We start from the raw sequence: 121,414 nt of genomic DNA on the forward strand, positions 1-121,414 counted from the left end.
GCTGCAATCCAGAGCAAGAAAACAGAAGGAGATGAGCATTCAGAGTAGATCACAAAGAAGAGAAATGGGTTCTCAGGATGCAAGACTGAATTTATTGTAAGAAGCCCAACGCGTTTCAGCCTTTTCTCTCTCTCTTATTTTAGCCCTTCTTCAGGGGGCTGTAACAGAAATGGCGATAAAATTTACAAATAGGACAACACATAACTAAAATATTACTGAAATACAAATTGCCACAGGGGCTAATGCATAAATAACATTATTATAAGAACCATATAAAATCTACTTTATTACTAAAAACAACATATTTACTAAAGAAAAAAGTCGGCAGATTTTTTTCAGCAAAAGATTTCTCCTGTGTCAATCTACTGGCAACAGGAAAAAATGTTTCTCAACCCTTATCTTATACTCTTTTAGTCCATTTTTTTCTTACTCTGTCAGATGTTTCCACATTGATGTAATCTTGCCAAGGTCTCAAAACTGCACTGTGCTAGCTAGGGAGTGTTATGCAAATCACACACAGGTCATAAGAGTGGTAAAAATTCAAGGTTCTAGGGGGCGACACAACAAACTAACATAATGCCCAGTTGGGCCAGAACATGCACCACCCATTCCCCAATCACTAGGCCTGTCATTCCTTCCATTAAGAAATTTGTTGTTCAGTCGTTCAGTCGTGTCCGACTCTTCGTGACCCCATGGACCATAGCACGCCAGGCCTTCCTGTCCTGCGCTCTCTCCCGGAGCGTGCTCAAGTTCATATTCATTGCATCCGTGATGCTATCTAGCCATCTCATCCTCTGCCGTCCCCTTCTCCTTTTGCCTTCAGTCTTTCCTAACATCAGGGTCTTTTCCAGAGAGTTTTCTCTTTGCATTAGGTGGCCAAAATATTGGAGCTTCAGCTTCAGTATCTGTCCTTCCAATGAGCACTCAGGGTTGATTTCCTTTAGGATGGACTGATTTGACCTCCTTGCAGTCCAGGGGACTCGTAAGAGTCTTCTCCAGCACCATAGTTCGAAAGCATCAATTCTTCGGCGCTCAGCCTTCCTTATAGTCCAGCTCTCACAGCCATACGTTACTACCCTGTTAATATCACCACCATCCATTTATTTAAAAGGTTACCACAATGGGAAATGCTAGAATTGATATTCTCCATCACCATCCATGATGGCATGGTACAGCCTTCACCAACCTGGTGCCCTCCAGATGTGCCTGCCATGCTGAGAATGATGGGAATTGCAGTTCAACACATCTGGAGGCACCAGATTGAGGGTGGCTGGAATGGTAGATATTGGCAAAGGCTAGTTCATTACATCCCCCACCCTTCCACATTTCCCTTAGTTTCTTCTGGCCTACATTTTGGCCAAGAAAATAAAACTCTGTATGATGTTCCCATTGGGAGAGCATTCTTCTAACATGTTCTCTATAAAAAACTGAGACATCAATTTTTACAGTGTGGTTTTATTTCAGAATTCCACGTCTGCCTATAATAACTCACTGCAGAAGATAAAAAGAAAACATTCTGATATTGGCCCAGGCTGGTGAATTCCAGTGTCCCATCTCAGTAGGCTTTTCTACAGGAGGCATTTATCCTGCGCTCGTCATTGCCTACTCATGGTTGTTTACGGGTTCTTTAGACAATGTCATGACCCTTCAGTTTTGCTTCTGTGCTAAACAGCACTTTCAGTGAGTTTTTTTAGAGCAGGGAAAATGCAGCATTTGTCGGAGCAAAGGAATGCTTTATGTCCTCTTGTGTATGCGCTATGCCACTATGCCACAGTGCCACCTAGAGGTTATGTAGCAGAAAAGGACACACTCCTTGTGTAGTTCTCGGATCTCAATTCTGCAATGAACCCATAAGTAGGTACAACAGATTAACAGCCTCATGTAGAAAAGCTCAGTGTGGAAACAAGCTATGTTTGAACATTACTGTGGAACTGAGAAGCATGTCCTTGGCTGTAAAGGGGAGCAATGAATGACCTTATTAACAATCTATCTGCCAGAATGGTGTGTGCTTGATGAGTCGAGTTTGCAAAAGCTCATGGGAGTAGTACAACATACAGCCATTTCTCCGTTTTAGTCTGTCTGCTTTTGCTTATACTGTGGCTTTTGAGCTGCAAGCCATTCTTCATTCAGTGCAGTGATTTGAGTACGTTATATGACAGTGGAGCTCCCTGACATGGCTGCCCCAAGGAGGTTGGATATTTGGTCCTTGCCCCTGGAGCTGCTGTTGGAACAGTGATGGCAGAGGATCAAACTAAAAATGGGTGTGAGTTCAGGGTTAATTTGTTTTTGGGAGTTTTTAAAGCAAGAGCAAGGCTCAGTCAGGGTATAGTGCTAATTAACAGTTCTGGGTGCATCAGAGCCCTGGTTGAACAGGCATCACAAAGAAGGGGGTGGGATTGTTGTCCAGCAGCCAGGTGGAGCCAAATAAGTTCCCATTTAGCCTGGGTTAATAAGATGAAGATGCTTAGTATGTTCTGTAGTAGGGTGGTGTACTGCTTCGGTCCAAAGGCCAAACTCTGAGCTGAAGTGGGGAGCTTCGTGCCGCTTCCGAGGTGGGGTGGAGGGGGCACACAGCGGGTTGGGCCACTCCGAAGGTCTTTGGGGCACTTTGGAGTGATCCAGAAGCCCAGCCGTGCCACCGCTGCTGCTCAGCTGCTTAGCTGGGCCCTTGGGAGGCTCTCTTCCAGGGAGTCAGCATTTTTAAAATGGAGACTTCCTATATTTCCAGAAATAGACCCTGTGTAAATGATGGCTGTCAAGCACAGGCTGCAACATTAATGTAGCATACTTGACAGCTGCCATTTGTGCAGGATCTATTTCCAGAAATAGAATCATAGAATCATAGAATAGTAGGGTTGGAAGGGGCCTACAAGGCCATCTAGTCCAACCCCCTGCTCAATGCAGGAATCCAAGTCAGAGCATCCCTGACAGATGGCTGTCCAGCCTCCTCTTGAATGCCTCCAGTGTAGGGCATACAAATACAGGAAGTCGCCATGGTGACTCCCTGGAAGAAGACAGCTGCTGGTTCATGCCCCAGGTAAGAAGCTGGCAGCGGCGACAACTCCCTGGAAAAAGATGGCTGCAGACGCTCATCCTGAGGGTACAGGTAAGTTGCTGGGGGCTCACGCGGTGTGGGAGTCCAGGGTAGACAAAGTGGGATTTGGCCATCTGTATCCTGCTTTGGCTCCAGAGGCCGAAGTGGGTTGCCCCCCCAAATCATCCTGAAGTGGGTCAGGCCCACCTTGGAAGCCCCAAAGCGGCCTCCAAGGTGGGTCAAGGGCTCCCTGCACAGCCCTATTCTGTAGTAGTAGTGGTTTCATTCTATTAGAAACCTGGTCTGATTTGCTCTGCTGTTTTATACTTCCAGCCACTTAGCCAGAGAACTATCTGTTTATGGCTCAGTAAAGTTTGCCAAAGCCTTCACTTTTTGGATTATGTCTGCTTTATTAAATCAATTCTACCAACAGCAGCAAAAGCAGAAGGGACGCCCCCCCCCCCCCCCGACTAAAACACGACCGACATCTTTAACTCTGGACTCAGAAAGCCTTTGGTATTAGACACCCTCACTAACCTGCCTTAGTGCACACCTGTTTGTCAGGAGGATCAGAGGATCAAACCAGGAGCGCTATCTGCTGGGTACAGCACAGATTCTTCTGTTCTCTGGGTGCTTCCCGACAAGGCTTTTATTGTGCAATCACCCTGCCTTATTCATGGAACTTTAGAGTAGGTTGTCACCTTCCATTTGTAACCATCCCATATTTTCCCAATGCTGCTTCTGTCTTTTTTCTTACCAGAAAAATATCTGTTAAGGAGGAAAAGACAGAACAGCTGCACAATGCCTTTTTATTGGTAGCGCTAGGAAGCCCTCCATCTGGAAGCTCCCTCTGTCTACACACCATCAGTATTTCTGCGAGTATTTCTCCCAATCAACATCAGACCGGTGCCTTGGATTATGGACTCTGGCCCCGCTACTCATGTTTCTGAAGTTGGGTTTCATGATCACAGCACTGCATAGGAGTGAGGTGTGTGTGGAGAGTGACAAGCTTAGTGTGACCATTCTCCCATAGCGCCTCTGCCGCATTCCTTCGCATGACTCATGCCAGTTGTTGCACAACATCTCTGGCTGTTTTACTGCAGTGGTGCAAGAGCCTGTATTCCCGATTCTGCTATAACCATGTCTAAATTTTGCTTTCCACAGTAGATCAGAGTCCTGAGTATCACAGCTGGCCTGATCGTATTGTCTGCTTGCAGGATAAAACCACCACCACAACACACACCGAGGCCCTTGTGCCAGAGGTAGTTGTGACCTCATTGAGCATGGTCTCCCTAAAAGAGAAAAGAAAAAGACAAACAGAAAAATAGCAAATAAGGATTGGGGGAACTGTTAAGAAGTACAGCATTTTCTACTGAATTAGCCTTACAGAAGTCCTCAAAGATGTTTGTCTTTGTAGCACTGTAATTAAGGGTGCAATATTTATTTATTTATTGCATTTATATCCCGCCTTTTTTTCTCCAAGGAACCCAAAGCGGCGTACATAATCCTCCTCCTCTCCATTTCATCCTCACAACAACAACCCTGTGAGGTAGGTTGGGCTGAGAGTCTGTGGCTGGCCCAAAGTCACCCAGTGTGCTTCCATGGCCGAGTGGGGAGTAGAACCCGGATCTCTCAGCTCTCAGTCCAACACTCTAACCACTTGTTGTTGTTGTTGTTCAGTCGTTCAGTCATGTCCGACTCTTCGTGACCCCATGGACCATAGCACGCCAGGCCTTCCTGTCCTGCGCTCTCTCCCGGAGCGTGCTCAAGTTCATATTCATTGCATCCGTGATGCTATCTAGCCATCTCATCCTCTGCCGTCCCCTTCTCCTTTTGCCTTCAGTCTTTCCCAGCATCAGGGTCTTTTCCAGGGAGTTTTCTCTTCGCATTAGGTGGCCAAAATATTGGAGCTTCAGCTTCATTATCTGTCCTTCCAATGAGCACTCAGGGTTGATTTCCTTTAGGATGGACTGATTTGACCTCCTTGCAGTCCAGGGGACTCGTAAGAGTCTTCTCCAGCACCACAGTTCGAAAGCATCAATTCTTCGGCACTCAGCCTTCCTTATAGTCCAGCTCTCACAGCCATACATTACTACTGGGAAAACCATAGCTTTGATTAGATGGACCTTTGTCGGCAAGGTGATGTCTCTGCTTCTTACTATGCTGTCTAGGTTGGCCATAGCTTTCCTCACAAGGAGCAAGCGTCTTTTAATTTCATGGCTACAGTCACCGTCTGCGGTGATCTTGGAGCCCAAGAAAGTAAAATCTGTCACTGCTTCCATTTCTTCCCCTTCTATATGCCAGGAAGTGATGGGGCCAGATGCCATGATCTTAGTTGTTTTAATGTTGAGTTTCAAACCAGCTTTTGCACTCTCCTCTTTCACCCTCAACAAGAGGCTCTTGAGATCCTCTTCGCTTTCTGCCATTAGGGTGGTATCGTCTGCATATCGGAGGTTGTTGATAATTCTCCCAGCAATCTTAATTCCGACCTCTGATTCATCCAACCCGGCATTTCTCATGATGTACTCTGCATATAAGTTAAATAAGCAGGGTGACAATATGCAGCCTTGTCGTACTCCTTTCCCAATTTTGAACCTATCGGTTGTTCCATGTCTGGTTCTTACTGTTGCTTCTTGACCCTCGTACAGGTTTCTCAGGAGACAGGTAAGGTGGTCTGGTACTCCCATCACTTTAAGAATTTGCCACAGTTTGTTGTGATCCACACAATCAAAGGCTTTAGCGTAGTCAACGAAGCAGAAATAGACGTTTTTCTGGAATTCTCTTGCTTTCTCCATGATGCAGCGAATGTTGGCGATTTGATCTCTAGTTCCTCTGCCTCTTCTAAACCCAGCACTAATACTATATTAAAGGTACACTGGCAAGGGTGAAATTGGCTCTGGGCAACCACTTGGGGGCGGGGTGGGGGGAGAAAAGTATTCCAGCAGTGGGGAGGGCCACAGCTCAATGTAAGTGGGACCGTTCCCACTGCCGGCATGGAGCCTCCAACATGCTTTCTCATACACCATTCATGCAGATGCTGGAGCGTGGGGATGTGCAGGAACCGCATCCTCTCTAGCCATTCCTTCCGAGTCCCCTGGCCAGTCTCCTTTGAGGGACAGAACTCTGTGTGTATGTGTCATATGGCCTGCCCTGAACCCCCTAAGCTAGCCTACTGCCCTTAGCTGCGGTAGAGAAGGGGTGGCCCAAATATGGCCCACCTGCAGTTCCCCTGATTTTCGTAAGAACATAAGAAGAGATGTGCTGCATCAGACCAAAGGTCCATCTAGTCCAGCATTCTGGTCACCCAGTGGCCAACCAGCTGTCGACCAGGAACCCATAAGCAGGACACGAGTGCAACAGCACCCGCCTGCCCATGTCCCCCAGCAACTGTTTTACATAAGCTTACTGCCTCCGGTACCAGAGGTGGCACAGAGCCATCAAGACTAGTAGCCATTGATAGCCTTTTCCTCCAGGAATTTGTCCAACCCCCTTTTAAAGCCATCCAAATTGGTGGCCATCACTACATCCTGTGGTAGCGAGTTCCACAGTTTAACTATGCGCTGTGTGAAGAAGTACTTCCTTTTATCTGTCCTGAATAGCCCACCAATCAGCTTCATAGGATGACCCTGTTGGGTCTAGTATTTTGAGAGAAGGAGAAAAATGTCTCCCTACCCACATTCTCCACACCATGCATAATTTTGTACACCTCTATCATGTCTCCCCTTACCCTCCTCTTTTCCAAGCTAAACAACCCCAGCTGTTGTAACCTTCTGTCATAGGGGAGATGCTCCAGCCCTTTGATCAAGCTACCTCTCCCAGGTCATCAGGTGGCTCCTGCTCTCCCCCCACCCCCAATGGTGGTCGGGGGTGGGGGTGGTTGTTGGGTGGTTTCCCAGCTTTTGCACAATTTCTTCCACATTCTAAAGTGTTGAAATGCCTCTCCTAAGGCTTACTTACTGGCAGTCAGAGCCTTAAGCTAAAAGACGCTGCTGTCTTTGGTATTTTGACCCAACCCTTTTGCATTGTGGCCCCCAGGAGCTTCTCCAAAATTGAATTTGGCCCTCGGGTTGAGATTTGGCACCCCTGGCCTACAGAAACACTGTCCGAGGCATTGGAACCCTGCTGGGGCAACCTGCTGGGGCAACCCGCTGGCAACTCTGCACATATCTTTTCCTTTAAGGACCTACTCCATCCCTGCTAGTCTGATTGTGCTGCATGACTTCATAGGTTAACACTGGAAGCATCAGAAAGCAGCATGCCTCCCAGCAAAGCTCTAATTTTAACAACCTGAACCCCCCCCACCCCCGCTTTTTTCCTGGCATCCAGAATCTCTCGGTAAAGCATCCATCCTATCTCCTAACCATCCCCCTATATGGCATAAAATCCTTCTTCTAACTGAGACTAATCTTTTCAAGGGAGATTCACAGAGCCCACCACTGCCATTAGTTTTCAGGACCAACCGCCAAAATATATGACATAATAAAGATGACAACACCTTCAAGCATGTGCAGAGTGCATTTCTCCATCTTACCAGCAAATCACTGCTATTTCCACATCATCAGGGATTGCCTCGCAGGGTAATGACTGAGAGGGATGCGAAGTGCGAGAACTCTCCCCTGTTCTCTACCATCAGCATCTTGTTCTCTTGCAGCCCCAACTTGTTTTCTTTTTTGTTTCAAATCCAGCCTACAAAAGAGCTCTGTGAACCCTGAAAACTAGCTCACTCTTTTGCCAATTGTTAGTTAGCCCTACCTACTAAAGGGGGCCTGACTTGTATACACCGCCTCGAACGGTATTTCTGGGCAGGCTAGAAAATGTAACATAAACCACTAGCCTTGTTCCAGGTGAACGATGGCGTGGTAGTTCCCAGCTAGGGAGGTTCCTAAGAAATTCACCACTGCACATGCCGCCCCCAAGGACTCCTGGAAAACATCAGGATGTCCACCCTGCTCTGCTCCTTTGCGTTCCACTCCAGATTGTCTTTATTCTTACCCACAAACACCCTACTCCCACTTTCGGCGACTTGGGGACCCCGGGCGTGGGGGGAGGGGAAGGGAGGGCGTCTGCTTCCGAACTATCCCGGGGAGGAGGGGCGTGGCGCGCGGGAGCCCCGCCTCCTCCCAGCCCCAGCCGAGAGACAATGCGCTCCCAAGCCCGCGTTGAGCGAGCAATGGCGAAGTCGGCGCGCCCCCCGCCCACCAGCGGCTGCTTCTGGGGGTGAGCGCCTGGGCGATCCTCCCCTCCGGCGGCCCTTTCCCTTGGCAGGGGAGGGGGGAAAGTCCGGGCTCTTGCCTGCAAAGGAGCAGCAGCTCCTCATCCCGAGGCGAGGAGGGGCTTTGGTGGAGAGCGGGGGGAGCCCTCACGCTGAAGTGCCCCCCCTTTCCCCGTCTCCAAATTCTTGGGCAACAAGAAAGGGGGAGACTTCTAGTCACTTAGAGTCTAGTGGATGGAATCGCCCTGGGAGAGGTAAGAGGGGGCGAGGCGGAGGGGGCGGGGGTTCTTGGGGGGTCCCTAGGAAGGGAGACGTCCATTGAGCTAGGACTCCTGGGTTCTCCAGGAGGGGCGCGGGCGCTGGTCGGTTGGAGCGAGGGAGGATCAGCAGGGTCTTAAGGAAGGGTGGAGTGGGAGTCTTGGGCTCTCTTTTTGCGGTGGGGAGTGGGATAGTAGGTTCGAATGGAGGTGTAGCGGGTTATTCTCGTTTGGGAGGACGAGAGTGGCATCTGGGGCCTGGGGCAAGGGGGGATGGGAACCAGGACTCCTGGGTCCTCAGGGAGGGGAGTTCGGTGGGGGTTGTGTGTACGCAGCTGGGAAGAACTGAGAGGACTCCCTGATGCTCTTGATGGTGAGTGTGATCACCAACGAGCGTGTGATAATGGCATAGGGCAGGGGTGGGGTTGTTATTTCCACCTGGGGAGGAGGAGTGTAGGCTAGCCACGCAAGGGAAGCTAGGACTCCTGGGCTCTCGGTATGGAAAGCTTCTTGGGGGTGTGGCTTCTGAGGGGGGGATTGGAGCCAGGAGGAGTCCTGGTTTGCGATGACAGCTGGCCAGGGGTTCCATTGGGAGGGGGCATCTGGTGTGTTGGAGGAGCCAGGATTCCCTGATCCTTCGGAAGACATAGGTATGGGTTGCGGTGGTCTGGATGATATAGGCAAAGCATCATGAGCATCATGACCTCTTTGATTAGAGATGCATCGGAAGAAATCCAGAGGAACTTCAGTGGTGGCAGTAGAACTCAGGAGTCCTGGCTGTTGGCCCCTTGCCCTCAAGTCCTTCTAGCTTCCAACTCTTGGATACTTTCTAACCATGTGCAGGAGCCCGTATGACATTAAAACCTTACCAGTGCAAGGCCAATTGTGCCTTCTCCACCAAGACTTCTGGGTTCCTTTTAGGGAGGAATGAAACCTAGTGTGAGGCGGTCAAACTTCTGCTGGAAGTGAGGGCTTTTTGAAAGTTGCAGTGGTGTTGCTGAAATTCCTGCATTGTTTGGGCGGGGGAGAAGGAAGGAGGTGTGGATTGGGGCCAGGATTCCTGGGGCATAGGGAGGGCGGTGTGCTGTGGATAGTGTGTGATTTCTAAAAAGACAGGAGCTTGAGACGGGTTGCGGTTATTCGGTGGCGAAGTGAATGTGCACTCTGAACATACCCCTGGTTCAAGGGTCCTGGCCTTGGTTGACAGGAGGGGCCTGGCTGTTGCTGTCGGGTAGAGCTCACGCTTCACATGCAGTCCCCGGCACCTCCAGGTAGAGCTGGGGAAAACCGCTCTCTGAAACCCTGGAAAGCTGCTGCTGCCGGTGTGTGTAGACCACTTCTGCCCAAGTGTAGTCTTTGCCCAAGTTCTCTTTGGAGAGCACCTCCCAGCATTCCTGACCATGGTGGATGAGGCTGGTGAGAACTGAAGCCCAAAACATCTGGAAGGAACCAGGTTGGGGAACGCTGGTGTAGATGATGCTGAGCTGGATGGACCAAATGGTCTGACTCTGTATCAAACTGCTTCCTAGTTTCCTTCCAGTGATCTTCTCTTTTGGCTCCTGTTGGCTCTAGGGTGAATGCAGTGGAGGGTGGTGGTGCCAGTGTCAGTGGGGCAGTGGATCTCCTCTGGGTTTCAGTCAGAACCAGTCAGAACTCTAAAGGAGCTATCCAAGGTGCTGGATAGCTATCAAAGGTGCTTCCACACCTTGTATAGCTCCTTTAGAGTTCTGACTGAAACCTGGAGCAGATTCACTGTCCCACCGACTTCCGAGCCACCAGCCCCCACTGGGTGAACGTGTCCGTGTTAATGGTGCGTCCAACATTTTATTGTAGAGGCTGTCTTCTGGACTTTCTCTCTGTCACTGTGTGTGTGGGGAAGTATTAAGACTATATTTTTTATTGCAGCATGTATCATGTATGCTATTATCTCTGTTTTATTTATTGAAATATTTGTGCTGTGGGAATTAATTGATGTTAATATTTATGAATTTTGTATCATGGCAAATTGATTTTAAAAAAGAATATATGAAAATCATTCTTATGCTTTGTTTGTATTCTGCATATTAATTGAATTCTTATAATATTGTTAGATATTTGTAATGTTCCTGATAGGCTGTTAGAGCATTTTTGTGGCTGGATAATTCTTTTTCATATTGTGTGGGTTGTTACTCTGATAATACTGTATTTGCTACTTTGGTGTTCCCCACTGGGAAGACAAGGAAGCTACAAACATTAACATGAAATAGTTAACTGCAAGTGACTGTTTAGAAGAACTATTGCTTCACATATCGGTGTGAGTGTAGTCACGTTTAGAGTGTTGGACCACGTTCAGGGAGACCTGGGTTCAAATCCCCACTCAGCCGTGAAGCTCTTTGGTTGACCTTTGGGCCAGTCACTCTCTCTCTCTCTCAGGCTAACATACCTCACAGGGTTGTTGTGAGATTAAAATGAGGGGTAGGAATAACCCCAAGCATCTTGAAGAAAGGGCAGGATAAAAATGTAATACATTAATTAATTAATAAATGTATGTATGTATGTATGTATGTCTTGGTTTGGGCTTGATTTTATCTTTGAAACTGGCTTCTAGAGATGAGCCTGGGTTCAAATGAAGCCCTGACTGTTGGACTGGACAGATAGCATTCCTGAATAGACAGGGCTTGTGTCTATTAGAGCCTATGAACTTTTCTCTTGAAACTTTCCCCCTCTGCTTCCCAAGCCTCTGTGATCTTAAACAGTTTCTTGGCAATAGGTGTGATGTTTCTCTAAGGCCAGCTGGGAAGTTGACAGCACTGGGAGTTCAGGGTGCAGAAAGGGACTGCGATATCCAAAGCTTATTATTTCTGAACCCGCATGACCAGTGCCCTTCCCTTTGCTTCTCATAGCCAAAACCAAAACAAACAAGAATGCATGGGCTCGTGGATCAGGCTGCCTTTTCTTTTTTGAGAGAGGAAGGAATTGGGGTGTGGGTATGTCATGGACACCTTCCTGGCTTTGGACAGGAAACAAAATAATGGATTAATCTATCCAGAGGAAAAATGCGGGAGAGAAGGAACTGTTGCTGAGATTTCTGGATTAAGGAAGTGGCAAATGTATATATTTCTCTTTATGGCAAGGCTCAAATTCTGCCTAGAGGCCTTTCCTTCATTTTTCTGTATGCGTGTGTTGCTTTTTTCTGCTCTTGATTGCTTCTGTGTTTTATGACTCCTGTCGGGGTAAGTGTGTGTTGATTTGTACGTCCAGGAAGGCTGGCTTTGAGTCGCCTTGCAGTTGATTAGCAAAACTGCTTCTCAGTAAACTTAGGTGGGCGTTTGCCCTCTGTGACAAAGAATCCTGATTCGACATCAGAGGAAATAACTCCAACCAGTGCATCGCAGGAGTCTGTGCGGCAGGAAAGTTAAACAGGTGATTTGTGTGGGAAGTGTGAGTGAGCTCTGTGGTGGCTCCCACTTACGCTCTTTTGTGCCAGAGTTGGATTAGGCGTGACCCCCTCCAACCTCTAGCTGGCATCTTGGGGCCAAACTACACTTTACATTAATTGTGTAACTGAGCCTGATAGTTTTCTTTACTTTAGTGTAAATGCACGTGGCCCCAATTTGGATCGGGACCAGTGCGCACAGGCAGGGGAGGGTTAAACCTTCTCCCACCTACCAGTTTTTTCATGACAATCCCCCCCATGGGGGGGAGAGGGAAAGAAAGCCTCAATTGATTCCCATGGAGACGTCTTTCTTTTTTTTTTTAACCCCCCCCCCGCCAGCAGGGGATGAAATTTTTAGAGAAAAATGGGGGTGGGGGAAAGGTTTAATTCTCCCCTCCTCGTGTGTACTGGTCCTGATCCGAATCAGGACCATGCACAGTTACATTAAAGTAAGGAAAACTATCAGGTTCAGCTATATGCTATGCAATTAACATAACGTGCAGTTTGGACATTAGTCGCTACTCTGCTTATTCTCTTTCCATCTCCTCCTATCAAGAGAAAGAAGAAAGGAGAGAGGACCTGCTGGGAATCCATTGGGGTAGCACTTTATCTTGGACATAGCCTGTGTCTTCTCATGGGGCTGGAGGAGGTGTTGGTGTTGACCTGATAGGACTCCCGATAGCTCAGTCTCCAGCAGTCCAATTCTTCCTACTTGGGAGTAAGTCCCATTCGACAAAATGGAGCTTGTCCGGAGGAGGGCAAGAAAGACGGGGAGGAGCTTAGAGACCAAGTCCTATGGGGAAACGCCGAAGGAGTAGTGTATGTTTCGCCTGGAGAAGAGATGATCAAGAGGCGATACGAGAACCATCCTCAAATATCTGAAGGGCTTTCACATAGATGAGGGAGCAGTTTTGTTTGCTGTTGCTCCAGAGCAGTTTTCCTCAGCCTGCTGTCCTCCAGATGTGTTAGACTACAACTTCCATCACCTCCAGCCATGGTTGGGAGTGATGGGGGTTGTTATCCAACTCATCTAGAGGTCACTATGCTGCTCCAGAAGACAGGGCCCTGAAGCAATGGGTCCAAATTACAAGCAAGGGGATTTTGAGTCAACGTTAGGAAGAACTTCCCAGATAGTACAAGGGGGGGGGGGGCTCTCCTTCTTTAGAGGTTTTTAAGCAGAGGCTGGATGGCCACCTATAAGGGATGCTGTAGCAGCAAATTTCCTGCATCGGCAAGGGTTGGATTAGAAAGCCTTTGAGTTTCTTTCCAACTGTATGATTTTATGATATTTCTGGGTAAATGTGTATTTGATGGGCAGTGCACTTTTGACTCTTACGCAGCTATCAGAGTGTGGCTTTATAAAATAGCAGCTCTTAATATACAAATAACGGTGTAATTTTTATTCTACCTCTCCCCCATGGAGCTCCTATTTTCTCCTTGCAACACCCCTGTGAGGTAGGATAGGTTGAGAGATAAGGTCACCCAGTGAGAAACATGACTGGGCAGAGATTTGACCCTCGGTCTCCCCAGCCTGAGGTTGACACTTCCACCACTATTGCACTGGCTTTCTATTGTATTATTTTCTGAACTACAATCTGCAACATGAGACCCACTTATCTATTTATGTTTATCATCAGTATATGTCCATCTTGCTGCTTTGTTCTCTTTCCCAAAATGCCCTCTTCTACACAGCTCTTAAAACCAAAAGCAGGTCTGTTTTTGTTTGTTTTTAATGGCAGCTGGTCAGCCTTTCTTTCTCTTAAAAAAACACAACAAAACCCTAAACAGGGAAGAAAGGAGGGGGAAAATACTTTGGACAGCGCTACTGCAACCCACTGAGGGATGGGGCGTGAACCATTTGTCCTGATTCACCAGTGGTAAAATATGAGTTCTCTGAGCAGGTCAGAAAGATGAACAGCTCTTACTAAGGGTGAATTGAGACTATGTCTTAACTGTTCATCAGCATGGTCTTAATATCGTTGTGTGGCAGCTTTGTTGTTGAACATGGGAAACTGCATTATACCGAGTCGAACCATTGATTCATCAAGCTCAGTATTGTCGGCACTGATTGGCAGCAGTTCTCCAGGGTTTCAGCCAGGAGTCTTCCCCAGCGCTGCTTGGGGGGACCTTTTGCATGCAAAGCATGTGCTCTACTTGTTAGCCGTGGCCCTTCCCCTAAAAGTAAAATTCTAGTCTTCGTGACCCTTTCTGAATAAAAGGCTCATTTACATAGGATCATAGGAAGCTGACTTGTACCAAGTTGAACTATTGGTCCATCTAACTCTGTGTTGTCTACACTTGCTGTCAGTGGGTCTCCAGGTTTTCAGGCAGGAGTTTTGCCCAGCTCCGCTTGGAGATGTGGGGGACTGAACCTGGGACCTTCTGCATGCAAAGCATGTGCTCTGCCACTGAGCTATGGCTCACTGACTGTCGCAGGGCGGGGCCTCGCACAGTGAAAACATTAAACCTTCAGTCTGTCAGTGTGATAAATTGCAGCTGTCACCGGAATAACACGAAAGAGTCCTGTGGCACCATCAAGAATAACAGATTTATTGTGGCATAACCTTTTGTGGGTGAGAGACTACTTTGTCTGGTGCATAAAGTGATATCCTCAATTGGCAGGTATCTATGTGGGCTCAGAGAACAAACCTTTGTAAACAGTGGGCCTTAAAAGCCCTGCAGTGTTAGGGGAGTATAGTAGTAGGTCTGTTGCATTTCTGGGCAGAATAGCGTGGGTAACGTGGTTGTCCGAATGCACCATGTGGGTGGCCTGTATAGTCAAGATCAGTGGCATGTCTCATAACCTTTCAATCTGGAACAATCCAGATTGAAAGGAACCACTGTGTTTGCTTCAACTCCAGATCTAAAAAAAAAAGAACAGTTAACCAACATTAGAAGCCTGCATTATAGAGTTGCTATATATGTCTCGAAAGTACATGGCTGAAGTCTGTTTATTCAACATTTTTATAGCTGCTTTTCATGGCTACGCAGAAGAAGAGAGGAAAAAGGTACAAATTGTAGGTGATCACATCAGAATAGGTGTCCAAAAATAACTTTCAAAGCTGTTCTGCTGACATAACGGAATCGATCAAAGGCAAAGGACGTTCTCCAAGGCCCACCTAAATGCCAAAGGTGAAGGGCCAAAGTGTAGGCCGACTGGAAGGGATTTGGGGCCACCGCTGTGCAGACCTTGTCTCTAGGGCATGCCAACCTTACTGATCTTAATGGTGGGCACTCAAGAAGGACCCTCTGCCATAGCTTACAGGCAGGATTGTGTGGGTGAAGATGGTTAGTCAGATAACCTGATTCCGAGTTGGTTCATCTGAGCAGAATAAATTACTGGGAACCAGGAACCAACTTTGACCTCATGTAGAAGGGAGGAGGGTGCTGGGGAGAATCTGGACCAAGGTTCTCCAGTGCCTAAAATGCCTACAGCAACCAGGGCCAGCCCAAGACATTTTGCTGCCTGAGGCAAAGGACAAGATGGCTCCCCTCCCATTCCATGTACAAAAGCTGACTGGACTGGCAGATGAATCTGTCTTCAGCACTAATGAGGGGACAATGTTCTCCACCGAACTTGAAGGCAACAGGCTAACTTAGGGGGTGCAGAGCAGCCTGCAAGGCACACTGTTCTCTCCTTGAACACCTTGCTGCTGCCTCCCAGCATCTGCTGCTTGAGATGACTGCCTTACCCTGCCTAATGGTAGGGCTGGCCCTGGCAGTGACCGGTGTGGTGTGGTGGTTACAGTGTTGGGCTCGGACAGAGAGGGGAACCTGGGTTCAAATTCCCATTCAGCCGTGAAGCTAGCTAGGTGAACTTGGGACAGTCACTCAGCCTAATCTACCACTCAGGGATGTTGTGAGGATAAAATGGGCAGAGGAAGAACGAGGTATGTTGTCTTGAGCTCCTTGGAGAAAAGATGGGATATTACTATATTAAATTAGAACATAATATATAATTTTCAGATAGTTTTCCTCTAACCCAGGGGCAGGGAAGCTGTGGCTCTTCAGATGTGAAGTCCTGTTAGCCCCAGCCAGCATAGCCAATGGTTAGGGATGATGCCCCAACAGCATTTGGAGGCCACAGACCCTCTTAACTCTACAGAGCCACACAGTGGAGATGGGAAGCTGCCTTGTATGGAGCCAGACCCCTTTTCCAGCTGGCCCAGTGTTGTCTACAGCAAGGGTGGGCAGAAGGTAGATCTCTGCATGTTTTGGACTTCAGTTCCCAGTGTTCCTGACCATTGGCCATGCTGGCAAGGATTTATGGGAGATGAAGTCCAAAATTATCAGGAGATCTGCCATCTGCCCACCCCGGTCTACAGTGACTCTTTGAGGTCTCAGAGCCGTTCCTTGAGATGCTGGGGATTGAACCTGGGGCCTTCCGCAATCTGCTGTCTGCTCCACAAGTGTTCATGGAGTCCCTGTTGAAAAGGTAGTTCTGAACAAAGATGCTCAACATAATGTCTCTCCCTTTCCAGTTTATCCCCTCTATATACAGATCCACAGAAAAGACATTATTTTTCCCTTCCCCTTCCAGGGCTCCTTAAAGCCCTTAGAACTGTACCCCATTCTCACTTCACAGGATCCCATACAACAGATGCACCACAGGGGCTTTGAGAGGTTTTTTAAATGTGTGTTCATAGTGTTGTGGGTTTTTTTTGGTGTGGGGTGGGTTGTTCTGGTGGGGGCTGGCATTCCACGTAGAATCACAAGATGAGGTGGCTTTCTGTGGATCTGTGCTTGCATATCCCATTGTTTTTCTTCTCCTCTGTATCTCTGTCTTTCCCTCTCTCTCCCTCCCTCCCCCCAACATAAATTTAAACGGAAACATGTGTTACATTTTTTCCGCCTTAGCACATCCTGGCTGCTCCCCTTGGCTAGAATTCCTTCCTCCTCGGGGTCCCGGTTTCCTTTTGCTAAACACCCCCAGCTGCAAAATGGCCTCCATCAATGACCTTTGCTGACCTCGGTTGGCGACTTCCATAACCCAGCCTATGAGGGAAATAGGGCGCTTGTGTGTGTGTGAGAGAGAGAGAGAGAAGAGAGAGAAAGAGAGAGAGAAAGAGTGAGTGAGTGAGTGAGTGAGTCAGGATTTGGGGGAGAAAAAAGGATTCCCCCTGCCATAAACCAGTCCTTTGCTAAAACAACCCCAGTTACAAAGGAAGTGCTGTTTGTTGCTGAATTTTGTCTGGAACGAGCTCGTCTCCTGACTGAGATAAGGGCCCTGTTGCATCGGGAGGCCATCTCAGAGGCTGCATCCTCCTCTGTGTTCCTCTCTGTCTCTTAAGATTAACTGAAAACGGCCTCTTGACCATAACCATCTGTGCACCAAGTTCACATCTGAGATGAACTGAGCAGGGGAATTAAGAACGACGGAGAAGCTGGAGAACCAAACAGTGCTGTGGAATGGTAAGAATACAGTATAGCAGCCTTCTCTAACCTGGGGCTCCTCCAGATGTATTTTTTTTTATTTTTATGCATTTATTATTTATTGTTTAGTTATTACATTTATTACAATTTATATTAGTTTATTATTTGTGCTATTTATATGCCACTAAATATAATAAAATTCCTCAGCGGTTCTGTGAGGTAGGTTAGGGTGACAGTCAGCCCAAAGTCACCCAATGAGATTCATGGCCGAGTGGGGACTAGAACCCGGATCTCCCAAGTCCTAGTTCAGTGCTCTAACAATAAGTGCTTTTGCCTTTAATCAGGGCTGTCTCTAGGTCTGAGGAAGCCTTTGACAAAGCCCCCCTGGTGCCAGTGAGCTGTAGCAGTAGCACTCGAATGAGTGCTGGTGGCCCTTGTAGGGGTCTGGGAGCTGTCACTTAAACTTCCCATAATGCTCTGAAGTGACACCATGCCAGGGACATGGTAGGAAATTAAAATGATGTCTCCCAGACTCTACCAAAACTATTTAAGGTGTGTGTGTGGGCGCACATCAAAGTACGCATCAGTGTACTATCAGCCCTATCAGGGTGCTGTGGTCCTAGTTGATTGATTACATTTATATCCAGCCTTTGCCCTCTCATGCAAGGAACACAAGGCAGCTTACATGGTCTTCCTCCTCTCCATTTTATCCTCACAACAACCCTGTGGGGTAGGTTAGGCTGAGAGTCAGTGACTGGCCCAAACTCACCCAGTGAGCTTCATAGCTGAGTGGGGACTAGATAGCGGATCTCCCAAATCCCAGTCCAACACTTTAATCATTACACCACACTGGCTCTCTAGTTGTTGTCTGAGGATGCTGTGTGCTAACTCTAGGTGTGTCTTTTACCATCTCTTCAACTTGCCCTATGTATTAGGGACCATCTCTATTTTCTGGTACCCGTTCCAGATAAACTACAGTTTTTACTTTGTCTCTAGTTTTTCTCTGGGGAGAAAGAGAGGCGGGTTCATGGCATTGTCCAGTCAGTGCTGTGCATGATCAGCCTCTGATGACCACACACGTAACTGGGTTTGAATGAACAGGACCCTGAAGGTTGTTCATTTTGAAGGAAATGTGGTGAGTGCACTTCCACAACAGCTCCACCGCTTGTGTCTGTATGTACTTTAGAAAATGACAACACAGAGCATTATGCTGCCCCTCTCCCTTGTAGGGCAGGAAGGGCAGGAAGCTGTGCCAGTTGCAGCCTTTCCTGGCCTCCTTGCCAGGCTCCTGTTGTCAAGAGAGGACTGGAAAAAAACATGCCTGCTTGAGCATATGATGGAGTGGCAGGGAAATGCAGGCAACCGATGTAGCCACGGGCCAATGACAATTTGCTGGGGCCGCTGCCCAGCCCTTCCTTAGAATTAAAAAATTGAGACCAGCGGACTGGATCAGTACAGACAGCTTATATGATCCAGGGCTGAATAGCCTGTGCTTTGTGGCAGATGGGGAAGGATTGTGTCCCCCTATTAACCCTACTTATGAAGTGTACAAGAAAGAAATGTATATATTGCAAGGGAGAACAGGGCCAATCTAACAGCCCTGCTGAAGGCCTCCCTCATGAAGGCTTCTCCTCAACTGTCACCACCAGCAGCCATTGCAGCAGACTGAGCTTAGGGAGATGAGAGGGAGAAGCAGGGCCATTCCACCAGCCCTGCCGAAAGAATTACTTTCCCCTCCCTCTACCCTCCCCATTCCTTTTTCCTTGTATGTCGCGTCTTTTTAGATTGTAAGCTGGGGGCATGGACTGTCATGTTTAATCGACTATATGTCAGCCATTCCAGGAAGCCTTTTTTGTTGTTGCTGCGGAGGAGCAGCATTGAATGATTCAAATAAAATAAATAATAAATAAAATACAAAAGCTAGGGCTGTTGCCTATATTTTTAAAAACAGCCCTACTCATCAAATGCATACAAGTTAGAGCTGTTGTCTGTTTTTTAAAAAATCTTAGTTTAGTCATATAAGCATTAATTGTTTTAACAATTCACTCTGCATAAATGTTCATATGAACCCCCCCCCCACACACACACACATTTTGTTTTTCGATGATGCATTCATGTCCCCTTTGGTGAAAGGCAGGCCATCCTCTCTGACGCAGAAGGGGATGCCTCTTATATAATGGCATCTGTCACCTGCCATTTTTGTACATACTTGCGTTTAACAAGTTCTTTTAAAAAACACTTACACATACACACAAACCCCCGATGCCCGATTTTTCTTGATTGACAGCTTTTTAATTGGTCCAAAGGATTTTAGTCGAATAACTGCCTTGAGTGTTAAACATCATAGCCCTAATGAAAGCATTTTGTGGCCATAACGTTCTCTATGTCATATGTCATGTTCAGGCCTCATTGTAATCGCTTTCCCTCATTTTTGCTAGCTGTTGAGCCAAAGGGTGCCATGCCCCTTTGCCTGCTAGCAAAGCATTTTAATGTCTGAGCGGTGGAACAAAAGAGAGCTTGTCCAAGAACAGGGCCAGAAAACTGTTTTCTCAGTTTAGTATGTAAATCTCCATAGAATTAATAGCTATGAAGATCTTCCTGACCTGACCTGGCAGAGGCAAATAGGCCAAGAACTAGTCACGGATCTCCTATCTGGTTTCCAAATATGTGGTGGGTGTGTTTTGAAAGGACATGGCTCAACAGAGGCTCTTTCTTAATACAGTATGAGAAAGGGTGTACAAAAGAATAATGCTAACCCTTTCAAAATGCTTCACACACATTAACTTGTTAGTCTTTACAGCAGGGGTGTTGGACTACAATAGTGTGGGAGGCCAAATTGCTCCCCACCAGACCTACCACAGGCAAGGTGATGATAGTGGGTGTGGCCACGGCCACTGACATAGGTGGGTATGGCTGTGCCCCTGACGTCATCTCTCCCTCACCCCTTTGGCCTTCCTCTGTGCTGAGAGAGGCTCAGAGTTCCGTGCCCATCATGGAGAAAGGGACTAGGCTGGCACTGGGACGAGCAGCTGCTCCTTCCACCACCAGCTGAGTCCATGGCTGGGGGATGCTGAGGGTTGTAGTTAGGGATGTCTGAGAAATCTGCAGTGGATTCAAAAGAATTTGGATTTCTATGAATCCCACCCACGGATTCCACAGTGGATTGGCTTTCTTGAGTCACACAGAATCTGCAGAGCTGTGGACTGTTTTTTTCACTGGGGGGGGATTTGCGCTAATGTGCACTAGCGCTAATGTGCACTAACACACTCTTGCGAATGGGCATTAAGGAATGCACATTAGTGCTCATTTGTATTAACTAATGTACATTTGCACAAGTGTGCGCTAGTGCTCATGCATATGAGCGCAAGTGGAATGATATTCTGGTTAAAATTTGCTTCCATCAATGAGCAGATAATGGAACAAAAGATGCCTGACAACCCGTGAAATGCAGATGGAATGGATTTAACAAAATCCGTACATCCCTAATTGTAGTCCACATTTGGAGGGCAACAGGTTGGGAAAGCCCGGTTTAGCACAGACTTCCAGAATCCAGCACCTTCCAGATGTGTTGGACTACAAATTCATCATCCCTGCCAGTGTGACTGGGGATAATGAGGCTTGTAGTCCAACCCATCTGGAGGATGCCAGGTTGGGGAAGGCTGGTTTTGTGTTATGTGTGAACGCAGGCATAGCATGGAAATTTTAAAAATTGGTCCTATATTTCAGCTTGGCTGGTGAAGGTTACTTGTTGTAGAGCAGGGGGTGGCAGCTTGTGGCCCTTCAGATGTTTGGGCCTACAATTCCCATCAGCCCTAGCCAGAATAGCCAATGGTGAGGGATGGTGGGAGTTGTAGGCCAAAACATCTAGAGGGTCACAAGTTGCCCACCCTTGTCCTAGAGGATTTGAGGTGGAATGTGTCTTAACTCTGCCTGTCTTTCCTTCTGGGGGAACGTAGAGGATGCTGCTGACATTTTAAACCAGCCAAATCTTACAGGTCTCTGTACTGATGCAATAAGCACTTCCCCTTAGTACATATCCTGTTCGAAAGGGATTTTTCATTAACTTCCCTGCTGTTTGGGAATTTAAGGCTAAAAAGACTCCATAGGAGAACAGATCCATCAATTGATCAGCTGACACTGTGAAGCAATTAAATTGATCACTGGTTAGCATGCAGAAACGAGGAAGGAATTTAACCAGCTGGAGAAAAGTATATTCAGTTGATGAACTTCTGATTCTTCTGGAGTTTGCTGAGAATCAATTGAGCTCTCAGTTCTTCTCTCAGGAAGAAAATTAATTCAGAGATTTGGGAAACATAGGTGTGGGGTTTTTTTGCCCAGGGTTCAAAGGGATCTCCTTACTTGATCTGTAGGAATATTTGAATGTAATGGAATCAAGGGAACTTGGTTGCAAAGGTACATTTTCTCCAGCTCAGCTAAGGACAGTGTGAAACTGAACAGTTTAGTCTAGAACCTTACCAGTTGATGAGAGTAGATTTTTAAGGGGAAATTGAAGTGTGTTGCTGGCTCTCCCTCCCTTTCTCTCTGTTTTCCACATTGTCTATGTTAGATTGTAAGCGTCTTGAGGGCAGGGACCTGTCTATTAATAGCAGCAGCAACAATTATTGCGGTGTGGAGTGCTCCTGTTCGGGACACTCCATTCTGTGCCCCCTTCTCCTGATTTTTGATCCCCGCACAACAGTCAGTCAACATTCCATGCCCACTGAGCATGCTCAGTCCTTATTAGACTGTTTTCGGGGGGGGGGGGTCCCATTCCCATCCCCCATTAGGGTTTTTTCCCAGATTTTTTGTACTTCTGCAAAGGTGGGGTTCCTTTGAGCATGCTGTTACCTCCGTCTTGTGCGTGAATGCTGCTGTTTTGTGCATTGCTATATAAGCAACAGCACGCGCCTCTGAACACTGGGCATAGAGGGAGTGATTCTTATTTATGATACCACAACATATAAGCTGCCTTTGGGTTTCATTTTATCATAGAAAGGTGAGAGATAAACGCTTGAATAAATAAAAATCCTCCACATGTCTACTCAGAGATGAGTCCCACTGCGTTCAACAGGACTTAACTCCCAGGGAAGTGTTTATAGGATTGCAGGCCTTAATTTTTCCACTTATGAGGCATTTTAAAGAAATAATAGGCTAGGGTCAGAAGAGATGAAGACGAGAGGATGAGCAGCACTGGGGTGGAGTTCAGGTAAATGGAGCAGAGGGGACACTTCCCCACCCCCACCTCCCACAGACCTTGAAGAAATATTTGTAATGGCGAAGGGACTCAGCTTAGTATGGGTTGGAATAGCCCTCAGGGACGCCTTCCAGCAAAGCTACGCAGCTTCAGAGTTGGTTGGACACGTTGCGCCTGCTCTGTCTGAGTGACGGTACAGCTGCTACCACGCCTTGGTACGCCCCCCGTCATGGTGCATCCTATAGCCCCCTGAAGAATGGGTCTGTCCTCTCCATTCCCTTCAGGTGGGGGAGGCTCCACAGCAGCGGGGAGGGGGCAGGCGTAGAACCCCATTCTGCAGCCTGCTTGTCTCCCCTGGCTTCAGACTGTAGGGACTGCAAACCTATGTGCTGCTTAGAGAAGTCGGGCACTAGTGGCTGAAGGTGTTGTTGCAGGCTTCAAGCACAGGGACACGTGTGAACTAATTTTAATTAGTTAATTAAATAATACGTTTTGAAAACAAAAGAACTAGAGGCACATGCCCCTACGGTTCCCCACTGTATGGATGCCAGGTTTCGGGTGTCTAGGTTTTACAGTCTTGGCACTGTGGTGCGAACTGACAGATGGACAGACAGACTTACACATCCTCTTTTAATATTATAGAAGATAACTGCCGTGATCCCTGCTGAAGCGGCTACAAAAACAGTCCAGAAATTAAATTTCCTTATTGCTGAAGGTAATATTGTGCGGCTGTTTCGAAAAGCAGGTGGCAACGCACCACAACATTGAGCTGCTCTCTTAAGCAAGAATGAACATGGCTGTCTTTTTTCAGGAGCTTCTATAAAGGAGGGGAACTGATCAGCTCCCCCGCCCCCCACCTTCTTCAATGAATAAAGGTCTGGGACACTGTCTCTAATTGGTTTATGGCAGCTAACCTCATCAGGTGCACCTGACCAGGCAATTTGCCGAGGAAAGCTCATCCTTGAATGAGCCAATTAAGGTCTTGCCATATGAGGATGCCTTCTCCTCTGGGGTTAACTCAGCTGGTTGTTTGTGCTGCTGCACACCTATATCCCCATTCCCCATAATCACTGAAGAGGGCTGGGCAAGTCTGTCTGCCAGTGGATAGTCTTAGAACAACAACTGTAGGAGGGGTGCATTCGAGCGCTGAAGATGAGCGGGCAAACCCTAGATGAAAAGGAAGGGTGATAGAAAAGAAAACAATATTTTTAGTAATACTTGTATATTGCTGAATATAGTACAGTCTCTAAGCGGTTTACATACAAAAATACTAAAAATCACAGTTAAAAATACCGATATAATACAACATATATGTATAATATACACATAAAATATAATGGGAGGATCTCTCTCTCTCTCTCCTCCCAGTCTAGCCTACTTTGCAGGGTTGTTGTGAGGCTTATATGGGGAGGGGGAGATAGTGCCGTCAGCTCCTTGGAGGAAATGTGTGATGAAAGACTGTAATAAATAAATACCTGCAACTCCAGTTAGGAATGGGAGTGGTTGTCAACATTGATGACAACACCCTCATTGGGAGGGTGAGGGAGAAGGGTGGTCTCTTCCTCAGGGCTCTCCAATTTGGAGGAAAGCGGGGTGGGCTAGAAGCACCCACAGTCCTTCTCCACCCCTGGCCCTGCAGCAATCCCTTGTAGGCATAAGCCTTTTTGTTGGCCTTTTCTCACCCTCCTGTGAAGCACCTTGGATAGCTCCTATAGAGTTCTGACTCTTTCTGGCTGAAACGCAGTGCGTATTCACCGCCCCACTGACACTGGAGCCACCAGCCTCTGCAGAACCTTTTCAAGTAGGGGTGCAGAACCTTTTTCAGTCTGACGGCCACATTCCATTTCAGAGACGCTCTCGGGGGCCACATTCCAGTGGTGGGCAGGGACAGAAGCAAAATAGGCAGGCCCCAAAACAAAAAATACCAGTATATTGTAGCTTAAAGCTCTTAACGGCCAGGGACTAAGCCTTGGAAGAGGCATTTCAGCTTTTTAGAATGGGGGGAAAAACTGCACAAAAGCTGGGAGAAAGGGGTGGGGCCTTCTGGGGACCCCGGGAGGGCCGGATTGAGACTCTGATCCTGGGGTTCTGCACTCCTGGGTTAAACCCAAGCAGGAGCATAGAGGTCTTCCAGTACATTCATGGTTATGAATGGCGATCTTGTCACCATGGTTTCCAGCATCGTTGGTTCCTATTGTGGGCTGTCCCCACTTCTGACAACGGAAGGTGTTTGTAGGGACGCTGCCAGTTGGCTGGACCCATCCCTGCTAAGCAGTCCTTAGCAGGAGACACTTAGTGTCTGGAGAGGCCATTGGTCTGAGCCCCAGCAGTTGTTGCCCCCTTGCTCCAACAGAATCATATGAATTTAGTTGCAGAGAGCTTGAGCCAAAACTGTTAGCCTAATCAGAAACCTTGGTAACGGTCTCTTGCCTGCTCACCTGTGGCAAGTAAGACTCGCCTCTAGATGACTAGGCAGGGCGATGTCACAAAAATGGACTTTTAGGCCACAGATGTTTAAGGTGGATAGATATTGTGAACTAGTAACTTGGCTGAACTTATTTGTAAGGCTGTTGTTCAGAGACCTGTCCTCAGATTTACATATGCTAGGGATGAGTACTTTCCCCCCATCCCATCCCATCCCATCCCATCCCATCCCATCCCATCCCATCCCATCCCATCCTTGTTTCTTTGGTTTGTTTTGCCTGGCATTCTGTTCCTCCTGAATCCCAGTTTAATGAGGATTATTTCTAAAATTAGTTCCAGAAATGGAGCACGTGCAGTTCATCACAGATTTCAGTTAATTTGCATCTTTTCTCCCCATCCTGAGTTACTGATGTGCATTGATAAAATAATGCAGAAGTCTTGATGTGATGGTACATATGACTGCATCAAGGTTCATTCTGTGTGTGTGTGTATGTGTGTAAAATGTTTTACTGCTGCATACCTGACCTCTTGCACATAAAGCACTATGTAAAAAGTATCTTGAGACAACCATGAGTACAGTTGTGTCAACTTTGGAGAAGGGCCGTAACTCAGTGGTAGAGCACCTGTCTTGCAGGCAGAAGGTCCCAGGTTCAGTCCCTGAGATCTCCCACTTAGGGCTGGGAAAGACATCTGACTGAAACTCTGGAGAGTGCTACCAGTCAGTCTGCAGAGAATCTTGACCTAGGTAGACTGTCGCCAGCAGTGGGACCCCACTATTTCCCTGTTAAAACAAGGCATGTGCAGGGAGCACCCCCTAGTTTTAAAGCAAAATCGCACTCCCAGAAGCATCGAGGGAGCATGACTTTGCTTTAAAACGAGGCATGCTCTCTCTGTGTGCCTTGGTTTAAAGGGAAATCGGCATTTTCCCCTGCTGTGCTGCCAAATGCCAGTATCAAATTTGGTGGCACAGCGGGGTGCAACCCTCCCCAGTAGAGGGGGGAAATTGCCCCCCCCCAAGCCCTGGATGTTGCCCAGCCCTATGGTATAAGGCAGCTGTCGATGTTCATATCTTTGCTTTTTTTGCAGTGTTCTATCAATGCGCACACATATGCACCATGAAAACAATACACACATGGAATGTTAATGCAATCATGCAGTTGATCCCATCAAGATTATGTTTCTGTGCTGTCTTTATTAATGCTTATGTGCAGATCTGTCATGAAGAGGGCAAGGGAGGTCATGGAACTGAAAGCTGTGGTAGAATGCCATACACCAATTTTTCAATTTTCTAATTTTGTAACGAGCACCTTGGGTGTGTATGGCAGCCTTCTCCAAGTTGGCACCCCCAGTTATTTTGAACTACAACTCCCATCAGCCCCAGCCAGCATGGTCAATGGCTGGGGATCATGGAGCTGCAGTCCAAAACATCTGGAGGGCACCACCTTGGGGAAGGCTGCCATACAAATCCATGGTGCTCTGTACAAAATTTGGAAATATAAAAATTGAACAGTGGAGTATTCCTCAGGGCTTGGTCTCCCTTTGGAAGCGAGGGCAGGAAATTTGGAACTCCAACATCCCGGCGAGCAATTCTGATGAAGGGAATCTGGAAGCATCTGTGTTGTGTACGCTGCGCTTCACAAAAGGAGCTGCAGCAACCCAAATTAGCATTCTGGACCAAAGTGTAGCCAAGTCTAGGGCTGAAGAGAGCTGAATTTTTACGGTCTGTACAAAAGATGCCGCTGGCCCAGATCTGAATAGTTTGCATAAAGCTTCCTGAGCCCGCCAGCCATGGAGAATGGCAGAGAGCTCTGCAAGCCGCTGAAGTCTTGCACCCTTGACCTGTGGATATTTCAGCTCAGCCCCTCCTCTCGGCTCCGAGGCGTTCTCTAGTGTTGCCTGCATGCTATACCTGGAGACTTATTTTCGCAAGCCTTACGTATTTAAAAATGTATGCAGTGGTGTTCCTTTTGTGTGCATTCTAAAGAAAGCAGAGGCTCTCAGACGTTGAATATTCAGCGCCTGGTGCTAAGGTTAGGCCTCCTGCTGTGGGACTGTGCCATGCATGCAGCCCAGTGGTCAGCCCCCTGCGCAGGGCATTGATCTGCTGATTGGCTTCCTTTTGGAAGCAGTTATCTAATCAGCTTTGCACTAAGGTGAAATCTATTATTGCCCGCTGGCATGATTGATTGGCCTTTGGCCAATGGCTTGGAGCTTCTCAGGAAGTTGGGAGGTGGTGGAACTGTTGCTCAGGGGCCTACACAGGGGACAGGGTGGAATCCAGACCCGTCACTTGACACCCCCACCCCATGACACAAGGACACATACACTGAAGGAAGGGAGTGGGAGAAAGTGACCCTCAGCTATATTCCCAGCTCAGTTATCTATGCAGTCTGGAAGAGGAGAGATGGGTTTGGCTTGGCCCGCCTTTGAGGGATCCCTAGGCCAAACTCTTTCAGCCTGAGGGCCAAATTCCAACTTCAGAGAAGCTCTCGGGGGCCGCATTCCAGTGTAGCTAGGGCTGAAAGCAAAAGGGTGGGTCCAAAATCCCAAAAAATACCAGCATATTTTAGCTTGAAGCTCTGACTAAGCCTTAGGAGAGGCATTTCAACCTTTTTTTTGTGAACCGCCCAGAGAGCTTCGGCTATTGGGCAGTATAGAAATGAAATGAATAAAATAAATAAATAAATAAATTTTAGGGTGTGTGTGTGTGTGTGTGGGGGAGGACACCACACAAAAGCCAGGAAATCACCAAATGATAGGGGTAAGGGATGGGGCCAGGGGAAAGGGGCGGGGCTATCAAGGGGCTGGAGCTTCTCCCCTATGAGAGAAGGTTACAACAGCCAGGATTGTTTAGCTTGGAAAAAGGAGGCTAAGGGAAGACATGAGAGAGGTCTACAGAATTATGCATGGTGTGGAGAATGTGGACAGGGAGACATTTTTCTCCCTCTCACATAATACTAGAACCCTGGGTCATCCCACGAAGCCGATTGGTGGGAGATTCAGGACAGATAAAAGGAAGTACTTCTTCACACAGCGCATAGTTGAACTATGGAACTCGCTACCACAGGATGTAGTGATGGACACCAATTTGGATGGCTTTAAAAGGTGGCTAGACAAATTCCTGGAGGAGAAGGCTATCAATGGCTACTAGTCCTGATGGCTATATGCCACTTCCAGTATCCGAAGCAGTGAGCCTATGTATACCAGTTGCTGGGGAACAGGGGTGGGAGGGTGCTGTTGTGTTCATACCCTGCTTGTGGGTCTTCTGTGGGCAGCTGGTTGGCTACTGTGTGACCAGAATGCTGGACTAGATGGACCCTTGGTCTGATCCAGCAGGGCTCTCCTTATGTTCTTATGGGAACACCCGAAGGCCAGATTGGAACCTCAGGCAGGCTGGATTTGACCCGCGGGACTGAAGTTCAATGCTCCCGTCAGAGAGAGCGACTCCCCCATTCCCTTCGTGCAGGTTGCCATCCACTGCCATAGTTGAATGCAAAGAAATGTGTGAGTGTGTTATGTGTATTCCCCACCGTATTCCATGGGTTCAGAGTGGCCTACTGCATTTTCATTATGCTTAAGGTACCAGGTTCGATGCTGCGCATAGGGGGCTGGGAAGAACCTGAGCCTGAGAGATCAGGGCACCGTTTCCTTGTTGGAATAGAGAACAGAGGGCTGTGTGGATCACTGGCCAGATGCTGCATAAGGCTGCTTTATGTTTGTGTTACATTTAGAGGGGGAGCATCCTCTCCCTAAGGGTGCTCAAGACATGGATCTACCCCCTTTTTAGCCTCACAACAACCCTGTGAGGTAGGCTAGGCTGAGAGGGTAAGGCTGGCTCAGGGTCACTAAGTGAGCTTCATGGCTGAGCAGGGATTTGAACCCAGAACTTGGCAGTTCCCATTCAGCATGCCTATTGGCTCTGAATTAGTAGTGTGCATGGCTACAAATCATATTTCTTTGTGGTCAGAAATGGTCCTTCCTACTTCTCAGGGTATAGAATTAGAGGATTCTGTTGATGTGATACTTGATCGAGAAGAGGGACTCATCTGCCAGCTAAATGGATCATTCCTTTATTTCTCCTTCCAGACCATGGCCTGCATCTCCTCTTTTGGCAAGTACACTCACGCCATCGTCCGCTGCATCCCTTCCTCCTTTGGTACAGTGGAGACTACGGTGGAGGGATCCGATGGTGGGTCTGAGCCGGTGGACCTGGCCAAGGCTCACCGACAATACGGCGTGTACACAGGCATCCTGCGTCAGAAGCTAGGGCTGCAAGTGATTGAGCTGGCTGCGGATGAGGGTCTTCCCTGTTCCACGCTGGTGGGGGATCTGGCAGTGATACAGGGCGACACTGCGCTGCTCACACGGCCTTGGGTGCCCTCACGGCGGGATGAGGTAACCTGTATGCGTGGCTAAAGGATATCTGTGTTTACGAGTGCTTTGAGTTCCCTTGCAAAGCCAGTCTGCAAAAGTTACTAGTCCTCTTGCGAACAATTAATGAGGAGATACTTCTGTCCCACTCTCCTTTGCTTGGCTGCCTGGAGGTAAATTATGTAGCACTATAGGTAGGCTGACCATATTTCTTTGAGACAAAAATGGGATATCGGGTTGACAAAAACGGGACGGGGTTATGTAATGTCTCACCAGAGAGTTCTGCTGTAATAAAAAAATAGCTAACAGCCTGTTGAACCGAAATATGAGTCTGAAAAGTCTGAATCAAACTGAATGTAGGGCAGAAAGAATCTCTAAGGGTGGAATGATGGTAGAAATACCAGTAAGACTCACCTTCCTGGCTCCCATACGCTGAATGGGGCTTAGCGATCGCTTCTTGAATTCCCCGCTACTGCAGACAAGCGAGGGGGCGGCATCTGACTGTCGCTAGCTCAAGAAGCCTGGCCCCCCCCTGACTGGATAAAGGAAATGGAGCTTCCTCTTTCGTCACACTAGAAGTTTTACTGCATGCATTGATTAGCATAGAGCCTTATGATAAACGCGTTCCGTTTTTTACAAAAAATTAAAAACGGGACAAAATTGACATTTATATTAAAACGACGGGATGGTCGGGAAATATGAAGAATACGGTACTGTCCCGTTTAAAACGGTACGTATGGTCAGCCTAACTATAGGTGACCAAAAAAGCCGCCATTGACAAGCCTGGCTGTGTGCATTACCTTCTGTTTCCACCTCTGAAGTCTGCCTGTAGTCGTCATACTTGTGTCAGAGTGCTAGAACTTGTTTTTGTTAGTGGGCTTTTATCGAGGGTGGGACAGAGTCATGGATTAAGTCGCGGGGGGGGGGGGGAGTTCTCAAAGTTTGTCGCAGCGTGCTTTCCTGAGACGTCACACTGAATAATCTAAGGGTGTAACTCTAAGCACATTTACTAGGGAGTAGGCCCCACTGGTCACAGTGGGACTTACTTCTGAGTAAACATGCATAGGATCACGCTGTTAAGGCTCTGGTTTTAACTTAGTAGATTCCTGCTTTCAAAGGGAGGCAAGAGGCAGCGTCTAGCTGTCTGTTAAACCCTGTCAGCAGCAGGTCCCATCTGTTCCTCTGTAAGAGCCTCTGGGATTAATCCCACCCTTGTCTCTGCAGCGCTGAGGTGGCTGCCTGACTGGTTGCCACGGCAATTGGAATCATGCCTTGCCTGCTCCGCGTGGGCCATCCCCCTGCTCCAGTGTCAGTTACTGGATATAGGCATGTGTGTAAAGGAGAAAGTAACTCTCCCGTGCATTTCTCCTTGTTCTTTTAGTTAATAATTTAAAAATCCACATTGCTGCCATGTGATAAATTCTGTGCCTCTAAGGTTGCCACTCTTCTTGTTTCCAAAACATCCTAGCAACTCAGGTTGAGTGTCTCTGAGCATGTACAAAATGCCTTTTCCTTCAGCAGAACAGAGTTAGTGTTTGAAAAAGGATCTAAGGGCAAAATGCTTCTGAGTGTGTGTAGAATATGATGCAAATACTGAGTGCCTTAGAGCAAATGCAGGGTGTTTTTCTTTCACCACTGTGCACTTACATTCTCCCCTTACCAATTCTCTTCCCCTCCATACAACCATCCCCCTGCATCCTACCATCCTCCAGCAACTCTTCATAAAAACAGATGTCTTGTTTTGTGCTCTCTACCTCCTCCTTCTTATGCACAAGCTCTCATTGTATCTTCCTCCCCATAACTTCATTTGTGCCAAGACTTCACCAGGATCCAGCCAATGAGTCTGTTTTCAAAACTAAGGCTAAGTTATGGAGAAACTCTGAGCATGTACTAAGTGCCTTTCCTTCACCACTGAAGCTAGAGTTCATGCAAAAAAACCCCAAACCCACAAATGACAAAACATGCATAGGACTGAGCTGAAAGGGTAGTCCATTCATTAGACGAAATTGGGTAAGCACTGTATTAAGGTTGCAGTACCATGCTCACAACTCAGGACTTATTTCTGAGTAAACATCCAGAACATCAAGGTGCAAACCTCCCTGCAAAAGTAACTTGTGCTGGAATCCTATCCACACTTTCCTGAGGATAAGCCTCATTAAACATAATGGGCCTTCTGAGTAGGCATACATAGGATTGCATAAATTAACAATATTTATCTCCCCTCCACTTTAAAAAAAGAAACCAAAGACTCCTTTTTAAAAGAATTAAAGCTTTCTATTAATAGGAACATAGGAAGCTGCCTTATACTGAGTCAGACCCTAGTTCATCTAGAATTGTTGACACTGACTGGCAGCAGGAACTCTCCAAAATTTCAGGCAGGATTCTTTCGTAGCCCTACCCGGAGATCCTGGGGATTGAATCTGGGACCTTCTGCATGCCAAGCATGTGCTCTACCACTGAGCTACAGCCCTTCCTATTGCTGGGTAATGGCAACTGACAAACAAAACAGCCCCAGATTTGTTTCTCTGCAACCATGTGAACCCACTCTTCTCAAAGACTTGAGTGAGGAGAAGGAGAAAAACCAGTCTGTTTGTATAAAGTCAAATACCATTCAGAACTTCTCTTGCCCGCCGAAGGGAATTCTCTTTAAGAATTCTCCAAGATATGCTCTGGGTGGAATAAAGAAGGGAAAGGGAGAGAGAGAGAGAGAGAGAGAGAGAGAGAGAACGAACGAACAGGATAGGGGAAGGAAGAAGAAAAGAAGAATGGTGATTGGAAATGCGGGGGGAGTGGGGGTAAAGAGAATTCCCTAAGCCAAGTGGCTCCTTTCAGAGGGGTAGTACTTCAGAGGAATTTAGGAGGCTGTGCAGGGTTTGCAAGGATTGCACGTACTTAAATCAACTTTATGAGGTGAGGTGGTGGAGGGATTTTTCTAGCTTTTTTAAAACTGTAGAACCTGTTTAAAAGCCTTAGCAGTTCCTTGATCATGATGCCACATAGTCCTAACCCTCCTTTTGGAATAATTTGAGTCCCACAGCTATTTAGGAGAAATTAAAGTGGAGGGGGAGAAAGAAGTTTGTGGAGGCTGATTGGATCCTTTGCTGTACTGAAGCTACTAAACTTCTGCAGAATCCAAAGGTTCCACTTCGGGGCAGTAAAATAAGGTGCTGTGTGAAATACCGCTATTTCACATGGAGCTTTTTCTTCCCTTCCTTCTCACTCTTCAAAATTTCATTGCAGGCTGGCTCCCAACGGTGGGCATGTAAGAGCAGAAAAGAAAAGTAGGGGGAGAGAGGTTTTTTGCTCCTCAACCCCCCCCCCCAAAAAAAAACCCTACACCAGAGATTAGGGATAGTGACCTCCTAGTGGTCACCTTAAACACCTTCTGATTAGGATCTCTAATCCCCTGGGTGACTTAACAGTTTTTACTTTTTGTTTTAGACTTCGAGAAAAGGAAACTTTACGCATGGCTAGCGCAAAAGCCACTGGACATAACTGTCTGAAATTTGGCGGGTTCAGTCAGCTCCATAGGGCCTGCTAGGTCCCCAAATTCCATGAACTTATGTGGAAGCACAAAGAAATTATAGCTCTTTACTTTGACAGATTTTCTTGGGAAAAGCGAATTTTACATGTGACTAGCACAAAAGCCACTGGACCTAACTTCCTGAAATTTGGCATATCAATCAGCTCCATGGGGGCTACCAAGCCTCCAAATTTCACGTATCTGTCATACAAACTAAAAAAGTTATGGCTGTTTTTGTTTTCCAATGCAAGTCAATGGGAAAATGTAAAAAAAAAAAAAAGGCAATTAGGACAGCTCAAAAGATTCAGGGCTGTGCCCAGGTGGGCCCTGTTCTAATAACACCTCTGATGATGGGCTCCTGTGATGTAAAGGAAGGGCAAAATATGTACTGTGTAGATATAAAGTACAGGACTGTATGTATATAGAGTACAGGAGGTACTCTATGGAGAGAACAGCTCTGATAGCGCCCAATAATAGCCTTCAGACACATGTAGGAAGAAAGCCAGACTATGAAGCACATGGTCTTCTATGTCTATATACTAATGCCCAGAGTATGGGAAACAAACAGAACAAACTTGAACTCTTAATACAAGAGGGAAATTATGACCTGATAGGTATAACTGAGACTTGGTGGGATGACTCTCAAGACTGGAATACAGCAATTGAAGGATATAACTTGTTCAAAAAGAACAGGAGGAACAGAAAGGGAGGTGGGGTTGCACTGTATGTGAAAAATACATATCTCTGCACAGAAATACGGGAGGAGGAGCTTGGTAGCCCCATCGAGAGCATCTGGGTTGAAATAAATGGAGCAAAGAATAAAAGGAACCTGGTGGTCGGAGTCTACTACCGGCCACCCAATCAAGGAGAAGACAAGGATGAAACTTTTGAAAAGCAAATAGCCAGTGTTTTAAGGAAGCATGATATAGTAGTAATGGGGGACTTCAATTTCCCTGATATTTGTTGGGAGACAAATTCTGCAAAACATGGCCCCTCCAGGAAATTCCTGACTTGTGTGGCGGATAACTTCCTCCTACAGAAAGTAGAGGAAGGAACTAGAGGATCGGCTATCCTTGACTTGATACTAACCAACAGAGATGACTTAGTGGATAAAGTAGCAGTTACAGGAACTCTGGGGGTGAAGCAAAAGCCGAGTGTAGTCAAATGCGTACCCTGGATTTTAGGAAAGCTGATTTTCATAAACTCAGAACAAAGGTCCCATGGCAAGCGATGCTAGCGAGAAAAGGAGTCCAAGATGGGTGGGAGCTTTTAAAAAAGGAAATTCTCAAGGCACAATCACAAGCAATTCCAACAAGAAGAAAAGGTGGAAGACAACAGAAGAAGCCAATGTGGCTTCACAAAAAGCTTAGGGATGACCTGAAAACAAAAAAGGACACATATAGGAAGTGGAAAGAAGGCCAAGTAACAAAGGAAGAGTACAGGCAGATAGCACAGAATTGCAGGGATGGCATCAGGAAGGCTAAAGCTGAGAATGAGCTGAGGTTAGCAAGGGATGTTAAAAACAACAAAAAGGCTTTCTTCAGCTACGTGCATAGTAAAAGGCAGAGGAAAGAAATGGTGGTTCAGCTATTAAATAAGAATGGCAAAACGATAACAGATGACAAAGAAAAGGCAGAGGTGCTCCATTCCTACTTTGGCTCAGTCTTCTCCCAAAAGAGGGTCTATGACCCCCCTGGCAAAGGCGAAGTACAGGCTGAAGGGGCAGGATAGCAGCTTGAGATCGACAGGCATATGGTCAAGGAACACCTCATTACTTTGAATGAGTTCAAATCTCCAGGACCAGATGAACTGCATCCTAGAGTCATAAAGGAACTGGCAGAAGAACTCTCAGAACCGCTGTCTATTCTCTTTGAGAAATCATGGAGGACGGGGGAAGTGCCAGATGACTGGAGGAGGGCTAACGTTGTCCCTATCTTCAAAAAAGGTAAAAAGGAGGAACCTGGGAACTACAGACCAGTCAGTCTGACATCAATCCCTGGGAAAATTCTGGAGCAGATCATCAAGCAATCCATCTGGAAGCACCTTGACAACAATGCCGTGATTACTCGAAGCCAACATGGATTTGTCAAAAACAAGTCCTGCCAGACAAATCTGATCTCATTTTTTGATCAAGTAACCTCCCTTGTAGACCATGGGAATGCTGTAGACATCATATACCTCGACTTTAGCAAAGCTTTCAACAAAGTGCCCCATGATATCCTGATGAGCAAACTAGCTTAAAGTGGGCTAGATGAAACAACGATCCGGTGGATCCACAGTTGTCTACAGAATCGGACTCAAAGAGTGCTTATCAATGGGACCTTCTCAAACTGGGGAGAGGTAACGAGTGGGGTACCGCAGGGCTCAGTCCTGGGCCCAGTGCTCTTCAACATTTTTATTAATGACTTGGAGGAGGAGGTGCAGGGAATGCTGATCAAATTTGCAGATGACACAAAATTGGGAGGGATAGCTAATACTTTGGAAGACAGAAACAAAATTCAAAGTGATCTGGATAGACTGGAGCGCTGGGCAGAAAACAACAGAATTTATTAGGGACAAATGCCAAGTTCTGCACCTAGGAAAAAGAAACCAAATGCACCGTTACAAGATGGGGGGTACGTGGCTCAACCACACTACAAGCAAGAAGGATCTTGGAATTGTTGTCGATCACAAGCTGAATATGAGCCAACAATGTGATGTGGCTGCAAAAAAGGCAAATGCTCTTTTGGGCTGCATTCATAGAAGCATCGCTTCCAAATCCCGGGAAGTCCTAGTTCCCCTCTACTCAGCACTGGTTAGGCCTCATCTGGAGTACTGTGTCCAGTTCTGGGCACCACACTTTAAGAAGGATGCAGACAAACTGGAGAGGGTTCAGAGGAGGGCAACAAAGATGATCAGGGGACTGGAAACAAAGCCCTATGAAGAGAGACTGAAAGAACTGGGCATGTTTAGCCTTGAGAAGAGAAGCCTGAGGGGAGACATGATAGCACTCTTCAAGTACTTGAAAGGTTGTCACAGAGAAGAAGGCCAGGATCTCTTCTTGATCATCCCAGAGTGCAGGACACGGAATCATGGGCTCAAGTTCCAGGAAGCCAGATTCCGGCTGAACATCAGGAAAAACTTCCTGACTGTTAGAGCAATATGGCAATGGAACCAATGACCTAGGGAGGTGGTGGGCTCTCCCACACTGGAGGCCTTCAAGATGAGGCTGGACAGCCATTTGTCAGGGATGCTCTGACTTGGATTCCTGCACTGAGCAGGGGGTTGGACTCGATGGCCTTGTAGGCCCCTTCCAACCCTACTATTCTATGATTCTATGATTCTAGGTTGGATCCTGATTTAGTCATACTTAGAGTAGACCCATTGAAATCAATGGGACTTAAGTTAGTTATGACTAACTTTTTAATTAATTATTCAAAGTCATGACTATCTTAAGTCCCATTAATTTCAGTGGATCTACTCTTAAGTATGACTAAATCTGGATCTAACCATTAAATTTCCTACACAGAAGTGGTATCTCTGTACGAAATGTAATCTTGTGTGTAGCATCCTTCAGTCCAGGTTGTGATGACTGGGTCTCTGTATCTGAAGTCCCAATAATTTCTTAATTGAAGAGCATTCTCTCTCTCTCTCTCTCATTTTATGGTACCAATTATATAAACTATGGGATGCAAGAAAAAAAGACAGCAGACTGTCAAGCTAAAACTCCAAACACAAAAGTATCCTGAAGATAAGGCAAAAAAAGGATAACAGCTAAAAGACGAGTAGCCAAAAGCAAGGGCCCAAATTTGATGCAAAGGAAAGCTTTGCTATTGTCAACCAAACAGCACACTAAATCTATATAAATTAAATTAAAATTTCCATCAGTGGGGGATGGAGGTCTCTGAGTCATTGGTGAAATAAGAGGAGCCCAGGAATCTCTGTGGAATGTAGATGAAACAAAAGTATGAATTAAGTTAAAGGTCATACAGATCACTCAAAATTTTTCTGGAGGCTGTTTGGATTCTCTAAGCTCAAGCAATAAACACATTTTAAAACCAGTGTGCAAAATCACAGCCTGGGCTCTGGCATTCTCACCCAACCTACGGATGAGAATCTTTGCCTGTCTGGAATTCTGCGTGTGTGTGTGTGTGTGTGTGTGTGTGTGTGTGTAGGGGTGGGAGGGGGGCTCCCATCCATCTATTTCCTGAGCAGTCAGTAGGGCAGAAAGAGGCTTCAGGCACTCCCTGGCTTACTGTCCTGCACTCTGTCAGAAAGGGAAGGGAGAAGTAGAAGAAGCTGATCCCTCAGCCTGAGCACACCTCCTCCTCCCAGCAGTTTATTTATATCAAGAAGCCATTTAGCATTTGCAGTAGTTGAGGGGTGGGCAACGCACGGGCTGCATGTAGCCCTGCTGGTCATTTTTCTGCCCCCCACTCCCACCTCATTTGCAACTATGATTTTCCTTGCCAACAATGGCAAATTTGACGGTGGAGCTGGGGGTGGGCCCTTAGTGGTTCCGTTGGGGTGGGGGCGAGCAGCACCTGCTGGGGTTGATGTGCAGTGGTGATAGGTGGCGGCTGATCTCTGTTTCCTTTGCCTTCTTGTTTGGTCTTGGCCTAACCCTTTTATTCCTCTTCCCTACAGCCAAAATGAAGGCAGAGTAGGTGTAACTGCATGAATTCACATCCGTCCTTTGTTAAGTCTTGTCTCTCTCGCTCCCTCTGTTGTCTCACATAAATACACCTTGTGAAAATATTAAAATGTAAGCTCGTTGGGGCAGTGATCTTTCTTTGTTTATGCACTTTTGCAAAGTCTACGTTGATCTCGCTGTATAAATAAGAATAATAGTGCTTGGTGACATCCAGAGGTTTTGCGTCATAATAATGATGAATTGTGAGGCCTGTGTGAGTCATTGAGTGTTACCCCAGTAATTCAGATTAAGTTCCCTTGACTATGGGCCCTATATGCTGGTGTATATGAAACCCCTACTAAGTGGAGGTTGCGTCAGTTTGCTCATTGTGACGGTTGTCTTCATGTGCCATAAACACATGTAGTGGTGGTATGAAGTAAAACCATTTGGCGAGCCACTGCACTGCCCCTAAGTGTCGGCCTCTGAAGCCTGCCTAGTAGTACTTTGGTGGGAAGCCATTTGTTGGAAGCCTAGTTTGAGAGTTACCTTAAGAGATACGAAGGAAAGGGGATTCATGATGATAAGTAAGAGCCCCCTCCTTCCAATGGCAAATGTCCATCTCTTTCTCCCAGATCAGCAGTGTCAAGAAGGTCTTGGAGGAACTAAAACTGCGTGTGGTAGAAGTTACAGATGAAGGAGCCACCCTGGATGGAAGTGATGTACTTTTCACAGGTAAGTGACCGCTTCACAGGAGGAATAGTCCTCATTCTGTGGCAGAGATGGGGAACTTCCAGCCTGCAGGCTAGTTTGGCTCAACCAGGCCCATCCAGCCCATAAGGTCTCAGGCAAGGCTCATCTCCTGTCCTGAAGCCCTACCCCTTCGAGGCTACTAGGGGCTTGGGAAGGAGGCAGGGCAAGGAGTCCCTGCTGTCATCTCTGATTGGAGATAATGGGGATTCAGATTGGAGATAACAGGGGGATTCCAATTGGAGATAACAGGGGGATTCTGCTTACTTAGTGTGCTGCTCCCACTAAGTGCTCTGCCCTCCCTTAGTCCTCTCCAATGAGGGAAGGCACAGGGCAGTAAAAACTCTTGCCTCTCTCTGTACAGAGACAAAGATGCTGTCATGGGGTGGGCTTCTAGGGGAAGGGAAGGACTTCAGGAGGGAGGGTCCATCCCCTGATGTCAACCAACCCTCAGGTTGACATCAGAAATCCTTTTGTACGGTCGTATTCAGATTTGAGCTGGAAAGAGCTCAACTGACTTGTTTATGCAGGCTTATTGGCCCAGTCTGGGGAGAGCTTGTGCCCTGATGTCTGAAATAGTTGAGGGCTCTGGTCTGCTTCATCTTCTTAATGCCTTTGACAGGCCGGGAATTCTTCGTGGGCATTTCCAAGTGGACTAATCACAGAGGAGCAGAGATGGTTGCTGATACTTTCAGGGTGAGCTGGAATCTTAGAACTGAATACTCCTTCATCCTACACATGTGTGTGCACGCGCACACAAACACGGAAGGCTCCTATCCATCTGGTGTCATGTGTATTGTCCTTTTATTCTTCTCCACTTTTGCTCATCCTCCATACTATGAATCCGGTCAACTTTTAAAACTGATCTTACATGGCAGTAAGTTAACACAGCCATCCCTGGGCTTTCTACCTTCAGGGAACTCTTTGGCTGGTTTACCAAGGATGTCCCCCTGCATGTCTGGCCAGGGCAACGGATTCTGGGGCATGCTTTAAGGCATCCTCCTCCAACCTGGTACTCTCCAGATGCATTGGAATCCAGCTCCCATCAGGCCCAGCCAAGCTGGCCTATGGCCAGGGATGATGGGAACTGTGGCCCCAAACATCCAGAGGACCCCAGGTAGGGCAGAGTTGTCCTTTGGTATGTGCTCATTCCGTGTGTAGCACTGGCCTTGCTTGTTGGGAATTGTTCGTCTTCTTCAGGCATTCACAATAGAGGGTTTCACCATTAACTGTGGAGGGAGCCGGGGACATGTGCTCCGCCCTGCCCGCTCCACCCTTGACCTTATTGTGTTGATGGGGAAAGTCTGAATGTAAATGCATTTGGCCAAATGTGCTTACATTTCTCCACGTGACTGGGAACCCTGGCTTAATAGGGGTTGGATCCAACCCCTGTACGAGTGGAAATCTGCTCACTCAATGGGACTTCCCCCTCCTCTCCTCCCCCTGCAGCCCCCCCCCCCACACTACTCCAGAGTGTCCCCCAACCCCGTAGAGCAGATCTGGGGGGCCGCAGGGTGGAGGGAGAAATCCGTTCTGCATGCAGTACCCTCCCTACTGGATGCATCCCCAGGGTTCCCAATTGTGTGGAGCTCTGTAACCCCTTGCAGACCTTCCTGGTCAACACATGGAATTTGGGGTGGACAGTGTGGGGCTGATGTGCGTGGCCCTGGCTCCTTCCCTGGTTTCAGTAAAGCCTTCCTCGGCGAATTCCTGAAGGGTCTCCATGAACAGAGAGCGTGCCCTAGAACACTATCAACCTTCCTGTTGCAGGGGACTGCTGGTTATTTATTTATTTAGAGTATTTTTATCCCACTCCTCAGCCAAAAAGGCTCTTGGAGCAGCTTACAAATAATCAGTAAAAGAAGGCAGTCCCTGCTCACAGTCTAAAAGATGCAACACACATGGGAAAAGGAATAGGGCAGGAAGGGGGGAGTGGAAAATCAAGCCTTTCAGCAGGGCTGGCGGAATGGCCCTGCTCCCCCCTCTCATTTCCCTCAGCACAGCATGCTGGAATGGCTGCCAGTGGTGACAGTTGAGAGAGGAGGAGCCTTGGAATGGCTTCACTTCCCACTCTCATCTCCCTCAACTCTGCCTGCTGGAATGGCTGCTGGTTTTTATGTTAGTCAGGCTGCCTTTCACAAACACTTATCTGCCATGGCTAATCTTCTCATTGAGGAACTCTAATTTGTCCAGAACACTTGCTGAAAACCTCTCAACAAATGAACAAACACCCTTTTCCCGCTCTCATGGCCCTTCTACTGTTTACTCTTTTTCCCAGTTCCAAATCCTGAGGTAACCCACTTGCAGAGAGCTCTGAAGTCCTGGTTCTAAGGGCCCCTTCTCCCTATCCATATCCACGTTCTCATCTCAAAGTCCTTCCAGTGGGTTAAGAACTTCCCTACTGGGGAAAAAAGGAGCTGCTCATTGACCCTTCTTCTAAGGATGGCTTTAAACCACAAAGCAATATTTCCCTCTAATTCTTTGGCTGTGTGTTCATATAAAATATGCCCATACATTCTGAAATAGACTGAAGCCATCGAAATGTTGTCATTGGCTTTTCTCATGGTTGATGTCCACACGCTTCTATATCGGTTTTGCCATGTGCGGAGCTGTTATAAGATAGCTGCAGAAACAAAAAGTGGGGGCAATATCACCTCATGGTGGCATTTCCTTGTAAAAAGCTTTAGTAGAAACTTCAGCTTCTTTCTCAGCTGTACCCCTGCCCCTTTCCTGTGCTTCCTGTACCGAAGGCTATTCCTCTTCTGGAGGAGAATACTTTAGATCAGCCTTCCCCAACCAGGTGCCCTCCAGATGTGTTGGATTACAACTCCTGGCTGGGGATGATGTGAGCTGTAGTCTGATACATTTGGTGGGCATCCAACTGGGGGAGGCTGGAGGTTGTCGGCAGAGTTGTGTACTGGACGGGAGGGAAGGAAAGGGGTACTCGTGATTGTAACTGCTTGGGCTTCTGCAGATGCTCCTCAGTGTTGTCTCTCTGTGCAGGATTTTGCTGTGTCTACCGTTCTGGTCTCGGGCACATTGCACCTCCGCAGCTTCTGCAGCATGGCTGGGTCTGACACCGTCGTAATTGGCAGCAGTGACGTGGCCAAGAAAGCCATGAAGGTAACACTGAGAATCACTTATGGGCCCCCTTGCAAAAGGAGCCATAAGGGTCCTGAAATCTACCTCCTCTCCAGCCCAAGGAAGAATCCTTCACCTATCAGCCCCTGTCCAAAGGCCACCCCAGCGTCACTACCCAACACTGACTCGGGGAGGTGGGTGTGGAAGACTCATTTGGCCTAGGGTGTCATACCAGAGTGTAGATCTCCAAATGACTCCCATTTCTCCCCCCACCCGCATTTCTGAAGACCATGGAGCAATTAACTGATCACCACTATGAAACACTGACGGTGTCTGATGACCCGGCCGCTAATTGCATCTATGCTCGGCTTGGCCAGAAGAGCAGCGTCCTTCTGCATCGCAGTGCGGAGGAGTATCCAAACAGTCTGCAAGTAAGATGAAAGGGTGCTTTGTGGGGAGGGGAGAGGTTTGGGGAGGTCCAGCTAGGTAATTTTAGAACAAGGGTAGGCAACCCAGTGTCCTCCAGATGTTTTGGACTACAAAACTCTAACTTCCTGTCTATTGGCCATGCTGAGTGGGGCTAATGGGAGTTGTAGTCTGAAACACCTGGTGGGTGCTGGGTTGCCTACCCATTTTAGATTCTGGACTTAATGGTCTTATGGGGGTCCCCTTTAAGCGACCATGTGTACTACCTCAGTTGTGAAGCACACAACCAACGTTTCTCTTCTCCTCCCAACATCCCATGCTTTACAGCTGCTTCTACATGCCCTATAGGGTTGGACTTGATGGTCTTCTAGGCCCCTTCCAACCCTACTATTCTGTGATACATTAGCAGAAAACCAAAATAGCAGTAATTAAAACAATGTTTGTCTACCCTGAATTTTTAAAAAGAAAGGAATACTCCAGGTATGTTTGCAGCTTCCAGCTTCATAGTTTAAACTCACTTAATTCATAGTATTGTCATGACTTCAGGAATAAAATGGAATCTGCATCTGCTGCTTTCATCAGGCTGTCACTCTCTGGGTAGCCGTTTGGGGGGCCCTGGGGCCCTGGATGTTGGTCCAGAGATCTGGCCCTAACGGCACCACTGTCTGTCCTTGGGTGGCGTTGTGGTTCCTAGGAACACATGTGGGTTCTGTGCAGGGCAGGACTTGAGATAACATAGGGCCAATTCAAAGGCTACCACAAGCGGTCTGTTGTGTAAGGGGTGATGGCTCATGCCTTGACCTTTTAGCCCATGTTTTCGCTTGTGCATTGACCTTTGCAAACGGTCCTGTGCTTTAAAGCTCGACAGACATGGAGTTCTGTGCACATAGTCTGCCCACTACAGACCAGCTGTAGTGCTGGTAATAACAGGGGTTTGCCCTCAAGTGTGGTAGAGAAGGAAAAATGGGAAGAATGAAATGACCCCTCAAAGATGCCATGGGGTATAATTTCATTTTTGCCCTGCTCATTTTCAGGTCTTACAACTCTTTCTCAGATTTGGCTGCCTTCTAAAATGGAGGCAGGACCAGAGTGGGGTGGGGAGCCATGGGGCGCTGTGTGAGGCCATTCAGCTGCTGAATGGCCTCACACAGGCCCCATGGCCCCCCACCCCACTCATCCAGAAAGATGAATGGCCTTTCAAATGGCCCCCCACCCCACTCATCCACAAAGATGAATGGCCTTTCAAAGGGCACTTGAAATGTGTTGGGCCAGGAAATTGGCCTCTGTGCACCTTTGAGGCCTCCTGTTTTCATTCTTATCCTTGGAATGTGCAAGCAGCAGCTATGCCTGGGAGGACTACGAAATGAGTAGTCTCCACGCGAAACAGGCTTGGGGCTAGGGCCAAAGAAGAGTTTTTGTGTGGCAGACCCACAGGCCAGGAGGGTGCAAAATCTTGTGTGGTGCATGTTCCTGTGCGGCATGGGACATTGGTTTGGGTGTCAGAGGGGTTTTGACACTTTGAGCTATTTTCGGGGTAGGGGTTGATTCAGTTTACAGTTTCCGTGAGGTCTGGCCAGGCCCCTACGGGAACCTTTGTGGTGACACTGCCTCATCCCACCACTCCACTATACAGAGGGGAGACAGGGGAAGCCCTGCCCATTTTGCTGTGACTCCTTGGGGCCCTATTCACTACGCTGGATTACCTCTCTTGCTGAACCACCACAGTAGGAGGAAAGACTCCCTACCAGCTGAACAGCTCACACTTGAACTATATGTCTGCCTCATCCTGCCAAGAGGCAGACACAGAGATCCTTCATGAGCCTTTTCATGAACTCTTGCTGTGGCTTCCATAGGGATAAGGTTAAAGGGGTTTATGTTTGGAAAGGGGACTAACAAGTTTCTGTCTGCTTCCCTCTCTTAGCCCTTCCAGAAACTTCCAGACTACACCCTCATCCCCGCTGCTTGCACTGAAGTAGCCAAACTTGGTGGGACTCTCAGTTCCTGCTCTCTTCTCATCAACAAGAAGCTGGAGATCTAGTGCCTATTGAACCCCCACAAATATACAGGTTCTCACAATCCCTGAAGAGGGATCCCCCGCTTCCTCAGTTCCTATGTGCAGAGTGATGTCCCTGTTTTTCTTAGCTGCCTCGCAAAGCGAGAACACCACCCTCCCACCCAAACATGCGAATTTGGTGGTCAGCCTTAAAGTTTGCTGTTCGTTTTCTTTTTCTTTTACATTGGATCTTCATTTCCATGGCTTCCCACCAATCTCATGTTTCCCTGCCTCTGCCTGCTACTTTGTATCCTTTCAGAAAGACTTTTATCCCAGAGCAGATAGATGTTCTTATCTTGCTCCCAGTGCTGAAGGAAACCTGTCTTAGGAAACCAGACACTCCTATCTTTTCAGCCAGCTATATTTTTTAGCAAGGTTCTCCTCCGTTTTTCGCCCCTTATGGACAATTAAAGAACAGCTGTGCTTTCTCTTTGTTGTTGATGGGTTTTCTTGGGAAAGGTTATTAGGTATTGAGAAATATTTGTGGGCAACCATCTTGGAAGACACTTAAGGGATGTCTAGCATGAAGCCTGATCCAAGAAGCCTGCACTACTATTTCTCTCTCTCTCCATCATAGTAGCATCTTTGATCAGGATAGCAGAAGATATTCTTGGAGACCCCACCGTGTGTGGCATTGATCATAGTTTTCAACTAGTTTGGCTGGCCGGCCTATGCTGCATTGCTACAGAACTGGACAATTCCATTACTCTGGATATGGGAGATTGGGAGGCACCCCTATTTGTGCAGTTACAAACCCCAACAGCTGATAATTCGTGTCAGATGTAGGAAGACTTAGTATACTACACTTGCTCTACCATGAGACCTTTCCCCTCCCTTAATAACTGGTTCTAGAAGAACCTTTAAAGATGATCTGGTATGATTGGGGTTGGATCCAATGCTGTCATTCCGCCACCAGAAGGGAAACCACAGGCAGAACGGATTTCCCCTTCCTCCGGTGTGTGCCCCAAATCTGCTCTGGAGATGCAGATTTGCATGCAGCGGGGAGAAGGGGACGGAGAAGTCCTGCTCACGCAACTGTTGGTTCCAACCCTTGGTCTGCTACATCCATCTCTGTGGTGCTGCAGTTTTGGGACAGGGAGTTCAGCGTTAGATCCACGCTCCCTCCCCTCCCCCAGACTCAAAACAATTGCTTCCCCACTGCCACCTCAACAGATAACCTCTCTGCATATCCGCAGGGTTAGAGCAGTCATGCAGGAGCCGCTAGATGAAGACAATGCGTTCTTGAGGGAGAGTGCTTCCTCTTCGGTGGCATGGTGTATGTGTTAGTGTAACATAGTTAGGGGGGCGTTTGTAGGAATGTTCTTGAAAGCTGTAGAGCGCCCTCTGTTGGGGAGTAGGCATACCGACAGATGTAGGACTTTAGATTCACTCACTGCCTCTTTAACCCCTTGTGGAAACAATTAAAAGATAACAATAAAAAGGACTGAACAAACTCTGGATCTTGATGAGTCTTCTCTGCCTTCTTCTTCTTCTTTGATTTGGTTCCTGAGCATTTTAGACCTTTGGACTACGTCCTTCTCAGCCATAGTGCTCTGCTTTAAAGCAGTTCCTATATAATTTCTTAAGGGCAAAAATAATTGCGTCCAGTTCTAGGTGTGAAGTTGTAATACCATGTGCAGTATTACAACTTCAAAGCTAGAATTGGATGGAATTATTCCCCCCCCCCCCCCCAAGAAATGAATGGTGTTGAATTGTGGGTTGCGAAACAGTTGAAAGTGTTTAGCACAGTTGCAGGATGGGGGATGCTTGGCTCAGCGATACTGCAGGCAAGAGGGATCTTGGACTTGTGGATCACGGGCTGAGTGTGAGCTGTCAGTGAACTGGTAGGGGAGCCAAATGCTATTTTGGGCTGCATTAATAGAAGTATAGTTTCCAAATCATGGGAAGTACTAGTTCCCCTCTACTCAGCACTAGTTAGGCCTCATCTTGAGTACTGTGTCCAGTTCTGGGCACCACACTTTAAGAAGGACACAGATAAACTGGAGAGGGTTCAGAGGAGGGCAATGACGATGATCAGGGGACTGGAAACAAAGCCCTGTGAGGAGAGACTGAAAGAACTGGGCATGTTTAGTCTTGAGAAGACTGAGGGGAGGCATGATAGCACTGTTCAAGGTTGTCACAGAGAGGAGGGCCAGGATCTCTTCTCAATCATCCCAGAGTGCAGGACATAGAATAATGGGCTCAGGTTACAGGGAGCCAGAGTCCAGCTGAACATCAGGAAAAACTTCCTGACTGTTAGAGCAATACGGCAATGGAACCAATGACCTAGGGAAGTAGTGGGCTCTCCCACACTGGAGGCATTCAAGACGAGGCTGGACAGCCATCTGTCAGGGATGCTCTGACTTGGACTCCTGCATTGAGCAGGGGGTTGGACTCGGTGGTCTTATAGGCCCCTTCCAATCCTACTTTTCTATAATTCTATGATTCATCTAAGGAAGTGGCAAATGAAAGGCGAAAATTCTTAAATCACATGGATGTGTTGATGGATTGGGGTCTACCCACTTCAGCTGTGAGCGTATGTAAATCCTGCCACGTACCTGAACCTACTGCCCCTGCCCCATTCTTGAAGTCTCAGGTAGCCAGGAAGAACCCACGTAGGTCTATCAAGATCTTGTCAGGCTGCAGAATATGGGTGGGTACGCTTTATTCGGCTTGGTAGGTCACAAGTTGGAGAGAGGCCACAGCTCAGTGGTAGAGCACCTGCTTTGCATGCAGTTTTGATCCCATGCATCTTCAGGTATGGCTAGGAAACAATCTTGCCTGAAACCCTGGAGAGCCACTGCCAATCAGTGTTGACAGTACTGTGCTAGATGAACCCATGGTCTGACTCTGACCCATGGAGAAGGTGGCTTCCTATGTTCCTGCATTGTACAGGCCTGCTCTGTGTTGCAGGGTTTCTCCCTCACATCCCCCCATCTTGAAAGCTGTTCCAAAGTAAGGAATCTGAGGACCTTCCTTTGCTGAGAGGGGAAGTTTTCAATGTTCCATAGTTCTCAGTAAAACAGCACCACCCAGTGGCTGCTTAACAATGCAACAACGAATGTACATGGTGGGGAAAAGCCAGGATATATTTAAATGCCTCATTATCTCCGGATTCTTTAAACGTGGAAGAACCAGGAAATACTGCTGGAAGTGCCCTCGAGGTTGACAGTGTCATGAAAAGGACTGCGAACGTCTGTGAGCAACCCACCCCAAGTGCACGATAAAAGCCTCGCGTGATGGCGCCCCTAGACTTCATCCAGTTACCTCAGATGATGGTTGTGTGTTTGGAAAAGAGAATTCAGAGACTGGTATGAAGAGGGCGTGCGTGTGCGTGCGTGCGTGCGTGTGCATGGATTTTATTTATTCAGTTAGTTACATTTCTACACTGCTCAATAGCCAAAGCTCTCTGGGCAGTTCACAACAATGAAAACCATAAAATACAACACAATAAGATACTATGTTAAATGGCCTATAAGCAGAATTGTTTATCTTATGTGTGCACATGCTATATTTATAAAGGGGAAAGGATTGTACTGCTGAATTTGGCTTCCTAAGTACTTGCGGCCTTTTGTCTCTAGATGGGGGTGGGAGGGGAAGAGGAAGGTTCTAGCCTCCCTGGCTTCAGAGGAATTTTAAAAATTAGTGGGTAAGGAAATCAAAGTTTTCCATTTACAGCAGCTCTGGTGGGAGGGGTGCAATCAATGAGCCGATTGTTGTATTATAATAACTGTGAGGATGGGGAGTGCAATTTTGGTGCTGTCATTCCTTGTAGTCCAAATATGTAGAATGCTCTGTCAATTTCATGGCTGTTGTGGGCTGGTAATGTTGTCTGGGGCAGTCCCAGAAGGAGAGCTACAATGTATGAGAAGGGACCAGCCTTCCCCAACTTGGTACACTCCAGTTGTGTTCATTGACAACTCCCATCATCCCCAGCCAGCATGGGCTAGAAGGGTCAACAGTCTGACTCCTAAGAACCATGCTGGATCAGACCAAGGGTAGTATCCAATGCTATTCCTACAGAGAGTAGATCCATTGAAGTGAATGGGCCTAATCTAAGTAGGACTACCATTGGATACTACCCAATGGCTGCATCTAGCCCACCATTCTGTTCACACAGTGGCCAACCAGCTGCCCATGGGAAGCCCACAAGCAGGACATGAGTGCAACAGCACTGTCCCACCCATGTTCCCCAGCAACTGGTATATAGAGGCAAACTGCCTCTGATACTGGAGGTAGCACATAGCCATCAAGCCTAGTAGCCATTGATAGCCTTCCCCTCCATGAATTTGTCCAATCCCAAATTGATGTAAGATAGCTCCTTGTATGCACTTATGCCCCTTCGCATCCAATCCGGAGTGTGGGAAAGTGAGCATCTCTGTCCTTCTTGTCTTCTCAGCCTCCTCCTACCTCCAAAAAGTTGCCACCCTTTCTTAGTAGAACTCCCAATGTCTTTAACAGTTGCATGGCAGGCAGAAAATCCAACAGGTGCAGCTCTTTGCATGGCAAGGAAGTGAGGGGGAAAGCTTCACCTGTCTAGAAACAAGGTACCAATCCTAAATTCACACCCCATTTTCAACCTCATTGGAATAATCTACATTTTGTATGCACACACACACTACTCCTATACACACCTATTTGAATAAATAAGTAAGTTTCTACAAACTTGCCATATGTTGAGTGCAGACTTTAGGTTAGGGTTAGATCCAGACTTAGTCATGCTTAGAGTACACACATTGCATTCAATGGGCCTTAAGAAAGTCATGACTAACATGTCTGATTGATATCAATGGATCTGTTCTAAGCATGACTAACCCTGGGTGTAACTCTAGGTTTCTCTTTTTCCTGCTATTGCAGACCTGCCTATTAGGTTTCAGGGTAGCCACCTTGAGAGGGAAAAAGCATCCAATAGTTTTCTTCAGTTGTGCCCATCCTGAGAAGAGACCATGAAGAATGCAGTAGTGTCTCTCTTGGCAGCCATCTTGAAACCACCATATCAATATATCTGAGCAACAGTTTGTCCGGCAGTATGGCCTCCAGTTCAGTTGGATGAAAGTCACCACAAGTCTAAGCCTTTGTGTCTATCACAGCTTGCATGGCTAATGTGTCATTACAGATATAGGTATTCTCGGCAGCATGGAGTACGTTCAACGGGCAGAACTCAGGGAGGCCACTGGCCACATTGGTTTCACTCACGGGGCGCTGGAACGAGGACGAGGACTCCAAGGAGCGAAATGAAGTGGAGATGTGATGCTTGTTGACTTGGTCCAGGAGAGTGAAGGTGACCTGATTAAAAAAAAAAAAAGACGACTGAAGGCATTTCTTCACTACAATGGTTAAATAAGTGTTAACCATCTTAAGGAATTCTAAATGCTGAGCCCAAATGTCCCAGGGAAAAGAGTGTTTGGCTTGGTTCACACATTTACTGGACACTTTCATATGCTGGAGAAGAGAGCAAAAGTGTTCCCTCTACCATGCACATACTGTCATATCTGAGGCATGTTTCTGAGGCCCATATTCAAGGAGGCCTGATTTGTACAATTCTTCCACCCCCAAAAGTAGATGCTGTGACTCACATTTTAATGTGTACAGCAGGGGTGCAGAACCAAACTCGAATGGGGGGCTGGATGACCCCTCACCTGGGCCTCTGTGGGCCGTATAACATCAAGGGCCAGGGTCCAGGCTTCCCTGTATGGGGGTCTTCCCATTCAGAGAATCCTTGTTTGTAGCGAAGCCAAGCCAACTGAGTCCCCTTCGCTCCTCCTGCAGCTTGGCTTCGCATGGCCCTTCTCTGATTGGGAAAGCCCACGCACAGGAAAGCAAGGGAATCCCCACCTTTACCTCTGGCTCTCCAGGCTCTCCTGGCCTCCTCCCCAGCCATCTGTCAGGGATGCTCTGACTTGGACTCCTGCATTGAGCAGGGGGTTGGGCTCGATGGCCTTATAGGCCTCTTCCATCCCTACTATTCTATGATTCTATGATCCAGGAAATAGATTGTGCTCCACCAGTGGGCCACTATTTATTTATTTTCAATATGTATACACCTTGTGTCGTGCTACCATTACCAAAAAAACAAAAATTCAAAATCCAATATACAATGATAATAAAAGTCCAAGACTCTCCAACCTACATAGTGGTTAAGAACAATTTTAAAACCATTAATGGCTGGCATTACAAGCCGCCAAATGCTGAGGTAAAGAAAAGGTCTTCAATGGATGCTGAAACTGGGTAACAAGGTTGGCACATGTCTTGTATCTGGGGCAGAAGGCTATTCCAGAGCACGGGCCCCACTGCAGAGGAAGCTCTCTTGGCTGCTGCCAGACAAGCATCTGTAAGTGTTGTGGCACAACCAGGAGAGTCATTTGAAAATGACTGCAGTGTTCAGACAGGTGAGCAAGCAACCAACCAAGAGCCATCCTACTTTCAGAGCACCAGCTCTGAACATACCCAAGTCCTACGAGGAAAGATGGAAGGATCTGGGTATGTTTAGCCTTGAGGAGAGGAGATGGAGGGGAGATATGATGGCACTTTTCAAGTACCTAAAGGGTTGCCAGACAGAAGAGGGCCACAACCTGTTCTCTATCATCCTAGACTGCAGGACACGAAATAACAGGCTTAAGTTACAGGAAGGCAGATTTCGGTTAAACATCAGAAGAAACTTCCTAATGGTCAGAGCAGTCAGACCATGGAACCAATTGCCATGGGAGGTGGTGGGCTTTCCATTCTTGGTGGTATTCAAGCAAAGACTGGACAGCCATCTGTCAGGGATGCTTTAAACTGGATTCCTGCACTGAGCAGGGGGTTGGACTCGATGGTCTAAATAGCCCCTTCTAGCTCTGTGATTCTATGATTCTATCCTGTAAGTATTTATTTAATTATTGCATTTATATCCCGTCTTTTTTCCTCTTGCAAGGAACCCAAGGCGGCTTACATTATCCTCCTCTCCATCTTATCCTCACCACAACAACCCTGTGAAATAGGTTGGGCTGAGAGTGTGTGACTGGCCCAAAGTCACCCAGTGAGCTTCCATGGCCGAGTGGGGATTAGAACCTGGATCTCCCAGCTCCGAGCCCAACACTCCAGCCACCACACCACGCTGGCTCTCGCACTGAATTAGGCCCAGCATTCCTCAGAGGTGGGGAAGGGCTTCTGCAGATTTGACTCTCCTGTAAGACCAATACAAAAGCTCCCCGTACCTTATGCCGGAAAGGCCACTTCAGCAGGAAATCATACTCCCCTTTCATCAGAACCAGGAAGATGGAGAGATGCGTTCCTGCTCCTGTCCCGTCTCCATTCAGGAACAGCTTGAGGCAGAGTTTGTAACCATAGCGGCTGGTGTAGAACCCTGTGGGGGTGAGAAGAGAATACATGGCGTAAGAATGGGGTGTGATGGTGCCCTCTGGCCGACAGACTTCGCTTATATACTATCCCAAGTGGGACAGTGACTAGGTCCAAACTGGGTATTGTGGGGGATGCATGGCTGCTGCTGACTCCCAACTCCCCCCCCCACGTCTCCACGGTAACATTTAAGTGAAAGAAGGTGCCAAGTGTAATCATGTTATATCATATGTTTCCCTGCCTTTCCTCCCTTTGCAAGCAGTGTCCTGTAGAGAGGAGGCGGGGAAAGGTTTAGTACTAGGTGTTAACCAAAGGGAAGCAGGCTGGTGGCAGGTAGCGTAGGCCTAAGCATGCCTTAATACAAGGGTGGGCAAATTTGGGGGGCTTTGGGGTCCAATTTCAATCCCCGAGAATTGCCCAATGAACTGGCTGCAACTGTTTAATCAATAAGGAGTTTTAAAAAACCAATCTAACTGATTAGTCTGGTAAACATTGCAGCCAAAGTAATGACTGAGATAATAGATGTGAACATCCTATGATTCAACATCCTAAAGGGTTATATAGATGCTTCCTTGCTTGTTTATTTACAAAATTTATAAATGGCTCTGTATTTATAAATGCCGTGTCTCCTCTTGAACCAATTCACTCAAGAAGGAGGCCCAGTTATGTTCAAAGTGGTGCCTCTCGAAGAATGAGGGAAGTTTTAAAAATGTTTGCTCTTGTGCAATAAAGTGGGCAACCTGTGGCCATCCAGATGTTTTGGCCTACATTTCCCATCAACCTTTACCAGGCTTGGGCTGATGGGAATTGTAGGCCAAAGCATCTGGAAGGCTACAAGTTGCCCAGCCCTGCTATAAAGGGACATTGTGGGGAGAGTTAATAAAAATGTTAACAAGATAACTGACTTTTCCTGCAAGAAACCCAGAGTAGTACGGAAGGGTGGACCTTGGCATAAGATGCAGCCTGTATCGAGCTGTCTTGCAGCATGTTCAGGAAGATATTGCAAAAAACCCAAACTTTTTTTTGTACAATACACCCTTGACATATGTACAGTGGATCTGTGTGGGGCTTCTTGTGCACTGATCCCGAGGCACCTGTTCTTTTCCAGGTAGTCCCCATTTCAAACTATGCCCCTGGCTCCCAAACTCCACGTTCTTAAAGTATGCTAATTTGCATTTGGTATATAATTTGTTTTGATTTCAGTTTTGTTGGTCACAGGCTTTGGGATCTTTGGATTACAGAATCTGAGCCCCTGCAAGAAATGTGGGCATTGCTAAACTAGTTCCTGGGCAAAGAGAAGTCTGTTCTGATAGGTGACGTTTTTACAAAACCAAAGCTACCTGCCCGGTTCCCTCCATCCCACACTTCTGGTCACTCACAGGGAGAATAAATGGCAAGCCGGTTGCCGGTTTGTGCCTCCCGCGTCCTAAGCCCCACCTCGGGGACCTTCCAGAGGAAACAGCCATCATACGTGGTTTGCTCCAGGCTGTGGATCCGGGAGGCTAAGCTGCTGATCATCACATCCTTCAGGGTCAAGAGTGAGTCTTGCTGTTCTACCTGGAAGGAACAGATAGAAACAGGGAAGCAGGGGTGGTTATGGAAAAACAGGCATGAGTTGGAATTGGAGGTGAACAGGATACCAAGAGAAAGCAATCCTACACTTCCACAGAAAGAAGCAGAGGCATTGCTAGGCACTTAAAAGATCCAGAGATTTGATCAGTGGTGAATGAGGATTTGGGATATGGTCTCAAAGATGAAATTAGCTAATATGATTGGAGTCATAGAGGGGCAATTAGCAAATAATCTTTGTATAGAAAAATGGAGTCTACTTTATATTGGCATGATAAAGTACAGGATTCAGTACAACCTTATTTACTATTAGGGGAAATTTAACTGGTATAAGTTTGATCAAGTTTACAACTCTTTTTGTTATCATTTGTATTTATGAATCAATACAAGATGAAACATTTTCTCTGGTTTATCTACTAAGAGGTCCCTCTGTAATAGCAAAAAAAGAAAGGAAGGAAGGAAGGAAAGATTCGGAGACAGTCTTTCCACTGGCATCAATAGAAGTTTTACTCCAACCCTGCTTGCCATGCCGAGGGGTTTTTTGCGAGATCCACAGTGCCTAGGGAAGGGAGGGTTAATCCTTACCTCCCCAACTGTGATCCCCAAGGAAAATCCCCCCCAACACATATAAATGGCAGCTAAGCTTAGGAAAAACCTCACATGGGCACCAAAGGGAAGATGTGGAGAGAGGGGTTAACCTTTCTCTCCCCAGCTGCAATCCCCCTTGAAAATGACCCCACACATGGCAATGAAGCTGAGAAAAAACATTTCATTTGCACCAATGGACACTTAGGCCTCTGAGGAATAGATCTAGGGCTGTGGGAAATAAACTCAGCAACGCCCCTGGGAAGAAGAGAAGCTGCAGCAACTTCCAGCCCTCTTGGGAGAAACAGGGTCAGAATAGCAACTTTCTCCTCCTGCTACTAAACTATGTCTTGGTACAAGATGCATTTAAAAATGGGTTGAGATGAGGACTGTGCCAAATGTTCCCCGGATGTGCTACTCATTTTGAAAGTAGCAGATGTGATACAGCCAAAAAGACTTGGGGCGGGTGGTGGAGGATAGCTTGCCAAACATGTGCTTTTCAGAGCGGTTTTGTTCAGCGGTGGCTTCCCTGCGTCATTTTCCCTGCTACTCCTTTGCCCTCACAGTCCTTGGCTTCATTTGCTTCCTTTACAGCCATCGAAGCGGCTTTGTACTTTTTGCTCACAAGCATCTACAATACAGATCTAGGCACTGCAAGATTATTTATAGAGCCGCATGGCGTTGCCACAGCTAATGAACTTAAACAACAGTGTGGCCAAGTGGCAACAAAGCCTGGGAGGGCAAAGAGGAAGCAGGACCAATGGCAAAGAACAGGGCTGGCCCAAGACCTTTTGCTGCGTGAAGCAAAGGACAAGATGGTGCCTCTTCCTCATTCCATGTACAGAACCCAGCTGGACTGGCAGCTGAATCTTACTTTAACAGTGGCTATGAGACAGCATCCTTCGCTGCACCTTAGCACCAAGCCACCTTAGGGGATCCAGAACAGGCTACGCAGCATACAGAGCTCTGTCTTCAAACATAGGGGAATAGCCAGGGGCTTGGGAGGAACACCAAAGGCTGCTTCTCCCTGGCTTTGCCTAATAGTAGGGCTGGCCCTGGCAAAGAACAGCACTGAAATTCTGCCAGCGCATTCAGGGAAACTGCCATAAAAGTCACCAAAAAAAGAGAAGCTCTTTTAGCTCCTGCTGAAAAACGTCAAAGAGCGCTGCCTGCAGCCCAAAATGCCTTCTGTTGTGAGAACTAGTCCGGTGTGGTGCCAAAGCGACCGAGGGAATAAATCATCCCGGATTCGATTATTTACTTATTACAATTCTATGCCGCCCCTCATTATCCAATCGCAGGGTAGTATACAAAATCCATAAAACAAGCAATTAAAATGCAAAGATAAAAAGGAATTATTGTCCCTGCTGTGACCTTGCAGGCAGAGCACACGCTCTGTGTGCAGAAGGTCAATCCCTGAGATTCTTCAGTCAGGCCGGGAAAGAGCCCTGTCCTGCACCCTGGAGAGCCGCTGCCAGTCAGGGTGGACCAGGGTGGGCAACTTGTGGCCCTCCAGATGTTGTTGGGCTGCATCTCCCATCAGCCCTAGCCAGCATAACCAATGGCAAGGGATGATGGGAGTTGCAGTCCAGCAACAACTGAAGAGCCCCAAGTTGCCTGCCCGTGCTTTAAAGGTGCCTGCTCAACGCTCAGCATCAGCACCACCGTGGCCTCTCGCCCTGTTTCGAGAGGGAGGCACCCGCTCTCTCCAAGCTCCGCATCGTCGCGACCACCTCTCACCTTCTCCTCCAGGTAGAGGATCCTGGCCATGGCCTCTCCGAGCGTGACTCCAGGGGTCTCCTCTCGTCTGTCCAGCTCCCGACTCAGGACCGAGACAATGTTTTCCAAGGTCTTCTGCCGGCTTTCCAACTCGACCACCTGCTGCTTGAATGGGAAGCCGGACTTCAGCCTCTCCCACTGCTTGTCCAGGCCCACCAACTGGTGCAACGTTTCCAGGAGATGGGGGTGCAGAGACGCCATGTTTTCTTCCACGTGTCCACCAGGCATCTGCTGGTAGCAAAGGCTCACCTGCAGAACAGCATCCTCTGTTGTCATCTTGGAGAGTTAAGACAGCTCACCTTTTCTAGCATCAGCGCCACAATGCATGCAAGTACTAGTTCTTCCGAGAGGGCAAAGGGATGGAAAGAAGTCCCTCCCCCACCGGCCCCCTGGGGAAAAGCTCTCTATCCCAGCCTTGCCCAACCTGGGGCCCTCCAGATTTTTGGATTACAACTCCCAACTGCCGTAACCGGCAGGGCCTATGATCAGGGATGATGGGAGTTGTAGTGTCTCCAGCCCAGCCTTCCCAACCTGTTGCCCTCCAGATGAACTACAACTCCCATCAACCCCAGCCAGCAAGGCCAATGATCAGGGATGCTGGGAGCTGTATTCTAAAACATCTGGAGGACATCAGGGCTGAGGGGGGCCCTGCTCCATCCCATTCGCTTGCTCCAGTACTACGTCCTTAGTGCTCCCAGGAAGGTGAGGGGAGGTGGATACAGGCAAACTGCTCCCTGAAACCCACCTGTTCAAAATGTATGAGGGGCTCAATTCCCTTCTCCTTTAGGCATTCGGAAGAGGACATTTCACTACAGCTGCAAGACAGAGTGGGGTGGGAAGATGAAATATTAGGACAAGTCCCGATGGCTCAGACCAGCCATCTACTTCCCCACGGTGGCCAACGGGATGCCCCAGAAGAGCACAAGCACAGCGCGAAGGCTGTAGCATCTTCCCCTGTTGTTCCCCAGTGACTGGTGTTCAAAGGCACCCACAGGCACCATAGAGCCATCATGACCCATAGCAAGGGGTAGACCTGGCCTCCACACATTCCCCTCTTAACTATTAAGAGTTGACCTATTTGAAATGTTAAAAGTAGGGTGGGCAACTTGGGCCCTCCAAATGATGTTGGACCGCAACTCCTAGCATCCCTCACTATTGGTTATGCTGGCTAGGGCTGATGGGAGTTGCAGTCCAACGACAGCTGGAGGGCCACACGTTTCCCACCCCTGGGTTACAGGCACTGCGTAGAGGTATAGAGACATGAAAAGATGAGAGGACACCACCTGAATTGCCAATTTCAAGTTGAAAAACAACATTGGCCATGATCCTTTACGTTGCTCTAGCACTACGTCCCTTTTTTTGCCCAATAAAAAATTGTAGGCTTTCACATTGAAAGATCGGGCTGCATGTTACTCTCGTCTTTTCTTACCTCTCAAGGGGCAAGCAGTTCAATACTGTGCAGGCAGAACCAATTAAGACGGCAGTGGGTATGTATCCCCTCTCTGGGGGGCATTAAAGCATAGACCTTGCTGCAAGCAAGCGAGTCATGGAGCTGAGCTTATATGTGTAAGATCTGGGTTCAAATCCCACCTCAGCTTTGCACTACACAGGACTCTCCTTCTCCCTCTCATTTTCAGTTCCTCATTCCAAAATAAGAACAATAACAATCTCACCAGAGTTTGGTTTGAGGTCAAGATGAGCAGAAATCCCATGGCACACTAGGTATGTGACTAGAAATCTGTAGCCAAAGAACTGGCTGGTTACTTCAAAAGATTATGCCAAGGTCTGCCCCCTCCCAACTGCTTAGGGTTGCCAGCTGCCTCCTGACCCTCAACTTCCTGCAACCCCTTCTCAGCCTTCAGCCTGCTTTACAAAGCTAGTCCTACCCGTAGGCCTGTGTGTGGTTTTTGCCCTTGCTAAATTGTCAATTTTCCCTTCCCTCATAGAAGTTAGACTGCAGACATTCTCACAGTCTTCCTCATTCCCTCCCTGCCATGACACCAGCAGTGTCAGAGGCTTGCCTGCTACAAGCAGAGTATTCAGTCGTCTTCTTCACACATTACTTGCGTCAACACAGTCACAAAAGGTCTGTACATGTAGTCTTGTCCCCGAGATTGCATACTGCTCCTCTGGGCCCCTCACATGTTCAGGTATAACATTGGCAGCTGGGAGCCTTTTCTATCTGTGCACGTTCCCTCTGTGATTTAGAATCCAGAAAAATCAAGGCTCTAGATCAGCGGTCCCCAACACAATGCCCATGGGGACCTCCAAGGGCAGCCCCGAACTCTCCACTCCCTGCTCCCTTCAAACAAGTGTTAAAAATAAAACCCTTGGAAAACGGTAGGGCAATCTTCTTTCTCTTCCTTTCTAGCCTTGCTATTTCTATCCCCCTCCCGACTTCTAGCTCACTGTTTCTCCCCCTCTTAGCCTCTAGCCTTGCTCTTTTGCTACCCCCTTGCCTTGCTGTTTTCCCCTCCCTCCCAGCCGCTAATGTAACTATTTCTCTCCCCACCTCTTCGCCTCACTGTTTCTCCCCCATTCCAGCCTCTAGCCTTGCTCTTTCTCTCCCCTTTACCCCTTTGCCTTGCTATTGTCCACTCCCCCCCAGCCTCTAGCCTCACTATTTCTCTCCCCTCACACCCCTTTAGCTCACTTTTAACTAGCCAGGTCCCCACGGCAGCCATTATGTGACTAGCCACATTCTCCATGGGAGCCATTTTGTGGTGGTGCCCACAGCAGTTTTTCACATTCCCAAATGTGCCCATAGGTCCAAAAAGGTTGGCGACCTCTGTTCTAGATTGTGTGGGGGAGCCTCTACTCTAGAAGATATACCACAATACACGAGGAGCCACAGGACCTCAGGGGCAGGGCTGAACACATGGCCCTGTAGCCCTTTGTATCAGTATTGCCCCTTCGCAGGAGTAACATGTGACGCTTACAGATGCTTTCTAAATGATTGTTACATCAATATTGTCCAGCACAATCTCCCCCCTGCCCCACCCCCAGTTTTATATTTGGGATTCCCACACTGGGATCCCCCTTCCTTCTAGTTACTCAACCCACACTCCAAGCATGTTGGATTTCCCCCAGTGTCTTTGACAGTCATGCAGAGAAATTGATCACTTTTTCCCTCCCCAGACAGAGCAGAAATTTATTCCATTAATTTTATCACCAGATGACACCAATGGTTAGGGACTTTTTAACCCCACCGCAGTCAGAGAGAGAGAGCGCCCCTGGGGAACCCCGCTTCTGAGATGTGTGGTAAGGTGGAAGTGGCTGGTGATAGTAAGGATGCAATTCTATGTTTTGGGAAGGAGGAAGGATATGATTCGAACTGTGGTTGGCAAAGTGGTATTTTCAGGCTGCCCATAGGGTGGGCAGGCATACTACTTTACAATCCTATTTGAAGGCATCCTCTGTTTGAGGGGCTGTCCAATCCAGGGCTTTCTTCACACGGAGCTTTTATCCTGCAATTGAGATTGCTCCTTCATGGAAGTTTGCGGGCCCTTTACATGATGCCGTGAACCTCCAGGGCGTCTCCTGCACTAAATGCCCTTTGTTCCATTTTTAAATAGATCGGAGATAATGAGTTATCAAATTACGCCACTGTGTTCTGCTTCAGTTTCCTTGTGAAAATCATTAAAGCAGCAAGAAGAGGAGTGAGATCAATGAAAGATAATGGAAGACTCAGATACAGGGAGAAGGAGGGGGAAAGGGGAGTGGGAAAAGGGAGCACATGAAAAAGGGAGTCGTCGTGATCCTGCGTTTAAATCGGAAGCAGAAAGACCCGTTTTAAATGTAGGATTTAGGCTGGTGCAGAGATGCCCCAAGTCAGGTTTAAAGATAAAGAACCATAAGAATTATTTATTTATTTATTTACAAATTGTAAGAAGGGAGGGCAGCATGGGCCTTGAAGATGCCCATCAACACCTCGTCAGCAGACTGAGCAGGCACTCAGGTCACCTGGTCACAGACTTCTCCACTTTCAGAAGATGTATTGTATTTCTATTGAAATTACAGTAATTGTTTCTAAGCTTGCATTTAGACATATAAATTAGTACAGGCAATTTTTGTGCAACCCCTATGTCCTCTTTTTTGCAGTGTGCAACTGGCCACCCTGGGGGAGGGGGGAGTCACCCCTGCCCCTCTGCTTTTCAGATTACATGTGACAAGTGGGGACCTACGACATAATGTTGCAACGCATCCCCAGTCCATGTGTATTGATTCACTTGCTTCAAAATGTAGAAAAATAACCCACATGCTGCATGGCTGACAAGCCACCCTGGGGAAAATATCCTGGGTTCAGACAACACACTAACCCACAGTTGAACAAACAACCCATGGTTGAACAACAGCTCACCCTTAACCAATTACAAGACTTCTCCTGTTCAGGACTCAAGCCAGCCAAGAACAGCCAAGTTCTATTTGAGGCTCACACGTTTTCTTTCTTTTTCAAATGGTTCCCCGCTGTGCTATATGATGCTAAAGGGGCTCGGGTTTGGGTCTTGCTGCCACTAGCCCCAAACCTGAGCTCTTTGTTGCTATATACGGGCAGGCAGTGGTGCTGCTAGGGAAGGACCCTGGGGCAGAAGTCCACGGCCCCACTCAGCAGAATGTGCAGGAGCGTCCCCCAATACAACAGGGCTGGCTTGTAACTGGTTGAGTGTGGGTTGTTGCCATAGAAACGTGGGTTGTTTGTTGAATCGTGGGTTAGTGTGTTGTCTGAACCCAGGATACTTTCTGCAGGGTGGCTTGTTAACCATGCAGTATGGCTTATTTTTCTACATTTTGAAGCAAGTGAATCAATACACATGACCATCTAAGAGCAGCCTAGGGAACATAAGGACCGTTACGTCCAGAGCCTAAAAGTACTTAACTTACACCGCTGTTGGTGGTGAGTGGGTCCAGAAAGGATGCTTCTGGAAAGGTGGAAGGAGAAATGGGGTCCTTTCCTCCTTTCTGAAACCTCCCTGTTCAATGCAAGAAGGGGTAGTTTTTAACCTTGCAATGTGCTCTAGTCCGCTCTCCAGGATTCTATAAGCTGTTAAGGGCTTAAGCAGCCCTATTCTCTAGGAATAGGGAAGAAAGACTTTCCTTCCTTCCTTCCTTCCTTCCTTCTGACTGACACACTCAACATTCCTTGCTGGACTGTTTTTGTTTCATTAAACATTTATTATTAATTGTTGTTATTCTTCTTCACATTTCTATACCACTCCATAGCCAAAGCTCTCTGGGAAGTTTACAAAGATTAAAAACATTAAAAATACAATATGCAAAATTTAAAAACATAAAAACGTTCAACAGACAGTACACAGAGGCAACATATATCTAAAACCAACTCTGAACAATCAGCCAAACCATCAAACAAATCCAGGGTCAATTAAAACTCATCACATGCTGCCAAATGCCTGGGAAAAGAGAAAAGTCTTAACCTGACGCTGAAAAGACAGCAGTGTTGGTGCCAGGCAGGCCTCATCAGGGAGATCATTCCATCCATAATTGGGGGGTCACCACCGAGAAGGCCCTCTCCCTAGTTGCTGTTTTCTGAGGGAGGCTCATTTATTAGAATCATAGGGTTGGAAGGGGCCTACAAGGCCATCGAGTCCAACCTCCTGCTCAATGCAGGAAGCCTGATTCCCAGGCGATCTCCCATCCAAGTACTAACCAGGGCTGACTCTGCTTAGCTTCTGAGATCAGATGAGATTGGGCACATCCAGCCCTTTGCTTGTCCTCAGTAAGTTCTGAGGCCCACTAGGGATGAGAACTTGAGAGTTCTATATGCATTTGGAGAGTGTTGGTTTTAAATGCCAAAAGACAGAAGCATGGGTGGTAGAGCAAGGAGTGGTTGTGAAGTACGTTCCACCTTTGCCAAGTAAGGCCACAACGTTCCTGCCTCATGGTAAGGCGGTCTGAGCCATTTCCATCCATTTCCCACCAACCGAATAGCAGTGGAACAGGTGGCTCCAATTTCAGTCAGAACCAGCCAGAACTCCAACAGATTGCACCTGCTGTGAAACAGGCAAATCACAGAATCATAGGGTTGGAAGAGGCCTGCAAGACCATTGAGTCCAACCCCCTGCTCAGTGCAGGAAGCCTGATTCCCAGGTGGTCTCCCATCCAAGTACTAACCAAGGGCTGATCCTGCTTAGCTTCCAAGATCAGACGAGATGAAGCACATCCAGCCCTTTGCTCAGTTTAATTTATGATTCTTTTAATGTACAAATGTACATACTTTTGCGTACCTGAGAAATTCCTCAAGTATACAGAAACCATTGCCTTATTTCAAGGCGGCTCTGTTTTGCTTCCAAACCAATAGGGATGTGATCACTGGAGTTTCACATGCAATGCAGAAGCATTTAGAGGTTCGATCGCTGGTTCAGCACACTTAAATAGTAGAGCTTATAAACCATTAATAACTAGCCAGCTATGAATGCTAATGGCACATATCCCTTTGTTTAAAAGTGGGGTAGGGGGACTATTTGGCCTTGATCTCTGGCATCAGAAAAAATAAACCAAGTGCAGGGCCAAATACAGATATCCTCAACTGTTCTGCAAAATTTATGCAGACCACAGTTTGAGAACTTCTGGTCTGTACTGACTGCCAGGGGCTGGGTTTCAGACCGGAGTCTTTTGCAGCCCTACCCGGAGAAGCCAAGTTCTCAGTGAATCAGAACAAGTGAAAGAAGAGCAGACATTTTCTTTCACTGGTTCTGTTTCACTGAGAACCTGACCTGTCTTCCTTCATGTATTTCGAAACACTTTCGCCTTTTCCTTCTTCCATCGCCTTCCTCCCACACTTAATTCAGCCCACAGCTTACCCCCAGAACCCCACTTTTATAGCCTGGATAAGATCTGGAGCAGGGATGTCACACAGCTCACCCTCCTGAGGGTGTTTCCTCAAGGGAGACCTAAGAAATGCCCTGAAGCCTGGCTAGCCTGCTTTTCATGTCAACCCCTGATCTGTCCATCATGCCGAAAAGAAAGAAAAAAGAGAGGAGAGGCATTTGTAATGTGAACGAGCATTCTCACCAATGTCCTTTTCACATTTACAGTTCAAAAAGCAACCACAGCAAGAAGAACCACCTTGAGCCTGGGGCATGAAAAAAAACACTTCGCCACTACTTTGCATCAGTTCGTATTCATTCCAATCCATCCCAAAAGTTAATTTCCAAAAAAGAAAGAGGGGCACAGCTGGCCTGCAAGTCTTGAAAGACGATCTGCTGTCCTCAGAGCTGTCCCCTCAAATTCCAGTTAGTGTGTGTGTGTGGGGGGGAGAGAAGTAAAGAACTCTGTAGATGCTCAGAGACACTCTTCTTCATTATTACTTCATCTGCTTCAGGGTTGAGCCCCATCACTGAAAATAGGTTCTGGGGCTAAGACCCTAGTGAGCCTAGGACTTCCTGCCTTTCATCACCAAATATATCACCTTCCATACGTCTCCTTCACTCCCCCACTTGAACTGCTCTCCCCTCAATCAGCCCCTCAATCCATCACCTTCCCTGCCGTCCACATACCTCATTGCCTGCCCAGATCCTCCAACTGCCCAGCATCTGCCTCTCTTTCTGAAGCTTTATGAGTTTTTCCATGTGAAACCAGCACTAACTTTTTCCCCTCCTTCATGTACTGAACCAGTGTTAAAAGTGGGCAGGAAGTCCTCCTGGTTGGCTGGGGAGGTTGCGGTGGGTGCTGGGTGGGGGAATTCCAAGGCTGGGGAGGAAGTTGATCAAAGTCAGAATTGAAAACAAACACTTTTTTAACTTTTTGCCCATTGAATTTCAGTCTGCACAGCATTTGCGAGAGAGTACATTTCTCTAGCCAGGACAAATTATTTGGAAATAATTGCCACGTTTTCACTATGGGTAACAGGGCTTCCTACCCCGCAGAAATTTGTGGCATGAGATCACACTCTTTCATTTTGAATGAATTAGTACGCTTGTGATTCTCACACTGTGGATGCCACCCCCACCCCCACTGCCAGGGGCAAGGGAAAGTTCACATGGAGAATGGGGCATGAAGTTCCAGGGAGGGAAAAGATCCTGAGAGAGGTGAAGCCTTCTTTCCCACATCAGCCAAGGCCTGGAGACATGCCCTCTTATTGATCCACACTGAATCTGGGGAGTGACAAGCCCATCACCCACAAACGGTCTGGGGAAGAAGGAAGCTCAGAAAGGGTGGCCACTTGGTTCTCTTCTTTCCCTGCGTGCGGCTTTGCAAAGGGGCCAGAGAGAGCTCCAGAACCTCTTGTAATGCCAGTGGGGGATGAATCCACCTGTCATTTGACTCAGCCTAGGAATGGGTGAACCTCTCAAGCTCAATTTCACTTCGGCTCTCAATAAATAAATAACAATTTGCTGCCCTTTCATGGCACCCAAAGTGGGAGGCCCTGCCTAAAGCTAGGCCTGGCTCTGCTTCCCCATTTATAAGCGACTGTCCATCCTTTTGAACATTTCTCCCCTAGTAAAAACACTGTCCCCGATTTGCAATTTGGGGTTGCTTTTAAGTTTTTGTTAACATTATTTTGTGTGTGTCCACATGTACATTCACACAATTTCCAGGCCTTTCCACAGCCTTCTAGAAGTTAAACCTCTGAGGGAAGCAGGGGGAAAGAAATGCATGTTGATGCTACTGCACATGCATGGATGTGTAGACACATGTTTCTCTGCTGTCTGCCTGGCCAGGCAGATACGAGGAGGGAGGGAGCGTCTGGCTGGAATGGAAAGTTGTGGTCCGCCCTCCCAGTTAACCTCACTGAGGCTCTTCAAATGTAACACTAAGCTGCTGTGGGTTAATCTCCCTGTGGGGCTTGGTGGAGTGTGCTGGCTGCCATTTTGAATATGCAAATGGCAGTGGTGTTCTTGTAGCTTGCAGTGTCATGTGAGCCTGGCGTTGTGGGTTGGTTGAGGAGGTTGGCAACCTGCAAATAACCCATAGCTTGTTTTAGGGTTGTCTATCCCCATAACCCCCTTCATGGATCACTGCCTTGTTGTGGCGAAGGGGCTTGCGTAACTCAGTGAAGCCATAAGCTATGCCATGCAGGGCCACCCAAGACGGACAGGTCATGGCAGAGAGTTCTGACAAAATGTGGTCCACTGGAGAAGGAAATGGCAACCCACTCCAGTATTCTTGCCAAGAAAACCCCATGGAACGTATCACAAGGCTAAAAGAGATGACGCCGGAAGATGAGCCCCTCAGGTCGGAAGGTGTCCAATATGCTACTGGGGAAGAGCAGAGGGCATTTCCAAGTAGCGCCAGAAAGAGTGAAGCGGCTGGGCCAAACCCGAAAGGACACTCAGCTGTGGATGTGTCTGGCGGTGAAAAGAAAATCCGATGCTGTAAAGAACAATATTGTTTAGGAACCTGGAATGTCAGATCAATGAATCAAGGTAAGCTGGAGGTGGTCAAACATGAGATGGCAAGATTGAACATCGACATCTTGGGAATCAGCAACTAAAATGGACAGGCATGGGCGAATTTAATTCAGGTGACCATCATATCTACTATTGTGGGCAAGAATCCCTTAGAAGAAATGGAGTAGCACTCATAGTCAACAAAAGGGTGGGAAAAGCAGTACTGGGGTACAATCTCAAAAATGATAGAATGATCTCAGTACGAATCCAAGGCAAACCATTCAACATCACAGTAATTCAAGTCTATGCCCCAACCACTGATGCCGAAGAAGCTGAGGTTGATCGGTTCTATGAAGACCTACAACACCTTCTAGAACTAACACCCAAAAAAGATGTCCTCTTCATCATAGGGGATTGGAATGCTAAAGTAGGAAGTCAAGAAATCACCGGGATAACAGGCAGGCATGGCCTTGGTGTACAAAATGAAGCAGGACAAAAGCTAATAGAGTTTTGCCAAGAGAACATGCTGATCATAGCAAACACTCTTTTCCAACAGCACAAGAGGCGACTCTACACATGGACATCACCAGATGGTCAATATCGAAATCAGATTGATTATGTCCTTTGCAGCCAAAGATGGAGAAGCTCCATACAGTCAGTCAAAACAAGACCTGGAGCTGACTGTGGCTCAGATCATGAGCTGCTTCTTGCAAAATTTCGGCTTAAATTGAAGAACGTCGGGAAAACCACTAAACCGTTCAGGTATGACCTAAATCATATCCCTGATGAATATACAGTGGAGGTGAGGAATAGATTTCAGGGATTAGACCTGATAGACAGAGTGCCTGAGGAACTATGGACGGAGGTCCGTAACATTGTTCAGGAGGCAGCAACTCAATCCATCCCAAAGAAAAAGAAATGCAAGAAAGCCAAGTGGCTGTCTGATGAGGCTTTACAAGTAGCTCACGAAAGAAGGGAAGCGAAAAGCAAGGGAGAAAGGGGAAGATATACCCAACTGAATGCAGAGTTCCAGAGAATAGCAAGGAGAGACAAGAAGGCCTTCTTAAGTGAACAATGCAAAGAAATCGAGGAAAACAACAGAATGGGAAAGACTAGAGATCTCTTCAAGAAAATTGGAGATCTCAAGGGAACGTTTTGTGCAAAGATGGGCATGATAAAGGACAAAGAAGGCAGGGACCTAACAGAAGCAGATGAGATTAAGAAGAGGTGGCAAGAATACACAGAAGAACTATACAGGAAAGATCTGAATGTCCCTGATAGCCATGATAGTGCGGTCACTGAACTTGAGCCGGACATCCTAGAGAGTGAAGTCAAGTGGGCCTTAGGAAGCATTAGTAACAATAAAGCTAGCGGAGATGACAGTATTCCAGCCGAGCTATTTAAAATCCTAAAAGATGATGCTGTTAAAGTGCTGCATTCAATATGCCAACAAATCTGGAACACTCAACAGTGGCCACAAGACTGGAAAAGGTCAGTTTACATTCCAATTCCAAAGAAGGGCAACGCCAAAGAGTGTTCAAACTACCGCACAATTGCGCTCATTTCACATGCCAGCAAGGTGATGCTCAAAATCCTACAAGCTAGGCTTCAGCAGTATGCGAACCGAGAACTACCGGAAGTACAAGCTGGGTTTCAAAGAGGCAGAGGAACTAGAGATCAAATCGCCAACATTCGCTGCATCATGGAGAAAGCAAGAGAATTCCAGAAAAACGTCTATTTCTGCTTCATTGACTACGCTAAAGCCTTTGATTGTGTGGATCACAACAAACTGTGGCAAATTCTTAAAGTGATGGGAGTACCAGACCACCTTACCTGTCTCCTGAGAAACCTGTACGAGGGTCAAGAAGCAACAGTAAGAACCAGACATGGAACAACCGATTGGTTCAAAATTGGGAAAGGAGTACGACAAGGCTGCATATTGTCACCCTGCTTATTTAACTTATATGCAGAGTACATCATGAGAAATGCTGGGTTGGATGAATCAGAGGTCGGAATTAAGATTGCTGGGAGAATTATCAACAACCTCCGATATGCAGACGATACCACCCTAATGGCAGAAAGCGAAGAGGATCTCAAGAGCCTCTTGTTGAGGGTGAAAGAGGAGAGTGCAAAAGCTGGTTTGAAACTCAACATTAAAAAAAGTAAGATCATGGCATCTGGCCCCATCACTTCCTGGCATATAGAAGGGGAAGAAATGGAAGCAGTGACAGATTTTACTTTCTTGGGCTCCAAGATCACCGCAGATGGTGACTGTAGCCATGAAATTAAAAGACGCTTGCTCCTTGGGAGGAAAGCTATGGCCAACCTAGACAGCATAGTAAGAAGCAGAGACATCACCTTGCCGACAAAGGTCCATCTAATCAAAGCTATGGTTTTCCCAGTAGTAATGTATGGCTGTGAGAGCTGGACTATAAGGAAGGCTGAGCGCCGAAGAATTGATGCTTTCGAACTGTGGTGCTGGAGAAGACTCTTACGAGTCCCCTGGACTGCAAGGAGGTCAAATCAGTCCATCCTAAAGGAAATCAACCCTGAGTGCTCATTGGAAGGACAGATAATGAAGCTGAAGCTCCAATATTTTGGCCACCTAATGCGAAGAGAAAACTCCCTGGAAAAGACCCTGATGCTGGGAAAGACTGAAGGCAAAAGGAGAAGGGGACGGCAGAGGATGAGATGGCTAGATAGCATCACGGATGCAATGAATATGAACTTGAGCACGCTCCGGGAGAGAGCGCAGGACAGGAAGGCCTGGCGTGCTATGGTCCATGGGGTCACGAAGAGTCGGACACGACTGAACGACTGAACAACAATCCCCATAGCAAATAGCCCATAGCTGGAGGGTTGTGTACTCCCTCAAACAACCCATGAAATGGCAAACCACGGCAAGTGTTTGTGCCCACGGGCGTCATGCAAAAACAGTGCTTGCAAGTGCCCAGCGTAACACAACAGCCCCCATGGTTAAATTACGTCAATGTGGGCTGTCATGTCATGCAGACCAGGTCAGTATATTATCTCCTGCTTTCTGGGCTGGAAGTCCAGGGAAAGAGGGAGGGAGGCCTTTTGGTTGTTATTTAAAAGTGCTTGCAGGCATTCAACATTCGTAATCCAAAATAAATCTGCTGTGATGGCTTTGCTATCCATTTGGTGCTATCCTAAACTATGGTACTAGTTTCTTGCTAGAAGGGGTGACAGAATGGATGGTGGGTAATATTTGGGAGGGGTGGGGGAAAGAAACCTCTCTCTCTCTCTCTCTCCCTTGAAGTAATCCCAGCCCAGCAGGCTGAAAAGAGCTTCCATAAGATGTGTAATAGCGGGGGCAGGGTGTTTAGGACATAAGGACACAATCCTATGCATGTTTAGATGGGAAAAATGTCCTAAATCTCCCAGCATCCCTCCAGCCAGCAGTGCTGGAAATCTTAGGATTTTTTTTCCTGTCTAAACATGCATAGCATTGCACTCTAAATATATGATGTCACAACAGGCGTGTTGGACCTCTTTCAGCCCAAGGGCTGAATCCAGTTTTGGAGAAGCTCTCAAGAGCCTTATTCCAATGGTGGGCAAGGCAAAAGGGGTGAAGCCAGAACCACAAAACAATACCAGAAATACCTGCATATTTTAGCTTAAAGCTCTTAAAGCAGTAACTAAGACACAGGAGAAGCAATTGAACCTTCTAGAACTAGGGAAAAACTGCACAAAGGCTGGGAAACCACCAGTGAGAGTATTGGAGTGGGACTCTGGAGATCTGGGTTCTAGTCCCCATCCACTCAGGCCATGGTTCGCTGGGTGACTTCAGGCCAGGCACTGCCTCTCAGCGTATCCTACCTCACAGGGTTGTTGTGAGGATAAAATTGAGACGAGGAGGACCATGTAAGCTGCCTTGGGTTCCTTGCAAGAGAAGAAAAGGCGGGATATAACAACAACAACAACACAACAACAACAACAACATTGTACCTGTTTGGGGAACCTTGGAGGGCCCATCTCTGTTACAACTATACAAGAGCATCTCTATGTTCATCTGTGATACAATGGAGAGGTGGCAGGGAGTGAACACCAATATGTACACAGGTGGGACCTGCCACAAAATGTTCCAGCGTGGAGTGCTTCTGTTCAGGATAACTACTAGCCAGCCTTTTGCAGGATACTCAATTCCACCCCCACCCTGACACAGCGCTCTGGGGCCACAGAGCATGCTCAGTCCTCTTTGGGCTGTTTTGGATCCCCCCACCCCCGACCCTCCTTAGGGATTGTTCTTCTAAAAGTTTTTTTGTGTGTGGGGGGTACTTCTGCGAACCACGGGATTCCCCAAGCCTGCTGATACCTCCCACTTGTGTGTGAATGGTGCCGTTTTGGCGGCAGAAGGGCTGGCCCTTAGAGAATGAGTTCTCTGTTTAGTGTATATATGATTACGCTACAAATGCAAACATCCCCCCTGGCATGTGACACCTTTGTACACATCTGTGTCCTATGACAGCAACCACCTGCACACTAATAACAAGAACAGGGCAGCTGGGTTTTTTCTTCCCCATTGCACACTCCAGTTCTGGCTGTTGGCTAAGAACAATCTTCCCCAACCTGTGTTGGACTACAACTCCCATCATCATGCTGGCCGGGCGCCAAAAGGTACATCATGTAGCAGCCAACCGGAGCATGGAGGTGAGAACAACCCACAACTGGGCTGCTACTGCTGAGAGGACCTTCCGACGATGAGATATCGATCTCTGTCAGTGTTGGAACCCTCAGAAGGGCCTCCCCAGCTGACCTCAAAGGTGTTCCTTAGGTATCCAGGTCCCAGTGCTGTTTGGCCACTGCATTCTGCACTAGCTGCAGCCTCTGGACTGTCTTCAAGGGCTGCCTCACGCAGAGTGAGTTGCAGTAATCTATCCCTCACAACCTGGTATTAGGGAAAGGGCTTCCAGGTCAGTTGGTGTAGTTTCCAGAGAGGTGTGAGCCTTGAGGCCTCTTCTCAAATTAATCTCAGTCCAGGGGAAGGGGGTGAGAGGGATGGATGCACATGAGGAAGGGGGAAGGAAATAGCTAGATAAGGGAAAGGGCCTCTTTGTATTGCTTGGTTCCTGTGACTCTCTTGCCACAAGGAGTAACGTCAGGGGGAGATCTTGTTTTTGTCGCTTAACTTGTGCTGTGCTGTATTCTTTCCTCTCACAGCACCCAGGAAAGCTACGACTTTCTTCTGAGTAGACATAAGATTATGCTGTAAGTCTGCAACCCTCGGCACACTTACTTGGGAGTAAGCCCCATTGAAGTCAATGGGATTTACTTCTGAGTAGACATAAGATTATGAATCATAGAAGAGTAGGGTTGGAAGGGGCCTACAAGGCCATCGAGTCCAACCCCCTGCTCAATGCAGGAATCCAAGTCAGAGCATCCCCGACAGATGGCTGTCCAGCCTCGTCTTGAATGCCTCCAGTGTGGGAGAGCCCACCACCTCCCTAGGTCATTGGTTCCATTGTCGTGTTGCTCTAACAGTCAGGACGTTTCTCCTGATGTTCAGCCGGAATCTGGCTTCCTGTCACTTGAGCCCATTATTCCGTGTCCTGCACTCTGGGATGATCAAGAAGAGATCCCGTCCTTCCGCTCTGTGACAACCTTTCAAGTACTTGAAGAGCACTATCATGTCTCCCCTCAATCTTCTCTTCTCAAGGCTAAACATGCCCAGTTCTTTCAGTCTCTTTTCATAGGGCTTTGTTTCCAGTCCCCTGATCATCTTCGTTGCCCTCCTCTGAACCCTCTCCAGTTTGTCTGCATCCTTCTTAAAATGTGGTGCCCAGAACTGGACACAGTACTCCAGATGAGGCCTAACCAGTCTGAGAAGAGGGGAACTAGTACTTCCCAGGATTTGGAAGCTCTGCTTCTATGAATGCAGCCCAAAAGAGCATTTGCCTTTTTTGCAGCCACATCACATTGTTGGCTCATATTCAGCTTGTGATCTACAACAATTCCAAGATCCTTCTCGCTTGTAGTGTTGTTCAGCCACGTATCCCCCATCTTGTAACTGTGCCTTTGGTTTCTTTTTCCTAGGTGCAGAACTTGGCATTTATCCCTATTAAATGTCATTCTGTTGTTTTCAGCCCAGCGCTCCAGTCTATCAAGATCACTTTGTTGTTTCTGTCTTCCAAAGTATTAGCTATCCCGCCCAATTTTGTGTCATCTGCCAATTTGATCAGCATTCCCTGCACCTCCTCCTCCAAGTCATTAATAAAAATGTTGAAGAGCACTGGGCCCAGGACTGAGCCCTGCGGTACCTCACTCGTTACCTCTCCCCAGTTTGAGAAGATCCCATTGATAAGCATTCTTTGAGTCCAATTCTGTAGCCAACTGTGGATAAGTCTGCAATCTTAGGCACACTTACTTGGGAGTAAGCCACATTGAAGTCAATGGGGTTTACTTCTGAGTAGACATAAGATTGTGCTATAAGTCTGCAACCCTTGGCACACTTACTTGGGAGTAAGCCCCATTGAACTTAATGGGGAGCTCTGAATCCATAGAAGACATTGATTTTGAGCTTGGTGGGGTGGGGGATCAGATCTGCCTGCCTTTGTAGCAGGGAGGCATTTTACCCTCTTCTCCCTCCGATTGAGAAATGTGCTCAAACATTTACATGACAGCACACGTCGTTTGAATCAAGGAACGTCCTTCCTTGGCAAGTGGATAGTGCTACGCCGGCATTTCACACTGCCGATATCCCATGTTTTTTAAAAATATTGCAGCTTAGCTCCGATGCTTGTGAAAGTGGGATAAACAGGAAAAGGTGTGGGAGATGTCCTGGAGGTTGACGATGTTGTGTAAAGGACCTGCAAACGTCCGTGAATGGCCAATCACGAGCATGCAATAAATCGCTCATGTAGAGACACCTGTGAGCTCAAGATCTTGGAGGTAGAAGGGGGAAGTCCCCCACTTTCTAATTGCTTGGCTCAGCTGTTGCCAATTTTTTAGACCAACCCTGCAGATGTGTTTTTCACAGCCATTTGTTCAACAGTGATAATTAGCAGTGGTTAAATGCTGATCTCCATGCAGTGAAGACTTCCGCTAGCTAATTCCGGCATATCGAGTTGTCATTAAAAGTATAACAGCAGTACATGTTATTTTTTTTCTAGTCATTTGGCAACCTCACTGTGGGAGGGGCCATTGCTCCATAGTAGAGCACATGCTTGGCATGCAGAAGGTCCTGGGTTCAATCCCCAGAACTTCCAGGCAAGGCTGGAAAAACTCCTGCCTGAAACCCTGGAGCGCCACTGGTGCCCATCAGTGTCGACAGTACTGGGCTAGATGGACCCAGGGTCTGACTCAGGGGGAGCTAGTGGGAGGGGAAAAAGCAGAAAAAGGAAGTGAGAAACTGAAACTATAGTGATAACATTTCGAAAGCTGCCTCATCCCCCATCTGTCCCCATGTTTAGTGTCATACAACCTACTTGCCAACCAATGGGATTCCCCACTTTTGCCCACTGCAAATTTCCGGGCACCGCTGAAATACACACACGCGCACGCGCGCAAAACGATCTGTTTTCTGTGATGAGCTGAAGGGAAACTCTCAACCACTTGGAAAAAAAGAAACCCACAATGCTGCAGTGTTGCTCACTAGAGCCATTTGGAGCAGCAATGGGTTGTGGGCAGAAGGTACTTTGGGATGTACTGGTAAATCGCTTGGTGATCTGCACTATTGCAATACATCAGCAAGGCCTTCTGACTCCCAAGTGTTTAACAGCAGCAACAAGAGGCTTTTTGCTGTTGTTCAGTCGTTCAGTCGTGTCCGACTCTTCGTGACCCCATGGACCAGAGCACGCCAGGCCCTCCTGTCCTGCACTCTCTCGTGGAGCGTGCGCAAGTCCATATTCATTGCATCGGTGATGCTATCTAGCCATCTCATCCTCTGCCGTCCCCTTCTCCTTTTGCCTTCAATCCTTCCCAGCATCAGGGCCTTTTCCAGTTACTTTTCTCTTCGCATTAGGTGGCCAAAATATTTGAGCTTCAGCTTCGGTATCTGTCCTTCCAATGAGCACTCAGGGTTGATTTCCTTTAGGACTGACTGATTTGACCTCCTTGCAGTCCAGGGGACTCGTAAGAGTCTTCCCCAGCACCACAGTTCGAAGGCATCGATTCTTCGGCACTCAGCCTTCCTTATAGTCCAGCTCTCACAGCCATACATTACTACTGGGAAAACCATAGCTTTGATTATTCAAATCTTTTTTGGCAAGGTGATGTCTCTGCTTCTTACTATGCTGTCTAGGTTTGCCATAGCTTTCGTCCCCAGGAGCAAGCGTCTTTTAATTTCATGGCTACAGTCACCATCTCCCTCCATCTAAATTAGGCTGTCAGATTTCCTGATAGGTAGTAAGTCATAGAAGTCAGACCTGTAACAAAATGTTGCAGTGCGGAGTGGTCCTGCAAGCGTTCAAGGGAGCCAGCCATGCCCTCCTCCAGACTACTCTGTTCCACCCACACCCAGTTTTCCATTGCCCCCTCCACATAGTCACTTAGCATTCTGTTGTCATTGATCATGCTCAATCCTCTTTGAGCTTTGATTTCGGGGGTGAGGGGTTGCCCTCTTAGTTTCCCCTCCCCCTAAATATTTTTTGTTGTTGTTCTTCTGCAAACTTTGGGGTTCCCCCAAGCGTGCCACAGTACCTGATGGAGCACCTCTCTTGACATGAACCTACCTGGACACTGTGATCAACATCTGGGGCCTTTCTCAAGGGCCTCCTCTGAGGCAGGCTTGCAAGGTGGCAACAAGGGAGAGGGCCTTCTCAGTGGTGGCCCCCTGATTATGGAATGAGTTCCCCATTGAGGCCCACCTGGTGCTGACACTATCGTCTTTTCGGCGCCCGGTTAAGACTGCCCTCTACTTCCAGGCATTTAATGTGACATTTATGTCAGCTATCTTGAACAGGCCTAGTATTGAAATTGTTTATTGAAATTGTTTGTAGCTTTTTAAATTGTTTTAAATTTTGTACGCTAAAAACTTTATACTATGCTTTATTATAATATTGTATCTGTGGTTTGTAATGTTTGTGAATTCTTGTGACCCACCCAGAGAGCTTCAGCTATTGGGTGGTATAGAAATTAATTAATTAATTAATTAATACTGATACCTCTCAGGAATGATTCTGAGCATGTGGAGATAGTTAGCAGCTCAGACGCGGAATGGAAACAGCCAGAACCGGGGGAGGCTTCCTTCCTAGGGAGCTGAGATATGGATATTCTTCTCAGAAACTTGGCACACAGATAGCTCGGCCTGGTGGTCCCTCCTTTCCTCCTCCATGAGAACTCAGGTCTTGGAGGAGGAGGAGAGTGTGGGGTGTGACCTGAAGGATGCTAGAGTCCGGCACTGTCAGAGTGGAAACTGAGCCCATAGAGCCCCAGAGCAGTTCTGATTCTGAGGAGGAACAGCAATCCATGGGAGAGGAGCCAGCTCATCCCACACAGGCACAGCAGCTGGCAGAGATTCCTCCTGCTGGCATTCCTGAGATAGACAGTGATCCTAGCAGTGAGAAAGTGCGGGAATGAGGCTTGCTAGATGCTCGATGCAGACACAGAGAGCGATGAGCGATGGAGGGCGCGGAAAGGAGGTGTAGCGCCCGTTTGGCGTGCAAGCAGCGGCCACCTCCCATAAACCCAAGGGAAAGAGGGAAAAGTTAGAGCAAAGAGGGAAAAGTTAGAGGTGGAGCTCAGTCACTCCACCCGGTTGGCGATTCGTGATAACCTACATAGGAGAGCACAACTAAGGGAGGGGCACCCCCCCTAAATTATTCTGGCCAGCAAGTTTCAAACTGCTGGCAACGTCTCTGATTCCCACTTGTCTCCTATATTGATATTCGTAATTGTGTGGAGTAGCTGTTTTCCTTCATAGCCTGAGAGTCTCCGAAGATTTGCATTTGTAAAGAGCCTGGTCGTTAACTAATAAAGTAGTGAGCCGAAGCCTGGTACCCTGGAGTGTGTGATTGTGAAGGGAGAGGACCAAGGGACCTGACAATACCACAGTAGCCCCACTTTGACTACAATCCTGTCAGCACTCACCAGCTGAGTTTGCTGTTAGCAGGAGTGCTGTGGATTTGTACCTGCAGGTCATCCCAGATGATGGCTCGGAGGGCAGCAAGTAATCAGCGCCACCATCTGAGCCACCGTTTTATACCTGACTCCAGTTGGTGGGACCTCAGGGAAGATCCACCAGCCTGAAATCTATCTACACTTGTTCTAGGGAAGAATGGATTTCAAACTCCCTGTCTTCAGGAAACACTTTCTCCATGGATTTGTCTGCCGAAGAAGTCCCAAGTGCTGCAGAGAGGTCTGCCAGCCACTGGCTTGGTTCCCGTACTTTTCAACACAATATTCGGCTGGTGAGACTTTTGCCTGATGTGGTTGTAAAGACAGGGAAGGTTTCACCTGCTTAATTTCTGTGTGTCAGACTGCTGTTAGAAGGCACAGGAGCAGGGCCAGTAAAGACACCTGGCAACCCCAGTTGCAGAGGATGGGGAGGCGAGGGGCTAAGAGACTGGTCTTACCGGCCACCCAGACCTATGAATGTGAAGGGCCTTCGACACTTGTCACCTTTGCGGAAAGCAAACAGAAACAAGTCGGAGAGGTAAGCAGAGTTGCCAGGCTGCAACCTGGAGATTCTCTCCTTACCTTTAAATATGCTGCTGAAATGAAGAGAAAAGGTAGCCATGGCTTCTCCGGTTTGTCCTTTCACCAAACCTCTCCCCTCCCTGCTGTGTGACCTCTTCACTAGAATGGGAGGAGATAGGAGCAGACAGCAAGACGGAGCTGCAAGGTCTTCTGTTTCACTAACAGTGCAATCCTATGGATGTTTACTCAGAAAAAAGCCCTACAACTCCCAGCATTCCCCAGCCAGAATTCCCCAGCCAGCAAAGTCCTACAACTCCAGCATTCCCGAACTCCCAGCATCCCCCTGGCTGGGGAATGCTGGGAGTTGTAGGACTTCTTTTCTGACTAAACATCCATAGGATTGCACCCTAAGGAACTTAAAGGCACAGTATCGATCTCTGGGTCACAGCCTGGCAACCATGGTAAGACTAGAGCCACTGAATAAAACTAGTCATCAAGTTGAAGACATTTGTAACTTAAGGTAGTTTTGCATTAAGTAAATGATGATTCTTTTTATGTATTGGTTTGGATTGTATGAAACATGTTATCCTGCCTTTTGGCCTCCATGGCCTTTTGGCCTTCATAAACATAACTCCCCACTCCACTCCAGTCTGGGCCACAGGACCTCCGGACTGCTTCCTGCAGAATTACACAATTGTTGTCATGCTTAGTTTATGATGATTAAATGTAAGAGGGGCTGTGGTGGATCAGAGCAAGGGCCTCTCTGGTCCAGGATTCTGTTCCTACAGTGACCAACCGGATGCTGCAATGGGAAGCCCACAAGCAGGTCATGAATGCAACAGCAGCCTCTCCCGCTCATGATCTCCAGCAACTGGCATTGAGACGCCTTCTGCCTCTGATATGGAAGGTGATGCATAGCTATCTTGATGACATCTTCATCTTAGTCCTTGTCTTCTTCCTCTTCTTGTTTTGTGTATGTATACAGATCCATACAGTTTTCTCTCATTATTTGTATTTCTTATATTAACCATCTTTGTCACTGTCGCTTGTCACTTGTCAATCTTTGTCGCTTGAGGCTCAGGTGGCCTCAGTGGCACGGAGTGCCTTCTACCAACTTCAGTTGGTAGCCCATCTACGCACCTATCTGGACAGGGCCAACCTGGCTTCAGTTGTTTACGCTCTGGTTATCTCCAAGTTAGCTTACTGCAATGCGCTCTACGTGGGGCTGCCTTTGAAGACGGTTCAGAAGCTGCAGCTCATGCAATATGCAGCAGCTAGATTGATAACGGGGACCAGAAGGTCCACACATATAGGACTGACTCTGGCCTGCTTGCACTGGCTGCCTATATGCTTCCGAGCTCAGTTCAAGGTGCTGGTTTGAACCTATAAAGCCCTACGTGGCTTGGGACCACAATTCCTGATGGCACACCTTTCCCGAAATGAACCTACTCGTACTCTACATTTAGCATCTAAGGTCCTCTTCCAAGGGAAGCTCGGAAGGTGGTAATGAGGGAGAGGGCCTTCTCAGTGGTGGCCCCCCATCTGTGGAATGGGCTCCCTGATGAGGTCTGCCTGGCACCCACATTGTGATCTTTTCAGTGCTAAGTTAAGGCCCATCTCTTTTCCTAGGCATTTGGCAGCACGTGATGAGTTTTAATCTGTCCTGGATGTGTCTTTAGTTAGGACTGACTGTTCAAGGTTGTTTTTAGTTATATGTTGTCCATGTATATTGTCTGTGTGTTTTCAGGTAAATGGCTTTTAAACTTTGTATATTGTATTTTAATGTTTTAACTTCTGTAAACTGCCCAGAGAGCTTTGGCTATGGGGCAGTATATAAATGTTAATAATAATAATAAAAATAGCAGCACTTATGTAAAAATTAAAAACAACATGAAATGAACAAGGATTACACCTCATGCTGGCACCCTGGGATCAGGATGATCTGCTGTGTGCAGCTCACAGAGACTTCCCACAGAGATCCATCCCTCTCTTCCTCTTTCTCTATGTAATGCTCCAGGGCTCTGCGGTTTTCCTGTTGCCATGTTATTGCCACAGTTCCTCTTCAAAATGACAAGCTGTCCTGTGTGAGAGAGGCATGGTAGAGGGGTCCCTCTTCCCTCCTATTCCAAAGGACTTCTGCCTCATCAACCATGAACTCCTTCCGTTCCTTCATTCTGGCCATGGCTGCTCTGGCTGTTGTGAAAACAGACCCTCCAGAAGGTAAGCAGCAAACCCTCCCCTGGAACAGATGCGTGACCGCAGGCTTTGCAGGGAAACACTGAGATAGAGGAACTTGGCGGATACATGGAAAGCGCTTTTAATGTATTTGAGTCAGGACCAAATGTAGTGGTTAGAGTGGCCTTCCCCCACCTGGTGTCCTCCAGGTGTTTTGGGAGACAACTCCCAGGATTCCTGACCATTGGTCTTGCTGCCTGGGGCTGATGGGAGTTGAAGTCTAAAACATCTGGAGGACACCAGGTTGAGGGAGTCTGCATTAGAATGTCAAATAAAGACTCGAAAGACCCAGGCTCAAGTCTTCATTCAGCCAAAAAGCCCATGGGATGACCTCGGGCCAGTCACTCACTCTCCCTTAGCTTAAACTACCTCACAGGGTTGTTTTGAGGACAAAATGTGGGTGGAGAGAACCGTGTATGCCACCTTGAGCACCTTGGAGGAAAGGCAGGATCAAAATGTAATAAATCAAAGAAGTTACAGTGCAATCCTACGCATATTTACTCGGAAGTATTGCAACTAAGTTCAATGATGTTTACTCACTGGTAAGCATGCATAGCATTGCAGCTTACATTGTTCAGCTGGCAGCCACTGTAAGTGTTCCTTTAGCAGTAGCTTGATGTGCAGGCGTTAGCAGGTGAGAACTATATTAGCTGTTGACCCTTGCTTACTGGATTCAGGCTCCACACAGGTATTAGAAACTTAACTAGTCCATTAACAGAGTTTCGTACAACTTCCTGGCAGGGCTCCTAATACGGGCCTGCAGCAGGGTTTCTCCTAATCCGTAGGCCGGCTGAAGACATTTTGCTGCCTGAGGAGAAAGACAAGATGGTGCCCCTTCCTGGTCCATGTTCAGAAGCTGACTGGACTGGCCGCTGAATTTCACTTCAGTACTGGCGATGGGATACTGTCCACACCGGAGGCAGCAGGCTAGTTTAGGGGCCCCAGGACAGGTTGTGTGGCATACACAGCTCTGTTCTCCAGCTGAGGTGAACAACTGGGGGGTTCAGGAGGACAGCCTGGGAGGCTACTGCCGCTGTCCCCTCGGCTGCCTGAGGCACTCACCCAACTCTGCCTAATGGTGGGGCTGACCCTGCCTACTCCAAGGGAGGAGAGGGAGGGGGAAATCTTAAGGTGCTGGGCTGGCGTGGCCGTGCTGTACTGATGAGGACAATGCATGCTCAACACAACACAACGCAACACTGTTTACCTCCATGCTGGGAAAAGCTGCCTGTGTACATCAAGATGCAGCTAAAAGCTAACGGGCAGGCTAAGCCGGTTTGTTTCTGGTTAGTGGGTGGCCCCAGTCAGGACTCCCCGCAGCTAGGGATGGCAGAGAATTCCGCCACGGATCTCGGTGAGGCCGAATGCCTGCCCCCCCCGCCCCCCTGCGGATCCCACCCAGGACAAGACTCACCTGGGGTGGATCTTCCGGGCGGTGGCGGCTCCCACGGCGGCTTCGGCGGCGGCGGTGGCTGCTCTTCTGACCGGCTGCCGCCGCTGCCATTTCCACTCTTGTTCTTGTAAAAAAAAAAAGGTTTACATAGCCTATCATGGCTAGGTCTAAAAAAAACACACACACATGATGTGATAGGCTACGTAAATCTTTACGTAGCCTATCACGGCTGGGTGGGTTAAAAAACACACAAAAACCGCGTACGCAAATGGTGGCGGCTACGACCGCCGCCATTTGCGTTCCCTATTTTTGCCCGTCTTAGTCTATGTAAATATTTATGTAGGCTATGACGGCGAAAATAAAGGGGAACGCAAATAGCGGTGCAGGCGCTATTTGTGTCCCTTTTTGATTCCTCTTTTAGCCTACATAAATATTTACGTAGGCTAAAACGGGGAATCAAAAAGGGACGCAAATAGCGCCTGCTACGCTATTTGCGTTCCCCTTTATTTTCGCCGTCATAGTCTATGTAAATATTTACGTAGATTAAGAGGGCAAAAATAAGGAACGCAAATGGCGGCGCCCGTAGCCGCCACCATTTGCTTATGCGGTTTGTTTTTTGTTTTGTTTTACCCAGAGCCCTCCGTGGCCGGAAATCCGGCTGCGGACGGCTCTGGCCTGGCTGGGGCTGGCCGGCTGCTCCGCGGAGCTGCTGCGGAGCACAACCGGCCGTGGAGGATTCTGGGGGGGAGGAACGGAGTGCCTCCCCCCCCAACCAGGATTCCGGGGGGAGGGACGGAACGCCTCCCCCCCACCGTAAACATAATCCGCAAACAGGTAAGTGACTTTCGTACATCCCTACACGCAGCTCAAGCTTGGACTCTGTTTCCAGTGTCACTGCAGCAGTTGCAGGATGTCTGAAAGGAACCATTTTGGCTAATTGAAGAAAAGCAGGAAATGAGGGTTGTGTCTGTGTGCTAGCTTTCCGTGTACAGGGCAAATGGTCAAACAACGTTCAAACAATTCTGAAGCCGCACTGTCCGCTGAGCAGACTGCCATATCAAGATCAAATGAATCGACCCTTCAATTGCCTTCAGAAGATGCGCAGGGTCGGGTTTTGATAAATTGCAGTGATCCGGCTAGGTAAATGCAAAGCACAATTGGCAGAATTCTCTTACCCGTCTCTCTCTGACTTGTTTCATGCTCTGTCCCACCAGCTCAGAGTGGCTTACAGCATTTTCCCTAAATGTTAATACTCCTGTCCCCTAGGGTAGTGCTCTCCAACCTCCATATCCTTTGACTTCATCCTCCATCTTCCTCAATGATTACCCTTGCTGGCCGGGATTGATGGGAGCTGTACTCCAAAATATCTGGAGGGACTCAGGAAGTATGGAGATCTGCTGGGGAAGGTTGCCCCAGGTGGCCCACAACCTAAGGCAATTAAATAGTTTGGGTAGTAAAAGACGCCAGTTGAAATGAAAATGACATTGTGGACATAAAAGCTATTTTTAAAAAGAAAGAAAGAAGCCACAGTGCCTGTAATCACAGCAGACAATGCTTTTTGCAGGCAGGCAGCCACCTGCAAAAGGTGAACTTGTTAAAGAGGATGTTGAGGAGTTAAGTGGGAACGGGGGATGGTTTCTCTGGAGCTTTGCTCAGAAGGTAGAGGGATCTCCACTCTCAGGTCCTGCGATGCTTCTCCAGCATTGTTGCCCATGCTGAACATTTGAAAGGATACTGCACAGGGGGGTGGGGGGTGCTGGGTAGGGAGCTAGGTCTCAGGTGTGTGATGGTGTCTTTGGAGTTCTGTCCAGGATGCAGGTAGATTTGGAGGCTCTGGAATGCTCCTCCCTTCCAGCAGCAACTGTTTGTCGAGTTATAGCAGCCCTGTCATGGTCTAGGGCTAGCAAACCTATCTTGCCATGGATTCATGACCCATGCTCCCCAGGCTTCCAAATTCCCACTGCCTGTCCACTATTTATATGTGTTGTTTTAATCCTGGCCAAACTTACAGTTTTCATTTCCCTCTAACAAATGTGGTGCATTGTTCCTTTAAAAGAATGATAGGAAAATGCTAATGGAGCAAATGGGAAAGTAAAACGAGCAAAGGCTCCCTCATGTGCTTGGTAGTCCTGGCCTAACAGTATTTTATTGAGGTCTTTCATTGTAATAAACATTAATGCTTACAGAATACCTGGTTATCCTGAGATTTGTTTAAATGCATATGTGGCATCCCTGCCTATTCCCAGTGAGAATTCCCCTTTTCTAGGGACTTTCTCACCTGTGGCAGGAACCACCTTCTCTCTCACATACCGGGTTTTGCTGCCACCAGGACCTTTAAGGCTTAGGTCCAACCCTTTTCTCAGTCCTCTATCTGCGAGGATACACAGACTTTACTTATAGCCGTGTACCTTCCCCTTGTACCCTTTATACCTTCCCCTTACATAGCCCAGAGCAGAAGGCATAGGATTTGGTTAAACAAATAAACTTTATTAACTACAGCAAATAAGTTGTTGAATAATATACAGGTAACTCTTAATGGCTTTATCAATATATGTTCTCTCATAAACTGTTCTCTAGATCACTCTCTCAATCAATCACTTCACAAATCCCCACAAATCATTCTCTCTCTCTCTCTCTCTCTCTCTCTGTTCTCAGTGACCCTATCAAATCATATCCTTGTCTCTAACCTATCTCTGATCTAAGCCATCTCACATCAAATCCCTATCTGCCTCTCACAGCAAAGCACACAGTTTATATGGCGCACACACTTCACCCCCTCACTCTCTCAGCCAATCATCACACATATCCAAATCCACCATTCTCCCAGTCACTCATCTCTCTCTCTCTTTCTCTCCAGAAATACTCACCATAAAACTCAGAGATATAACAGGAATACATAACCATAACCATAGACTTATTATTTACAGACGTGTAACATTACAGCATGCATAAGCAAAACACATTACAAATTCCCTGAAAATAGCTTTGTTATCTGGCCAGTTGGAATGCTCATAATCATTCTGTACCTATTTGACAGCACAAGAGGTTTCATTCTCACAAACTCGATACAGTATAGACAGAACTGAAATGATTTTGCTTCCCCAAAACATTTAAGATTTCCATGGCACTTCAAAGGCTAATACTGGCATGTGCTTTCATAGGCAAGATTTTACTTCATGAGATGTATGAATTTGCTTCCACAAATTTCCCCCAACGTCTCTTTTGCAAACGTTTGATTTGAGCATCCCTTCTATATGTTGGATAACAGGAACAACTCTGCATGCTTCCAGGCACTGGGGAGTGATAGAGAGTGTTCTGTAGCTTGATCAGTTTCTATGTCCTGCTCCCTCCTCTTCCTCTTACTTCTTCTTTCTTCCCATCTTGCCTCCGCAGCAATAAGCAACATGTGGTCTCTCCAGAGAAGAAGCAAGTAACCATATCTCATGTCTTCACTTACTTAGACTCGCACACCCAGCTTTAGGGGGTGCTCGTAGTTACACAGTGATAGCCTTCTCTGACAATGTGTATAAAAACACTAATAAAGTACGTTGATTTGAACTTCTTTTAAACTGGCTCTAGCCTGCCTTTATTGCCTTCAATGCTAAATACTGTGTTGCCACACTTTCTCTGTATAAAGCAACTCTGCTGTAAGTTACACCAGACTTTCCAACAGGATATTTGATGACTGCTCATGAAATGGTTGCTATTGCTATTTGACATGCAGTTATAATTGCTATCAGTATTTGGTTTTTGACAATATTTGATAGTGGGCATGTACTATTCAATATTTCTGTATAAAATCTGACATGCAATGTGGTATTAGCATTTAATGGATAACATGCAATGTATTTAAGCATATTGGACAACTAGCAACTTGTAAGAGTTCATATGCAATACCTGGAAAAATCCAGACAATCAAATGTTGGGATAAAATGTCACATTGAAATGGAAGATTTTGCATTCAAACTTTCAATTTTCTTTAGTACTTGCAGCATTTTGTTTTGGCTCTACATCTAAGACACCCAGCTATCAGTACTGGCCACTATCTAGAAGTTGAGGCCCCTCAAACTTTTACAAACTATTATTGTGTGTTCAGCATGTGGTGCTACTTCTGTGGGGTAAACAGATAATAATTTGTAATTGCCATTTCAGAGGTAGACGCTGGATCGGAGATCAAAATTCCCTGCGAACTGAAAGGACTCCAGCTGACGTGGTATTGGATTCCACATTATCCCATCTGTGCTGGCATAAAGGGGGATGTGAAGAAGGTGGACATTTTTTCAGTGATTCGTAGCTCAGAACATCAGGGGGACAGATTTAAACTGCGGTCGAAAATGAAGGGGCAAGGAACCAAAGGCAACACCATCCTCATACTCAGTGACCTCTACATGAATGATTCAGGCACATTCTACTGTTCTAATGGCAACAGAAATTCATCAAATATCTCAGTCATTGTGAAACCTGGTAAAATGGGGGTATATAATGGTGTGGGGGTGTCTATAATGGTAGGGTTGGGTCTTAGGAGCACGTAGATGTCCTCAAGCACAGACCTGTAAGGCTGAATCAGAACAGTATCTATGAAGATCTGTACTTGCTCTCCTCCAAATGCCAAGTTCTGACCCAGAAATCTCAGTTCTGGGCTCAGATTATGCCAAAGACATTTATGCAAATCTGTGTGGCCTGCCTACAGTTTTGAGTGCAACAAACCCTTCTCAGGTCTATGAACGGAAGGAACATTGAGGTATATGGGTCTGAATGGGGCTAGCTTTGCCACCCAGCTGGAATGTCTTTGTCCAGGCCAGTGATTGATTCTTGGCTATATAGCCATTAGAAGTGCAGCGTCTTCTTTTGTGGTGGGTGGAAGAGAGTTCTGTGTTTGTGGCCACTAATGCACATGCATAGTTTGTGAAAATGCACAGGTGCGCACCCGGTTGACTGTTATCTTAATACACGAGTCAAGCTTACTACTTAGCAGTGCTGGCTCTGGGTTTTTGAGCGCCCTTGGGCAAGACACCCTCAGTTGTCACCACCTTCTATTCCTCCTCCTCCTCCTTCCCATCATTGGCACTTGCTTGCTGGACAGGCAGAGAGCCAGGGAGCAAGGAGGCTGGGGCATCTGCTGCTCCCCCCTCTCACCACCACCGTTGTCTGGGCCAGAGTGAGATGCGGGTGAACAAGCGGGTTGCAAGGGCAAAGAAGAAGAGGGCTTTTGCTGATGGGTCGCTCCTGGGTCAGGCCCCCTCGGCAGGTGCCCAGCTATAACTGTCCTTGATGCCAGCCCTGCTGCTTACAGCCCTGGGGTCAGGAGTATTAAGTCCAGTTCTGGGTGCCACTTTTTAAGAAGGAAGTAGAGACAAACTGGAGCGTGTCCAGAGGAGGGCAGCCAGGATGGCAAGGGGTCTGGAAAACCAGGTCCCTTGAGGAACGGTTGGAAGAGCTGAGTACGTTTAGCCTGGAGAAGGGACGATTAAGGGGAGACAAGATAACAGCCTTCAAATATCTGAAAGACTTTCAGGGTAGACTTGTTCTCTGTTCCTCCAGAGGGCAGGACTAGAATGAATGGGTGGAAATTGCAAGGAAGTAGGTTTTGGTGAACCCTTCGAGAAACTTCTTAACAGTTAGAGCTGTTTGACGTGGAACAGACTGCCTCAGGAGGAGGTGAGCTGTCCTTTGCTGGAGATATTTAAGCAGATGTTGGATGGCCCTCTGGCATAGTTGCCTCTTACATAGCTAGACTAGATGACCTCCAAGGCACCTTCCAGCTCTATGATTCTATGCTACTACCTTCATTTGGGCTGAAGGCAATGGCATTCTGACTTTTATTTCACCCCCAACATCTGATAGCCAGAGGTATTTTTTTCTCTGAAATGTGAATGTTCCATTATTTCCCTTTATTGTGTCAACTGGGGGAACCCCACCAACTTAATAAGGGGACAAGATTATCTTGTATTGTAAGGGCAGCAGTAATGAGCCTCCCTAGGGAGTGGCTTTGCGTCACTGTCTGAAAACTGCCCAGCCAAGAGGAGCTTCCACATATTTTTAATCTGGCACTCCAGGAGTGGGAACTTCTGTAGGATTCTAGCATGGTTGGTAGGAAGAGAGTATTATTTGGATTCTCTGATAGAGGAAATGCATAGAAGGAAAGTCAGACATGAGTGAAATCGCATGAATTAAAATATATACATATTTCTGACAGGTGATCAAAATGGGATTGATGTCAAATATTCCAAGGAGCCCCACCAACACCCTCAGTTAGTAACCCTTATCTGTAAAACCTGTAAGAAACATATACATGCCAAAGCTGATGAAAATGTAACCACCACCTGGACATTAAATGGCATACAGGTGCCCAACCGAATTATCTCGCGATTTAACTTAAGGAATAAAATAAAAATAAAATATATTCCCATCCAATCATATGGTCTCTGGAAATGCAGACATCCTACGTGCCTTACACAGTTTGATGGCTACTGTTTGGAAAGTGATTCAGGAACGTCAGAGAAATCTGGGAATGAAGGGATTTCCTCCTTACCTACCCCAGCTCCACTAGGTGAGTGCGCATAATCTCTATACACATCTGAGATATCATCTGGGGAGATATTGGCCCAGTTCATATATGCAGGCACATCTCATGATATCTTAAATCTTGATTATTCAGCCCTTGATGATTGGCAGCTGAATGGGTGAGCTGACTCCACTGAACAGCTTGGTCTTTGGGAGATTATGTGATCTGAAATATCTACTTATGGTGTTTGACTCATGATAACTCATTCACACATGCAGGTCACCACCTGATGCAGTACTCATTAAGTGGTGGAGCATGCATGACTGAACCAACCAACCATCAGATGATCAGGAGCCTTTTTTTTTTTTTTTTAATGGCAGGGCTCCTCTACCCTTAAAGGGTGTGCAACAGACAGGTTTGTAACAGGAGCCATTTTTCCCAGCATAGAGATGCAGTGTATTTATTTATTTCATTTCTATACCGCCCAATAGCCGAAGCTCTCTGGGAGGTTCACAACAATTAAAACCAAAAAATGCAACATGATAAAATACAATTTAAAAGTTTAAAACTACAGTATAAAATAAAAACCAAAACCGAAATGAAACCTAGCAGCAGTGCAAAGATTCAAAATACAGTAGCAGATGGGGGGAGCAATCCTATGCCCCCTAGACAGCGCCAGGGAATGGGGGGTGGGCATAGGATTTTTCGGATTCCCAGCTCCAACATTGGAGACAGCGCTCTGGCCTCTGAGCTGGGGATCTGAAGTCTCTGCCCCTGCCCTCTCCCCCTCCCAGCTGGTGCGGAGAGAACCACACCAGCTGCCCCTTCAAGGTCGCAAAAACCACCTTGGAGAGGAGGTAAAGGGTGTGTGTGTTGGTGGGCGGGGAGGGGAGGAGACCAGAGAGGCTGGGATATGAAAAATCCCAAGGCCCCTCTAGCCTCCTTCCCTCTCTCTCTAATGCGGCCCATCTAAATGAGCCAACCCCCCCGTCTAGCAAAAATTGCTCCTCCTGCCCTGCCCTGGATGCTCCTAAGCCTCTGTGTTCAGGATTGCGCCCCTAAAGCAAAAGAAACTGACTCACATGCCTGGGAAAATAAGGAGGTCTTCACCTGCTGCCAAAAAGAGCACAATGTAGGCGCCAAGCGAGCCTCTCTGGGAAGCTCTGAGGTGGAGCTGTCTGAAGCTGCGCTGGAGTCTGGGGCTTGGTTTTTCTCTCTGAACAAACTAGAGTGTGCTGGCAAGAAAGGAACAAAGGGAGGAAAAATGTTTTCAGGGATCAGGAGCAAATCTAAAAATGTTCAGCCTGTGGGCGGGTTGGGGATGTTTTACAGGGATAAGTGGTGGCAGCGGCTTTTGTGAGGGCTTGCTTGTTAACTGATTGCACGAACACCATTTGTAGGGAGGGAGCTGCTGCAATCGGTGGCCCGGAGAGCTGACGTCCCCTTCTGCAATGCTTCTGTTTGAATGCCGCTACACTTAGGGATGGCAGAGGATTCTCATTTGGGGTGTGGGGCTTGATGGATTTTTCCTGGCTCAGCCCCGTGGAGTTCATTCCTTTTCCCTCTGCTGTCACCAGCTCGTTCTGTAGTGGATCCAGTCAATCTGCAGATTTCTGTTTTTTACATGGTGGCAATTTGCGCAAAAGCAGCCTTGAGCAAATTGTTCTTTGTCCAATTTTTTTGAGGAAACGTGTCTTTAAATGTGGGCAAATGTTGTCATAATTGTTTTTAAATTATTGCCGATCTTGAGCAACTGTGCAGGATTGCAGGGCCGCCTGTCTTCTATGTAGCCCCACAGAGACCTATCCCCCTCTTGTAAATATCCTTGTCAGTTTCACTTCCCCAGCATACAGAATATGACTCCGCTGGGCTAAATGTGTGGAGAGGATAAAACTGACAAATAACCATTTGCCTTTTGCACAAATAATTCCTGGAGTTCAAAAAAGAAATCCAGCACAATCTTCCCCTGCTGGCAGGATTGAAAACACTGCAGAAATCCATCAGGCTTAAATGGAACGGATTTTCCAGCAACAGACATCCCTGACTATATTACAACAAGATGTGATGTCCTTCCAGATGGGGTGGGGTATGGTAAGGGAAGATAGCAGTCCTCACTGACCAGAGTGAAGGGGGCCACAAAAACAGGGTGGCATTTTTGGCTCTAGATACAGTAACAGGAAAATTGCAGTTGCGTAGCACAAGCGATGCCATTTTGCAAAACATTTTCCAGCTGGGATTCCTATAGGCCACACAGTGGAACCACCTTTCCTCCCATGCCTCCCTCACATATTCAGCCCAAATGTATGGCTCTTTTCTCGGCACAGAGCAACTAGAGATCCCTAGTATATGAAGCTGTATATAAAGCTGCCATCCTCTTTCCCCTAAGAACGTAAGAGCTATGTTGGATCAGACCAAAGACCCATATATTCCAGAATTCTGATCCCACAGTGGACAAACAGCTGCCTATGGGAAACCCCCATAAGTAAGACATGAGTGCAATAGCGCCCTCCTGCTCATGTTCCCCAGCAACTGGTATTCAGAGGCATACAGCTTCTGATATATGTAGAAGCATTCCTGCCTGCCTAATGGGGTGTTAGTGTTTTTATATTGGCTGTAATTTTTTCACTTTCTCTGCAGGGAAGGCAAAAGTTGTCCTATATGTGACTGGTGGTTGTGTCGGGCTTCTCACCCTCCTCTTTGTGGGTGTACTTGTTTTTGTTACCTGCAAGAAGCATCGGTCATGCAGCCTCAGGTACTGAGCTGAGAAAATTTCCACTTGGGGCACAGATTCCAGGCTATGAAACGACAGGTGTATGTATGCAATAAACTGGGTTTGGGGAATGATTCTATGTCTGTACCGGGGATGCATGGATTTTGTTAAATCCACTCTGTCTGGGTTTTGCGGATTGTCAGGCACCTTTTGTTCTGTTGTCTGCTAATTGACAGAACTGGATCGTTCCCAATTGGATTTTCCCCAATTTCCTGAACTTACAAAAGTGTGCACTTACGCATATGCGCACTTGGGCAAATGTGCAATTCCCCCCAAATGCACATTTCCACCCTTTAGCCCACTTTTGGTTGGTCTTTTTCGTATTTTTGTATGACTAAATTTGCCTACAATCCCAGCAAGTTAAACAACAACAACACCATTCACAAGTGCACGGAATCCCCAAGACTCAGGTCGGATTAACAAAAATCCAATCTCATCTGAATCCATTGCAGATTTCTCCTACATTCCTAGTTTCCACTCAGCCACAAACTCCTCTGGTTTGTGGCTGAGTCATTCTCTCTTCACCCAGCCTAACATGGTTTCCCTGCCTCTGTGCTAGCCAAAGCAGACAGTTTTTGCTTGAAGGCACAAGAGATTTGTTGGCTGGGGTAGGAGACTGGCATCTATCAATGAGGACTGGCTTGAGAATTGGTATGGGCTGATGGTCTCTGGACTTCAGCAGCAGACAGAAGTTATAAAAACACCACAGCCACAGCAGCACATTCCCAGTTTCCCAAATTAGGGTCATCTGTACATGTTCTCACTTCATGATTCCTGTATCGAGCAGGGGATTAGGGCTGATGGCCTCCAAGGTCTAATCCAACTCTAAAACCCTATGATGCTGTTGTGTTTTACCTGAAGGGTTCTAGCACCTATTTTAAGTGCCTGCCTGCTTAAATGCAGCACAGTCTTTCTCTTATCTGAATGAGCATTTTGAAAAGCAGATTCACAGATGTGATTCCTCTCTCATCCTTTTAAGCCCCAGTAAGACTACAAAAGAGCCAGAAACACAAGGGACCAAGCACCCAACTGGTGAGTATTAGGGATGGGGAACATTTTGCCTCTAGGGGCCAGATTGCCCCCTGGATTCCCCCACAGGCCAGATGATGTCAGGGGGTGTGGTCCCATCTGTGACATCAGGAGTTGGGCCCTGCCCTCTGACATCATCAGGTCTCCGGCCAAAGCACTGGTGGGAGCTCCTCCAGCCAGTGTCTCGGTCAGGGACCTGGCTTCACTCCACCCAGGCTTTCCCCGGCTGGTTTCACTCCTCCTTCGCTTTCCCCAGACAGGGGTGCAAAGGAAGAGTGACGTGGATTTAGCCACCCCTTCTCCCTTATGATGGGGTGAGGCTTTGCTGAGTGGGCGGGGCCTCAGCTAAGACCCTGTGGGCTGGATGGGCAAGCCTGATAGGCCAAGTCTGGCCCACGGGCCAGAGGTTCTGCATTTCTGATGGTGTTCGCCACCCTCCCCCCCAAAAAAAACATTGTGGCTTCTTACAATCCAGTGATTAGGATATTCCCAACCCTTTCCTTTGGTAATTAGCCCATGGCCACAAGAAAAGGACTGCCAACTCAACATGAGTGTATACATTAATTTTTGTGTTGGTTCTGATAGTATTCTGTTCACTTAAATAAGAAGTTAACATTTATATAATTCATTCATTCATTCATTCATTCAGTTTTAGGAAATGGTGTATGCGCAAAACCTTCTATTTGTAGGGCAGGGATCGGTAACAGGAAGCCCAAGGGCTAAGCCCAGCCCACCAAGGGGTACCATTTTGTCCTCCAGTTGCAAGCTCAAAGGAAAAACAGGTGTGTTGGGGGGGACGGGTCATGGGACCTGGCAGTATTTACTTTGGAGAGTTGAGGGCGGGGACCACTGGCCATCACTCCCTCAGTGAGACCTTCCAATAAAAGTAGTTGCTGGCCACAGCTATAGCACATGCATGAAAAAAAACCCAGTGCAGCTGCTTGTTCTATTATGTTTCTTATGCCCTTTAAAATCTTAGTACTAGAAGGATCTCCAAAGAGAAGAGATGAAGAGGAGCCAAGAACTGCTGACCATACCTCCACAGAGGTAACTTCTAATTGGATCATTTCTACTCTCTCTGATTTTATTAAATTTCTTTCTGTCTTTCAATAATTTCTTAGCTGCCTTTCAAACCATAGGTTTTACCAAGGCAGTTGACAATCAGACTGAAAACATATTTAAAATAACACCAATATCTAAAAGCACAGCAAAACCATCTCAAACTAGCAAGCAATATACAATCAAATACACTGCAATATTTTAAAACCATTTGGGTTGGATCCAGAATCTGCTTTCCTTGAGAGGATGGCACCTTCTGCAAGAGGAAGGACTCTGCTCTCGGATGGTCTTTCCGCGTGATTTTGGGGGATTCCCCTCCCCCACAAATACCAGAGCTCACCCCATTCAGCAGGCACTCCTGACTTTCTGTGAAGCTTTTTCAGCAGGCTGGAGGGGCTGCTGTGGGAAAGAGGGGGCAGGTAAATACAGTTCCATCAGTGCAGTTGATCCAGCTTAAATCTAGCTCCAACCCTTTAAAAGAGCAGTATAAATTTAAAATCTACTTTACCCAACAGGGCAAATACAAACGTCTTTAAGGCTTGCCTAAAAGAAAAGAGCAACAGGGCCAAACATACCTCTTGAGTGAGGGAGCTCCATAGATATGGGTAGAAATTATGTGAATAAAGCATATTTTCACTCTAAGGATTGTAAGCTGTATTGAGTGCCATTTTTCTTGGTAGAAAGATGGGCTCCAAATCAAATAAATAAATAAGGACTGACAGGAAAAATCCAGGGCTTGTTCATATTTACCCCTACCCAACTTTTCAACCAAGGAAACATAAAGCATTGTGGTTAGAATGCATTATGAAAGTTAATTTTACTTGCCTTTCCATATTGTACAAGTCCATGACATTCTTGAACCTGCACAGGCCTGAGACTATCAGATGAGGCTGTCTTAGCAGCAGCCGATGATGTGGAGCGGGGGCAGGGAAATGCACAACATGATGTCAGGACATGAGGTAAATTGGTGGAGACATTACTGAAAGGTCTGGCCCAACTCAAGGTTGGGCTGCCACTTTTTGGTGGTGGCCCCATGTCCTTTGAAATGTACAGCTCCATCCTGATATTTGCACCTAACTACAAAAAAAGGCAGATCTGTGGACAGTTATTTGATGCCTACTTCTTACATTTTTAAGATGTATGGAGAAAAATGTGGCATCAAAAGCCAACCTCAGATGGACAAATCTGTCAGTTTCACTTTCTCCCACATTCATATTTTTACAGTCTCAAGTTCTTTCCATGCCATATATGAATAAATTTGTGAATTTTGGTACAATCTTATATAAATAAAAAAACAAACCAAATGAAATTTTCACCCATCTGCACTGGTCAAATTCAACAGGTAAAGCTGTTCCCAACATAGAGAGGACCGTATTGTATCTGCCTGCCATGCAGCTGCTAAAGATGAGGAGCCTGACAGAAAAAAGAGGCAGCAGCGCTAAGTTAGCACCACAGTTATGGCTGAATTCACAGGGATTCAAACCCAGACTAAACACTCAAAGCCCTACATGTAGATGAACACCTCTGCCCCTTTCAGTTTCTTCCCCATTTTTTTTTTAAATCTCAAGTTCTTTCCATCCCATTTATGAAGAAATTTGAGAATGTTCTTAGGAAAAAACCTACCAACTGAACAAAATTCTTACTCATCTTTACCTCAGTCCTGTGTTAAAGCTACTCCTTTAAGGGCACAATCCTGTGCAAGTTTTGACCGAAAAAAGTTCTACAGCTCCCAACATTCCCCAGTCAGCATGGCTGGCTGGGGAATGCTGGGAGTTGTGTGGCTTTTTCCCCATCTAAACATGCATTTTCTCTCTAAACAGGGTTTGGATTACACCCTAAGAGATTACACTGTCTAGCGGGCCATAGGATATGCTCTATTCCAGGAACCAACCTCAGAGCCTGCGCTCCGAGGTTGGTTCCCAGAAATCCAACCTCCCCCCTTGTCTGCGCTGCCTCTGAAGCAGCACGGAGAAGCCCGTCCTCCATGCCCGGAAGATGACCATGGAGTGACTGAAAAGGGGCGGGACTGGGGGGCGTTCCGGGGTGGGGAGAATGGAGCTGCGCGTACAACACATCCTATGTATTGTATGGCAGCTTCCTCTCCCGGCCGGCCCCCCCACCGCTAGACAGCCAAAAATGGCCGTCTAGCGAGAAAGAACAAGGCAGGAGAGGCATGGAGCGAATGATCCCCCCATGCCTCTCCTGCCTTGCTTTGGATAGGTGGTCGCCTCTGAGGTTGGAGGCAGCTGCCTATGTATTTAGGATTGTGCCCTAAATATGTTATTGATCTCTCTTAAAACTAGGCAGTGTCTTAATGTAGAGCGTCAAATTCCATAATTTTGGTGGTGAGTGTGGGAGCCCAGGGATAAGCTGTCCCTACAATCCTTTGCTTACATCTTTTGCCTTCTCTGATTTTTTTCTTTTTTCCTTTCAATGCCATCCAGGAAGGAGCAGAAGGAATCCAGTATTCAGTGTTAGAGTTCAGGGAGACTGGTGGGCACCAGATCCAGATGAATAAGGAAACTGTCATATATGCTGAAATGCCCACTAACGCTTGATCAAGAAGACTGGTCAGCTCAATGTATTCAGGGAGGCGATGTACATCTCAAGGGAAGCAAGCAGAAACAATTCCTCTGATCAACTTATGATGGATTTCTACAAGCATTTAGGGCACAGGGCTGGCTGATAGTCGTAGGACTTTTTTTTTCTGTTGAAACATGCATAGGATTGCTCCATTAATTGCTTAAGATGCCAGGAAACCTGATATTACAGCAATCAAAAGAAATGTTAGCCTGTGGATGGCATATAGCAGGAAGGATGACTTGACAGCAGTGAACTTTACTGGGATCAGAGAACGCAGACAAGTGGCAGAAAAGTTTGCAAAGAAATGTCCTCTCTTTGGAATACAAAATACAAGAACAACGTGTATTGTCATAACGTTTCTTGTATTTTTTCATACATCTATCAGATGTGAGTTCATCTAAACTGAGGTTATGTGCGCAATACATGCATTATAGTGCATCTTATGCCTGTTGGTGCAGAAGCAAGTCCCACTGTGTTCAGTGGAGCGTAATCCCTCATAAATATGTTTCGGATTACAGTTATAGGCTGCACATGCTTACCTGGGAGTGAGTCCCACTGAGTTCAGTAGAACCTACTTCTGAGTAAACATGCACAGGATTCCATTCTTAATGGTCAAAACCTTTCTTCCTCGCTTGTCCTTTGTGCTTTTTTCATTATTAGAAAGAAAAGGCAGGTAAATCATTAAACGAAAGAAAGATCCCAACTGCCATTGCTCTGGCCCATCTGCTGCATTCTTTATTATATCTATAGCACCGTGATGGTACCACAGAACTTCACATGGATGTAGAAGCCAGAGAGACTGGGGTGTGTGTATCATGCCCCAAGGCAATTACAGTATCAGTTTTGACAGTGGGAGAGAAAACAGATGGATACAAGGGGAAGGAGGAAAGGGTGGGAAAAGGGTAAGGCATGGATATGTACAAATGTAGTTACAGGTGTGTAGGTATCAAGGGCTCCTTGGAGGCCTCTCTCAGTCTAATCCAGTAGCCAAGTCCAGACACAGACAAAGGGATTCTTTTCAAAGCTTTATTCCTATTTTACAACTTAACAACTCTACTGTTAGCAACTAGATATGAGCAGCAGAGTACCTATGCCCTAAGTTGGAACAGTTGGTCCCTGTTTGAAAGAGAATCACTGGCAGACCCTGAACTTATGGGCTAGGGAGAGTCCCTCCCCTTTTCCCTTGGATCCTCTGGGCGCAACCGTTGTTTGTGCACCAACTGGGCACTACGCCTCCTTTCCGCGCCCTCCATTTGGCACCACTCCCTGCGTCGGCGTTGCGCGTCCAGCAAGTCTGCTTCCCACGCTCTCTCATTCCCGGGACTGCTATCTATGCCAGGAATGCCGGTGGGAGGAATCTCTGCCAGCTGTTGGCCCTGGGAAGGATGAGCGCGCTCCTCTCCCAGGAGTGGCTCCTCTTCCTCAGAATCAGAACTACTCCGGGATTCTATGGGCTCAGTGTCCACCCTGACAGTAGGCTTAGTTGTGGCTGAGGACCATGGGCCAAATTAGATTTGAATTGCAATTAACATGCATTTCTTGTGTGTGTTTCTTTAAATGTAAACCACAGCTGCTGGTGGCCCAACAGGACTGTGGGGATGGAAGGGGAGAATTTAACCCCTTCCCTCTGTTGTGGTCCTGACACAAAATGGCTGTCCTGAAGTTGCTGTTTGTATAGGGAGGGGGGCATCCCATGGTGCCCAAAGGGGCTTCTGATGCAAACAGAAGTGGTAGTAGTGTGTGTGTGTGTGTGTGGGGAAGGTTGAACGCTGTCTCTGGGAAGGCTACAAAATGAAGACGTCATCGTCTGGTCCTTCTGTAAAATTCTCTGAATGAGGCAGTGCGATTGTACGGTAAAAGCCTCGTCTGGAAGCACTCAACAGGGGAGAAAGAGCAGATCTGTTTAAGGACGAAGGGCCTTGCTAGTCAAGTTTGGTGGCAAAGGGTGGTCGAGTTTGAGGAACAAAGGTAATGGGTGGGGTCATGTCGCATGTTTCTGAAGAGCTTCAGGGCAAGCAGCAAAGGGAGGAAGAATTGTGTAAACCAGGAAATGATGGCTGGATTTCAGCACGTGAGTGGGAAATGACAGAAGCCGTTTCAGACAATTACTGCATACACCGTGGTGCTGTCTGGAGTCCAAACAGCGCTGGATTTCCTCCGGGGATGTTGCAATTGGGCGTAATGAAGGGAAGCAGGTACCTGGAAGGAAAAACTGATAGGAGCAAAAAGCTTAACAGGGGCTACTTGAACCTGCAGTCTGGCCCGTCTTCTAGCCATGATGTGCTCCAGGGATGCCCAGCCAGTATTTACCTTCTCCAGACTCTCCCTTTCACATATTTCGTCATTTGTTCTGATTGAATTTCTCAGGGAAGCACGATCTTGGGGTCGTGATGTCATAATGAATAGAATGGAAGAAAAAAAAAGTGATTGAGATTTGAGAGGTTGATGGAGTGAATGGGGAATAAAGAAACACAGCGGGTTGGATGCAAGATCTGCTTTGTGAGAGGAAAGGCTCCATTTGCCGAAGGTCCCTCTGCCTGATTTTTGGGGGTCCCCCCTCCCCCCATATCACAGCTCACCTGATTTGGCAGGGTCTCCTGACTTTCTGTGCAGCTCTTCTAGGAGGCTAGAGGTGCTGCTGTGAGAAGCAGGGGGTGAGGAAGTCCACTTCCACCAGTGGAGTTGATCCAACCCAAGAGATGGTAGTAGGGAACTAGAGTGTCAAAGAATTTGGGGGCCAGCAAACAGACAGTGGGGCCAGTTTGGAATTACCCTCAACAGTGTTCCATGCAAAATACCTTTTCTTCTCCAGAGTCGAGCAGGCAATGGATGGCATCCAGTGGTGCAGTTTGGTAGTTTTAGACTTTGGACTTAATGGCCCAGAGTCCAAACTTAACAGCAACCCTAACTTGCTTCAACATGTGGTAAGCCTCCCCTGATATGTTTGGGGGCTCTTCTGCTCATTCTGCTGACTGGGACCCTGGAGCTCTGCCCCAAAGTCCTGTCCTGATGGTGCCACTGATTGGAACCAATTAGCTAATACCTGAGACATCACCAAGCTCTCTCACCACAGCCCCGGGAAACAGTTTTGCAACCATTTTAAAAATGTTTCCAGGTTCCCCCATCCTATCCCAATAAGGCAAGTGATGAACATGCAAACATATATGTGGCATTTTTTATGTTCATCAAATATTTGGATTTATTGATTCTGTTTTTATGGTTTTACATATTATGAGCTACCTTGGATCCTTATTTTGGGGAGGGAGAAAAATACACCTAGACAGTTTGAATTAAATTAACACACTTGCATGAATTTATTGAGGGAGTTTTGGGGCCACGTTTGGAACTCCTTGCCATATGAATTTAACAAGAAAAGATGCATTAGTTCATTAGATTGTGAAGCTCTTAAGTGGTGCTTAGCTTTAAAGGCCTAAATAACTTGGGATTCAAATACCTGAAGGAACGCCTCTTCAACCTGCCCGCACATTAAGATAATCAGATGAGGCCCTCTTCTGAGTGCCTTTGGTAAGAAAAGTGTATTATGAATGCAGGAGGTAAAGGGCCTTTTATGTGGTGACACCCCAACTCTAGAATGCCCTCTGAAGGGAGATTCAACTGGCACCAACAGTGTTCCTTTAAGTGCCAGGTTAATGTTTTTATTTGTTCGGGCATTTTAATTTGTTTAAAGTTGAATGTTATTTGTATGGTTTTTATCTGGTTGATGAGTTGTTGTTTGATCACTCAGTTTTGTGGCTTGATATATATTGTCTTTTGCTATATCGTTGATGTTTGTTTATTTTATATCCGTACCCACTTTTGTGGGCGAAGTTTGGACAAGCATTTAAAAACAAATTAAAAATAAATGGCATGAAGGAACAGTTTCTCATTCCTCACCTGTCCACTCCGTCCTTCCTCTGCGTTTCCTAGAAAGAAATTGCAACAGTTGCTACATGTTATGATGGATGCAGGGTCACCAGTGAAAATGGCCCCCTGTATTGCAACATTCCCCAGTCTGGTGCCCTCTAGATGTTTTGGATGTTGGCTCCCATCAGCCCCAGCCAGCATGGACAATGGGCATGAATGCTGGGAGTTGACCTCCAAAACATCTGGAGGGTGCCAGCTTGAGAAAGGCTGAAGTACTGAGTTCTTCCCCTTCCTCCAAGCATTTAGGAATGTGTCATGAGCCTTATTCAGGTGTTCAACCCTTCGTACAATTACAACTGCATGAAGGGGAGAGGGGGGCTGTGCTTATTGGCCCTGTCCCAGCACCTCTGCTGGCTCCACCCCCTGCTGCCCATGCATGGTGTGGCGGGGAGAGGTCTGAAGCAGGGAACGTGCTGTATACACATAGGCCTCCCAGGCAATTTAGAAATGTGATCACACATTTCTACATCTCGCGGGGAGCCAGGCATGTCCAGCTAGTTCCATGCTTCAGACCGAGCACATGGACGGAATCAGGGATGTGGCAGTGGCGGCAGGCCTAGTGAGTTGAGCCCTGTCTTTACATTGTATATTTTCCCACCCCACCGGTGTCAGCCAGTCCTAGGGAGCCGAGAAAGGCACAATGTGATGACATTATATGCGAGGGCCATTTCAGTGGCATCCCTGTGCTGACCATAACAACATGCCATTTTGGCCTTAAATCCCCTTGGGCTACCAGGAAGGAACAACAGAAGCTGTCTTATACCGACTCCACCTCTTATTAGTCCAGCTAGACCAGTACTGTGAACTGTGATGAACCCTGGCTCCCCGGGGTCTGAGGCAGGGACTTTTCCCCAGCCCTGCTACTTCAATGTTGGGGTTTAAATTTGGAACTTCCTGCATGCAAGTCATGTGCTTTATCTCTGAGGTCACTAAAACAGGGCTGAGGCCCAGAACCAGTCTCCAATGCTAAGGCTCAGGCCAATACAATATGAGACAATTATAAGGGAGAGGAGCCTCTGAGCATGCACAGTGTATTTTCCCCATACCACTAAATAACCAAGGCCCACCTCCACGCATCTGGGAGGGAAATAGGATAATGCTGGCCAAACTGGGGGAAGAGGGAATCCCTGACTAAAACAATTCCCTCCACCAAGCCCCTCCATTAAAAGCACCTGGACTCACCGGCCTGTCACTTGTCTCTTCCACAGCCACACAGCCATTGCAAGAGCAGCCAGTACCAGAACCAGCCCAACCAACAGCAATGCCCAGCTCCAGATTGCAAACCCCTTCACGTCATGCCCGGCAGGCACAGCTTCTGTCATCCTAGTGGTGGCAGGACCTACCCAGCGGGACGATGCAAAAGAGGTGGGCTTAGCAGGAGCAAATCCTTCCAGAAGGATCGGGAAGGTGCCTTTGAATTTAGAAATCAGTACATGGCAATTTTCACCTTAACATGTCAAAATACCCCATCGCCCCCTCCCCCTCCTGAACCTTAAGTCTGGTTCGTTTCGAACTTTGATAATTTCTCCAGTTTAAGTTTGCTTTCTCCCAAACGTTGAGGTTTTGTTTTCCAAAGTTTGCATGAAAATTTATAAGCATTTTTGTGCACGTTTCTCTGAATACATTTCAGGGTTTTGGTGAAAGGAGAAAAATGTTTCCAGACCTGCTTCTCCCGGCAACCCCACTAGAGCGGGGGCCATGTGTCCTGCTGTACAGAGGACAGTCCTCTAATTGAAGGGCTGCCAGAGGTGTCTGGTGATGTCATACATCAGCAGTGGGGAATGTGTGGCCCCAGAGCTGTTGATGAACTACTACTCCCATCAGCCCTTACTATTGGCCAGTATACTTGAGGCTGAAGGGAGCTGGAGTTCAACAGCATTTGAAGGTGTCCTCTATATGAGTCCAAGTCCAGTTTAAAGAAGCATAAGAAGGAAGAACCAATGGCCTTAGAGTTGTCCATCAAGAGTTAGCAGCACCTGAATAGCGGGTCACTGAGCAGCAGTTGCTAGGGATGGATGAATCTGTCAATTTCATTTTCCCTCCATTTCTCATTTTTCCAGTCTTAAGTATGGTTCTTTTTGAACTTTGATAATTTCTCCAATTTAAAGTTTGCTTTCTCCTGAACTTTGAAGTATTTATTTTAAAGATCGCATGAAAATTCATAAGCATTTTTGTGCACATTTCTCCTAATACATACATTTTTGCCTAATTTTTTGGTAAACCATTTCCCTAACATGCTGCATTTTGGGACATTATTTTCCTTAATATATGCATCTTTGTATACATTCTTAAATTGGAGAATTCCCTTGCAAAATCCGGAGAAATGCAATTTTCGAACGATAACTGAGTTTCAGTTCACAGAATGGTTTGAAAGTGCACAATTTGGTAATTCTGCATTAGTGAAGGGAGAAAGGGGATGCCCTAGCTCCCCACAGTATGGGCAGGGATAAACACTTGCCCAAGTAGGCTGCTACCATCCCTTACATGTACCTCAGCCTGAGCCAGGGGACTCTCAGACCTTACAGGGCACTCATGAAGGGTTCTAGGGATCATGAAGGGAAATGGGGTTATTGCGGCACCCTCTCTATCCCCGAGCCTCACACCTGAAACTAGCAAGTAACCAAGCAGAAGCTTCTGGAATTAGCACTGAGGCTTATCTGGAAGTAAGCTCACACATCTCAAGAGGTAGAGATTGAGTTTATTTACATAAGGGAAAGGGATAAAAAGAGATACAGAAATCAGAGAAACCTTTGGAACAATGCTCCAGGGAAAAATAACAAAGGAATACCTAAACCTATCCTGTACGTTACGGAAGTACGGGTCTTCCAATAGGACAGGGCCCAATCCGGGATCCAAAAGCTCACAAGCCCAAACACAAGCTAGCATATGAAGACGAGGACAGAAGGGCAGTTCTAAGCCTCCGCTTTTTAGAGTCCCCCCCTGACAACTCAAAGAAGATTTATATAAGCCAATCTCAGGTTGACTACAGCAGCATTCCCAAACCCTGTAAGGGAGGGCAGAAGTTCCCAGAGGCAAGTAGCTGAGATCATTCAGTCCCAATTAACTGCGTTTTACTCTGGCCTTGAAGGCTAGGCTTCTCCACACAGAGCTGTTATTCTGCAATTGAGATTGGTTACTCATGGAAGTTTGTGGGTCCTTTAGATGATGGCATCAACCTCCAGGGTATCTCTCACACTAAATGACCTTTATTCCATTTTTTAAAAGATCAAAGATAATAAGCTATCAAATTACAGCACTTGAGTTCCGCTTCAGTTCCTTTGTGAAAAGAGGAAAACTCACAATAACAGGAGCTAGACCACAGCACCATCTAGTGGCTGTAAAATGAAACATATGGAAGACTCAGATAAAGGGGTAAAGAAAGGGGAAAGAAAGGGAAGGAAGCACATGTGAAGGGAGTCTGTCATGATTGTGCATTTAAAATGGAAGCATAAAGCCCCATTTTAAATGTGCAGTTTTAGGCTGCTGTAGAGATGCTCTATGTGCCACTTCAACTTAGCCAAATGGAGTTGCCACACAGTTAGCGCACAGAAGGAAAATGGAGTTCTTGACAGTATTAAAATGCGAACTGAACAAATTCCTCCCCCATCCCTAGCAGGAACACAGCTCACCTGGTCACAGTCTACCTCACTCTGGTGAAATGTAATGTATTTCTGTTTATGTTGAGTAATTATTTCCACATTTGCATCTGTGAAGGGTTGCCCGAACTCCCTACAGTGCAGGCAGGGGCATATAAATTACCTGGTAGACTGCCACCACCCCTTACATCTACCTCAGCCTGAGCCAGGGGACTCTCAGACCTTTCAGGACACACTTGGGGCACAGAAATAAGGGTTTAAGCTAATACCCTCTATTTCAAGCCCCAAGCCTAAAATTCTAAACAGTAGCAAGACCAACAGAAGACTGTGAATTTAGTATTGGGTTTTTACCTGGAACAAAGCCCACACAACCTTTGAAACAGATGTGAAGTTTATTTACAATAAGGAAGGGGAAGGGGGTAAAAAAGTGTACAAATTTCAGAGAAACCAGACAAACCCTTTGGAATAATGGATAAACCTTTTGGAACAATGCTGCAGGTAAAAATAGCAAATTAGTACCTAGCCTAGCTTATATTTTACCTAAGTAAGGGTCTTCCTATAGCACAGGACCCATTTCAGAACCCAAAAGCTCACAGGCCCAAGAACCAGTTAGCACAGGCAGATGAAGACTGAAGCTCAGAATGAAGACAAAACCAAAGCCCAGAATGAAAACCAAGACGAAGACCAAAATGAGCAACAAAATTATGAATGGCAACAATTGCCCCTCGGGCTTGATACTGCCCCCCAGGCCCTTGATGAATGTGAGGTGAGCCTCCTTATCCAATCCCTGTCTGGCTGGATAGTTTCCTCAGAGACAAGCCTCCTTAGCCAATTACTAATGGGCTGAATAATTTCTTCAGCTTTCAGGACAGGACAGGAGGGTGGGGAGTGAAAAGCTGTCACCACAGCTCAGCTGACATTTTTCAGTCTAAGTTGGCAAGAGTTCCACTATGGCCTTGAGGAGCCTGGAGACCAAAAATAATATAATGCACACAGTTGGTTTTAACGCGTGTGTTCACTCCCCTCCTCATGAAATGGAGATGCCTTCTAGGCAGCTAAATCTTAACAAGAAAACGGATTTCTTGACAGCATCTATACATGTAAATTAGCATATGCAAATTTTATACAAACCTGTATCCTCTTCTGGCCTCTTTTTGGGTGGTGGGTAAGTGGCCATCTAAAACCTGAAACTGAATCCTACGGGGAAGGGAGATGTAAAGTTGGGGGTAACAATGGACGTAGGCGCATGCACTGCAACGGAGAGAACAGCTCTAATAGCGCCCAATATTAGTCTTCAGACACATGTAGGAAGAAAGCCAGACTATGAAGCACATGGTCTTCGATGTCTATATACTAATGCCCAGAGTATGGGAAACAAACAGAATGAACTTGAACTCTTAATACAGGAGGGAAATTATGACTTGATAGGTATAACTGAGACTTGGTGGGATGACTCTCATGATTGGAATACAGCAACTGAAGGATATAACTTGTTCAAAAAGAACAGGAGGAACAGAAAGGGGGGTGGGGTTGCACTAGATGTGAAAAATACATATCTCTGCACAGAAATACAGCAGGATGAGCTTGGTAGCCCCATTGAGAGCATCTGGATCAAAATAAATGGAGCAAAGAATAAAAGGAACCTGGTGGTCGGAGTCTACTACCGGCCACCCAATCAAGGAGAAGACGAAGATGAAACTTTTGAAAAGCAAATAGCCAATGTTTTAAGGAAGCATGATGTAGTAGTAACAGGGGACTTTCAATTTCCCTGATATTTGTTGGGAGACAAATTCTGCAAAACATGGCCTCTCCAGGAAATTCCTGACTTGTGTGGTGGATAACTTCCTCCTACAGAAAGTAGAGGAAGGAACTAGAGGATTGGCTATCCTTGACATGATCCTAACCAACAGAGATGACTTAGTGGATAAAGTAGCAGTTACAGGAACTCTGGGGGAAAGCGACCATGTTGTACTTGAGTTCTTGGTTCTAAGGGAAGCAAAAGCCGAGTGTAGTCAAACGTGTACTCTGGATTTTAGGAAAGCTGATTTTAATAAACTCAGAACAATGATCAGTAAGGTCCCATGGCAAGCGACTCTAATGAGAAAAGGAGTCCAAGATGGGTGGGAGCTTTTAAAAAAGGAAATTCTCAAGGCACAATTACAAACAATTCCAACAAGAAGAAAAGGTGGAAGACAACAGAAGAAGCCAATGTGGCTTCACAAAAAGCTTAGAGATGACCTGAAAACAAAAAAAGCACACATATAGGAAGTGGAAAGAAGGCCAAGTAACAAAGGAAGAGTACAGGCAGGTAGCACAGAATTGCAGGGATGGCGTCAGGAAGGCTAAAGCTGAGAACGAGCGGAGGTTAGCGAGGGAGGCTAAAAACAACAAAAAGGCTTTCTTCAGCTATGTGCATAGTAAAAGGCAGAGGAAAGAAATGGTTGCTCAGCTATTAAATGAAGATGGCAAAATGATAACAGATGACAAAGAAAAGGCAGAGGTGCTCAATTCCTACTTTGGCTCAGTCTTCTCCCCAAAGAGGGTTTATGACCCCCCTGGCAAAGGCGAAGTACAGGCTGGATTGCAGCTTGAGATCGTTAGGCATATGGTCAAGGAACACCTAATTACTTTGAATGAGTTCAAATCTCCAGGGCCAGATGAACTGCATCCTAGAGTAATAAAGGAACTGGCAGAAGAACTCTCAGAACCGCTGTCTATTCTCTTTGAGAAATCATGGAGGATGGGGGAAGTGCCAGATGACTGGAGGAGGGTTGTCCCTATCTTCAAAAAGGGTAAAAAGGAGGAACCTGGGAACTACAGACCAGTCAGTCTGACATCAATCCCAGGGAAAATTCTGGAGCAGATGATAAAGCAATCCATCTGGAAGCACCTTGAAAACAATGCAGTGATTACTCGAAGCCAACATGGATTTGTCAATAACAAGTCCTGCCAGATGAAACTGATCTCATTTTTTGATCAAGTAACCTCCCTCGTGGACTGTGGGAATCCTGTAGACATAATATACGTCGACTTCAGCAAAGCTTTCAACAAAGTGCCCCATGATCTCCTGATGAGCAAACTAGCTCAAAGTGGTCTAGATGAAACAACGATCCGGTGGATCCACAGTTGGCTACAGAATCGGACTCAAAGAGTGTTTATCAATGGGACTTTCTCAAAATGGGGAGAGGTAACAAGCGGGGTACTGCAGGGCTCAGTCCTGGGCCCAGTGTTGTCAACATTTTGATTAATGACTTGGAGGAGGAGGTGCAGGGAATGCTGATCAAATTGGCAGATGACATAAAATTGGGAGGGATAGCTAATACTTTGGAAGACAGAAACAAAATTCAAAGTGATCTGGATAGACTGGAGCGCTGAGCAGAAAACAACAGAATGACATTTAATAGGGATAAATGCCAAGTTCTGCACCTAGGAAAAAGAAACCAAAGGCACAGTTACAAGATGGGGGATACGTGGCTCACCAACACTACAAGCGAGAAGGATCTTGGAATTGTTGTCGATCACAAGCTGAATATGAGCCAACAATGTGATGTGGCTGCAAAAAAGGCAAATGCTCTTTTGGGCTGCATTCATAGAAGCAGAGCTTCCAAATCCCGGGAAGTACTAGTTCCCCTCTACTCAGCACTGGTTAGGCCTCATCTGGAGTACTGTGTCCAGTTCTGGGCACCACATTTTAAGAAGGATGCAGACAAACTGGAGAGGGTTCAGAGGAGGGCAACAAAGATGATCAGGGGACTGGAAACAAAGCCCTATGAAAAGAGACTGAAAGAACTGGGCATGTTTAGCCTTGAGAAGAGAAGACTGAGGGGAGACATGATAGCGCTCCTCAAGTACTTGAAAGGTTGTCCCAGAGAAGAAGGCCAGGATCTCTTCTCGATCATCCCAGAGTGCAGGACACGGAATAATGGGCTCAAGTTACAGGAAGCCAGATTCCGGCTGAACATCAGGAAAAACTTCCTGACTGTTAGAGCAACACGACAATGGAGCCAATGACCTAGGGAGGTGGTGGGCTCTCCCACACTGGAGGCGTTCAAGACGAGGCTGGACAGCCATTTGTCAGGGATGCTGTGACTTAGATTCCTGCATTGAGCAGGGGGTTGGACTCGATGGCCTTGTAGGCCCCTTCCAACCCTACTATTCTATGATTCTATGATTCTAACCCCACCCAAGGAACTGGGTTTAGGAAGTGAGAAGGAGGAAATATTCTACTCTCCCCCCATTCTTGCATGCAGCTTGTGGCTAGGGAAAAGGTGGTGGTGGGAGCACGACTTACCTCCTTTTCAGGGCCAAGAAACCAGGTTAATTTTGAAGGGCAGACTTGGAGAAGAAAGCCTGGTCCCACCCTGTGCTCTACCTATTCAAAAGTTTCAGTGAGGCCCAGCAGCAGCTGGGTAGGTTGGAATGGTTGGAAGAAGAATTCTCCATCCCTAATTTGCAAACTGATTCGGAAATGGGACGGAACAAATGTTGGGAAAAATGTGAAACTGGACTTGACAGATTCATCCATCCCTATCAGTGCACCTCTTTAAAACATAGGAGCCATCTTAGACTCTGGATGTAGGCTGGGCACCCCCGTAATGTACTTTAAACTTACCTGCATTCTTTTTTCCTGTGGGTGGACTCAAGCAAATTTCGGAGACCCAATCGGGATTGTCAACGGAATGGCACTCCCAGCGTCCCCAAACCACTTGCCGGATTGGGTACAATGTTACGGAAGACCCCGAATTGCTCTTCTCAGCCCAACGGGGGTTGCCCAGCCACTTTGAATTCAGCGTCCAGTGAAACTTGTCTGTCCTGCTGTGAAAACGGCAGTGATGGCAGCTCAGCTGCAAAGAGGACCGACCGAGCCATTGAAAGGAGACAAGAAGGTTGTTGTGGCAGCCTGAAGAGAGACGAGGAAAGGGGATGAACAGCAGGGCTGGCTCCAGGTTTGAGGGGCCCTCAATGAAGTACCCTCCTTTGTTGGTTGGCACTCTACCCAGGTGCATTCCTGGCAGCTGTGGCGGGAGCTATGAGCCACTGTTTGGTCAATATGATCAAATTATACCAATGCCTTGTGATCTGCACTAGATGCCAGCCTATTTCCGGGCTGAATTCAAAGGGCTGGTATTAACTTACAAAGCCCTAAACAGTTTGGGGCCAGGTTACCTAAAGGATAATATCCTCCTATATATATTGCCCAGACCCTAAGATAATCTTCAGAGGCCCTGCTTCAGGTGCTCCCACCAAGTGAGGTGAGGTGGGTGGCTACTCAGGAGAGACCTATTTCAGTGGGTGGCACCCTGGCTATGGAATGCCCTTCCAAGAGAGGCTCTCCTAGTGCTTACATTGTGGTCTTTGCAGCATCAGGCAAAGTCCTTTTTATTTGTGCCCGCTTTTTAATTCTTTGAGTTTGTTTTTAAAGAGCTTTTCTACATGAGGCTGCTATTCCATTGCATCTACTTTCGGTTTTGTCACAGAATTGAGATCTGAACACTACACAGAGTGCTTCCTTTCCTGTTTTGCCACTACATAACCTCTAGATAGCACTGTGGTATAGTAGGATGGTACATAGAAGCGTTTTCTTTTGTGTTCACAAATAATACTGCATTTTCGCGGTTCTAAAAAAACTAGCTGAAAATGCTTTTTTAAAACAAAAGCAAAACTGGAAGGTCACAACGTCATCTAAAGAACCTGTAAACAACCATGAGTAGGAATGATGAGGGGCACAATAAATGCATCATGTAGAAAAGCTCTAAATGTGCTGTATCATTAGATCTTTGCACTGCTGCTGGCTTCACTCTGGTTTTTACTTTGGTTTCATTCTGTTTTAAACATGTAAAGGTTTTATATTATGTTTTATCATGTAGTAATTTTATGGTTTTCATTTTTGTGAACCACCCAGAGAGATTTGGCTATTGGGTGGCATACAAATGTAATGAATACATAAATAAATAATAAACAAATTTTAATTCCCCCCACAATGCCCCTAATGTAGTGGAGCAATGGTACATGGAGTACAGTAGGGGGAATTTGAAATGGTGGCACACAGACCCAGCCACCCTGCACTGGGAGAGGTCCCAGGGAAGGTATCAGTGCCAGTGGGCCCTGCCGAGGTGCTGGAATCCTGGCAGACGCCTGAGTATGGCGAATGCTGACCCCAGGCCTGATGTACCAGACCGCTTGGCTGAGAGTATTTGTGGGAGATCCTGGGTGGTGGTATTTATTTATTTAAAACATTTTCAGTAGGGCTGTGCACTGCTTCGGTCCGAATCCTGAAGCGAATTGGGGTGCTTTGTTGAGCTCTGAAGTGGGTCAGAATAGCCCTGAGGTGGTCTGAAGTGAAGTGGGTGGCCCCCGAAGCAACTCGGTGCACCTTGGAGATTTGGAGCAATTCTGAAGCCCAGGCAGCTTGTCTCTAAAATGTATCAACTTGTGAAAGATCGGGGGGGGGGGGAATGGTGAGCCTTGGCGAATGGCAGCTCTAGTTGCCAGATTACGGCTGAATTTAACCCAGCAGTCTCCAATCAGTGACAATGGTGGAGGAGTGGGGGCGGGTGGAATGCTGTATATAACAGGAGATCTGTCTGCTTTCATTTCATTGTGAGAGAGAGCTGGCTAGAGAGCTGGCTAGCAAGGTCCGTGTGGTGTGTGTGTTCTACTGCAGCTTCACTCATTGTTCTTCCTTCCCACCCAGCCCTTCTCAATTCAACTATTCCTATTAGAATCATAGTACGGTTGGAAGGGGCCTATAAGACCATCGAGTCCAACGTCAATGCAGGAGTCCCAGTCAGAGCATCCCTGAGAGACGGCTGTCCAGCCTCATCTTGAATGCCTCCAGCGTGGCAGAGCCCACCACCTCCCTAGGGAACTGGTTCCATTGTCGTATTGCTCTAACAGTCAGGAACTTTTTCCTGATGTTCAGCCAGAATCGGGCTTCCTGTAACTTGAGCCCATTATTCCGTGTCCTGCACTCTGGGATGATCAAGAAGAGTCATCCCTTTCTTAGTCTTCCCTTTCTTTATTTACTATTAGATTCTTTATTAAAAACAAAAAACATTTAAAAAGTACTTTAGTTTCCTTCCCTTGTTCTTTGGCTCCCTGCCCCCTGCCCTTCTCAGTTCCTGTATTCCTTCCCTTCCCATTTCAACAATTACCTTTCTAAAAACATATATACAGAAAATAGCCCCCCGAATCCCCCCCCAAAAAAAACCTTTTCTCTTCTGTTAGGCTCTATAGTGTACTCCCTCCCCCACTTAGCTTGTAAGGTAGTTTTTCTCTCTGTATCTCCTTTTCTTTTGTTCTTCTGTGTGCTGTGTGTGTGTGTGTGTGTGTTACACACGACTCTACAATATATAGCAGAGCACTACACACTTATACATATTATACAATATATACTAGTGGGCAAAGCACTACACAATTTGTATACTGTGGTGCAAAGCAAGCCCAATATGAGGCATCTGGCAGGGGCAGAGGGCGGCAAGGTGCTGGTGGGACCAGCAGCACCAGTAGCTAGGCTGGCTTGCTCCCAGTCCGGATAGTGCATCCTAGTCTAGGGCAGACCTTGTTTCCCAGGTCATGTGTATTCCATTCAGCCAAAGAGAACCTGAGGTCATCCAGTGCGAAGCTGAATAGGAAAGTACCAGGGGAGAGGGGTTATTTTGCACTTCAAAAAAATCTACACCATAAATTAGGGATAGTGACCTCCTCCTAATCACCCCTTAAACACCTAACATGCTCTCAACATAACATGTTTCTACAAGAGAGAGAGCATGTCAACTTCTCTGTTGATCCCTTTAGTTTGTTACCTTCAGCGTGAGTTTCTGATAACTGCACATTTTACCTGTGCCTAGCACAAAAACTACCGGGCCAAACTGTCTGAGGTTTGGCAGGTTCAGTCACCTGCATTGGGACTGCCAGGAGTCCCGAATTCATGCACTTCTGTGGAAGCAGTGAGAAAAGTTACAGTTCTTTGCTTAAAAACTGAAAACGTTATGGCTGTTTCTGTTTTCCAATGCAAGTCAATGGGAAAACGTAAAATGCCGAATAATTTGAATATTTGAATCTCGCTTTGGATCTGAATTCGAAGTGAATCAGAAGTGAAAGCAAAGTCGGGCCGATTCAGAAGGCCTGAATTGGCATCCGAAGCGAATCTAGGGGTCTCTGCACAGCCCTAATTTTCAGCTGCTTTCCCGTAGCTCAAGTTAGCTGACTTATACCAACAATAGGAATAAATAAAGCACAATAAAAATATGAAAAAGAACAATGATCAAGAAAGACCAACAGACGTGCTAGGCAAATTAAAAGCAAGATGGTGTGATAGGGATGTGCCTTGCAACAATGCTCCTCAAAGCCAGCGTTTGAGGACACAGCGTTTGAGGACACATCGCTACCTGAGATGTGCGTGAAAGCACACATCTTGGGCAGCGGGGTGGGGATGGAAGTCATTCCACAGCCTTGGAGCAACTGATGTACACCCTGCTTCTGGCTGCAAAAATTCTTATTCCACACTGAGTAGGTACATAAAGCAGGGCGTGGATTTGATGATCAAAGCTTGTGAAGAGGATGATACAGTAAGTATGGCACTGAGGACGATGTGTCAAAAGACCAAAGTATAGTTAGTATGGGCAGGAATAGCTTCCTTTTGTTTAGAAACGTTGATATGAGGCGGGGCATTTCACTTATTCCATACTGTTTCCATCAGCAGGGCTGGCCCTACCATTAGGCCGAGTGAGGCAGCCGTCTCAGGCAGCAGATTTTAGGTGTTCTGGAAGGGCAGTAAATGCTTAGTTATTTAATTGATTGTGACTGTATTTTTACTGGCAGGAAGGAGAGGCACTTGTGTGATTTTCCACCTCAGGTGGTAAAATAACTTGTCCAGCCTAGGGTACTATACATCTTGACCTTTTGTGGGGAGGGGTGATTTGCTGCTCTCCCTCAGACCACAAAATGTCTCAGGCCAGCCCTGATCATTAGAATAGACTGATCTTAGGAGGATTCTTGCCTATCACTTTGTTTTTGAAATTCGTTGCTATTTTTAACATACATTTCCAAGACTTCTCAACCATGTTTGGATGTGGGTGGATAGCACTTCATTAAAAGTGGGAGGAGGTAGGCCATGTTCCACTGGTGGACCAATGACCCATCTCTGGTAGGCCACTGAGCACCTGCTGGTTGATAAGACCCTTGCAAAGAATCCTTGATCTAGGGTGGCCAGGTGACCTCCTTTACAGTCCTCTATTTGAAGGGCTGCCAGAAGATCATCATCTATTTGACGGCATCCTTTATTTGAAGGGCTGTCCTAGACAATGAACCATATGAACTGTTGCTCATCCGCAAGAGTTAGCACCTGGAGAGCAGACTGAAGAGGCAGGTGCAGAGGTCACCTGGTCACAGCCTTCCGCATTATGGTGAGATGTACTTTATTTCTATTTAAATTACAATAATTCTTTCAAAATTTGCATCTGTGCGTATACAATAGCACATGCAAATATGGTGCAAATAGCTGTCCTCTTTGTAGAGATGCATTGCCTCTTTTTTGGAGCTTCATAAGTGGCCACTCTACCTGGATCAGATCCAGCAAAGCACTCCTTCTGTTCTAATGCAAGAACACCAGCCATTATGGGGGAGAGATGGGGAAGTGGCGTGGGGCTGCTGTTTTCAGCAGCAAGCACACCATCTCTGGATATTTTCATTGGAAAGGAAAAAGTTAGATATAATATACAAAATGGGGATCACTGCCAGTGGTATAGTGGAGCCAGGGCACTTAAAATTTTTTTTTTTTAGCAGGGATGCTGACGTTACCTGCCACACCCCTCAGAGTTCCCTGTTGTCTCTGAGCTGACCTGCAAATCCTCACAGTAGCTGGAGGAAAACGAATTTCCCAGCAACAATATATTCTTCTGCTTAGTCATGCAAAGTATTTTGGGGTAGCATGGCCTTGAATGTTAACATAGACCCATTCATTTTTTAAAAGACCTGCAGCTGGTGGAGTTGAAAACTGCTAGAACTGGTTTGTCAACATGGATCAACACGGTTGCCTGCATTTTGGGAGTCTTCTGGGAGGGCGTGGCCATGAGGCTGTCATGATGCATGCCTGCACTTCAAAATTTACCTCTACACCACTGCTCACCGCACATTGTCTAGATGTGTTGCCAGACCATCTTCAGAGCTGAATTGGCAGACAAGTCTATGAGCAAAGGCAAACGCTAGTTCAAACTGCCAGTTCTCCCCCCCGCCCCACTTGCTGATGCCTTCTCCTTCTGCTGCTCCATCAGGGGAAAATTGGCAAAGCTGGGTGCCTGAGACAGGAAGATTCTAACTTCAGATCCTTGGCTGCCGGCCGCTTTGTACATTTTCCCTGTTTGGAAGGGACACAGGAAGCTTGCCTTAGATCAGGTCAGACTATGTGTCCATCTGACCCAGTATTGCTCTGCTCTGATTGACAGCTGCTTTCCACAACCTCAGGTGGATGTCTTTCCTATCTGATCCTTTGTTTTTGTTTTTTGTATTTGAAAGAGGCCGTGAGTGGAACCTGGGGCTTTCTGCATACAAAGCATGTGCTCTCCCACCCCCAAACAAGACTGACAGCTTGCAGAGCACATCTGTCAGTTCACATTCGCAGCACTGTGAGACCCCTTAGTATATTAGATCAGTCTGCTTCCTTAGAAAGCTTCAGAAGATGATCAGGTTGGGGCTTGGTTGATTCTCAAACCAGACAAAAGGAGTTCCAGGGTTGTGAGACAAATGCTGAAGGGCAAACTACATGTGACATTGAATGAGTTGCTTGCAGCCATGTCTTCAGTTTTTCTTTAATGAATTACAGGGGTGTGCATCCACATTTTTATCGGGATCACAGAGCATGGGGAGGTTAATCCCTTCCTCACAGTCATGATCTGTACAAAATTCTCCCCCCGCCCTGCCCATAATTACATGGCTATGAGACCTATACAAAAAGTACCCATGTTCACCCACAGGACCCTTTTTCTAAGCCTCATAACAGAGCACCGAGTTTGGGTGTGTGTGTGATTTTTGTCCAGATTGCTGCTGGAAGGAAAGGGATAAACCACCCCTCCCCTTCATGCATACTGAAATCCCAATAAAAATTGGGACCCCTCACTCACTCCTATAATTAATTAACACCCTTCCCCTCCGAAGAAGTAGCTGTGTGCTGTGCAGTAAACACCACATGTAGTTTGACAGTGAGAACTCCTACGTAAGTGTATTAGAGTGCAATCTTATGTATGTTTGGACAGAAAAAAGCCCTGCTGGGAGTTGTAGGCCTTTTTTTCTGCTTAAACATGCATAGGATTGTACCCTTAGTTGTCATTCCCTGGGATAAATTCAAACCTATATCATTGCAGGGGACACAGTCCTTACACAAGGGCTGAATCCCCTCAAATTTCACACGGAGACTTTTGTTTAAAGTGTCCTTCCCATGTGACACAGTTACCCCCATATTAAAAGTTTGCCACAAAAAAAGAGGTGAGGGAAAGAACTTATCTAGTTGTCTCTTTTGGACAAGGCAAATTTTTGATATGGGATACTTTCAAATAAACAGCTTCCCACATGAAACTTAAGCTGGTATGTTCTGAGAAGAATGTACTTCTCCAATTAAATTTGGTCTGATGTTGTAATACAGGGGTGGGTAGAAAGTAGATCTCCAGATGTTTTGGACTTTAACTCCCAGCATTCTTGACCAGTAGCCATGTTGGCAGAGGCTTCTGGGAGTTGGCCAAAACATCAGAAGACCCCCTTCTGCCCACTCCTGTTGTAATAGATGGCATTGTTAAGGGGCACCTGAGAAATTGCAAGTGGGTTAATTAGGTAGAAAGTGAGCTCTCTGATACATACCTGGAGTCACATGCAGGATGGTGTGAGTTTCTGAGTGATTGGGGAGGAGACAGACATAGGTTCCTGCATCACTCATGACCAGATTCCTGAGGAGTAAAGATTTTGTCTGGTATATCAGGCGCTGGTTGAACCGAAGAGGAGTCACCTCATGGTTGATACGGTTCCAGGTGATTTCCACGCTACTCTGACTGATGTTGGCACATCTGGAATTCAGAGGGAACCAAAACCAACGGGTAGGAAGGTTTCCTGTTTCACAGGGAAGTGAGGCCTCGTCCCCAGAAGCGTGACTGATTCTCTGCGTGATGATAGCTGATGGTGAAGAGAAATAGACATTAACATGCTCCCAGCTCAAGCCGCACCACCTCCCATCCCACACTCACAAGGCTCCCTGCTTTCAGATGTTCTGCCATCATGACTCTATCTTTGCCTTAGGTCTTCTAGTGGCCTTTTTTTTTTTTTTTTTGGAGCCTCATATTCCTGACCCACCCGCCCCTCAGTCATTGTTTGCATCATAACAGATTCTTCCCTGAACCTCAGACCCAGGCTCCACTTGAGCATCAACGTGGGACCCACTTTTAATTTCTTAACTGCATATACCTGTGTCCTTGTGTCTCTCCCTACCCATCAGGGCTGGCTCAACACTTTCTGCACTTTCAACACTGTCTGAAGACAAAGGACAAGATGACACCGCCCCGCTCCATCTGACGAAGCTGAGTGGACTGGCAGCTGGGTCTTACTTCAGCTGGGTTTTACTTACCCCATTGGTGATGGGGACAGCATCCTCCAGCTCACCTGAGGGCAGCAGGCTAGCTTACGGAGTGCAGGGCAGGTTGCCTGGAACACACAGCAATGCCTTCCAATAGAAGGCAACAGCCAAGGGGCTGCCCCTGGTGCCCCCTCCACAACACCCAGCCATGGTTGCCTGAGGTGACTGCCTCACTCTGCCTAATGGAAGGGCCGGCCCTGTCAGCAATCCAGTCCTTCACTTATGAAAATCTTAAACACACTCACACATACATAGAAAACAGTCCTGCAGGTTAGACCCACTAGCGAGGAGTCATTAAAATAAGCATTCTACACCCTATACTGTCTTCTCGGTCTCTGGACGGCCATCCACCTACTTTTGGGGTGCTTCCAGACAAGGCCTTTATCGTGCCATCACCCTGCCTTGTTCACGGAATTTCGTGGCGTGTCCAGGCGATGCCATTTTCCACTTGTAGCCCTCCCATGTTTCCCCACCTCTTCTTCTGTCTTTTTTTCTTACCACAGAATAGCCGTTAACGAGGAAAAGACGAAATAACTCCACAATGTGTGTTTTTTTAAAATTGGTAGCACTAGGAGCCCTCCGTCTGGAAGCACCCCCAGATCTCCCAACTCTTAGCTGCCCTCAAACAGCTCCATTACCATGCCCTTTCCTCAGGATGAGTAATTCCAGCAGTATACCCAGCAGACAAAACTCCATATTTCCTCCCCCTTGTTTTCCCTGCTTTGCAGTTTATTTGACAGCAATGATAATCCCTCAGCGAGAGTGAAGCTTTTTGAACGCGAAGACATCATTCATCCGGAAAAGGTTATCTCTCGCTGTGGTGGTTTGGGTTTCTCTCACTGAGTTAAAGGAAAGAGCTACTTTGTAATCGTTTCCAGCCAGACACAGAGGAATTGGGTGTGGGATTTCACCCATGGGGGAGGGGGAGGTGTACAGGGCTGTTTCAGACAGACCGATTGCTTTGTTTATCCCACTACCACCACCACCAAGGGGCTGCTGAAAAACAGGGCTCCCTTCTTGATTAAGATGATCAAGGAGATGGGAATCTTGCCCATAACACGTAGCCCTTGCAGGGCCTTTTTAAGGCTCTGAGAGACCCCGAGGCAGAACGTTCATTTGAGGGCTCCTCAGATGGAGGACACTCTTTTGGTAGGTCTCTGTGAGCACACTGGGGGCTGCAGGCACTGCGTTGAGGACCCCATGGTGTACATCTGACTATGGTTGGGCTAGGTTGCTGCTATTAGCACCGTTTGCGGCTGCAGCCATCTTGCTCATACTGTCATGACAAAAGGACATGACCACCAGTAACGGTTTTTTTGTGTGTGACACCCCCCCCCCCCCGGCATTAGGTTTATGGAGCTCAAGTTAGTGGGATTCTGAAGGAAAAGGGTTGGCAGCAATGCCAATGTTGAAGTGGCCACCTCCATGCGTGAGGCTACCCTTATATGTGAGGCCCTGTGCCTCTGCTTAAAAAGCCCCTGAGCCCTTAAAAAGCCCCACTGCTGTTTCTTTTTAGGAAATATAGAGGGAGAAGAGACAGGTCAGGCCAGGCATTAATGAAAAAAAACACCCTCCTTGTGATTTCACTATAGGGCTTAGGGTAGCCGTGTGTCCCCTTTACAGAGCACAGTCCTATTTGAAGGGCTGTCTAATCCAAATCTGGTTTAAAGATTTAAGACAAATTGGGAGAGTAGCAGCGCTGAAGTTATCTGTTAACAGTTAGCACCTGGGCAGCAGGCAGCACACAGATCACCTGGTCACAGTCTGCCCCACTGTGGTGAGATGCATTGTGTTTCTATTTAAATAGTAATTATTTTCAAGTTTGCATCTATACATAGATGCATATGCAGTTTTGTTTTGCAAATCTATTTTTGGAAATATACATGGCCACCTTATTCACAGTTGGTCCTAACTAAAGCATCTCATCTTCTAAAATTAATGAGGCCTGGATATCCAAAAATGGCCTGAGGATTCCACCAGTGAATCTTTTCTTTAAGTTTGTACATTTATTTATTTCAGAATATCTAAGTCAGCCCTCTCTCTCTCTCTCCCCACCAAAGGGTTGTGGGCTGCTCATTACATACAAAACTAGTACATTTATTGTTATTTATTTACTTACTTAAAATGATTTTAGGCTGCCTTTAAGGGCAGAACCCTCTCAGCTACAAACAATAAATCCAGCTACAATCAATGAATCCAGAACCTTCAACAAAACAAACATCAGAATATAAGATGCCAATAATGAAAAGCACTTTTGCAAAGTTTATTACCTCTGTGAACACTTGGACCATTTTCTGTTATTTCAAATACAAATTAAGCTTTATAGAACAAACTGTCCTAAAAAACCAAAATTAGTTGTTCATTTTGAATTTGTTTCCCCTAAATGATCAGGTTTGGTGGTGATATTTTAAACCAGTTAATAATACCAATATAAAGTAAATCTAAAAACAAAACAACTGACATCCCTGCTCAAACCCAGGCAGATCATTATTTGTAGTAGCAGCGGCTGTTATTATAGAACATTTTAGATGCTTTAGTAGCAATAATAAGTAGACAAAATGCATCCTTTCTACGAGCAGTTTCCAATTAAAAAAAAAGGACACAAAAGAACAGGAAGAGGAAGGGAACAGGATTCTGAAGATAATGGCACACTCCAAATTTAGATGGTAAAAATATAATTCGGGTTGTAAAATATGTGGAGTGGCAAATAAGAATAGAGCAGGCTTCTATCTCCTTGTAGTTTAAAAAAGGAAACAGCTATTTAATCCTGCACGTATCCTTCACATGAGTTGTGCTTCACTGTATAGTACAGTCAGGGCCAGAAATATTGGAACAAGGATAACTGTTTTGGCAGTTGGCCTCCGTATACCACCACTTTGAAGTTGAAAGGAAACATACCCAGACTGGAGCGAAGTCAGGACTTTCAGCTGTAATTCAAGGGGCATGACAAAAGTGAGGCACTAACCATTCAGGAAGTACAGCCAGTGGCATACATACACACCTGTTGGGGGCTCATAAGTAATGGAACAAACCAACATCATTTCAAACTTAAGGATCGCCTTTAATACCTGGATGAAAATCCTTTGCAGTCAATGACTGCCTGAAGTCTGGAACCCATGGACATGACCAAATGCCGAGTTTCCTCCCTCGAGATGCTTTGCCAAGCCTTTGCTGCAGCTGCCTTCAGCTGCTGCTTGTTTGTGGGTCTTTCTGCCTTCAGTCTTCAGTAAGTGAAAAGCATGCTCTATTGGGTTGAGATCAGGTGACTGACTTGGCCATTGAAGAACATCCCACTTCGTTGCCTGGAGAAACTCTTGAGAGCCAGTGTGGTGTAGTGGCAAGAGTGTTGGACAAGGAGCTGGGAGATCTGGGTTCTAGTCCCCACTCGGCCATGAAAGCTCACTGGGTGACTTTGGGCCAGTCACAGACTCTCAGCCCAACCCACCTCACAGGGTTGTTGTTGTGAGGATAAAATGGAGAGGAGGAGGATAATGTAAGCCGCCTTGGGTTCCTAGCGAGAGGAAGAAAGGCGGGGTATAAATGCAATAAATAAATAAATAAATAAATCTTGGGTAGCGTTTGCTGTATGTTTTGGGTCATTATCCATCTGCAATATGAAGCGGCATCCTATCAGTTTGGCAGCATTCAGCTGAATCTGAGCAGAACGTATAGCCCTATACACTTCAGAATTCATCCTGCTGCTTTGATCAGCACTCAGGTCATCAATAAACACCAGTGACCCAGTTCCATTGGCAGCCATACATGCCCAAGCCATAACACTGCCTCCACCATGTTTGACAGATGATGAGGTATGCTTTGGATCATGAGCTGTTCCTTTCCTTCTCCATACTTTTCTCTTCCCATCATTCTGGTACAAGTTAATCTTGATTTCATCAGTCCAAATAATCTTATTCCAGAACTGGGCAGCCCTTTTTAGGTGTTTGCTGGCAAAGACTAATCTGGGCTTTCAGTTCTTGAGCATTACCAGTTGTCTGCACCTTGTTGTGAAGCCTCTGTGTTTACATTCATAAAGCCATCTCTTGACTGTAGATGTTGACAATGACATGCTTACCTCTTCAAGAGAGTTCTTGACCTGGCTAGATGTTGTGAAAGGATTCTTCTTCACAATGAGCAGAATTCTGCAGTCATCCACTTTAGTTGTCTTCCGTGGTCTGCCAGGCCTTTTGCTGTTGCTGAGCTTGCCAGTTAATTCCTTCTTTTTCAGGATGTTCCAAACTGTTGTGTTTGCCACTCCCACTGTTTTTGCTATCCCCCTGATGGGTTTATTTTGTTTCCTCAGCCTAATGATGGCCTCCTTCACTCACATGGACACCTCTTTGGACCTCATGTTGGGGGTTCCAGTGAACAGCTACCAAATGCAAATGTAACACTCAGAACTACCTCCAGTCCTTTTATGTGCTTGATTGGTCATGGGGTGCCCAGGAAACAGGCCACACCTGGCCATGCAGCTGCTTGTCAGCCATTCGTTCCATTACTTCTGAGCCACCAACTATGGGTGTGTGTGTGTATGCCACTGGCTGTCCTTCCTGAATGGTTAGTGCCCCTCTTTTGTCAAACCCCTTGAATGACAGCTGAAAGTCCTGACTTCACTTCCATCTGGCTGTGTTTCCTTTCACCTTCAATGTGGTGGTGTGCAGAGGCCAACTGCCAAAACAGTTATCCTTGTTCCAATATTTCTGGCCCTGACTGTATATTAAGGAGAACTGCTGTAGTATAATGCTGAGGTGCAGAGTCTCTGGCCCAGGGGCCAAATCTGGACCTCGAGGGATCCCCAGATGGCCACACCCCTTCCTCAGACCCCACTCCCTTTCCCCTGACCACCAGACATTTGATAGTTTCCTGCAGAGCTGTGCACAAATGGCCTCTCAAAATTCTCCAGACTATTTGTGGGCAGAGAAATTAGGGGGAGAAATTCTCCAGGAGTTTCTCACCGATAGGGCTTACTATTGGCATTGGCTGTAGCACAGGTCCTTTCTTTTTTCCTCAGGGTTTTTGGTTTACTGTTGGCAACAGCACCAACTGCATTGAGGCTTCCACTTTTCTGAGGCAGAATTTTGTATTTCTTTTGGTGGTATTTCTGAGCTTCCCTAATCACTACAAGGTGGCTGAGGGTGTTGTGTGTGTTTTCTCTCTGTTACACATCTTTCCATTGCTCTGCAGCCTCCCAGGTCACCTGCACTTCCTGAACTGAAAAAGGCCCATGGGAGGAATTGCCTTATGACATCTTCCTCATGATGGCTTTCACTGAAGTGCAGGAAGCTGAGGAGGCTACAGGCTGCCACAGGGATTACTGTACAGTAACAGTCAGGATACTCATGCACACTCCTCAGCCACCTCATAGGTAAGGCAAGCCCAAGAACCCCAGACCCAGACCATGAGAATTTCTCCGAAATTTCTCCTCCATAGAATTTCTTTTTGAAAGCAATTTCTTTTAATTAGAAGCATAGCTTCCAAATCCCGGGAAGTACTAGTTCCCCTCTACTCAGCACTGGTTAAGCCTCATCTTGAGTACTGTGTCCAGTTCTGGGCACCACACTTTACGAAGGATGCAGACAAACTGGAGAGGGTTCAGAGGAGGGCAACAAAGATGATCAGGGGACTGGAAACAAAGCCCTATGAGGAGAGAGTGGAAGAACTGGGCATGTTTTGCCTTGAGAAGAGAAATTTGAGGGGAGATAGGATAGCGCTCTTCAAGTACTTGAAAGGTTGTCCCAGAGAGGAAGGCCAGGATCTCTTCTCGATCCTCCCAGAGTGCAGGACATGGATAATGGGCTCAAGTGACAGGAAGCCAGATTCTGGCTGAACAGCAGGAGAAACTTCCTGACTGTTAGAGCAATACGACAATGGAACCAATTCCCTAGGGAGGTGGTGGGCTCTCCCACACTGGAGGTGTTCAAGATGAAGCTGGACAGCCATCTGTCAGGGATGCTTTGACTTGGACTCCTGCATTGAGGTTGGACTTGATGGTCTTACAGGCCCCTTCCAACCCTTCTATTCTATGTTCCATGATTCTTTTCTATCGAATTTCAAGTACGGTCAAAATTTTTGGCACTGCAGTTTTTTCGCCATTCTGAAAGGTTGAAATTAATCTCCTAACTCTTAGCTTCTGGCAGTAAGGGCATTAAGCTAAAATATGCTGGTATTTTTGGCCCCACCGTTTTGCATCCCCCCCCCCGAATCTAGCCCCCCCCCCCGATCTTCTTGGGAATGGAATGGAATTCAGCCCTCAGGCTGAAGGCAGTTCCCCACTCCTGGTACAGTGCCTCAGGCCCACAGATGTAACATGGCAGATATAACTAACAGCCTTACAGTTTGTTTTTTAAAGAATGAAATCAAACGGCTGTTTCCTTCCCCTCTGGCAATTTTTCCAGTCAATATCCTGCCCCCATCCTTCCCAGCTGCTTTTCAACCCATACAGAAAAAATACAGGTACTTGTCAAAAAGCGGTTTGGCTGATTTTGCCTGGGAAAAAGACCCCGCCCTCAACCATTGAGTTAAGTACCCCTCCTCCTCCACTGTTCCTCTGATGATATGTTCCACTTCTGGCTGCTTTTCATATAACAACAGTCAGGGAGACTGCTGTGTAATGTCTAGTTTGGCCCTTAAAGCATGAGTTGCCTGGAAATCCCCAGTTTGAATATTACTTCAGCCCTGAACTCCTTAGGGTGGTTTCAGCAAATGATTTTCTCTCAGCCTCCACTCCACATTTGAAAACATGCTGAGAGTAATACTGGCCTTCCTTTGCAGGATGGGTGTTAGGACTAGTGCAATGACATATGTAAAGGCCTTTGGACACTCGGAATACTACGCATAATTAATTACATCACCGTTTACAAAACATCTTGAGAATGTATCTAATGGTGGGAACAGGCAAATGTTACAATGGGATCTTCACAGCGGGGTCTTCCTCTTGGCTTTCATGAAAGAGGGAGAGGCTGCAATCCCACATCCACTTATCTGGGAGTAAGTCCCACTGAACTCAATGGGAATTACTTCTGAGAAGGTATAGGCTAGTGCGGACATTCTATCAAGCTGACAAGGCACTATATGGATTTTTATGGATTCATCTTTTGCATCATCATCATCATTTCATTGGTAAGGCAGGGTGGAGGTAATTTTTGTTTATTTTCCTGACCCCTGCAACCCCTGCCCCCCCTGTTCCAAACAGTTCCCCAGTGAAACGCGTCTCCCCGCTTCCATTGGCAGGAGCATCCTAAAGAGAGGCAGGATGCCAGCTGACATTTTCCTTTCCATTATTTATGTGCTTTTTATTTTTAGAATAAAAAGCACAAAGCACATAATAGGCAGAAACATTTATAGCATATCATATTTCATATACATGGGTGCTGTTAAGAAAAATAGAACTATGATAACCATATGGAGGGAGCAATTCTATGGCTGCTAGTCAGCGGCTAGACAGCCGTAGGATATGTTGGTTCCCGGAGAACCGACCTTCCCCCCATCCTGCACTGCCTTGCAGGCAGCTCGGAACGGCCCTGCACTCCGCAGAGGAGCGCAGAGCAGGGAAAACGGGGTGTTCTGGGGGGCATTCCGGGGCGGGAAAGGCCGGTACGACACATCCTATGTCGTCTGGCAGCATTTTCCCCGCTCCACCTTCCTGAGACTAGACAGCTGAAATTGGCTGTCTAGCTGCAAATGCAGGGTGGCTGAAGCACAGAGGGGACAATCCCCTCTGTGCTTCTCCTGCCCTGCATTGAATAGGCAGTTGCCTCCGAGTTCAGAGGTGGCCGCCTATCCCGATGGGATTGCACCCTAATCACACAGACACAACAGGGGAAAATGTGCTCCAGTTCTGTATTTTGTATTCCAAAGATAAATTTTGTTTTCAAAAGATTCTACCATTTGTCTGCCTTCCCTGATCTCAAGGAAGTTCAACGCTGCAATATCCTTCCTGCTATATGCAATCCACAGGCTCATATTACTTTTGATTGTTGTTTTCTGCCATCTTAAGCAATTAAAATACTTGTAGAAATCCATAAATTGTTCATTGGAAGAATTGGTTTTGTTTTTCTTCCTGGAGGTAAGTATCAGCCCCCTGACGAAATCAAGTCAGCCAACCATCCTGAACAGCTGCTTGTGGACATTTCAGCAAATATGACAACAGAACCTCCACTATCCATCATTATTTAGTACTCTCTACTGCCCCTGAACTCCAGGATGGAATTCTGAATTCCTTCTGCTCCCTGGATGCTGAGTAAACACAGGAGATGCAAGAGGTAAGCAGGTGTCTGTTGGAAAGATTTATTCCAGCAGTTCTAGGTCTAAACGTCTAGTTTGTCCCTCAGAGTGGCATCTGTAGCCTCACCACAACCCTGTGAGGTAGGTTATGCAAAGTCCATGGCCACCCTTTGAATTTCATGGCTGAGTGAGGTCATATAAAAAACCCCATCCTGATTTATTGCATACATAGGCTTGTACCTCCACTCAAAATCCCCCAGATCACTACCCAATGCCATGTGACTGATGCTTCCTGCAGCTGGTGAAAGTAATGACACCCACCAATGAAGTGAGACCAACAACAAACACTCTGACCAGATTTGGGTTAAAAGTCTCCTCTAGGTTTACAGAAAAAGGTTCTTGATGCTGTATCCTGACAGTTGGATATAGGATCTACAAGCCCTACCCTGAGTCCCCCCACCCCCACTCTTGCCCCTTTCTATAACATTGTGTCCAGTTGGCTTCTTTTCCCCCCTCAGTCTCCCTTCCCCTAAACTGCTTAAGGGATT

General features: G+C 46.8%; 4 protein-coding genes across 13 annotated transcripts; 2 read left to right on the forward strand and 2 right to left on the reverse strand.

Moving 5' to 3' along the window:
• The first annotated feature begins 8,195 nt into the window (after positions 1-8,195).
• DDAH2 (DDAH family member 2, ADMA-independent) lies at positions 8,196-47,263 on the forward strand. 4 transcript variants are annotated; one of them, XM_084840882.1, is made up of 8 exons: positions 8,196-8,500; positions 17,210-17,330; positions 28,996-29,304; positions 38,048-38,147; positions 38,785-38,858; positions 41,166-41,285; positions 41,531-41,674; positions 43,591-47,263. In XM_084840882.1, exons 2-8 carry the CDS (start codon positions 17,328-17,330, stop codon positions 43,705-43,707), a joined length of 867 nt encoding a protein of 288 aa, XP_084697008.1. In that variant the 5' UTR covers positions 8,196-8,500; positions 17,210-17,327; the 3' UTR covers positions 43,708-47,263. The 4 variants fall into 4 exon arrangements, with proteins under 4 accessions (XP_084697008.1, XP_084697009.1, XP_084697010.1 ...); XM_084840884.1 differs by lacking the exon at positions 8,196-8,500 and adding an exon at positions 11,369-11,469; XM_084840885.1 differs by lacking the exon at positions 8,196-8,500 and adding an exon at positions 11,594-11,715.
• Positions 46,372-62,633, reverse strand: LOC146355370 (TNF receptor-associated factor 1-like). 4 transcript variants are annotated; one of them, XR_014788623.1, is made up of 7 exons: positions 62,508-62,623; positions 55,739-55,808; positions 54,955-55,242; positions 52,440-52,617; positions 50,919-51,067; positions 47,816-49,008; positions 47,038-47,733 (listed from the first exon to the last, which is right to left on the reverse strand). XR_014788623.1 is itself a non-coding variant. In XM_084840879.1 (6 exons), exons 1-6 carry the CDS (start codon positions 62,510-62,512, stop codon positions 48,790-48,792), a joined length of 909 nt encoding a protein of 302 aa, XP_084697005.1. In that variant the 5' UTR covers positions 62,513-62,633; the 3' UTR covers positions 46,372-48,789. The 4 variants fall into 4 exon arrangements, 2 of the variants coding, with proteins under 2 accessions (XP_084697005.1, XP_084697007.1); XM_084840879.1 differs by having other exon boundaries at positions 46,372-49,008; positions 62,508-62,633; XR_014788624.1 differs by lacking the exon at positions 55,739-55,808 and having other exon boundaries at positions 62,508-62,604.
• Positions 62,634-77,005: 14,372 nt separating this feature from the next.
• LOC146355371 (uncharacterized) lies at positions 77,006-92,860 on the forward strand. 2 transcript variants are annotated; one of them, XM_084840890.1, is made up of 7 exons: positions 77,006-77,156; positions 82,717-83,028; positions 84,761-85,114; positions 87,707-87,821; positions 88,819-88,871; positions 89,848-89,915; positions 92,372-92,860. In XM_084840890.1, exons 1-7 carry the CDS (start codon positions 77,087-77,089, stop codon positions 92,483-92,485), a joined length of 1,086 nt encoding a protein of 361 aa, XP_084697016.1. In that variant the 5' UTR covers positions 77,006-77,086; the 3' UTR covers positions 92,486-92,860. The 2 variants fall into 2 exon arrangements, with proteins under 2 accessions (XP_084697016.1, XP_084697017.1); XM_084840891.1 differs by lacking the exons at positions 89,848-89,915; positions 92,372-92,860 and adding an exon at positions 89,518-89,665.
• Positions 92,858-113,487, reverse strand: LOC146355372 (uncharacterized). Of its 3 annotated transcripts, none has more exons than XM_084840888.1 (7): positions 113,285-113,487; positions 111,881-112,189; positions 104,643-104,930; positions 97,617-97,773; positions 96,405-96,433; positions 94,821-94,888; positions 92,858-94,709 (listed from the first exon to the last, which is right to left on the reverse strand). In XM_084840888.1, exons 1-7 carry the CDS (start codon positions 113,340-113,342, stop codon positions 94,608-94,610), a joined length of 1,011 nt encoding a protein of 336 aa, XP_084697014.1. In that variant the 5' UTR covers positions 113,343-113,487; the 3' UTR covers positions 92,858-94,607. The 3 variants fall into 3 exon arrangements, with proteins under 3 accessions (XP_084697014.1, XP_084697012.1, XP_084697013.1); XM_084840886.1 differs by having other exon boundaries at positions 93,530-94,722; positions 113,285-113,426; XM_084840887.1 differs by having other exon boundaries at positions 94,505-94,888; positions 113,285-113,426.
• Between the last annotated feature and the right edge of the window lie 7,927 nt (positions 113,488-121,414).

Source organism: Heloderma suspectum, chromosome 2 (assembly GCF_057233095.1).
Source record: "Heloderma suspectum isolate Gila_16-S chromosome 2, 16-S_ref, whole genome shotgun sequence".
Taxonomy (NCBI): Eukaryota; Metazoa; Chordata; class Lepidosauria; order Squamata; family Helodermatidae; genus Heloderma; species Heloderma suspectum.

Bases quoted from the DNA above. Each gene is read 5' to 3' on its own strand.
- DDAH2 (XM_084840882.1), top strand. The intron at 38,148-38,784 runs GTAAGTGACCGC...TGCCTTTGACAG, and splicing joins AAGTGATGTACTTTTCACAG to GCCGGGAATTCTTCGTGGGC. The intron at 41,286-41,530 runs GTAACACTGAGA...GCATTTCTGAAG, and splicing joins TGGCCAAGAAAGCCATGAAG to ACCATGGAGCAATTAACTGA.
- LOC146355370 (XM_084840879.1), bottom strand. The intron at 51,068-52,439 runs GTGAGTGACCAG...TCACCCCCACAG, and splicing joins GCTTGCCATTTATTCTCCCT to GGTTCTACACCAGCCGCTAT. The intron at 49,009-50,918 runs GTACGGGGAGCT...TTTTTTAATCAG, and splicing joins AGTGGCCTTTCCGGCATAAG to GTCACCTTCACTCTCCTGGA.
- LOC146355371 (XM_084840890.1), top strand. From the start codon at position 77,087: ATGAACTCCTTCCGTTCCTTCATTCTGGCCATGGCTGCTCTGGCTGTT. The intron at 83,029-84,760 runs GTAAAATGGGGG...TATTTCTGACAG, and splicing joins CTCAGTCATTGTGAAACCTG to GTGATCAAAATGGGATTGAT. The intron at 89,916-92,371 runs GTAACTTCTAAT...AATGCCATCCAG, and splicing joins CTGACCATACCTCCACAGAG to GAAGGAGCAGAAGGAATCCA.
- LOC146355372 (XM_084840886.1), bottom strand. From the start codon at position 113,342: ATGGAGTTTTGTCTGCTGGGTATACTGCTGGAATTACTCATCCTGAGG. The intron at 104,931-111,880 runs GTATGTATCAGA...GTCTCTCTTCAG, and splicing joins CATCCTGCATGTGACTCCAG to GCTGCCACAACAACCTTCTT. The intron at 94,889-96,404 runs GTGAGGAATGAG...CACGACCCCAAG, and splicing joins AGGAAGGACGGAGTGGACAG to ATCGTGCTTCCCTGAGAAAT.